Source organism: Haemorhous mexicanus, chromosome 2 (assembly GCF_027477595.1).
Source record: "Haemorhous mexicanus isolate bHaeMex1 chromosome 2, bHaeMex1.pri, whole genome shotgun sequence".
Classification (NCBI taxonomy): domain Eukaryota; kingdom Metazoa; phylum Chordata; class Aves; order Passeriformes; family Fringillidae; genus Haemorhous; species Haemorhous mexicanus.
Window position 1 is genome coordinate 113,907,017 of NC_082342.1, and position 143,106 is coordinate 114,050,122.

The 143,106-nt window shown below is 45.5% G+C and overlaps 2 protein-coding genes across 5 annotated transcripts; both read left to right on the top strand.

The window, feature by feature from the left end:
* The first annotated feature begins 3,250 nt into the window (after positions 1 to 3,250).
* Positions 3,251 to 93,037, top strand: TSPAN7 (tetraspanin 7). The gene is made up of 8 exons (XM_059839973.1): positions 3,251 to 3,382; positions 74,443 to 74,631; positions 77,133 to 77,207; positions 78,692 to 78,787; positions 80,543 to 80,698; positions 85,270 to 85,353; positions 91,462 to 91,534; positions 91,903 to 93,037. Exons 1-7 carry the CDS (start codon positions 3,302 to 3,304, stop codon positions 91,528 to 91,530), a joined length of 750 nt encoding a protein of 249 aa, XP_059695956.1. The 5' UTR covers positions 3,251 to 3,301; the 3' UTR covers positions 91,531 to 91,534; positions 91,903 to 93,037.
* Positions 93,038 to 126,536: 33,499 nt separating this feature from the next.
* Positions 126,537 to 128,524, top strand: MID1IP1 (MID1 interacting protein 1). 4 transcript variants are annotated; one of them, XM_059839977.1, is made up of 2 exons: positions 126,537 to 127,109; positions 127,283 to 128,524. In XM_059839977.1, the coding sequence occupies exon 2, from the start codon at positions 127,441 to 127,443 to the stop codon at positions 127,933 to 127,935; it is 495 nt and encodes a 164-aa protein (XP_059695960.1). In that variant the 5' UTR covers positions 126,537 to 127,109; positions 127,283 to 127,440; the 3' UTR covers positions 127,936 to 128,524. The 4 variants fall into 4 exon arrangements, with proteins under 4 accessions (XP_059695960.1, XP_059695958.1, XP_059695961.1 ...); XM_059839975.1 differs by having other exon boundaries at positions 127,286 to 128,524; XM_059839978.1 differs by having other exon boundaries at positions 126,537 to 126,899.
* Positions 128,525 to 143,106: the final 14,582 nt, after the last annotated feature.

Genomic DNA, 143,106 nt, shown 5'->3' on the forward strand with positions numbered 1-143,106 from the left:
CTGAAGAGAGTTACCTGTGACCCATGAGTGCAGCAAAATTATCAGACACTTGTTTTTCCTCCTGCTTCCTGCATTTTGCCACAAGGTTTGTGGTTACTCCGCAGCAGAGTGATGCAGGCTCTGCCAGCTGAGGACAGCCACTGGCAGGTCACATGGAAGGGAAAGGGAAAAGGACAAAAAACCCCTCAAACCTCTGCTCTCCAGGGAGGATGAAGTGAGTGTGGATTATAATGAATGCCCAATAAAGGATAGCAGAGGTTGCTGCCTTTACATTCAACAGCACCACAGAAAATCCGTGAAAGGCCAGAATGGGCATGAAGAGAAAAGCACCACATTTCTCACTGCTGTCATTGCAGAACAGTGTGAGACCTTCACATTTTTCCACCTATACCCCCAGAAAGTAGTTATTTACCCATCAAATAGCCAAGATCAGCTTCAGGTAAAGATGGAAGTCCTCATTTTACTTTCAATGCTCTGGCAAGGGATGAAGGAACTCCTTCTAAACTGATGCTTTCACTTATTAAGACAGGATATTCCCTGTGCATTATGAAGAAATACAAGCTTACAGATTGTAGAAGAAACCCCTGCAAACTGCCAGTGTTTTAAAGAAATATTTTTCAAATGACACAGTTAGGCACAAATGTCCTGTTTTGAATAACTACAAGAATGTTCTCTCTGTGGGGAGATGTGAAGAGCAATTATGTTCCCAAATATGCAAACGTGGATTACAGAACTGAAAATGTATTTTGCTTTAGAAAGGCTTGCTTTGATTTTGTTCAAGTAATACTTGAGAATCTGCCCTCCCAAATCTGCAAAACTGTGATAAAAATATTTTTTAAAGGTAGATGTGTTTCCAAGCCACACATAAAGGCTAGCAATTGTTCAGTAATTCCATTTAAGCCTAAAATGTTTGATGGCTCAGTGCTCTTGTCATATTTTAATGGTATTTGCTGTAATCAGGCAGATTTTTGTTCAGCTCTGTTCAGACATCCTCATTTTTAATCCAAAATTTGCATCTACATCCAATAAAGTTTATCCTCCTTGACTGCATGCCAAAAAGCAACTCAGAGTTCCTCCAAATACAGACTGGTGAGAAGACTGCAGGCTCAGGTGGAGATTATCATGGAGCCTCTGTTTCTCAGTCCTCAGGACATCATCCCTCCAGGACTGACATTTGTGAAGAAAGGAGCTGTATTTCCTGATGTGGACTTTTCTTCTTGCACCTCTGTTTTCTCTCTGGTTCCCTGGTGCAAAATCCTATGAGTTTTAACAGCACTGTCAAGGGAGGCTTTGTAGGCACTCATTCAGTTTAGATCCCCAACACATCCTTCTGAGAAGACTCAGGGGATATATCCTAAATTAGGCACTACAGCACAGAGTGACCTAAAATCACATGCTATTGGCAGAAAATGGGAGTCTTTGTCAAAATCAGCATCTACCCAAATATCCATTCTGATTGATATTATAGTTTGTTTCATGCTTTCTTAAAAACACCTGAAGGGGAGGGCAAGTATAACCATAGCTACTGAAATAAATGGCTGCTGTCCCCTGGGCTGTGACAGCAGCATTTATCTTTCTACAGCCCATGTGTGAGAGGCAGGAAGAGAATTCTCCAGCTTGGAGCTATTTTCTGTCAAAAATCTTGGTGTAATTTTTGTACAGTGAATATTTATAACTGTTGTTAGTGTCAATACAATTTTTTGCAGTTAGTGCCCTTATTTACATTTTAATGGCCAAGCCAATAAAGATTTATGCACCTGTCATCTGAATTTTCCACAAAAGTGGTGATTGCTTAAAAAACCCCCAGTATCTCCTGCAGAATGCTCCCTCTCCAAGCATCTTTTAGATGCCTTCATTGTTTTGGGAAACAGTAGGCTAACAGCTCTAAAAGTCATAAGTTAAACCCAGCAAAATCCTGCATCAGTCTTCATGGCAAAACTTCTGCATATTACAAAAGCACTTGCTCAGGAACCATTTTTTTTTCTCACTCTGTTTTTCAAACACTGTCTCTTGAATGGCAAGGGCTGTTTCATCACTTTGCTATGTCTCAGCTGCACAAACTACATTACTTTTGTCGCTTCAGGAGATTCGCTGTTTAGTGATGACCTTGTTTTGATTTTAATGCAGTTAAAGGCATGGTCCAGATCCTGATCCATGGATCAGCTTTGTGTGCAGCCACACCACTCAGGAGGGACAGGCAGTGCTCTAGCATCCACTCCCCTGCACACATAACCTCCTCCAAATTGTGAACTACAGAAAAAACCCTGAAGGCATCCCCTCTGTGCTGCCAGGGCTCTGCAGGATCAGCTCCTTTTCCGTGCCCAGACCAGCTCGGTTATTTCCCTGCTGTCCACCCCTTGCTGGATTCCCCAGGGGTGGCTGCGGTGACAAGGAGGAGGAGCAGGCTCTCTCCGGAGCTGTGTGCCCTCTCGGGGTGTGCTGTCCCTCCAGGCAGAGCTGAGCCAGCTCTGTTCCAGCTGAAGCTGAGGGTCTCAAAGACATAGAAGTGTGAGGTTTCTGATCAGTTTAGCTGGGGTTCGATGTCCAGAGTAGTTTTAGCACAGAGTTCATGTTCGATGCTGACAAAAAGCCAAGGCCAGGGGCCAGGCTCTTGTAAAGCACCGTCCATAGGTCACAGCTCTTACATTCTCCACACAGTCACCTGCACTAGAGCTGCAAAAGAGGCACAGGCAGAGAGCTGGAGGAGCCCTGGCCCCTTCAATGGCTTCGGTGCAGAGCTCTTGCTCTTAGGTACAGGCTTGCTCAGCCAGACTGCGTGGCTGTGACCAGAGCACCGTCAAACCTGTGCTACTTGCCCTTGCTGTGGTCTCCAGACATTTGAAGCTTGTGCAGGAACACACATTTAATCGTGACACTGAAAGATATTTTCTCCCGTACGGGCAATTCCCTCTGCAGCTCCGACCGTGCAGCGCCTCCATCTCCAAGCCCCTGAGCAGCCCAAGCAACGCCTCCGAGCATCTTCCCGAGAAAACGGGGCGGCCGGGGGGTGTCTTTCACCTCATCTTTCAAAACCTCAACTCCCTCCCCCTCCCCGAGACCTTCCAGTAAATGTCACCCCTGCGGCCGCCCCCCGGCAGACGATGTTCGAGCCCCCTGTGCGCTGCCCGGGGCGGGGGTCCCCGGGCGGCAGCGGCGGCAGCAGGAGGCGCGGTGAGCCCGGCCGCGGCAGCCGGGCGCTGAGCTCACCTCCCTCCGCCCCCCCGCTCCCTTCTCCCTCCCCCTTCCCTCCCTCCTCCTCCGCCTCCTCCCGCGCCCAGCCTGCAGCCGGGATCTCAGTATTATGGCATCGAGGAGAATGGAGACCAAACCCGTGATAACGTGTCTGAAAACCCTCCTCATCATCTACTCCTTCGTGTTCTGGGTGAGTGCGGCTCGGCGCGGCGCGGGCACACGGGCACCGCAGGGCACGGCCCGGCACCCCCCGGCCCCCACCTGCCCGGGGCGGGGGGCACGGGGGGCTCCGCAGCGCGGCTCGGCCGGGGTGGCACCGCCGGGCGAGCGGGGACGGGGCATGTCCGCCGGATACAGATCTGCGCGCACACACACACATATATATGAGCTTACACACATACACACACATTTCCATGCATGAAAAATGATGGGTTTTGCCTCCTCTCGCGGCGAGCACATCCTCCCGAGCCCCCGCGGGGGGAAAGTTGCTGGGGTCTCCCTGAAAGCCTGCATAGCCTGCCCCTTCCCCGCTGCCCCCCTGGCCGGCCGGACCGTGTCCCGACGCCGGACCGTGTCCCCACGCCGGACCGTGTCCCCGCTGCCGGACCGTGTCCCCGCTGCCGCCGCATCCCGGTCCCTCCGCGGGGCGCGGGGGATGCCGCCCCGAGCCCCCCCGGTACCTGCGCGCAGCGGGGGCTGCCCTCGCCCCGGCCGCGGTACCCGCGTTTCGTAACCGGGCTCAGGCTCCCGCAAACCATTTTCCTGACCCAGATGCATTAATTGAGTTGCCGCGATTGCCTGACGGGCGGCCCGGCCGTGTTTTTCAGGCGACCCCGGGGCTGGAGGTTTTCGCAGCTCCCCGGCCTGTTAGTCAGCAGATCCCCGGCAGGAGCCGCGTATCGCGGCGGCGATCGGCAGGTTAAAGACCTTTTAATGGCACACGGTGGCAACACACGATAATGGCCCCGCTGTGTGCAGTTAGAGACCTGCTCCGCACATCATCGGCACAGCGCACTGAGGCGCATTTGTCACTTCCTAGCCGGGGGAGCTGGTTGTGCTCTCTCGGTTTGGTAGCTCTGCGCTGTGGAAAGTGCCTGCGAAACACACTGACTCAAATCTTCATCTTTCTGCTTAAAAAGGCATTCTAAACAAAGAATTGCTTATTCATGGCAATAACGTTTGACATCCTTACAGTGAACATAGGACTTCAGCTGTTTCAACTTTAACTTCATAGGCTTTCCTTTTTTTTTTTTTTTTTTTTTTTTAAAGCATAACTAAAACACATTTTTGTTTATCCATACTTATGTCAGTATCTCGGTGTTATTGGCTCCCTCGTGCCCTCCCCCCCAGATATTTAACATATCCCCCCCCCCCCCACTTCTTTTTTAATAATCTTGGTGGCAGCAGAGGTGTCTGATGACCAAAATGGATAGGAAGCCAGAATAATCTGTTGGGCTTTTTGTTGGCAAGTAGATTATTCTTCTCATTAGTCTCAAGGAGGTTGGTGGCTAAGTTAATGTACTTACCACAGTTTCAAGATTCATCCTTTCCAGTCCTCAGTTCTCAGCAGATCTGTAAGAAACCCCTCTTCATTCTGTGATGAGTGAGCAACTGCAGGAGCTCAGGCGAATTCATGGCATCTTTTTAAATTGTGTCTTTTTGTTTTTTTTAAGTGATCGTTGTATCTGCTGCAACCCGAATAAACAGAGGGCTTAGATCAGCATGCCCGTTGAGCTAGCACATTTCACCAACGCTAATCTCATTTAAAAAGAGAGAATTGTACCCTGAGCCAAGCAGCTGGCTGAGGGCATTTGTGCTGTAGGCTGTCAGGATGCCAGGCCAGGTTGACAGCTGGGACCTCGTAGGGTAAATGGCACAGCTGAGCTCGGGTTGGGGCTCCAGCAAGGCGGCTCTGCTGGTGGGATGCTCTGCTGTGAACTCCCTTCCTCTGAGCTGTGGGTCAGCCTCCTGTGTCTCCTGGTCTTCTCCAAGGGCATGGCCCACTCTTCCAGTTACTGAACATTCGAGGGCTGCCAGAGTCTCTGTTTGTCCTCTTCCTTGAGCCTGGAAAAGGAGGAGGAAATCAATGGTTGGAGACAGAATCCTGCAGCCATGATCAAAGGAGAATGAAGACTCATGCTTGCTGTTGCATCTGGTTTCTCAAGGCACCAGCCAAGGGACATAGGCAGGTCTCAGTGGGACAAGACAGCAAAGGATTTGGTAAAGACCCAGAGCATTTGACAGCAGATTCTAAGTCTTTATCAGTTCTTCTGTGCTAAAAGGAAGAACAAAAGCTAATTCATATTTCTTTTCCTCTTTCTGGGCTCTGAACCCATTTAGAATAAATTGGAGCAGGATGCCATGAGAAGAGCAAAAACATGGTTTGCTCTGGCTGTGTGCTCATTTTCTTTATTTCAGGCAAGTTTGAGAGCTGAGGGATGTATGGACTTCCCTCAACCCCCCTGCATTATTTTCTGGGGTGATTTTTTTACTCTTAGAATCTGCTGGCTCCAGAGTCAGTGTAACTCAACTTGAGTCCTTGTGAATTCTCAGAGCTGAAAATATGAGAAGGATTCCATTGGAGGAATGGAGGAACTATTTTATTTTTTTTTCTTGGACTGAGCTAAATACCAGAAGGAAACCATGCCAGCACCACAAATGGCTGGTTTGTAATTTTTTATTCTGACGGCTTTCCCACATTTTTTGGAGAGGTTGTAAGCTGATTTCTGAAGGAGAAAGCTCTGTGTTGCTTAGCTGCAGTTTGTATGGGGTTTTTTTCTAGCTGTGGCAATGGAGCTGTGATACAACACAGGGCAGAAACTCGTCCTGTGGCAGGGTGGTGTGTGGTGGCAACCCTTTGCCTGGTGGGTCAGGTGGTTACAGATGTGAGGGAGTGGGGAGAAGATGCTTCTTTGCATCCAGTGAGCTGTTCTGAGCCATCATGAAGGACTCCTGTGTGTTTCACGTTGTTTATAAAATAAGAAGGTCTGCATACACAGCATGTTCCCACAACAAGTGATTTTTTTGTCAGGCTTAAATATGAATTGCATTTGTATTTGTGGGACAGATGTGTATAGGTGAAGGCTTTTAGTATAAGCATTAAATGAGGCTGCACAGATTTCATGGGAGCTGTAGGACCGTAATGGGGAGACACAGTTCATTCAAATTTCATACTGCATGGCTTGTTCCTTCCCAAATAGGTTTTGTTCAATGTAACTTGTTATTTTGATAGCTTCTTCTCCTCCCCCTCACCATACTTCTCAACTTCTTTCTGTAAATGTATCAACATGGTAAAAAAATTCCATAAACAGAGATAACAAGCTTTTTGTGTGCTCATATGCATTGTTATTCATAGAACACATTAAATGCCTAAGGTTACCACTTTTGGTCCTTAAGGGATGTAGTAATAAAAATTCAACAGCCATTTTTTTCCTAATCAGAATTCTGTACTGAATGCATCTGGTTTGGAACTAGCAGATTAAAAAAAGGTGATAAAAGCTCTGCTTGGCTGTTAGCTATTTTTATTTTTTCCTTTTGGGTATCATAAATTGCTTGCATAGAAATCCAAGTTAGAGCCTGTCTTGTTTTTAAGAGAAAATGAATTTTGGATTAGAATTCTAAGTGAATTTTTTTATAGGAGAGAGAAACCTTGAAGTACCCCTCAGTACCTTGTATTTGTCTAGTACTTCAGTAACCTTTGGTCTTAAAACGTGTATAATTAATATTTCACTGTAGCCTTCTAAATATATTTTGTTACCAAATTAACTGCCAGCCTCAATGTGTTTTGGGAGGGAGCTTTAAGGGGGCATGCACTTGTCCTTAAAGTTATTTGGCTGAGGAAAATGGTTTTGTCTTCCATGCAAAGCTTGTTGTTGCCCTGAATAGGCACAGTAGCAAAGTGATTGCTTTCTGATCCCAGGCCCTGTGAGACACTTGGCCCCCAAATGAGTGCTCTGTGTGTGCTGTCCTGCTGGCGTGGGGTTTCCTTGCTGTCAGGTAGTGTCATAAAAGCATGTAAGTAGAGTTTCCATTTAGAAATGTTCCAAGGTGGGTCGCTGATCTGAAGAGCATCTTCCAAAGTCTTTGGGGACTACATTAGGTTCTTAGAACTTGGCGTGTCTTTGGCTGTGTGACAAAATCAGAGCTAAGATACCTACTCAGTGGTAGTTTGGTTTTCTAAGTTTTATTGCCTTGAAAATAGACCTGTGCATCCTGGTGTGACCCCTTGGAAGTTGGCAGGTGGCAGGAGAGAGGTGGGGCAGGGAAGGGTTGCTTGGCTGTGATTTTAAAAAAGGTGGAAATGGTGTGTTTTCATACAGTTCCTCTTCTTTTAGCCAGCTCCTCTGGGAGTGTGGTGTCACTGGTGTGGAGGTCAGGGGGTCTGGAGATGGCCCCAAGAAGGGGGATGGGCTCAGTGCCCCTCTGCCGTGGGAGGTGTGGGAAGTCCTGGTGAGTGATTTAAAGTGCCTCTCCATTTTCATCTTCTCAGAATTCCCCCAGAAGGGGGGGTCACTTGTGGGTGCTGGGAGTGGCTCTGCTGTTGGGACAGACACCTCCCACTGTGGCAGGAGGGTGGAGGGGGCATTTCCCTGCCATTCTAGGGGCTCACAGAGCTGTTTTCCAGGAAATGACTGAGACAAAGAATGAGTGTGGCAGCCTGCTTGGGAACACAGATTTATGGCTCAACTCCTGACCCATCCTCAAATGCAGCCATCTAAGCTCTGCATTACAATGTGGATTAAATTTGTGTGTCCCTTTGAGTTACTAGTGGCATTAGTCATCTCCCCTATATGTGTCCAGCTGGGCTGCTGAAATAACTGGTTTTCTCCCCAAATCTTCTTTCCAGTGTTTCTGCATTGGTTCCTGCATGTTTCTGGTCTTTTTAATACCTCTTACCATGCCTGTATTTCTTTTCTTTTAATTCTTTTAAAATATATGTTAGCAGATGGTTTTAGAGGAAATATTTTGGGAAATTTTTAGCTTTCCCATGTGGCTTAGATTGCTCAATCTCTTGGTGGTTCCATTTGATTGCAAAGTCAACATTGCTATACTTTTAGAAAGAAGTGTTATTACTCATATGTAGTTACCTGAAATCCCAAAAAAAACCCAAGCTCTCAAAAATGCACAGTACCCTCCCATCATGACAGATTTGAAGTGTTCCATTGCTCAGGCACAAACCTCATGCAGTTGCCTCCTTATCCTTAAGTCAGTTGTTCCCTGTTCTGTTCTCCTAATGATATACATGCAAGATTAAAGATAATGGTGTTTTCTAGTAAGCACAGCCCAAGGTGAATTCTGTTGGCTAAATAAATAGCTGGATTTTTAAAAACAACAACAAAAAAGGCTAGATGGTGTTTGAAACCATAACTCCAGAGTCAGCTTTGTAAATTCCTTCTTGGGATGTGTAAATTCCTTCTTGGGATGTGTACACAGCTTGGCTTTGTTTAGTGGGGTTTTGATTGGGATTTTTCACATTCTGAAAATGGTGTGGTTTTGGTACAAATTAGCATTTTTCACCTCATTTAATGGAATAATTGACTTTGCTGTTGGCTAGATGCTCCTTTTCTGTTTGTGGAGCTGTGCTTGCATCTCAGCAAGTGCGACCCCTTGACCTTGGAGTTTGCATCAGGACAGTTCTGTAGTTTGAGGATGTGACATTTTCACATTAGTGGGTCAGTTTGGACTGGTGAAGGGGGATAATGGGTGACTTGGAAGTTGTTTCAGTTCTGTTTGGGAAGGCACAGGATGCATTCATAACCAAGCAGAGACAGGAGCCCTTGTTTTTCACTGGGAAGGAAGGGCATGAGGCTGTGGGGGAGTGCCACTGTTTGTGTAGTAAACATTTGGCTGTTTAGTGCTCCCTCCTGCTCTGAGCAACCTGGTGTGTGCTAAACAGGGTAAATATAAATTCTAGGGAAAGGTGCTGGGGAGGCCTCGTTAGCACTTTTCCATGAAAACAGCAGTAGAGTCCTTGGATGCTGCTTCATTCCAGCCTTGCTTGTCAAGGAAACAGAGGCAATTATCGTAGGTAAACCAAGGGAATTTAAAATGGATCCAATAATCTGATTTTATCTCTCATTCTGTGACTATTTATCAATTCCCTGTGCTGTCAGGGAGGGAAATTAGGTTACCTGGTACTGTTAGTTGTCTCCATCTCTGGATTTTTATCATCATTTCTTCTGTTGTTGCAACTGTCCTACAAATTTACGTGCCAGTGAGTTAATAGATGAATATCTAGAAAGGCTCTTTGTGCATGTGAGCTTGCAGAAACATCTCCTTCAATCTTTCACATGCTGTTTAAACCCAGTGATGCTTGTTACAGAGATGCTGGCTTTGCTCTAGTGCTGAGTCCCTTCTGCAGCCACCAAATTTGCACTTTTCAGCCCTGTTGATCTCAGTACCTTGCAAACCTCGGGACTCAATCTTTGGAATAAAATGCAGAACTCCAGAAGTGACTGTGGGGAGCAGATGACAGATATTGTACAGCCATTTTTATTTGCATGATGTTACTTCTTTAGGCTCATTTCTATTAATTAGCATTTAATCATCTCAGAGATGAGAGATGGGCAGAGCAGGCTTCTTTCCATCTTAGCTCTCTCTCATGGTGGTGGGCAGATGGTTGAAATGTTCTGTCTCTATCACAGTTCTGGGGTAGCAGAGGGAAGCATTTGAATTTCCCTTGCACTAAAGGGACTCTGAAGCATGGCACACTTGTGTCTTACTGGATTATCATTACTTCATAGCTGAGCTGGCTCTTTGAGCTCTGGGAGGAGGACACAGGACTTTTAGGAGCTACTGTAATGAAAGAGTGGAAGTTAATGTTGTTAATACTGATTTTGCTGTGATTTCCATGTAGTGTTTTGCAAGACATTTTCCAGATGTGCTTTTTTCATCTCTGTGTTTCTGGGGACAATACTAAAATTTTTACAAGAAGCAAGCAGCCCCCCCTTGCCTCTCTGTTTCTTGCTATTCCCATCTCCCTGAACTGCTGGGCTGAGTGGCTGGTGGCTGGTCACTGTGTGATGCTGGCAGTGACCCTCTCCCAAAAGTCAGGCAGGATTCACCACAGTCACCAACAGCCTGGGCTGAGCAGAAGGTTGAAATTTTGCCATCATTTATTATTGGGAGATATTTGCTGAGAGCTTTGAGGAAAGGTTGGATTTGGTTTGGGCTGAATGTGGATTTGCATGGATCAAACTGAAATGTTATTTTTTTTGTTATTATAGTCAAAAAGGATATTTTTAAGGAGTTCAATTGCTAGGAGAATGTGATGGGGTGAATAATGACGTGATGGACCTAATCTGCAGAAGCCTCTGGATCTTGGGAGCAGAGCTAGGGAAAAGGCTGGCATGCTTGTAAGGTTCTGCAGAGAAGTCAGAGAGGAGAAAAGAGTGGAATCCTGTAAATATCATAGGAAAAGGAGCACTTACATTCCCCTTAAACTGGGAAGAGAAGGAAGCCCCTGCTGTCTGACCCACATAACCACTCAGTGCCTTAATGCCTCTGAACAGAAATGATCAGCTCAGACCTGCTGCTGCCACAGGATGGGAGCTGCCAGGGAAGCTGACAAGTTCCTCAGGCTCTTGTTCCTGACTGGATTATGGGCACTGCTTCAGAGAATGCAGGAACAGGAACAGCAAATTGCACTGAGTGCCACCAGCAAAGCTCATCTGCAACTCAGCACACAGGAAACTCTGCCTGTAAGGACCTGAGTACATCTCCTGCAACTGAGGATTCAGCTAGGCCATGCTGATTTAGTAATTTGATAAGTTTTAAAAACATTTGTCATTTGGATGGAGTTTCTCATGGGTTGGCCTCCATCTGGAATCAACTTTGAAGTGTTTGGAGAATTTCTTTTAGCATTTTTTGGCAAAGGAATATGAAAAATTGCTCATTTTGTATGAAAGTAAATGGGAGCCATATCAAAACCTGACATTTTTGATGGGGGTAGTCATCTCTATGATATAAACTTAGTGATTTGGGAAATTCTAAAAAAAAAAAGAATTTTTCAAATAAATGAGAATTTCCTGAATATGCCAGGTAGCACTGAATTTTTTTTTTTTTTTTTTTGTATCTGGACTTGAAACTGAGGCCAGTTTATGGCATCACAGGTTGTGTTATGGCATGTGTTGTATCAGTGCAGTTGGGCAGCACCGAGGCTTCAAAGTTGAGTCTGGGGCTTGGAGCCACAGGTGAAAGTCTGGCAGAGATGGGGACCTGGGGTCTGCAGGCCCCTGTAGCCTGCATGGATTTACACCTGGATATCCACCTGGACTGGGATGTTTGTCCATCTTGAAGATAATACAAAGGTGCATGGCAGTGTGCAGATTGCTTGGACTGTTGAGGTCCAGGTCCATGCTGTGACCTCAACCAAAGAAAAGGTGGAGAACATTGTAAACAGATTGTAGAAACACATCCAAGTCAATTCCAAAAGCTTTTTGAGATGGAGGATTGCTGCAGATTTCCAGCAATGGAGAACCCATGATTTTTGTTGTCTTCCCTAACAGTCTCCTGGCCAAAGCATTTTTATTACAACTTGCTGTGGCCTCCCCTGCATCAAAAGACAGTCAACACACCAGAGATGTGTCACAAAGTTGTGCCTTTCATTCTTGGGAGAATAGGTTAAGATAGAAGAGGAGGCACTTTCCAGGTATGCATTAACAGAACAGATAGAAACTCAATCCTCCTGTTTCACTTCAATAGTACTTAACATCTAACTGGCTCTAATTAGGCTTGGAATGGGAACTTAATTAAGTGCATGTCTGTTTCCCTTTGAAAACAAAGAAAGGAAACAAATGCAGATAGGTTACCCTCAGTACCTGGATGCTCTCCCTGATGGCTGCATCTTGTGGCTGGGTTCATTTTCACTGGTGCAGCTGCCCTGTGCTGGATGTAGCATTTATTGCTCTGTGCTGTGCACTGATTGCAGACAGAGCATGATTCAATTTACCTGCAAAATAATGTCTTAGAGGAAATCAGCAGCTGTTATTATTGCATGGTTTTGAGATTTTTTTTTTAATTTCCTCTGTTTTCAGGTCAGTGATGCTATGCCAGAGCTCTTTTTTTTGTATAGCTGAATCTTTGAGCCAGTTAAAGCTGATCCAGTGTGCAGTTGCTTGTAAATGTTGAGGTCAGCTTGAGTTTTACCTGGAACTGAGTTCCTCTTTCCAGTATACTTCAGGAAAACTGCTGAGTTAAATTGTGTGGGTTCAAATAATCTAGAGGCTTAAATTGATCTCTCGTCCCTGAATAACCTATAGGCCATCTGTGCATCACCTGCAGTCTTCAGGGTTTTGTTTTTCCTCTGTGCAAGTGTGATCTAAAACCTCCTGAAGAAAGAACCAGGACCTCAAGATGTTGGAGAGCTGACTTTCAGGAATGTTTCCCTATTCCTTGGTATATTCCTTGCTTCCTGTTCTCACAAAACTGGAGCTGATGCAAAGGGATTGAATCAGGATTTTCCAACAGAAGGTCACACCATTTAAAAAGAAAAAAAATGTAGTGCATAGAGATGACCTTACAGGTTTTTTTCTGTCATGGCAGGTAGGACTGGGGACACAAGAGTCTTTCTAGGAGGCAGTGTGACCTTGCTGCAGTTACTGAATATGTGCAGGATGTCTGTGCAGCTTTCAGAGCACTTGTGCAAAGCTTTCACTGGCAGGATGGGGCAACTGCTGGTTTTGCCCATGGCCTTGTAGATAAATAGTTCCTTATGGAAAAAAAACCACTCCTTTCTAATCCTTTTCCTGTTAGTCTCCAACTTCAAAGTGATGCTTTCACTGGGCATCCTCCCAGCATGGAAAGGGCAGCTCAGAGCCCTCTGTGCCTGTTCAGCACTGACTTCACCCCCCCTCAGCTGTGTTTTCTGGCATTGTCACCAGACAGGTGTGCAAGACAGGGCCACTGGTCCTTGTCCCATCCAAGGTGGTCCCTGCCACAGCCAGGGGACAGCCAGCAGCCTCCTGGCCAACACAAGAGCACTGCCAGGCGCCTGTGGGGTGGGCTCTCCCTCTGTACTCACCAGTGAAATTACAAACTGCAGGAGATGTGCTGGACCAGCCAGTGTGGTCATAAACAGTATTTCATCCAGCACTTGTGTAATTTTCAACAGAAACTAGCAACAAAAATAAAACCTCCCACTCCCAGGACTTTTGTGTTTTGTAAGCAACAGCTAGTGGCTTTGTGACAAGATGGTTGTACTCAAAATAGGTTTGTCTGTGCTAGAGAGCATTTTCAGCACATGGAATTATCAGAATGATACGGAAAAATTTCCTCAGTTTCTGTGAGCTGGCATGATATGCATGTAATACTCTTTAACACAAAACAAACTTGGTCCCTGTTGTACAGAAAGCTGAGCATGCTGCACCATAGCTATTTTTTAACAGAAGTATCAGATTTAACGTGTACCCTTCCCTCCTGCTCACTGACCTCATATTGCTGGGGGACCAGACAGGATTAATCCTGTGCCATGAAGAATATCCAGTATTAAAGCAAGGAGCTTGGTTGTTTCCTAGAGCAATGCAATCCCCAAATGATAAAGAATATAACTGAACCACAACCACTTAGTTGATTTCTTCCCTTAATTTCACTTGATTTCCAGTGTCATAGCAGGTGTTAGACCAAAATTAATTCCTATTTTTTTTTCAGCACTATTGAATATGAAAAATATTTAAGATTGAAGACCTCTAAATCTGAAGGATATAGAGAAGAATTTCATGCTAAGTCTTAGCTCTTAGGCAATCAGTCAAGTTATTAATGATATAAGAGTAAGAGCCACCTCATCAGCGAGGAGCAGACAATTACCCAGATTTTATTCTAGTACCATTAACCAGCTTGTCAGTTGTTAACCAAGCCCAAGTCTGTGTGGCACTACAATTTCCCTTTTGGAAACATATTTGCTCTACATCATATGTTAGTGCAATACTGGTAAGCAAAAAAATATGGAATAAAAATACATTTCAAGAAGAATTACATCAGCTCTGGTTGATGGGCACGTGTGGGTGGAGTCGGCTTGGTCCATATGAAAGGTGTAAAATCTTACAGCATCATCTCACTCTGCTTAAATTCAGTGGGAAACAAACATGACCAAACTTGTCTTATGCAGCCAGGCAACGGTTTTTGAAATTCACCTGTGCTTAATATTCATGTTCAGTGAAACAGACAGTTACTCTGGCTTGGATTCCTCAGAATTCCCACAGACATGTGGTTGGGAGAGTTTATCATCCATTTGTGTGCTGGATATCTCAACAGGATAAACTTTCTTCCCTTTCCTCTGTCAAGTAAAATCCTGCCTCTGGTCTCTACGCTTGTTTTGGGTACCCTGTGATTTTGCAGCACAGAATCATTTTACAAGAAGATATGTGACCCTCTGGTGTGGTGGTGCCACTGAAGTTTAGATGGACTCTAAAAGAGATAAAATCGTGTTTAAAATTTCACAGCTTCAATGAAAACAAAGCCTAAACTAAAAGAAACAAGAGCAAAAGACTTCTCTCTGTGTTGATGAGATGGAGTAGTGTGTGACCACCTGAGTCAGCTGGTGGATTAATAATTGCTGAGAATTGTGGCTGGCATCAGAGGGCATGGCAGAGTCATGTTATTTGGATTAAATTCAGAAAAAAACTGGACCCTGGCTGTACCCTGTATGTTGATAAGATGTGATTTTTTACAACATTGATAGCTGTATGTTGTATTTGCTCTATTCTTAAAAACATTGTGTAATTAATTATAGCAAAACTAAACCTTTGGATTTATTTACCAGTGGTAATACTTAAAAAATAGTAGTTGTTGTGTTCAATTGATAAGACAGAGCCACTGGTGCAAGTCTAGGATGTGGCACAGCTGTGAGTCAGTTATTTTGAGTCCCTAACTAGAATAATTATTATGTTATAGCATTCAGTTTGACATCTTGCTTCAATCAAGGAGTAGAAAGCTGAAATAATAATTAGGGTTACCTGATGTTGCTTGTAGAGTATGGGAATGCTTCTGAGGAATGAAATCTGCTTGTGAAGGCAGATTATGATGGAGCAGCTGGCTGTATCTGACCTATGAGATTCATACACCATGATGCTTCTTTATTCTGAAGCTACATCAACAATGCTCTGAAAAAACCTTTCAGGCTGCCCAGCATCTTGGGAGAGGGAGTGGAGCTGCTGCTGCATGAGAGCAAGCCCCCAGGTGAGCTGTGGGCTTCCATGGCTGGAAATGATCCACACAACTTTCCTGATTTCACAGGTTAGGCAAGCCCTTTAGTGGGGGAAAAAAATATGCCTGTCATGCAGGGCATGGGCGGGGGTAGTTTTTCTTCAGGGAAAGAGCTGCACATTTCTGTAGATGGATATCCACCTTTATTTTGGGAGATCATTTGACTGTGGCACAAGCATGTTGACACAGCTCCCCGTGGAGAGGAGACTTGGTGTACCTGCTTAAGAATGTCCTCCTCCTCTTTGTGCTGAGTGCCAGTGATCTGTTATCTCCATGGGGTGTTCCAAGTGTGGCAGGCAGGATCAGGTTTAAGTGGTGACCTCCAGAACAAGGTGGTTTGTTTGCTCTTACCCTGCTGTGGACACGAAGACACAGAGGAAGATTTTGTTCATGTGGAGTTCTGGTTAAAGACCAGGATGCAGAATTTTGTCATTTGTGGATTCTGCCAGGTCTTGTGAATGGGATTGTCAAGTGCTTCTAGGAGCTGGACTGACTTACTGGCTCAAAGAAGGGTTTCTCTCTGGTTTACTCATGCAGTGGATATTATGACAGCTACAAAGAGTTATTAGCAGTTTTGTTTGATAAATTGTAATCAGGCAGCTAAAAAGAACACTCTGTGTGGGGATGCAGCTCTCAGGACTCTGCTTTAGCCCAGGGAGAGAGCACTAGCACCTACAGGGGCAGAGGCTGTGCTGGGAAGGGCAGTGGGACTTCCCAAGCTGTCATTTAAGGCTAGAACGTGTTATAAGGAAAAGGGTATCAGGTAACTTACTGCTAGGAGGAAACTTTTAATTTGCGGATTTCTTCAAGTTGAAGGGAGTTTGTTCATGCTGAGAGCCTATTCTGTAGCTTGTGCTTTCTCCCACACCTCAGTGAGGCCTTTCTGGAAGAAATTAATGCTGGCTGCTCTTGGTTTTGTGTCAGAGTTAAATTAAGGCTTTTCACTAGCCTGGATTAAGGTGTATTTTGGTGTTTGGTGGATGTAGGCGGTGACAGCTCATGGAAAGATGTGATCATTCATCCTAGTGTGCATCTTGAATGTGAGTGGGTGACTGACAGGCTGGTTTTCTTCTGATGGCCCTGTGCAGCTCTATCTAAAATCCCTTGTAATGCCCAGCTGGTCAGGCTGGGAGCAGAGCAGAATGCCCTAAAGCAGTCACTGTTTTGTTCTTACCCTCTCCTATGGCTTGGTGAACAAGAGGGCAAAGGGCTCAGCAGGGACTCAGCAGAAGGTAATTAATTTCTCTGGCATTCCTGGACCATGCTGCTTTCAGGCAGAGAGAATTTTCAGGTTAGCCACAGCATGATTTCTGTTTCCCACTTCTCCTTCCCCCTGAGTGGGTATCATGTAGGGACAGAGATTGCTCTGTGGCTTAGTTCATGCTTTGTTTTCTTTTATCACCTTATGTGGTGCAGTTTAAATTACACTTTTCAAATGGTAAATTGCTTGGGAAAGACTTCTTAATGCCATTTCTCCTGGCAGTTTATTTCATACTTTTCATGCAAGTCGTACCAATCAGTGTCTGGTGGGGCTGCCTGCTAAGCAGTAACAGATGGCCCATGCTAGTGAGGACAGGAAGGATCACAGGGGTAGGAGCCAGTGTTATCTACATGTGTGTTTTGGATTGCATCATGAATGCTTCCCAGGAGGAAGCACAGCTGGCACTGGAATTGCAGGGATCTGATTTTTGGTACTCTCTATTTGAAGTCTTGGCATATGTGAAAATCAAGGTCATGTTGGGCTAGATCAATAATATTGAATTTTTTCTTGGATAAAATCACTTTGCTTGCTAGTTTTCTTTTTTTTGTTGTTGTTTTTTTTTTTTTTTTTTTTTTTTCTTTTTGCTTATCCTGTAATCAAATGTACTATGTGAGAGAAAATACACAGAAGAGAGCAGCCAGGTCCATGATGTAATCTTGCTTCAATGTGTGCTCTACCACAGGATGGCCTGAAAATGGAGTAACCTATGCAAAACTGCAGGAAGAAAACCAGAATTTATCACTGGTGGTTTGACCACTATTTCCCCCTCTAGCTTGCTCTGGCACTAAAATACTTGAGTGCCATGCTAGGCAAAGGGCCAGAGAGGAGAGGGGGATGTGTCAGAAAGTGGCTGCCTTGCAGAGCTCATATTCTGGGCAAGTTTCTTCCTAATGCTGGGCTGGCAGCATCCCCCATGCTTCAACCTGGTTTTCATCTGTAGCAGTGGGCACATCTCCAAGGGGGCAGGGAAAAAGCATGAATGAAGAAAGCTGTGATGTTAAACACAGTCTGTGGAGGCCAAACTTTGATTCTGCCAAGGCTTAGCCACAACCACCTTTGCTTTGTGCTGTATTATATTGGATGTTTGTCCAGGTGCCAGCAGGAAAGGGCCAAGAGATCCCAGACATGGCCACGTGATTAAGATTTGGCCTTTCAGAGGGCTCTTAGAGTATGTATTGGTACCTGTCTTCTCTTCAGCTAAGAGACAACATGAATAAAAACGTGAGAAACTTCTTACTGAAAAATTCGCTATCAGAAAGTCATTGGAAATTCATTACTTTGTGGTTTTTGGGTTTGGTTGTTTTTTTTTTTTTGAGGGGGGGGGTTGGTGGTTTTTTTTGGTGGGTTTGGTTTTTTTTCTTTTTGTTGTTGCTGCTGTCCTGTAAGCTTTCAGTTTAGAAGATAACATTTCATTTGGTTCTGACATTTAAATCCTTTCCCTTCCCCTGCATGGACAGAGGCTGAGCAGTCCTTGCTTTGTGTAAGGCAACTAGAGCTTGTGTCAGTCCTGGGATGGTGCAGTCATAGAACCACTGAATGGTTTGGGTTGGAAGGAACCTGAAAGATCCTCTGCTTCCAATTCCCTGCCGGGGGCAGGGATGCCACCTGCTAGACCAGGTTGCTCAAAACTCCACCCTGCCTGGCCTTGAACTCTTCCAGGACTGGGGCAGCCACAGTTTCTCCAGGCAAACTCTTCCAGTGCCTCATCACCCTCTGCCTTCTATTCTCACCAGCAGAATAATAACCTGTGGTAGATAAAACATATTACAACTGCCCAGAGAATGATGTGGAAGATAACCTAAGGCAGTCCTGTCAGGATATGCCCTTATCCTTGGGCAGCTGAACAAGGGGAAGACCCTTCTTGTCAGCCTGGCCTGGAAGGATTTGTCTCACAACTTGCTTTATGAACTTTGCACTTTCCTAGTGTTACATCACTGTGTTGACTGTGGTTCCTGCTGCCTTGATGTGTGTCTTTTGAGCATAAGCAGAAAATGTTGGCAATGTGTCAGGGAAAAATCCATGAGAAATGCCTCTAAAGTGTCCTGGGAGAGAAGAGGAAACCAAGGAAGGTGGTGACCATTCCTCCTCTCCCTCTGGCCCATGTACACAAACTTGCTTGGGTTTAGGGTAAGGCCAGGTTCTGCATTCACTTAAAAACTTTTTTACCAACACCTTTGTGTGTGGAGACAGGACTAGAAACACATGGCTGGTCACTCAAGGGAAGGAAAGGTAAGTTTATCCCCACTTTTCTCTGGGGGACGTGGAATATATGGCTGTGCAGAATGGTCAAATGCATTTACCCTTGATGCAGGGGGCAGCTGGGTATTCCCTGGTTCTCCTTTTAGCTGTGGCTCCCTGTTAGCTGTGGAGTGGAGTCCCATGGCATTCCTTCTGGAGAACAGCAAAGGAGGAAGCACCTGGTTTTGGATACAAGCAGCTGAAGGGATCAAAGTATTTAATGATAACACTCCCTTGCACTTCCCTCCCTTAAGCTCTGCTCTTGAGAAATAGCTCATTAATTTGTTAGTGGCTTGATGAGAAAGGAGGGGGTGGAAAGCCACTAACAAATGGCTTTGGTCCAGCTCAGGTCTCTCTGTAGCAGGAGGATCTTGCTCTTTCCTCCCTTGCTGCAGTGGGGAGATCAGGAGATGGATGGTGAGGAAGTTGCTTCCCCTGTTATTCCATAGATTAGTTTGGCTGCTGCTCATGCACAGGCTGCTATATACAACATTTCTTCTTGATGGACATGACAAGTTACCAAAGAAATGATGTAAGGGCTGTAGGACTTACACATATTCCAAAGTTAACTGCCACATTCCTCCCAAAACTTCACACCAGAGTTTAAATGTGAAACCCTCCTCTCCTTTTCAAAGATCTGTGTGTATATCACAAGTAACAGGCAAAAAGATCTTTATTATAATACTTTGACCTGATAAATCAGTCTTGCAGACAGATAGAAATTGGCAGGTTCCTTTTGTATGGGTTTGGCAGGCACCGCTAGAGGAAAAGGCAGTTCATCACTTCCTTAGGAAGGAGAATATCCTTGCCATAACACTATCCATTGCTGGCCTTGTCTCTGACTCACTGGAACAATGAAACATCAGTTTTTTACCTGACTTTGAAACTGGCAAGAAAACCACAGGAGGACTGTAAAATGTAAGTGTTTGTACTTGGCTCCTGTTGTAGGAAGATGTGGATTTTCACATTACATATTTCAAATTGGTCAGAGGAGGTGAGGAGGCCTGTAGAGACAGGAGGTTTTATTATGCTTTTTGTTACATCAAACAATATGTGAAAGATGATTCATACAGAGAAGTTGGAAGAATTTAGGTAACTTAATCTGATGATGTAGGTATTTGAACAAAAAAAAATTCTAGCACTGTTTGTTTTGAAACTCTCTTTATGAAGGGACATAGTTGCTCACAAATATCCCAGTACTGAAGGTTTAGATGTCTTTGCTCCTGACATAGCTGCCAGTGTTTCTACAGCACACCTGGGTTGCACTTTTGAGGCTCCCAGCTTTAGGAGTAGAAGACCAATGGTGAACAGTTTGTCTTGAAAGACTCAATGATAAAATGGTATTTGTGTATATACCTAGCCTAAATACTAACATCAGGAATAATGTTGAACATCCTGGATGTAATCCCAAAGTTCAGAGCTCACTCTGCTTCTGATGCTTCCAGCAGAAGCAGTTATCCCATTTTCAATACTTCACTCTGGCTAACCAGCAGGTTCCCTCTGATTTTATGACCTGCTCCACAGGGAATGCCTCATCCTAAACAGTGTGCTCTTGCACTTCCCCTTTTCCTTTTTTTAAAAAAACTGATGAAATCATCTCTCTCTTTTTGTTATTCCCTCCCTCCTCCCCCCAGTTTAAAGGTTTACACATGGTTTTGGGTTGGTTCAGAAAAACTTGCCTCCCCCTTTGAGGGCTCCCTCTATTTGAAGCTCTTACCTCTGTCAGAAATCCAGATGCTGGGACTTTTGGGCTGTGGTACAGTCTGGGGATCCAAGCCCTCACTTGCAGGCTGTTTTCCCTGTGCTTTTTTCCTTGTTCAGTGTTTTGGGAGGGATCTGCCTCTTGGGAACTGCTAAAACAAGGGAGGGGGCAGCTGCACTGCAGTGGCAGGGGATCCAGCTGCAGGGCATGGAGGGCTTACACCAGTGCTGAGTAGCACAACCACACTAAATCCATCCTGTGCCAGCTGTATCTGGGATTTTACTTCTCTCCCAGTGAGGCTGCAGTTATTTGCTGTGAGTGCTCAGTGTGGCAGACTGCCCTGCCCTCACCAGCACCTGTGCCCTGGGCAGCATTGCACACCCTGCACACCCTCCTGCTGTGCCCTTCAGCTGTGCTGGTTTGGTTTTTTCCTGCATTCAGCAGTGTGCAGGGGAAAAAAAAGGGGGAAAAAAAGGGGACGAAAAAAAGGGAAAAAAGGCTGCATTGCATTTTTAAAAAGGAGGGGAAGGAGTGAGGAGAGGTGAAAAAAACAGAAAATAAAAGTGTGAAGGGAGGTGCAGAAGCATACTCCTTGGTGCATTGCATGGTGGCACAGGGGGCAATGGCATCAGCTGAGGCACCAGCACACCCAGAGATGTCAGCAGTGCAAACTGGGCTGCACCCCTGACCTGTCTGTGCAGGCTGGTGCCTCTCCTGTCATGTCCTTCACAACTAACCCCCCTGGACAGCACAGTCTCCTGTGCAGAGATGAGCTCTCACTCTCTGTGGGATTATTGGCAGCAGCACCCAGGAATTCCCCAGGGGTGCTGCTGTGGGCAGGCTGCCTGTGGCATGGCTCACACTGTGCTTTAGTGGTGTCCAAGTGCCTCCCCCTGTGCCCAGGCAAGGCAAAGCTCATTTTGCAAACAAGCAGAGCCCAGGGCTGTCTCGTGTGCTCCTGTGTTGTCCTCCAGCAGCAGGCAGTGAATGCTGCTGACCTGGGGTGCCAGGGGCTCTGGTGGGGCAGCAGCCCCTTGCTTACCCCCAGAGCAAGGCTACCTCAAGCCCTGCCCCTCAACCCCTGATGCCATTGTCAGAGTTTCTCTAAGGCCATAATAGCATGGAATGCCTTTGGGTAGGAATTCCTCCTGTCTTGCCTTTGGGCTTTTCTTCCTTCAGGCAGCTTCACCTGCCAGGAGTGGGGGTGGGTGCTGCTGCTGGTGGCTGCCTGTTTCTAGCTGTGTGAAATGTGGCTGTGCAAAGATGCCAAAGCAGAAAGGGTGGGCTAACAGAAAGAGAGAGAAGGAGGTGTGGAGAAGCATGGAGAAGGAAGGCAGAAGTTATTGGAGAAGGTCAAAGGGAAGCAGGTAATTGAGGTAACCAACCAGTCAGTTGTTGGCCAGTACAATAAGTAAGTGGTTTGGCAGAATAAATCAGGGAGGTGAAAGAGGAGATAAGTCTGGCAGGGCATTCTGTTTTATGGCCCTGATCATTGCTTTCTGGGACATTTCACTTCTGTGTCACTGGGTTTGGTGCTTCACTGTGGGGCCTGTTCCTGCCCCTCTCTGCTCCCTGTGCCTCAGGGTGAGGATCTGCCACCCCACTGACCCCCTCTTTGGTGGGGGGAGGCAAAGGGGAAATGGTGTGGGAGAAGGATGGTTTGGGAGATCTGTGCATCTTAGGGGTTGTGCTGGGATAGAGGAACCCTGGGAAATGGTTGAGGAAGGACATCCCTGTGCTTCTATTCAACTTGCCATCATGGCATAAAACCCCTTTGTCTGCAGGTTAGTCTCTGCAGCAGAGCCAGAGGGGCTGGTGGGAGGGGAGGCAGCATGGCACTGAGAGCAGGGAGGGAAATTTCCAGTTGTGTGGGTGCAAAACTCCCATGAGTCCCTTTCCTAAACAGCTTTGTCATGTTGTCCCTCTTGGTGGCATCAAGATTCACAGTTTTCACCAACAAGACAATGATGCCAATGGCACTGGCCATGAACATTGCCACTACAAAGCCACCTGTGCCTTGAATCCAGCCCCACACCTTTGGATATGCCTGTGAGACTGTGTTTTAAAGCTTTTTGTGCAGGAAAAAGGAGTGCATATCAAGGGTACTTAGGAAACATCTCTGGCTGGAAGAACTGCTGTCACCTTCTGGGGGACTTGTCACAAAGGAAGCTACAGCAGCATCTTTTCATCAGTCACCCTGCTGTTCATGAGTGTGAACACTGAACCCCCCAGCGAGCCAAGCACTTCACTGGCTGCACCCCATGTGTCTGTTCCATGTGCTGGAGGTGTTTGTGCAGTGGGACTGAGGTCTTCAGTGCAATCCTAAAGCCAGGGGGTTCCACATGCCCAGTCAGCTGTGCAGGACAGCAAGCTTCAAGGGTCTTACTTTCTGTTCCTATCAAAATTCCATTTTCTCCCACTCCCTTCTCTTCTACTGAATGAGAAAGCCAGTATCACTAATGATCCTATTTTTAAATGTAAGTTTCAGAAATTCATGAGCTGCCTGGGTGGGACAGAGCATCTCTTTTGTTTACAAGTGCAAATCATTAGATCTTTGCCTGACCATGGATGTTATGGAGAACCTTAAAGAGATTTTTCTGGTGACATTAAGGGACAGAATATGTTGAGACACCCAACAATAGTGAAGTTGAGCTGATGGTGGGCAAGTCTGCTCTGAGAAAAGAGGACTGCTTCAGAGCATTTGTACTAATGAACTTTCTTTGTGCTCTGCTTGTTTGTCTCTTTTGTTCTCTTAAACGATGGTGCATTTCTGGATAATTTCCTCTGCTGGTGAGCTACCCCCATCAAGTTGAAAGTTGTCTATTTTTAAAATGCCAGCTGCCTCTCGGATAAAAAAGCCAGTGCTGATGTACTGTTGCTTGCAATGCATTATTCAAAGTCCTTTTGAGACTCTCTCAAATAAAGAGCTTCATTAATATTTCAGTGGTCGCTGTGATTCTCTCCAAGGGGGCTCCATTCCTTTTTCTCACTTGACACCCCTGTCTTTCTCTGTGTGGTGAAGATGATTGGATTTCCAGTTACCTTTGGTAGAGTGAACTCATCGTTTTCTGCAGGAAGAGGATCTTAAAAGAAATCTGACCTTGAGATTGGTGCTAAGCAGATCCCTGGCACACCCAGGATCTTATCCCAGCCCTCAGTGATGGGAGAAGTCTGGGAGTGGAGGGGCTCTTCTGTGCACCAAACACCACCTGTTGGGCACCACCATCCTGATCATTCTAGCTGGCTTTGCTAGCTTAGATGGGAGGTAGGGAGGGGGATTGGAAAAGGAGAATCATAACAGGTTGGATCTCTAGACATAAAGATTTGCTTAATGAGGTTTTCTTATGTAAATATTAACTGCATTTCCACTGATTTCAAAACCACACTAAGGGTTATTTTCTTTTTTTCTTGCTGTATAGAACCCTAGCTGGGGTTTTGAGAAAGACCAGAGTGATTTCCTCACTTGAGGTACTGGTGGAAAATTGGCAGCCGGCAGGTCTGGAAAAAGTGGGTTTAGTTCTAAAGAAGAAAGGCTGAGACAAAAAGTATCAACCATTCTGAACTCACTGCAATGTGAGCAGTTTTCCTAATTTATAGGGTTCTTACTTCTTTCCTTGTGATGCCACAAATAAAGATTCCTTTGGCTTGATTGTGCATGACAGGTTTTGGTGCTGGGAGACAGAGATCTAGTGATACAGAGCTGTGTGATAATTTTAAGAGGTAGTTTCTCAATATATCAAGCAATTAAGTGTCTGAAGGGAAGACAAGCATTCAGAGCTGCTGCTCACCCATGAAACAAGAGCAGGAGAGAGAGAATGGTTGCTGAAAATCATTGCTACATCCCCTGAGTGCACGAGAGCTGCAGGCTGGGGTCTCCCCTGTGAGTGGAGGAAGGGATGATGAAGAGGTAGATGTAAGTAGGGTGGGGACCATCAGTCATCAGAGAAATAATAGAGGGGATTCACACTGTGGATACCTGGACACTGTGTTGGCTGCCTACAGCATGCCTGGTTTGCATGTCAGACAGCTCTTGCACTGTCAGAGCTCTTGCACTGTCAGGCCTCTTGTCAGGGCACTGTGCAAGGGGAATCCTGTGGCTTTGCTTGCAAAATACTAAAAATGCTGTGAGCTGCAGTTGCTGAGCATCCAGAAACTTAAATTCTGCTTTGCTGTTGAAGAAAATGACTATGACCAGGCTAGTTAAGAATAGCTTGATGTTTCTGCCCTGAGTCAGCAGTAAAGTGATATTCTGGACAAGAAATAAGTCTTCAGTTTGGGGGGTTTTGTGTTTGGGGTTTTTTTTTCTGTGGGTGCTGCTGTGCTTTAAAATATGGTCTGTGATTAGCTACCTTATTCAGTATGAAATTAAATGTCCTTTAGTTTCATGAGGTGAATGTTAGTATCTAAAAGCTGCGATTCTGCTTTCCCAAAATGTGCAGAAGTGTTGCTTATTCCTTTAGGACCCAAATAACAGCTGCTGTTCTCAGAAAATAGAGATTCCCCCACCCCAGACACACTTCACTGGAATCATTCATGACTTTTCCAGTGTAATTTCTTTAACATTTTTAAAAGGATCTTGGCTCACAGGCTGTTCAGAAGGTACAGGAGAGCCCCTTGCAGGGTGCAGGGGGGACGGAGGGGATGCCAAAGCAACGCTGGAATATTTTGACTGAAGTGTTGTGTCTTGCTGGGAGAGGGCTGAGAATGGGGCATGTTGGCAGGGATTTGCCATCAGTGTATGGTTCATGGTAACTTTCCCATCTTTGCTTTTACATCTGAAATTCTTTAAAATTGCCACAGATGGACCTTCTGGGCAGAATTATCTAGATCTGGGCAGCACAAAGAATACCTCCTTGTTCTTGTGCCCATTACTCTAATGGGAGTGAGGAGTGAAACTCTTTTCCAGACTTTGCATATGTACCTCTGTGCCTCTTTATTTTGTGTCCTGTGGAGTCTTTACCTTCCATGGGTGTCTTCTGCTTATGCAGGGACAGCTCTCTGGCATGGATGGGGCTGTTGGGGTCTGCCCCGGCAGCAGCTCCGGGGGCAGCTGGGGTGAGCGGAGCCGCTGCTCTGCGGGGCCAGGCAGGGTTTGTGCCGTGTCCCCTGTGCCATGTCCCTGTGTGTGTGCCTTGTCCCCTGTGCCGTGTCCCGTGTGCCGTGTCCCTGTGTGCCGTGTCCCTCTGTGCCATGTCCCCGTGTGCTGTGTCCCTGTATGCCATGTCCCTGTATCCTGTATCCCTGTGTGCTGTATCCCTGTGTCCTGTATTCCTGTGTGTCATGTCCTGTGTGCCGTGTCCCATATCCCTGTGTGCCGTGTCCCTGTGTGCTGTATCCCCATGTGCCGTGTCCCGTGTGCCGTGTCCCTGTGTGCCGTGTCCCTCTGTGCTATGTCCCCTGTGCTGTGTCCCTGTATGCCATGTCCCTGTGTCCCGTATCCCTGTGTGCCGTGTCCCTCTGTGCCATGTCCCCGTGTGCTGTGTCCCTGTATGCCATGTCCCTGTATCCTGTATCCGTGTGTGCTGTATCCCTGTGTCCTGTATTCCTGTGTGTCATGTCCTGTGTGCTGTGTCCCGTATCCCTGTGTGCCGTGTCCCTGTGTGCTGTATCCCCATGTGCTGTGTCCCGTGTGCCATGTCCCTGTGTGCCGTGTCCCTGTGTGCTGTATCCCCATGTGCTGTGTCCCGTGTGCCATGTCCCTGTGTGCCGTGTCCCTGTGTCCTGGTTCAGGGTAAATTTTGGAGAGAACCCCCAAAGGGGCGCCTCTAGGAAAACAGATTCAATTGGCCTCTCCTCCCAACCAGGCCGGGAGAAAATACCTCCTTGGAGAAAAGTGGAAAAAACCTGTTTATGAAACAATAAAACCTAAACAATATTAAACAATAAAACCCCTTGCTGCTCTGAAAGAGATGACAAACTCAGAAAGTCCCCTCTGTGGGCTGTAGCTCAGCTCACTCAGTCTCTGATCAGTCTCTTATCAGTCCCTCCCGTGCTGGAAATGCCATTTCCCAGGCCCAGCCCAGTAGGCCACAGGTGAGAGCTGCCAGTGCTCCTCTGGATGTTCAGTCCAGCGCAGGTTTAAACAGGTCCAAAGAAAAGGGAAGAATAGCCACAGTCCAGGGAACTTCTTTGCTTCAGCTAGCTAAAACTAAACAAAACAAAGGAGAGCTCTGTCCCGCTGTCTGTCCATCTGCAGACAACACAATCCAGGAGCAGGAATGTGGAGGAGTGAGTGCGGTGTCTGAAAACAAACTGCACGCTTCTTCTCTCCCCTCTTCCCTCTCTGGAACAAGCCTTAAAGGTGCAAAACTTATTATTCAGCACAAACAGAACAAGACGATTGGGGCTAAAAGCATCCTATAGTCAACCTAGGACACCCTGTCACCGCGCCCACAGCGGATCATCCCATCACGCGCTCCCGGGCTGACCTTAATCCTCCTAATACGGGATCGCCCTCCCCGAGAGGGACAATAACAGCCCTGGTGTCCCCATGGTGGTAACGCGGTAAGAGAAGGACAATAACAGCTCTGGTGTCCCCATGGTGGTAACGCGGTAAGAGAGGGACAATAACAGCCCCGGTGTCCCCGCCAGTGGTAACGCAGTAGGACAGGGACAATAACAGCCCTGGTGTCCCCATGGTGGTAACGCAGTAAGAGAGGGACAATAACAGCCCTGACGCGGTAAGAGAGGGACAATAATAGCCCTGGTGTCCCCATGGTGGTAACGCCCTCCCCGAGAGGGACAATAACAGTCCCGGTGTCCCCATGGTGGTAACGCGGTAGGACAGGGACAATAACAGCCCCGGTGTCACCGCCGGCAGTAATGCAGTAAGAGAGGGACAATAACAGCCCCAGTGTCACCGGTAAGAGAGGGACAGTAACAGCCCCAGTGTCACCAGTAAGACAGGGACAGTAACAGCCCCAGTGTCACCGGTAAGACAGGGACAGTAACAGCCCCGGTGTCCCCACCGGTGGTAACGCGGTTAGCAAGCCCACAGCTCCGGGGAGGAAGCGTTCGCAGGGCACCGAGATGTGGAGGATGGAAAGAGTGCCCTGGGGAAAGCCAGGAGAGATGAGATTGCTTCCTCTATTCCCTGTTGCTGTGTTGTAATATGGCAACTCTTAATGCGAGCAAAAAACATGCTTTAAGCAAGTAATAAACAATATTATATTCTACTAAACTATAAAACTAAATATCCTACTAAAACTATATTCTACTAAAATTATAAAATGTAAAGTAAGTAATAAACGACACGGTTACAAAGGTTTCCTTTTAGTTGAACCGGGACAGGGAATTGTGGGAATCCTTAAAATCAGAGGGTTTTGGGAAAGCTGCAAAAAGCAAGCCTCAGAGACAGCAGAACTACAATTAGAACTAAGCAATAGCCATAAGATTTGTCAACAGAAAAGTTATAAAAGAAGGAGAAAGTGAAGACATATAGAACAATAGTCTGTGTATTAACACTTAGATAGAATAACTCCCTAAGCTAAAGAAAAATATATCTAGCAAAATATTATGAAGTTCTACACTTAGTAAGAGAGCTCTGTGCATTGTATCTTAAGGCTAACAAGCAGGTATAGTATTCAAAATAAGCAAACATTGTTTTAACCAAAGGTATGTGTACTTATAGTGGTTGGGTAGAGCTACTGTTGATATACTTTTACTTTGTGTGATTGGTCAAAAGACTTTTAAAGTAAGTTGTAACATAAAGTTCTTTGTCTGCTGCCGGGGATGTGAGCAGCTGGTATCTTCCCATTGTCATAGCCATGTAATGAGACTGCTGCTGGAAAATAAAACAGCTTGAGACACATTCCCAGCAGTCCTGTCCTGTTTGTGATTTGTACATGGACCCCCAGCCAGCACTACCTGCTGTGTGTCCATCAGGGCTTCTGGAATTAGCACTGCCTGCTGGGAAATTCCTCCTTCTCAAGTTGCTTTTCCTGGCCAAGACACATTTTCCCAATTCAAACAGGGCTCCCCAAGGTACCTGGACTGGCTCCTGTTTGCTCCTTTAAATCTCTGGAGATCTCTGCTTCTTGTTCCCTGTCCCAGGAAGGAGGGAAAGCACCTCTTTCTTTTGTGTCCTGGCCCTGCTACTGCTGCCTTTCCTTCAGCAAACTGTTAATTACAATTAAATGCCAATTACAGTCCCTGTGTAAGTAATAGGTGACTTGCTTCTGCAAGGGCTGCAGAAGGGTCCCAGCCCAGGGGACCTGTCTGAATGGTGTCTGGAGCTGATGCTCCCATCTGGTTGTTAAACACTGACACTCATTATTTTACCCAAATGGTGGCTGTTGGAGAGATTTGGGCCGTAGTGTTCAAGGACTGACTGATATGAGAGCAGATGCTCAAAGAAAAATGGGTGCTTGGGCCTGCCTGACCTTGCAAATGGCTTATCTTGGGAAACAGGAGCCAAATCTGTTCCAAAAGCCCTTTATATTTGCTAATAGTAAATCTTTTTTTCCCGTGTGGGAAGGAAGGGCTGTGTGCAGGAGTGGGGAGAAGAGAATGACCAAAAAGAACAGGAGTCCAAATGGTCTGGGCAGATTTTTAATCCAGTGTCTTAGGGGATCAGGTTAGCACATAAAAATGCCTTTTTGTAGCTTCAGCCACTTCTTTTGGTTGTGTGTTTTCTGGAAATGTACTACAACAATCAGTATCAGCTCTGGTTAGCTCCACACACCACCCAAGTTTGGAAGGCTGAGATTTTCACAAAGGGACAAAGGTTTTAAGACTCTTATGGTGACATACATGGTTCTATCTTTTCCCTGTCCATTTTCCTCTTCTTCTTCCAAGTCAGTTCAGAAAAAGGTCCCCAGGAATTTTTTTGCTGAGTCCCCCTCCCAATAGGAAGAAGACTTTCTGCAAGCCTCCTGACTCCTATTTGCTCAGAGAGAGACCAGGGGATTTAGTCAGAAAAGCTGGTGTGGTTGGAGGGCAGCCAAGCAAACAGACACTCACACAATCAGTGCTGCTGATAGAGTGAGACTCTGCTAGAAGTGACTCAGAGGAATTGGCTAATATGTCCTGCAGCTACAAAGAAGTGCTCAGAGCAGAATGTTGTTGTCAGCAGAACGTCTGGTGGTGCAGTAGGTAAACTTGTTTTTAATGGAAACTGGGAAGTAAGGCTTGGAAAAATGTCAGGGGCAGCCTTGTAGGTAGAAATTGAATGCTGTATTCTTGGATGTTTGCAGGACTGTAATGATTATTTAAGAGAGTAGAAAGTTAATTTATTAATTAAACGTTCTGTCATCTTGCTCCTCAGTGCCAGCTTCTCTGAGTCACCACTTACCAGTCCAGCTTTCCTTCCTACAAGTGTCACAAGCTTCAATTTGTACCACAGCTTGATCTGCATGTACTGAAAACTTCACTCTGCTCATTTAAACCTGTGCAAATATAAATGTTGCCTGTAGTGTACCCAGCGTGGTTAAAATTACCTCTTTTGTGGGAGACGTGTCAAAATTGGCTTGGATTTTCTTCTGGGAACAACTGCTGATGGCACTGCAGAAACACTGTTGGGTTGCACCAATGGACAAGCAGAAAAGGAGCGTGTTGGCAGGGTTTGGTGGGTCTTTGGGAGCACCAGAGAGCCCAACTGCTGCAGTGTGAAGCAGAGAAATGGCACATCACAAGTGCCTGTAGTGCAGTGTCTACATTTCCTTCTGGTTTTTGCATCCTTGCCCTGGAGTTGGGGGTTTTGCCAGGCATCAGTGCAGTCCCACGCAGCTGCAGCCTCTTCACAGCCAAGTTTTCAGTGGAGATCCCAGCAGGGAAAGCTTATGTGAGGCTCAAAAATGTAACTCAGAGCAATGAGAAAATCCATGGAGCATCTGTCATGCTGCCTCTTGCCTGGACAAATGTCTGGTTTTAAATCTCTTTGGGAGGATGTCTGTTTGGAGCTGAGCTCTCCCAGCTCTGGGGTGCTCTGGAGAGGGATCTCTGGCACAAAGTTGCTCTTTGCTGGTGCAGCAGACCAGAAAGGAGGCTTTTTGCTTCTGAAACTGCACAAGCCCAGAGGATTTTGCAGAAGGATGCTGAGCAGAGCCTCTCCCTCCACTGGCCAGTGGGAGCTGGGCACCTCACTGCCCTCCAAAGATGCCATCACCCATCACCACTGCCAGAATGCTCCTGCTCTGCTGCTCTCAGCAGCCTCTTGCAAAAGCAAAATCCTGCTTGTTTGCCTCTCTGGCATTAGGTGAGGAGTTGTTTAAGTGTGTGTAAATCAGCTCTGCTGATTTACAGCCCCTGCAAGAGCACCAGCAAAAGAGGGCACATCATTTTGCTATGTTTGTGCATAGCTACCTCAGTCAAAGGCTCACAGGCTGAAAGTTTCTTCCAGATGAGAAAGTGAGCCTCCTGTCCTGCAGGCTTTTCAGGAATGCCTCCAAGGGCACATTTCACTGGGACAAAATAGCTCTTTGTGATAAGCACAGTGACAGTGCTATTACCACACAGTAAATTAGGTCTTGGGTCTGAAATGAAGCTATTTGGACTTTTTAACATTATTAATAGAAGAGACTCAAAGGCTCTTCCCCTCTTTTCTTTTTCTGCAATTTTCCCCCTTACTTGCCCATCTTTGCTTTTACATCTGAAATGATTTAAAATTGCCACAGATGGACCTTCTGGGCAGAATTATCCAGATCTGGCAGCACAAAGAATACCTCCTTGTTCTTGTGCCCATTAGTCTGATGGGAGTGAGGAGTGAAACTCTCTGCCAGGCTTTGCAAATGTACCTCTGTGCCTCTTTATTTTGTGTCCTGTGGAGTCTTTACCTTCCATGGGTGTCTTCTGCTTATGCAGGGACAGCTCTCTGGCCATCTGAGGTCTCGTGTGTTCACACCTGGACTGGGGAAGGCACTCTGATTTGCAGAGTCACCAAACCAAGTGTGCAGCAAGGACCTCCTGAAGGAGCTGGGTTGCAGTTTCTCCTCTGCCCACGATGCCCAGAGTGAGCCAGCTGGGATGCTGTGCAGGGGAAGGCTGATTTTCTGTGGATGAATCATGGGTTTTATGGTCATTTCTTTGCTCCCACCCTTCTCTGGAAGCGTGACTGCTGCTGATTCCCAGTGTGCCCAAGCCATTCTCTAGAGCTTTGTTGCCTTCAGTTTATGGAAATGCTTGCTGAAATGTGGATCTTGATGAGATTTGCTTAAGTACTAGTACCCAAAGCACTAAAATATTAAATTATTCTTAAAATAATGTTTGAATCATTTAAATAAAAGCAGAAAATAACTTCTCTAGAAGACCTATAGGTTAAACAGATGAGAAATCCAATAGTACAGCTAAGGAGAAGAAAAAAAATCACTTGTTCTGGTTTTCCTTCTTTTGCAAGAAATTGCTTCCTTTTGCAAAAGATGATTGCTTACTAGCAATTCCTGGTGACCTAGAGAGCCTTAGGCAGTGACTGTGCAACTGCTGATGTCTCTGTGTTTTGCTGGTTTTCAGGAGAACCCCTGAATGCATCAGGTGATTGTCTGAAGGCAGTGAGCTCCTCTGTGGAGAGGACACAGCAGTGCCCCTGCACGGCCTCTTGCCCCCAGCATTCAGTGTTTTTTGGAAAGTGTAGCTCCTTGGTGAGAGGAGGACTGACTGCCTTAGGAAGCTGCACAAATGTCTAGCTGGAAAGTACAATTTACTGTCAGTGCACTACTCTGCAAAACCACAGTCCCTGGCATAATTTGTCCTTAAATGACTAGTGCCATTAACTTTAATGGCTTGCATAATCAAGCTCTCACATTATCCTACCCCACACTGTATTTTAGTTTGCTTCTCATCCTCCTGCAAGCCTGTGAAGAGTGGTGTGTGCTGGATGACACAGATACAAGTGCACAGGCTCCAAGCCTCTTGGCCATTTGGACACCTAAGAAGCAAGGATGGCAGGCTTATTAATGTACCCTAGACAACCTCTGGAAGCATGTTTGACACTAGAAGTAATGTCAGGATTCATATTTTTGTTGTCAGGCACTGTCAGCATCAGTAAGATACAAGGGTTGAGACCGGTAGAGGATTTGTGCAATGTGCACCCAGCACTGGGGAATAATGGGAGCATTGGCCTTGGTCCAGGAGAAATGTGACCCAGTAAACTCCTTAAAAGACAGTTCAATCACCCTCTTTATTATGCTGGAACATACAGGCTGTGCACAGGATGAATGGCATTTTCATAACTGCTGCCAAAGGAAACATTTTCTGTGCTGTGCAAAGTAATTTTCTCTGCTTTGGAGCCTGGGCTGGCAGCAAAAGAGGGCTGCTCCTCACCAGCTCACAGGGGTGGGTGGTAATGGTGCACCTTGAACTGAACCCTTCACCAGTGATTTAATTCCATCAAGCCTAAGCACAGCTTCATTGCTCTGTACCTTTGCAGAGGTACACTCTCTTTCTGTAGTCAGAGAGATCAGGAGAGAAATAATAGAGGGAAAAAAGTTCTATTTGAAGAAAAACAGCACAGACCATGGATATCTGGATGGGAACAGCAGTGTGATTGCTTGGCTGGAGGTGCAGTGAGATGCCCAGGAACCTGAGAACTGTGGGCTGCTCTTGTAGGAGGCTGGAGTATAGAGCTCCTGCAGGCTCTTTCCCAAAAAATCCTTAATAACATCAGAAATAGCACAGTGTCTCCAGGTGGGCTTTTTTATGCTTCTAGCCTTTTCTCTAGCCTTTGCCCTTCCCTGTGGTTTATTGCTTTCCCAAAATAGGTTTCCTGGGAAAAAAATTTTCCACTAGATTCACTCTGAAGCCAGAGTGACAAGTTGTTTATTTATTTAATTGGTTTTATGTTCCAACCAATAAATTAATCTTCTCTGTGTTCGATTTTTGAGCAAGCAAAGCTAAAAGAAGGGGCACTGCATACCAGAGATGTGGGGTTCTCTATTTCATGTTTTATCAGCTCTTTCTTTAAACAAAAAATTTAATTAAGCCTGCGTTTCTCATTACAGTCTGTGTAAATGTAGCACCTACAGAACGTGAACTGGGCTTGAGAACAGTTTGCTGTTCCAGTGCAGCTCATCATTTTCTCTATAAGAACAATTCCTGACTATAATAATTGTGTTATCCCAGTATATTTATCTTTTGCATCTTCATTCATGGCTCTTGGAGGTTTTCCTGGTGTTCTGACAGCCTGAGCTTCCCCAGCACTCAGACTGTTTATTTCTCACAAGCTTCTGAAACTGCATTAGATTTTTTTTTCTTACTTTTTGAATCCACATTTGGTTTTTTATGCATCATAAGCCACAGTGCTCACAGTTGTGTGTACAGCCCATCTGCACACAAAACAAGAATGAAATATGCAGGGTTCATTAGTCAGATGTGGTGAATGGCTTGAAATGTTTAATTAAAGAAAAAACACAAAAGGCCCAGAGAATCAGATGCTCACAGAGTAAGAGAGGTGGGGAAAAAACTTTGTGAATTATCTGCTATTTAAATGTAGGCTCCCTCATTTGCCCGCAGTTGGTTCCCACCCATGTTTTTTTGCAAGGATGATCAGTCAGTAAAATATATGACAACCTCCACTTTTTATTTCTTATGGAAATTCTTCTATGCTAATTCTTTTGCTTTGATGTTAGGTCTTTTGTCCTAAATCTGTTTTAAAGCTGAGCATTGCTGGATTCTACTATGTACCTTTGTTTAAGAATTTATTGCCCATATATTTCCTAGCAATGCCATGGTAATTTTGTCTTAGAACTGAAGCTTTGGAAAAGTCTCTTCCCACTTAGGATGAGTCTATTCCCACTTAATTCTTATGAACTAGCTCGCAAAGCCAAACTGGTGACATCCTTGCTAATCAGCCCTTGCAAGATTAAAAAAACCTACCAAACAAAAACCAAACCAAACAAACAAACAAAAACAAAACAAACAAGATAGACACAAAGAAAAAGCAAGTGCTTTGTGTCTCTTGTAATTGCTGTTAAATTTGCTTGTGTTTTTAAACCTTTCCTGACAATTCATGCTTCTGGTGGGGCTCTCATCAGTGGTGAAGCTGAGCAGAATAGAGGTTATTTCAGCTAATTACAGGGTGACGTTCTAGCTTGAAATGGAGGATGAGGAATGAACAAGCACTTTGAGTTGTCTGCCCCCATTCTGTTCTGTGCAGGCATGTTAATAGCTGGATCTGTTAGTATATTTTTAAGGCTGTGTTCAGTCTCAATAGGGTGGTGTTTGTCTGTGGGCCTCGCTCTCAGTCTGTTGGTGCCCAGTGTATTTGTGACAATGCCTGCACTGTGTCTGTGCCCTGAGCCGAATGGGTGCCTGGTGCAGGGGACTGAGCTGTTAGACTGGGCTGTCAGAGATGCTCTTCATTTGTATTCTGCTCAGGGGGCCAAGCCACCGAGGAGGAGACGTGCCAGAGTGCTTTCCTTACGAGAGCCCCTGCCCTCTTTAATTTTCCTTTGCACTTCTTTACCCCAGTGAACCTTTCTCTTTTGAGGTGTAACTGTTCCTGCAGCAGGGAGCTTGGCTTTAGATGATGGAACAGATAGGATGTGCAGTACCTACAAACCAGTGAGTTGTTTGGGGCTGGTTTATTTTTGGCTGTGAAATGTTGAGTTAGGAAACAGAGAGCTGCATTGAGAGCATCTGGTGCCTGCCCTCTTCCAGGCTGAGAGGGGGGTTAGTGTGGGCAGAGAAATGAGAAGTACATTGTGGGAGTATGGCCTGTGCAGAGCTGCCTCTGAAGCAATAGCTCAGCTTTATAGGGAATGGCACATGCTCTTGGAAACCCGTGAATGAGAAGCTCCCAAAGTGGAATTGTTTTAAACCAAAAATGCTGGGTTTGCCCTAAATCTAAAAGGCTGCTCGTTTGAGACCTGGCTTGCTAAAGCAGTGTGTTTCTCCTAAAATGGTGCAGTGATGCATCCTCAGTGCTGAGGGCATGTGCAGATGAGTGCAGTGTCCTCGTCTGCTCTGCTGGTGAGACAGTGGCAGCCTTTGGGGAGAAGGAAGGATGTTTAAACAATATGAAGTAATTTTGTTACTAAATTCAAGAGTACCTTCCTGTTCAAGATCTTCTGAGTTTGCCCCGTGGTTTTCTGGGAAGAGGAGGGTGTTGGTTTTACATCCTGACATTTTGCATCCTTCCTTGCTTTAACTGCAGCAGTTTCCAAGTCTGTTGGTCCTGTTTTTGGGACTGCTGATGCAGCACATCCCCATGGCAGGAGGAACCAGCACCCCTGAGTGATTCCTTGTGTTCCACACTGACAGAGCCAGGCTACTCCAGCTCCTCTCCTGGCAGACAGTGATTAATGTAAAGTTCAACAGCACCAACTTTTATCTTCTGCCACGTGAGTGTCCCCACCAGCGAGAGAAAGGTCTGACTGTTCTGCTGTGGGCTGCAGTCTGTGTTGCTGTCCACATGCTGGTGTGACTTTTCTCTCCTCCATCCTTCCTGCACTTCCTTTTTGCCCTCTGACCTTGGAGACTTCTGTGTAAAGGTGAGATCAAACAGTCAGCCTGAAAGGAAAACACAGAGCAGAGAAAAGGCAGTTTTGGTGAGGATTGCAGGTCATGTGTCAGGTCGAATCAGTCCCTGATGGAGACAGCAAAGAAAATGTAACATTGCAAGAGCAAATGTGGTTTTGCTGAGGAAAGGTTCGTGGCTGGTTTTCATTGCTTCAGGGTCATCTGCATGGCTGCCCAGAAACCCCTGCACTTCAACTCATGTGGTGCCAAACTCTTTCAAGTGAGGAAAATGAAGATCAGGAGGAGGTTGCTGGACACTGGCCAGGGTGAGTGCCTGACCATTTGTGTGAGCCAAGTCAGGAGCAGGACAAAGCAGCTCCTACCCTGGTGTCCCAGGAAGTGCCATGACAGGAATGAAGATGCCCATCCCTTGTACTGTACTATTATTTTCCTCTGAGCCTCCCATTGTCCTGGAAGACAAAGATCTAATTCTAGGTTTAGACAGTCACAGGTGGAATCACAGTCAGTTGCAAAACAGGGGTATATTCCTAAAGAAAACTGTTTTCTCTATCCTACTTCCCTGTTTTTTGGGTTTGTTTTTGGTTTTTTTTTTTTTTTGGTTTTTTTTTTTTGTTTTTTTTTTTATGTGCTGGAAGCAAAACCTTGCTTTCTTCTAGAGTTTGACCAGTTTTTGGTTTGGTGGACACTGCAGGAGACTGGCTATGATGCTGCCAGTATTAGGAAAAGAGGAGATTTTTCTACTTGAAGAACATTTTGGTTGAAGGCCTGGTAACCAAAAGAAAGTTCAAACAAACTCAGCAAACACTGTATCCTGAAGCCTTGGTAAACCAACACACGTGATGGCAGAGCAAGCCCTTACCTTCCTGGCCTATGAATGAATAAAAGTGACTCCTAATTTCAAAACAAAGAGAAAAGTAACAGAAAACCTGGTATTGATTGTATTTTAGTGGGAATGTGGATCCTGTACACAGAGCTAGAACAAGCATGCAGTAAATCCTGTTGCTGCTTTTCCTTCATCATTGATGGATGCAGGGAAGTAAACTGAAAGGAAACCACATCACAGCAAGTGCAGCAAGGCAGAAATAGCAGCTGGGCCTGTTTGGTGCCTAATGTGTTTGGAACTGAGTATCAGAAAGAGAGGTCCCAGCATCCTCTGAACAGAGTGGGGTGATCTGCTGAGGTCCCAAAGCCCTGTTGTTCCCATGCATTACACATTTGTTCCCGTCACAAACATCACCATGACAGTGGAATTTTCTTATGTAATTAGAAGGAATGTGATCACCTTCAACCCTGGGAGCAAATGAGCTTCTGCAGCAGCAACTCCCATTCATGTGTGCACTGCATACCAGGGGGAAGAGGAATACAATGGATTTTATGTGTCTGAGCAGAACACAGTCTGCAACTGGAAATGCCACTTCTTGAGAAGCAATTTTATGTGCTGGTGACTGGACATTTTTCATTTGAAATTAAATTCCTCTTGGCCCTGCTGCTTATTGGGGTTTGAATTGATGAGTAATTTCTCACAAATCTCTGCATCATCTCTGTTTTGCATCTTCCCTTGCTGCTGCTCCCAACACTGCAAATTGATGGCAAGAAGAGAGCGTGACTCAAATTGTTACTCATTAAGCCTTCTGGTTTTATCTCATACAGGAATTTTGCTATTTGAAAGTAAATCTTTCAACCATAACTGGACCTGTGCAAAATTGATAAACAGGTGAAGGAATCACCCTGTCCCAGCACTAGGCCAACAAATATAGTCTGTGGTACTGCCTGAGCAGAGCCTGTGAATTAACTACATTTTAATCAAGTGAAGTGGGTAGCTTGGGTTTGCTGAGACAAGTGTTTGAGTAAAGGATCAGCTTTCTGTTTCCCAGTATTTTCAGCAGGCTTAGGAAGACATTCTGGAGTTAAACAGGCAACCTTCCCCAAAATGCTGTCCTGACTGCAAGCTTTCCAGGTCCTTAAGCGTGATCTCACTGCCTCTTTCTCATACTTCAACTTCTGACTAGACTGAGCCTCAGATGCAGATGTCAGCATGTTCCCAATTATTATGGCAATGTCCTTGAGTGGAGCCATCTCCAGTCAGAAAAATCTGTAGAGTTGAATATAGCAAAGTGCTATTTCAACTCAAGTTTGGCTTTCTTCCAGCTGACATAGCATTTGTTCCCAAAGTCACTTCCAGGACAATTTTTTTTTTCAGCTCTCTTTTTTCTCCTTTCTCTGTTCCTTTCCCCCAGAGCCATTTCAGGGAAGAGAAGTCACACAAGTTGTATTGGCATTCGAAAGATGCAGCTGAATACGAATTCATAGTTATTTTTCAGTTGGTGTTCAGTGCCATTTTTATTAGAAATCTTTTTCACAGGCTCATCTATGAGAGGAGGGGGGATATCTGAATGCAATTCATTTGGAATTTTCATATTTAGAAGTTTGCCCTTCTTCCCCCTTATAGATAGCTGAGTTGTCTGACTGGCTGTAATGTATCATTTGGCATTACTGCACTGAAAAACAGAAAAATGTCTCTGTTCTTGCCTGATAATGCTCTTTTGCTATGAAGAATTTTTGCCAGAATCAACCCATCTTGTATTGTCGTGTGAAGTTTCCAGAATAATAGTGGATGCTGACTTCCAAATATTTAGAGTTCTCTAATTAGAAGAAATTATCTCTGTGCTCCACAGTAGGGGAATTATGTGTGCCTCCCCTGCCCTCCCAGCCCCAAGGGGGATGGAATGAATGCTGGGGTGTAAGAAAGCAACTCCTGCACCCTGCAAAAGGCCCATGAGCTGTGGGACAGCACTGCTCTGCCTTTGTAATGTTTTCCAGAGAGGCCATGCCCCACCAGGAGAGAGCCCAGTGCAAATGGGCAGATCCCAGACCTGAAATGTAATCTGAAGGGTTCTGCTTTTCTTACTTGCAAGAAGCTAAGCCTGATGTTCCAGTGAGGATACTACATGAGCTGTTCCTGTGTGGAAATTTCCCAAGTTGTGTCTTGAAAAAAAAAGGCTCTGGATCCAGAGCTAATGGCACATCTTTCAGAGAAGTGTTTCTCTAAAAATATGCTGATGTCCCACATGAAATAACATCAGTGAGAACCCTGAAGCATGTTGAGATGCTCTGCCCCTTTGTGTAGTAAAGGTTACAGCCAAAATCTTTTTAGAAGGGAAATGTAAAATCCATCTGAGACCTGCCAGTGCTGTGCAGCATCTTTGGCTGCACTGATGAGGAAGTTTCTGGAAGTATCAGCATGGGTTTCAGGAAGTTCCTGGAAGTGTCAGCATGGATTTCTGGCTGAGGGGCTGGGTACACAGGTGACTGTTTCAGTGCACACAGACAAATCATCCTGTATTGATTACCTGTACAAGAAATCTCACCATTCCAGCCAAGCCCTGAGCCAGCCCTGAGGGTGCCTGCCCAGCCAGCACAGAGCACAGCCTTTATCCCAAAGCAGGTGTTGACCATGGGCAGTTGTCTCTATTGACTCTGCTGGGGGCTGAGAGTGATATGTGGCTGAAATCTCTCTTCTCCTGCTAATCCTATGTCAGCTGAATCATGTCCTTAGTAAAAGGCACTTCCCTGCCTTCACATTGATCAGACAGCACAAATCATTTGTGATTTAATGGTTGGCATTAATGAGCTACTCAATGCATGTAAACCTCACCGAGGTTTGTGGTAGCTCTTATGGTTGTAATATTGTTGTAGCTCTTAGAGCTTACAGTTGTACAGCTTGAGATACATGGAAAACTGGGAAAAAATGGGATGTGAGGAGAATGCCACAAGATTGCCAACGTCCTCTTCCTGCTCCTGGGTATGATCAGCAGTGCTTCAGTGATGCACCACTGCTGTTAATTTACCCTGTGTATGGAGAACTCTGAGCAAAATCTATTCCTGTGCTTTGTTATCATTATATGTAGTTTTTATAATGTTTGATCTGAGTCATTCTTGCTCCAGTTTCAGCCCATTACTCCTTATCTGCTGTGGTTATGGAGAAGAGATCGTTCTATTGACTTTTGTAGCACGTTTCTATGTACATAGCAGTCCATTGTCACCCTGCTCATTCTCCTCACTAGATAAAAACAATGCCATTTGCTGTAACACCTCCTGACAAGTCCTATTTTCTAGATGTTTTTGTACTCTCTTCCTTTGGTCCTCTTTTATTTACTTAAAGTACTCAGTGTGGGAGATAATTCTTCATCCAAGGGCTCAGAAAGCTGAGCAGAGCAGAAGAATGACTTATATTGTAGGTGATGTGGGCTCCTGTATTTAGTAATCCCAGTTTGTTCAGCTTTCATAACAGTATGACTTCACTCAGGCGTGTTCCCGTTATAGCCTGCTACACTCCAAATCTTCCTCTGAAGAGCTGTTGTCTGAACAGTCAGAACAGTTTTCCCCCACCTCTCTTTGTTGGTTGCTCCTGAGTGCCTGTAGTAACTATACTTCTGGCCGTGTTGAATTTCAAAGCATGTCTTCAAATGATGAAATAATCTCATTTAATCTTGTCCTCTGGTGTAATTGCGTTCCCTCCAGACTTGTGTGCTGCAAATTTTAATAAGCATGTCCTCTACTTCCTCCTCTCCTTCACTAATGTAAGTGGGGAATAGAACCAAGAGCAAGAAACAAAAAAAAGAAGGAAACCTACTTGACATCTCTTTTTACTTTTACAGTGTCCCTTTAATGACACCCATGTGGGACCTCCATTTGTTGCTGGTTTCACCAAGACTTCCTTGGTTGCTTATTGGAACATCTGTGAATGCAGCATCCAAGGAAGTGTGGCTATACATGAAGTATAAACCATAAAAAATATTTTTGTACAGAGGTATCTGGAGCCTTCCTGCAGAAGTGAAAGTTCATGGGCCACTAATATACTCTTTTCCTCTTCAGTTTGGTTACAGTCAAGTTGGAACAGCGAGTGATTGTCCAAAACAATGGGGGTGTAAGTGCAGGTTCCTCACATGAAAATCTTCATATGAGACAAAAATCATGCAGACAAGTGTCAATCAGTCATAAAAATAAGGATTTTGGAGGCTGGGAAGCAGCAGACATTGAAATGGCCATACTCCTGGGTTTATGTTCAAAATGTTCAAAAGCAGGCAAGTAGGTGCTGGCATTCAGGAAGATTGGCACTGAAAGCTCCCATGTTAAAAGGCCTCATAGACTTGAAAGCTAAATTATTTCACAGACTGAAGGCAAATGTAGGTTCAAGTGCTATGTAGGTCCCCAAATCCCTTGCCAGTGTGTGGGTTTTGCAGTAGGTTCTTTTCATAGTACTTTTGCACTTCTCCCTGTGTGACAGCTGGGGAGATTGGAGATAGGGTGTGTGGCACCGACAAGTGCTCAAACTGAAATAATCCTGAGAAGAGTCTTCGTGCCACTTTCTCTTTGGGTTTCTGATGAGCACAGCAGATGTCTGCTGGGATGGGAGATGCAGGCTCCTGCTGTGAAAGAATGTAATAATGAGAAGCATTTGATGAGCTGACTGTGTTTCATTCTTACTGATGAGTTGATACTTTAAGTATACAAATTATTACAGCAACTTTGATCAGATTTAGTTTAGGTGCAACTAGAATTGATTCCAAGAGAGGCAGCTTGCGTGGATAGAAAAGTAACTAAGATGCGCTATCTTGTCGGCTTTATTGTTCCTTCCTTCCTCATCCCTGTTTCCCCATCTACTTAGCACTGATTTTATGTTAAGTATCTCTTTAGAATTGTCTTGTTCTGCAGTCTTTAATGTTTAAGGTTGTGTGGCATCATTTTGGTTGCCTGGTTATCACGAGTATAGGGAAAAGAGCCTTTTTGTTAAATATGAGTCTTACAGAGATACTCTGGCAGAGTCAAATTGCAAATCCACGTGTGCCTTGTTGCCTGGAAAGGCTCTGGCTATGGAAAGGAACCTGGGAGACCTGTACAGGGTGAGAAGTGCAGAGGCTGGGGCTAATGCTGCCCTTCACAGCAGTCATTGGGGCTGAGGGACTGGAACACTTCCAGGAAAAGGGTACTGATACCAAAGTATCTTCACACATCGCTGCTAATACTGGGAAGGAAAGTGCCTGAGGGAAGGACAAACCTCTGTAAACAACTCTGAGATGGAAATACGTGCAGCAGCCCTTTGGGTTGCTTTGACCGAGGGCAGGCCAGCAGGAAGTCTGTAGCAAGCTGTTGCTTTCTCCAGGTCAAGGAAAACATTTCAGGAATAACCTCCCCATTTTATTTTGCTTTTCATTCTTGGGAAACAGTGGGGGTTGGAGAATAAATGTGCAGCAGTTATTGTTTCGTGGCCTGTGCCCCAGGGCAGGGGGTGCAGCCTGGTAGCTGTGCTGCTCTCTGGTCACCTGCCTTCCTGTGGAAACTGCTGCAGGCAGCAGGTGCCCTGCCAGCTCCAACAGCTCTGGCTCCTCTTCCTCCAAAAGATTCCCCAGATCTGGAGTGGCGTGGAATATATGTGCCTTTCTCCATGCCATAACTTGCCCTGAGCTCTCTTACATCAAGAAGGGCCAGGTGCTCCCTGTCACGACGTGGGGCTGGAGGAGCTGCCCTGGGCCACTGTGGTATTCACATGCCCTCTGAACAGAGAGAAGCTAGGAGAGAAGCAGAGAAAAGAGTGATCAAAACAATTCTTATCTCATTTGCTACTCCTAGTGTTTGCGCATGGAGAATGTGTTAAAAAAGTTTTTTACCTGAAAGAATTTAGTAATTAGATTCTAGTAGAAATTGTTTATGTTAATTAACCAATCAGGTCCAAGCTGTGTGGACTGTCGGTCTGGAGACAGTCACGAGTTAGTTAGTTAGTGACAGTTCTTGTTAGTGTAATATTTGTTGCAGTGTGATTTCATGGTTTACCCCAGAACCCCGGGTTTCTCCCCTGAAGATTCCCTCCCAGGTGTGTCAATCACCCCTCCTTTCCCCACCCTGACCCCTGCCGAGCACTGTCTGTCAATCCTGGAATTCCAGAAGGGCATCAAGTGATTGGGCAGATTCAAAGGATGCCTTCTACCTCTGGGGGACACTGGGCCATCCAGGTGTCCTTTGTCCCATGAGACCTCCTCTCATGTACATGGTGGTGGCTCCCTACCCCTTCCTTCCTCCTCTCCCCTGGGTAAAACGGCGAGCAACCACACGCTCCAGGAGTTCTGTTGGAGCAGTTGCTGGATTCAGAGGCCTGTGGACCAGAAAAAAAGCTCTGGATTAAAACCCTCCATCAGAACTGACCCCTTTCCTTCACCATCACCTTAAAGCTTCTCTGGCAGAGGGAAACCTGAGGAGCAGACCCTGTTATGGGGGAAAGCTCCATCCCGCCGCCACCCGAGCCCCGGCGTGCCTGGACTTGTCTCCACATGCCCAGCTGCAGCACACAGCTAGCCAGAAGTGTCTGGGGTGAAACACCACACATCCATGGCCAAAAGTGTCTCTGGGGTGGAACACCACACATCCATGGCCAAAAGTGTCTCTGGGGTGAAACACCACACATCCATGGCCAAAAGTGTCCCTGGGGTGGAACACCACACACCCATGGCCAAAAGTGTCTCTGGGGTGGAACACCACACACCCATGGCCAAAAGTGTCTGTGGGGTGAAACACCACACACCAGCCAGCCAAAAGTGTCTGTGGGGTGAAACACCACACACCCATGGCCAAAAGTGTCTCTGGGGTGGAACACCACACACCCATGGCCAAAAGTGTCTGTGGGGTGAAACACCACACACCAGCCAGCCAAAAGTGTCTCTGGGGTGAAACACCACACAGCCATGGCCAAAAATGTCTCTAGGGTGAAACACCACACATCCATGGCCAAAAGTGTCTGGGGTGAAACACCACACATCCATGGCCAGAAGTGTCTCTGGGGTGAAACACCACATATCCATGGCCAAAAGTATCTGTGGGTGAAACACCACACATCCATGGCCAAAAGTGTCTCTGGGGTGGAACACCACACATCCATGGCCAAAAGTGTCTCTGGGGTGAAACACCACACACCCATCGCCAAAAGAGTCTCTGGGGTGGAACACCACGCATCCATGGCCAAAAGTGTCTCTGGGGTGGAACACCACACATCCATGGCCAAAAGTGTCTGTGGGGTGGAACACCACACACCTATGGCCAAAAGTGTCTCTGGGGTGGAACATCACACACCTATGGCCAAAAGTGTCTCTGGGGTGGAACACCACACACCTATGGCCAAAAGTGTCTCTGGGGTGAAACACCACACACCTATGGCCAAAAGTGTCTCTGGGGTGGAACACCACACATCCATGGTCAAAAGTGTCTCTGGGGTGGAACACCACAGTGCCGCTATTTGGTTCAGCCGCAGGGGCCAGACAAGCCAAGGCATGTCCCATCCACGATATTGGTAATACCAATAATATTCTCTAATATAGTATAATACAGTATAATGTAATCAATTAGCCTTCTGAAATCATGGAGTTCTGCACATCATTCTTCCCCCCGTGGGGCATCCAAGCACCAACAGGCCCCCGCCCCAGGGCTCCCAGTGCGCTCGGTCGGGGGGGGCAGGGGCAGGTCATTTTTGGAGAGCTGCTGGTGAGTGTGTCAGGGAGCTGCTGCCTTCACACGGCCCCACAGCCCTGCCCTGAGCCCAGTGCTATAATTAGCTGGTGGCAATCAGCGCCGCTTGCTGCTGTCACAGCGGCTCAGCCCGACTGGAGTGAATGCGCAGAGCCACGGCGCCCCTGCTTTAATCCTTGTGTTTGCCCAGTGCCAAAGCCAGCTGACTTTTCAGCCTGCATTTCAGACTGATTTGTGGCTTTATTTTTGTAGTTCGGGAGTGGATAGGTCTTTGCTTTCCCCAGGTAAATTCTAGGAGATGTGCTGAAGCATTAATAGGCCTGACAGATATTTCTATGCAGCCCCTTGAATTTACAGGAAGCTTTTGTCAATTAAAAGACCTTGCTGATTGGAATATGTGCAGATCCATTTGTAGAACAGCCTCAGTACATTCCTTTAACCATGTCCTTGCCATGTTATCTCACTCTGCTTGAAGCGCTTGGGAATACAGGAACCCTTATGGGGTTTGAAGTTCTATTTTCTGAAGGCATTTCCTTTTGTTGGGAGATTCTGGGTCTTTTTTAGCTAAGATTGCTCTCAGCACTGATTGACTGGCAAAATTATGTACCCCCCTGACCTTCTGACTTGCATAATCTACCTAAGAAGGAGGATGGAGAAGAGATTGTGACCGTGCACACCACCAAATGTTTCTGTGGGAGCCAAAGCTAGGAAAAGGAGGATACCACATTCTGTTCACTCTATTTTTATTTACAACGTGATAAGCCAGGACATCAAGATTTGTACTGGCTTTTAATAGATTTTGGGAGTGCAGTTAACTTAAATTGTTCTCAGTTCAGGTACCTGCCTACTCTGGCACACTATCCATTTCCATTATTTTGTTCTGTGGTGGTAGGAAATGTGCTTCCCCCCTCTGAAAACGATCTCTGTACCTAAGGTTTGGGATTTTTTTGGTGATATGTCAACATACAGCATAAGCACTTCTCTGGCAGTTTGTAAGAGCTTGACTGTGGGAAGGGAGAATGAGGTCTCACATCCTGGTGAGCGGGGTAGGATCCAGAAGTCTGCATTACATCAGACTGAGCAAGACTGATTTTGACCTGATTCTATCAAACTCAAATGCTGGCAGTAGGAGCTGGAAACATGAACTCCTTTTGGTGCCTGCAGTTGCAGGGTACAATCAGCCTGAGAGGGGGACAGCGTCTGGAAGTAAACTGGGCACTAACAAACTTGGGGGCTTCTTTTTTAAGGGTGGGTTTTTTCCTCAGTCTGTCAAATAAGTTCAAGTTTGCTTGGGGTGTGCACTGACAGCCCTCCTTTGCAGCTGTGATCAGCCCTTGGAGCACAGCTCTCCAGGCTTTGCCTTTAATTCCAATTACTGGTTTGCATGGGGTCTCCTCTAATGCCTTCATGCAGCCTCCTGCTCTCCTAGGCAAGGATAAAGCCATTTCTGTGAAAAGCCCACAGCAAACTCAGCAGGTCTGTGCCTGGATCTCTGTGGTGAGGCTCTGAACCACTAATCTCTCCTGTGGTTGCCGATGTGCATTTGGAGGAGTGAAAGGACATCATAAGGCTTTCAGACGACTGTGCAGTCTTATCTTTCAAAGTCAAAAGTTTTTTCTTCAAATCCATGCATATGTTAGAATCCTGGGCACCTTGTTTGTACCCATCTCTTCCCCTTTGTCTGCCCCCTTTCATGAGTTACTCACTGATTTATAAATAAGTAAGGATGCAAGTACATCTTGGGAGATTTTTCATGTGTTGTTTATAGAATAAATTTGTTTGGTACAAAAGATAGCTCTAAAAATCTTTTGGCATCAGATAACAAGACTGCAATCCTGACGACCTGCTTCACACCCAAGCTGCCATAACCTGAAGGAATTTTTAGGAGGCAGCACTGCTTGCAGTGTGTGATACTAGAAGTGTCTGCTGCCCGACGTACTGTGGAACTACTGCACAGCCTCAGTGGCTGCATTTATAGCATGGAACAGCCAGATCCACCACAGCAAGCAGAAGTGCTCTTCAGTGTCGTGGGATTTCCTCAGTGTTCTGGCTGAACAGAAGGATGGGGACATCTCCTCACTGAGACATTTGGAACTGGAGCCCTCTGAAGCAGTTTTCCTGTGTCACGTGCTGTCTGTACCGAGTGTTTTATGCCGAGGCTGGCACAAACCGATTTGTTGCTCTGTTTACCTTGTACTCCATACTGCTCTGTGTTCCAGAGAGGAAGGGAGAGCATTGGGCCTGCTGCTCTCATCACCTGGGAGAGGGATTATGAGGGGAAGCAGAGCATCCACTGGAGCTGGAGCTGCTGCCCATATATCTGCTGCTCACATAAGCGATAATCTCCTGCCTTCAGCACGAAGCATCCGGAACAAAGTGCTGCCCACGCCGCTCCCCTGCTGACATCCATCCTTCCACTTCCCATCTGCTCCCAGCTTTCCAGGGCATCAGCTGTGTTCCCAGCTGCTGGTCCTCTTCACAGACCCCCCAGCTCCTGGGACAAGCTTCCTGAGGAGTTGCCCACTAATCCAAACCCTAAGGGTTGGCAGATTACCCTTTCAAAACACAGTTCCTCAGATTTTTTGTACTTGGACGTTGATCTGTATGTAGAATCATTGAATGCAATGTATAAAATCATACATGCAGAGCTCCTACAAAAAAGAATTAATTTGCCTTATGGTATTGGCCACTTTACCCGGCTTCCCTCTCTTCACCTGATGGCTTTCAGCCCTGATTCAGCCTTGAGTGTCTTTAAGCCTTAGAGGTGTTTTTCAGTCACTCAATCTGCCATAGAAATGTTTTTCTTCTTTGGACCTCCAAGTTTCTGTGCCTGAAGGGAGTCAAATATGTAATTTAAACATCCATAGCTTTAAGCATGTTCTTGGCCTGCTCCTCAACAAGATATGCTCTGCAAGAGAAGTGGGAATTTTCCCCTTCCCTTGGGACTTGTAGCACTTCCATCTTACTTTGGAGAGGACCCAAGATACCCATTTTTAAAATTCTTACTCTCATTACAGGAAAGTGTAAGTGTTCTACATCATGTAACAGACTTCAGCATGCTCCAAGCTTTGTATCCATCATATTGAAGGGATACAGAAAACTAGCTGTGGTAGGATTTGAAAAGCCTTTCTGGAAAGGTGACATATGGATGATACAGGGTAGCTCTTTTTTTAACATTTCTATCTCGCCATCCAAGCCCAATTGGGGCTTCACCACCTGTGAACAATCCACAGTTTCAATCTCCTGCTGCAGTCACCTTGTATGCCCTTCCTCCCCATCACATATTCCAATTCCTGCTCTCAGACTCTGCTACTGAGTGACTTGAAGGGACTCTTCAGTTTTGGCAGGAACAGTGTGGCTGCTATAGAGTCTCTAATGCATCCTTCTGCATTTTATTCATCACTGAAACAGGATTTGGAGAGGGTGGGGATTCTGAATAAAATGTGTAAAATTTTGCTGCCAACAGCATGATAATTAAAGGAGAAGATAGCAGCACATGTAAAAATATTGTTACATGTGCACAAAGCAGGGCTGATCTTAGTGTTGGAAGCTGGGTATTTCTGAGCCGTGTGCCTTTAAGACCTACATAATGCTGTTACATTACCTTAGGGTTTTTCTTTTGAATTTCCACCTTCAGAAAACCAAGCTTGATTTTCCTTTTTTCCTTCCATCCCCTGACGATGCTCTCAAAACCTGGGGCTGTTTATATGAAAGAAGACTCCCTGCCTGTAAGATATTACGGTGTGATAAGACGCGCTGCAGTAAATAGGGGTAGGATCATGTGGACATCCCTGTCAGAGCTGCCATGGCCGGGTGACTGTCACCTCCCCTTCTCAACGCCAGCTCCGTGATTTAGGGCAGCACAACTAATTTTTCTCTATTGCTCCCTGACATCTCGTGGCAGCACCAGGTAATGCAGTTAATTGCTTAAAATTTTTCCAAGAGAGCAGCTCTGACATGAGATTTTGAATCTTCAGTAGCTTTGCTGGTAAAGAAACTATCTTAGCTGTTGCTATTGTGTTTTGGAGTGATTTCCCCCCCCCCCCGGGAAAGAACTAAGAAAGGATTTTGAAAAGGCCAGACCTTCCAATAAATTGTGGGTATATGTCCAATAAATTGTGGGTATATGTGTGTGTGTGTATATATATATATATATATATATATATATATATATATATATATATATATATATATATGTTTAAATGTTATACATTAAATTTTTAAATTGAAAGCTTGCACTAACAGGGTTCATTCTGTTTTAAAATGTTTCCAGTGAAATTTCACTAAGAACTTCTTTGATGCTTGGAGAGGAAGAGGTTGATGATAGCAAATGCTGCAGAGGAGCTGAATGCCGTTGGCTGGCTCTTTGATATTTTCTTGCTCTAACATTTAATTCCCCAAAAGAGTTGGAGTTTTGCTGCTTAGTCTTGAGAAAACGGCCAAGTCTGGGAACAAAATTATGCTGCATTCTGAGCTAGAGAGAAACATACTTTTGCTAGAAACAACTGAGTATTTTCTATATCTTTCTTTTCCTCCCTTTCTTGAGTGCCGAGTAAGGACAAAAATGAGGATAAAACAAGCAGAATGGGCAGTAAATGAACATGTTTGTGTGGCAAGTGCAGCAAAACTTAAGAGTAAGACTTGATAATCCTTCTGGATCCCTTCCAAGTCAGACTATTCTGTGATTTCTGTGTTTTCAATATATGAGCTCACTGCAATTCCAGCTTAGAGGCTTGGGGTTTGTGTGTGGCTGCCAAGAAGGTGTCAGTGAACCTCCCCCTGGTGCTCAAGTTCTGTGTCACTTAGAAATAACAAGGTGTCTCTCTGAAGACCAGGAAGGGATGGATAAAGCATTGCTAATAGGAAGGGTGCCTTGCTCTGTAATGGTTTGTTTTCTCTTCACAAGTTCCCCTTGTAATACCTGTTATTGCCTCCTCTCTGGGTAGGAGCAGTGAGACCTTGGTGGGAATGTGAACTGATAGTGGTTAATTTTGTGTGGCACACTGCAGATTGGACTCCTGTTCTAATTTTAGGCAGAGTGCCTGAAAATCCATCTTTCTTTTCCTCTCTAATCCCCAGTGCCAAGGTAAGAAACCAGCCACAGCTTCTTACCTGTGCAGTGAGTAGTGCTGTATTCCAGAATGGGCTTTTCCACCATCTCTCCTGGTTTTGCACTCTGTGCCACCTTGGCTGTTCTTTTATATGGATGGAATGATCAGCAGCTTGTCCCATCTTTCTCTGACAATTTAATGAGGTAACAGCTACAAGTGTCTTATTTTTATTTTCTTCCTTGTTTTTTGGGGGTTTATTCTTTGCTTTGTTCCAAAGCTCCTCTATCCTGGATTTTGCCTGAGAGGTTTCCCACCTTTACCACTCAGGTACAGTTGCCATTTGTTTATCTCCATGACTCCATGGGTAGGTGGCCACACATCCCAGCTTTCAGTGCTTGAAGGGAGAGCAGAGCAGGAGCAGCAGCTGCTGGCTGCCCCCAAAGAAAACCTGAGGCAAATGCCAAGGTTTATGTCCATTGGCACTGCAGGGCTGAATTCTGCACAGAAGAGACCAGAAAATACTGGCTTTGTTCAGCATGTGGGACAGTTCTGTGGCAGCCTGAATTTCACCAGAGACCCAGTGTGTGTCCATGTCCCACCGAAATACCTGTGAAGCCCCAACCTTCCAACATCACAGAGGATGTTTTGGAGAGAGCAGAAATGCTCCAGCACAGCAGGAGATATGGTGCCCTGAACCAAGCATCTGATCTTGAAGGGCAGCCCTTGGAGGGCCTTGGCTGATGGAGCCAGGCTGTGACCAAAAGGAGTGAGAGCTCCAGAGAAAGGTGTCAGGGCAAAAAAAGAGAGCAACATGAGGATACCTTGAGCTTATTATCCCCATCCTTTGCTTTGTAAAGTTCTAACAGAAATCATGCCATAGGAAGGTGCCCAAAATAGTGTTTCCTTCCCCCTTTGTCCTGTCAATGGTCAGACCATGAGTTTAGTCCATTACTTTCCACAGGGACTTTGGTGATAATACCAGAACATTGTTCTAGCTAGACTGTTAGAGTCATTTTATCCTTGTTCATGGTGTCAGTGTGCCATCCCACGCAGAAAACAAACTCCCTAAAAATTAAAACCTGCACTTCACAGGAATGTTCATAGTCTGGATTAAACCCAAATCCATTATAGTTTATCTGGTAAAATATTTACCATAGGTGTTTTCCCACTGGGATGACAGCTGGGCTTGACTGAATGCTTAAATGCTCAGACGTTTTGAATGAGGAATCCAGGGGAGGCTCTTGGTTGGTGGCAGAGGCAGCATTAAGGGACAACATCAGCCTGTGAGCTGCCACAGCATCTCCCAAGCAATAAAACTGCACTCTGCAATCTTTTGTGTTGAAGATGACTGGATCTTAACCTACACAGGCAATAGTTTCCTGCTCACCAGAGAATGAGTGATCACATGAAAGTTTGCTCAGTCCTTTTGTGGGGAAGGAGAGTGCAAAGATCTTGGTTTTGCAGTGAACCCAGGGGGACTCTACCTCCTGCCTTGGAGAATGGTGTCTCCTTCTTATCAACTGCTTTCCTCTGTGTGCCAAAGAGTAGTTTGTCCTCTCCTTCCTGACAGCTGGCTTTTGTGTGAAAGTGAAATAAACTCCTTTTGCTGAAGGTTTCATGCAGTGCAGCAGCTGCAAATCCTACAGTGCAGCCCACGCCTCAGTAGAGGGGTTGTTTCATGGCACTTCAGTATTGTGTAGCACCCCTGGGGTGGTTACACCAGGCACTTCTGCACAAAAGTACTAATTCTGTGTGTTTTAGCTGCATTTGCTGCAATTTAGCAATTGGTTCCAAATAGCAGCAGGACAGCTCTGTGCTTGCTGTCACACAGGAGGTATGGCTTGGGAGCCAGTAGCTCAGCTTGTTTGTGAAAACATCCCAGCACTGCCTTTCAGCATCACTCTGGGGTAAATGAGCTCAGGACCTTGCCACCAGGGAGCCAGGAGGGCTTTGCTGCTCCTTCTGTACATTTATTCCTCTGCATTGGAATAGATGATTTTGATTTAAAACCTTCATTTAGCATTTGAGAGAGAGATTTTTTTTTCCTGTCTGGTTATAATTGTTAAAGTAGGTCAAGGTTGAGATCCAGATCACTGTAAATCACTTCCCTTTAAAGGCAAATGTTTTGCTTTGTGGCCCAAGGGACTGAAATCAAGTCTGACAAGGTGCACAGACCTGCATTTTATTCCTGGCTTTTCCATGCTGCCTCTGTCATTTTTTTCTCCATCTGGAGAGCAGTGCTTACCTTGCTCTGCTGTGGTGGGGATTGATTAATCCCTCTATTTGCACAGAGCTGTGAACGTGCCCAGATGAAGTGCTGTGATTTTAACTGCCTCGTGGCTCTGTGCAGCCTCCTGTGACAGCAGAGGCTGGGGGTGAATGGGTGGGCACAGAGAGGCCCCTGGGCCACCCCACGTGCTGGTCTCTGAGCTCTGCCTGCCACCTCCCAGCCAGCCCAGATGGAGGGGACACCAGGTGTGACAGACCTCTGTGCTGGGCAGAGGTTTGTGCAGACTCCTGTTTTCTGTGCCCTGTGGCTGGACCAGCTGGCAAGGAATCTTCAGCAAGACTGGCGTGCAGGTTACTGTGCACTGTCTGCTAGGAATTTGGACATAAGTTAAAGAGCCAAGTCTTAAGTTATCTGTTGGTGTTTGGAATCCATGAGGGGATTTGATCTCTGCTTAGAAGATGTCAAACCACCACAGGATGACAGTGTAAGCATCATGTGCAAGTGTCTAAGGATGAAATGGTCACTTAGCCATCCTAAATGTACATTATCAATTCTATGTGTAATCTACCTGGCATTTAAGGCCATAAACAAGATTGCTGTTTTTAGAGGGCCACAGGCTTTGTGTATTTTTTTGGCAGAGAGCTCTTTGATACACTTGTGATCTCACCTCCTAGAATTTTCTTTGTTTTACTGGTTCTCAGTAAAACAGGGGCAGGTTAAAGGTGTAACAAGGATATTACCCAGTTGTAGTTTCTGCAGCAAGCATTTGCATACCAGAGATTGATTTTTTCCTAGCATCTCCTTCTACAAAAGAGATGCACTAACAAAGCATGTAGGGCTTCACAGATGGGCTGTAAAAGAACAATAAGAACACTGTAGCTGTGTCTGCTGTGTCATTTCCTTCCATCTTTTCATTTGCTGTCTTACTCCATCACTCTTCCTTTTTTTTTTTTTTCCTCTGCCTTGTCATTCCCTGTTTGCTTGGCTCCTTGCTGGCAGAGTTATTTCGAGTGGAAGTGGATGGTTCACATCACATGGTGATGCTCATGCAGTGCTGCCCTCACCAGCCCAGCCAGCCTGGCTGTTTGAGAGCTGCAGAAAAGGCAGCCCACAACAAGGGATGGGAACCCAGAATTTACTTTGCTATCATCATGAAAGTGGATCCTTTTCCAGTGATGTATTCAGGACACTTGGGAGGAAACGGAATAAAAGAAAACACAGAGAGAAAGGAAAACTCCAGAAAAACATTTGAGTTACTAATTATATTCTTGGGAACAAATTTGGGATGACAATGCTGCATGGACAGGGTTGTCTCTGGTCAGCCTGTGGTGACCTTGCTGGGGCAGTGGTGTGGGTTTTTCCTTGCAAGGAGGAGGAGTATGGAAAGGACACTTTCTTAAGGATGCTTTTCTTAAGTTTCCTAAGCAGAAGAGATGCTGCATAGGTGTAGCTTTCAGAAAATTCAGTTCAGGCATGAAAGAGGAGCTTGTGGAGGAAGTTTGAATTACTGAAGAAGAAAAACAACCTGATCATAGCTACAAAAATCTATACAGCAAAACCACATTGTGTCACCATGTTTCTGTGACAAAATGCAAACCCCATTCTGGCCATGAACATGATTACTGCATTGTCTGAAAAGATGCATTTTGATCCAGTAACAACTGGATTTCATCCACCTTTATTTTGTCAAGGTAGGCTGCATTACTCATTCCTGCTAACTGGAAGTTTTGGTGGCCATGGGAGCTGTGCTGTGAGACCTGGATGTTTGCTGGGAAATCAGAGCTTGGAGCTGACAGCCTCAGCCCATGCCTCACTTAGGGGTGATACCAGTGTGTTGTGAGGTATAGATTGCTGTCATTGCCATCTTTCTTCACATGCTTGGCCACAACTTAAAGGACTTGATGATGGTATTTGATATAAAGCAGCACCTGTAAGAGTGAGAACTGATTATTAGCACAGATGGTTGTCCATGTATGTGTCACTGCAACATGTGTACTGACCTGGCCTCTTCATTTAAAGCCCTCTAAAGTTCCCTCTGCTTTCTTCCTGCCATGGACTATATTCCACAGAATAACCCAAAGCCTTCTTGAGGGCACTCTCAGTCATCAGTTTCCTCTTGGCCATCCCTGGAGCTGCTTTAAACCCTGTTGCCTTGGGTAATGTTCATTCTGCTAATGCACATTGCTACGATAAGAGGAATGACTGTCACTTGAGATAGCTGGAAAAGGAAATGAGGAATTTATTCAGCAGAGTGCAAATTGTATTGCTTTCTCTTCCAGGGAGCCAGCAGGTACCAGTGGTTGGTGTGAAGGGGAGAATTGCTGTGTACTGGATCTGTGGCTGTGATCCTCACCATGCACATGCTGTTCCTTCCTCATTCATTGCTTGCTTCTGTCTCCTTCTTTCCCCAAAAAGTAGAAGGATACAGGTTGTTGTCTTTTATTCCCTGGCTGATGGAAGAGCAGCCTTTACACTTCTCTTCCTATGTATTGTGTCCTTGCTGTTAAAACCTCATGTGAGGGCCTTCCTGCTGCCTTCCTGCTCAGCCCAGCAGGGAGCCAGGGCTCCTTTCCATCATCCCTGCCTGGGCTGGCAATCATGTCCTCAGACACCAGACTTTGTGCTCTGGGTGGTGGGAGCCTGAGCCTGCATTTGTGTTCTGCCACCTCCAGTTAGGGAAAGCCAGTACTGCTGTGCAGCTGGGGCCCCTGGGGTGGGGAGGCAAAGTTTACACCTTGGCTTTCAGCAGGAATGCTCAGGCACTCCCACACAACTTTGGCTGCTGGCTCAGTTCTTACTGCCCTGGGTTTGGTTTGGTTTGGTTTGGTTTGGTTTGGTTTGGTTTGGTTTGGTTTGGTTTGGATGGGAGGGAGGGAGGGAGGAGCTTGGATGGAGTAATCCCTGTGGCCCCTTCCTTTGGCTTTACTCTTCCACAGGATGCTTGTCCTTGGCTTTCTCAGCCCCACCTGCCTGTGCAGCTGGTGGTGTGGGAGCTGTGAGCAGTGCTTGGCTGAGTGGAGGTGTCACTGAAGCCTTGCCACCTTCTGCAGCTCCACCTGGGACTCAGGCAAGGCTGCACCATCACTTTCTTGCCTTCAGTCCCCTAGTGCAGCTCTACACCTGCCAGGTCTGTCATGTGCTCACTCGACCCACCAAGGTCTGGCTTTAGTCTCCACTTTCCAGGGATGAGAGGCCGTGGTCAGATGTGCTTGGACCAGGGACCATGGCAATTCCTTCCAGCAGGGTCTGGCTTGGTGTCCCTGGTTGTTCTGGCCCCCACCTGGATCTCATCTCTTGGCTGCCCTGGGCAGCTCTGGGCTGTAGATGGGAAGCACCCTCTTGATTTTCAGACTGAGGTCAGAACCAAGACAGGACCTTAAGCCTTGAATATACTGAAGTAGGGTTTTGTAGGAGGGGTTTGATCAAAACCCACCAGGTTTATTTGTGAGTTTGTATGGGGTGAAGGGAGTGGCTTCATGTTTGGGTATGATCAAAATATTTTTAGAAGCAAATCAATTACACACAGCATTCCTCAGCTTTAATTTCCCTGTCAGTCATTAGAAATGTTGCATTTTTGTTGTCTTTCACCTCTAAATTGAAAAAAGGAAATAAATTTTATTAGAGTATCTCTATCACTACCTCTTAAATGCTTAAATTTGGTTCAGAACTAAGTATTAATAATTGCATTGTATTCATTTATTTTTAACTTGACTCTAAGCCTGAAAGCAACCAAGCAGAAAAAGTATTTAATAACCAACAAACTTAGAGGAGCAGAACACATAGCCCAGTGCTGTTAACATCCTTCAGCAAAAAAGATTAAGTACTGCTGTCGTCATTTAAGCTTTGGGGGGTGGGAGAAGGGAGAGAGGAGATGTCTGATCCACTTAATGCAAAGTATAAATTGATGTCATTTTAATTTTCTTCTTATAAGATTTACCACTTTACATGTAAATACCAGGCAGCACTGTGGCAATGCTGGATTTCTGATTCATATGGAGAACGTGTTCATCTGCTGGAACTTAACTGATCACACTGAGTTAAGGGGAGGATAATAAAAAGCTATGGAGTGAATAATGGAAGGATTTAAAAATGAGGCATGGGGGGCAGAAGATAGGATACAGAGTAGTTTTGGAGGTAAAACTACAGTTGAGATTAACAATATATTTCTGGACATCTGGCTGATCTAAAGTCTATCTGATGATTGTCGTGTAATTGTTAAACCTGCTGCCTTTATGTGTGGGATTAGGCCTTTTTAAATATGCATGCAAAAGGCAGAATGGTTATTGATTCTGTGCAGCATAATTTGTGTGGATCTTAGTTGGGAGTCAAATGGAGTTTATTTCTACTTTAGTTCACACATACTCGGATCTTGTTTAGCTTTTTTCTCAAATGCAATGTCAAAACAAGCATCTGGGAGAAGTTTAGTGATAGGGAAAGAGTTTAAAATAAAAGTTACCATTTTTAGAGGGATTGATTTATAAAGGAAAAATTAGCATCTTTTTAGTTACTAAAAGTGTATCTTCTGAACAGTTGTATTAAATTTACCATCTAAGGATCCTGCATCTGTGTTTAATCCCTTTCACTGCCACAGATCTTTAATTAAAAAGTCTTCTATCTTTATGCCAATTAGTTTGAGATCCTAACCTTTGTGCTTAACAGAAATGGTAGCAAGATCTCTGCTGACATCCTCAGTGCTGTTTGCAAAGAAAGAAAACTCCAGGAAAAACCCATCAACATCAGTCCCCGTGGAAACACCCGAGCATTTCATTAGGGGCTGTAAGCTGGAGGACAATGAGCTGGAGGGAAGGCTTTATTAGGTCAGAGGTGGTAAATAGAAAATTGGCAGCAGAAAATCAAAGTTTGATCATGAGCAGCCCCTCACAACTGCAAACAGCATTGTATTGTTGGTGGGTTTGCATTTCCACCATGCCCGGATCACAACTGTGTCAGGCCACGTAATAAATAAATATCCCAACCTTCATGAGCAGGAAAAAACAAAATGATGGCTCAGAGCCAGCAAAAGCTGCTCTGCAGCCATCTGCTCAGCATCAGCCCAGCACCAGCCTGCATGCTGTGAGCAGGGAGTACAGATCATTCCCCAAGGCCTGATGGTCAAAATGTCACTGATTTTATGTTCTTTGCTGAGGATATTTAATGTGATATTAAATTCCTTACAGCAACCATCTCCACTGGTGTTTTAGTTACATGTCTATATTAGAAATCCACTGTAAAAATGTTGTGTCTATATTAACAGGCTGAGGGTAGGGAGAATACTTTGATTTGCTGTTCTAAGGTGGTTTAAATGGAAAAAATGAACACAATTCAAGGGATGTAAGGAAGGGGATAGATTAATGCTGGCATGAGAGTGATCAGAAAAGGTGATGTTCATGTAGAGTCACATTTCCATTTAGGTACCTAAAAGTGCTGATAGGTCCTGAAGTTTCAGATGGTCAGGCTGCTGGACCTCTGTGCAGTGAAAGACAGCTTTTGGAAATTGGGTGCCTGTTTTCTACCACATTTTCTCTTCTGAGTATCTTGGTGCCTTTGAAATGTCCTTATTTACATGTTAGGCTTTTTACACCTCTGCAATTTGGTTTAAGTAGGTATGGAAGCTGCAGCCTCTGTATTTTATCCTCTGCCCTGTGATGCCCATTCTTGGGTGCATCTTCATGGTTTAGCAGTGTTGACGACCACAGTCAACACTCGGTTTTTGGACAAGAGATGGAAGAAGGAAATAGAGGACATGGGAGCTCCCAACTCTGGTTTAGGGTTTAGATACCTAAAATCTGCTAAAATAAGTGACCTGTAGTCTATAAAGTTTTCATGGAGGGAGAATTCTAAGCCTTTATTTAATTCTGCTGTCAGTTCAGGCAATATTTTGTGGGTGTGGGCGCTCTTTGTCCTTGGGGGAGCAAAACACTCTTAGGTGTTAAAAAAGTAAAAGTGACACCTGAGAACTCTGTTCAAGTAATGCTGGGTGAATTTAGAGATTTAGAATGATGGGGATTGAAAGTGTAGCAAAAATTGTCCAGTGTAGCAGGAATTGTCAAGTTGATCATAAAAGCTGTTAATGAGATCTACCCTTGTTCTTTTCTTCCCAGCCAGCTCTAATTTAAACTGGCTGTAATTTTACTTGTGATCCACAGAGTCACGTAGGCCATGCGTGCTTGCAGAAAGAAAAGAGTTAAGAGCATGACTGAAAACTGCCAATAAAGCTGCCCTTAGACCTTGCACTGTCGTGAGCATCACTGGTGCTGCTGCTGAAGGAGCCCCCCGAGCAGCCCAGAAAACTCTGGTTTCTGCAGCAGTCATGGTGCCTTCCACACTCATGGGGTAATAATCTGAGCATGGACAGCTCAAGTCATGCTCTGCTCCAGAGGAGATTTCATCAGGGCTCTGTTCTGTAGTACCCATGTTTCCATGTGCTGGAAGTACACAGTTTGCACAAGCCTGATTTTTCATGCCTGCTTTGCCCTGGTAGCTAATGTTCACTTTTGAGCAGCTGGTGCAGGCCTTTCATTTGGAATTCCTGAGCTCTGAGACCAGGCTGTGCCAGAGGTCTGTATACACATGCTCAGGACATTACACAGTTATTCAAGTTCCCTCTGTTTTGGTGTGAAATGCCTCCATTTCCTCCAGGGTCCTCTGTGTGCCAGTGCTGGCCATTTTCATCCTCAATAAACTTTCCTTAGGATGTCCCCCATTTTTTGTGACACTCATAAAAGCAAGTCAGCTCCAATGCTTGCAGAATTTCTCTAATAACTCCTGCTGGCACAGGTGATTGCAGCTTCCCCTGTGTTGGCAGCTCCTTTGTCATCAGGCTGTTTCAGTAGAGCTTTTTTGTGTTTTCCATGTGGTGCTCTGTCAGCAGGTTTCCTGCAGGGAGCTCAGATGGTTCCTGTGGTATTTCTGTGGTATAAAAAGTGAGTCAGCTTTTCAGAAAGGGTTATTTGGGTTAATTTGCAATAACCAAGCTTCAGTGAGCCTTGCTTTCTGCATGGCTTTACCCCACTTCCTACTTACCTCTGTGCCTTCATTTAACAAAGCAAGTAAGACAAACTAGAAAAAAATATTTTTATGGTATTTTTCTTTTTGTGGTCAAAGTAGAACATCTGTTTAAACTAATAAAACATTGGGGGTTTGCTTCATTTAGCTGCAGTAATGCAGGCAGTGCTGCTGAAGATGTACACTGATCATCTGGATATGAAAGTTAATGCTGGTTTTAAGCTTTTAAAGGAATATTTTCATAATATTGTTGAATTTTGATGGGACATTGAGAGTTTAAGAAATAACAGTGAAGATAGTATTTTACTGATGGCTTGCTTCCAGGTGCCAGCCATTCCAAGAAGTGGAGGCAATGGCTCATGCCCAGTGGTATGACCATGCCTGATGGTAGATGTTGCATGAATAATAATTTTCATAGGTGGGCCCTAGTTTCCCATTTATATTGACACTTTATCAGCTTGTACAATGAAAATATATCTACATTTACTTAGCTTTTTTCCCTAATATTTCTAATATATTTTTTTACTTTCTTTTTGTATTTGCATTCCTAAACAGTGCAGTTGCTGTAATGATACATCAGGGGTGTATTTACTTGTGCTGACATTAAAATACCCATTTGAATGAGAAAATATTTTCCTCAACAGAAGTGTAAATGTGTTTTAGAAACCCTTACATTTCTCTATTGATCAGCAAATTTGACTAAAGTAAGTTCAGCTTACTTTGTCATGTTGGCATAAAGCATTTGGCTCTGTTTGAGCAATTCCATTGGGGAAGAGGGCAAAGTACATAGAAAGAACATTTTTTTCATTACAGTTTAAGCATTGCTTTGCTTTGAGGCATCTCCTGGGATACACTTACCTAAGCTTTGTTTTGTAAGGCAGCTTGATCTCACAGAGGCATCATTTATCCCATGTGGAGTATCCTGGGAGGTGTTCTCATCTGGACACCCATTTATGCATTTGTGCCTTAGCATCCAGCCATAGCTTTTTGCCTCTATGAATAGCATGCATCTAAACTTTTGAGTTTAGGTTGCTCTGCTGACCAAAGTGTTCAGCCCCACTCCCTGAGCCAGAGGGACCATCCAGACCTCCCAATCATCCCTCTCCTGTCTCTGGAAGAGATGCACCAAGTCCCTTTTCTGTGTCTAGCACATGGATGTGGTTGGTTGGATGTTTGTCCTGTAATTTCTCTAGAAAGACACCAAGTGGGAACCTGGAAGATGGATAGTAAGAACTTGGTGGCCTGAGAGAAAGATTTTTGCCTGATCTCTTGAAATGGTGTAATGGTAGAAGAGGTTGGTTCTAAGCCATTTGCATTTTGCAAAGAACTTTGTAAGTCAGATTCTTTGTCATTCTTGCTGTGTTACAGAGTGGTACTTTAATTGACAGGGCATTCATCTGGTGTTTCATTCATGGTGTTTGGGTGACTTACAGGTCAGTGAGCTTCAGCCCTGCTGTGCTTAATTCACAGTGTATCTGGAATATCTTTTGAAAATATGCTCCTATTGGCACAAACAGAAGAAAATTAATTTTTGTTAATTTTAGATATTCACGTTTCTTTATGTGGCATGTTTTGGGATGCTTTCTACTGTTCTTGATTCTGGGTCTCTACAGCTGCAGTGCAGCAAAATGCACTGCAAAATGCATCAAGACTTTGCAGTGTAGAAACTTGCTACTAAAGTACCAAGTTGAGTCGAAGTGAGGTGGGAATGGAAATGCCCATGTGGGAAACTGCCATAAGAAACAGCAGGATAAGGGTTAAAGGAACAGCACCTTTTTCTGTAGAGGATCCTTTGTGTGAAGTTCAATCAAGGAACCAAACAGCAAGAAAATAAAGAATGATATTAGACTCTCTCAGAGAAGTTCCTGTTACTTGTTGGGTTGTGTCTTCTCCAGACATTGATTTTGGAGCATTCCCTGTCAGTTACACTTAGATGGAAATAGCATATTTTGGTTTTGGAGAAGCAGAACTTGCTGGGACTGTTTGGCAGGGCTGTCCCAGCTGGAAGCAGCCTTTGTTTTCTCCCGATGAATCCTTGGAAAGTGTCGATTCCCAAGCTTTCACCTCTACAAGATTCAGGCAGGAGAGCTCCCCAACAGCCTGGTGTGCTTGGAAACCCCCTTTTATTATAATCCATATCAAAATGCAGGTCCTTATAACTCTGTATGTTAATTAAGTAGGCAGATGTGGTCCTTTTGCATGTTCCTGGAGTTTGGAAGAGAACACTTCTGTGTGTTAACACTGTGCTTGGCAGCATGAGGTGGAGGTGTGTCTGGTCTTTTCCCATACTGTTTGGTGCCAAGGTATTTAATTTTTTCTTTAGTTATTGTTGTTATATATGGATGAGGATAGCAGTTTGATTTTTGTTTTCTTCCTTGCTGGTACTGCTGCTCTGTCATTGCTCCCAGGCTCGGATATCCTGGGCTGAGAGAAGCCTGTTTGGTAAACCACCCTGGTGCTGATGTGTCAGCCTGGATGAACAGTGTGCATCAGCTACAGCCAGCTAGGATGGCAAATTTGGGAGCCTCATCCCTGCCTGGAGCCACTCACAGTACAGTCCTAGTGACAGCTGCTGGCAGGGTGTAATATGAGCTGGTGAAGTAAAAGAGGAAAGCTTGGTAGAGTAATCAGCTAGGAATTTTTATGGCTCGTGCTCAGCCTTTTAAAGTTTTCTATTTTCTGTCGTTTGTAGGTGGTTCCCCAAATTGGAACCTATAAAGAGCATAGATGAGGCTTGAATAAGATCAACTGGTAACAGTGCAAACATGAATTTTACAACAACCAGTCAAATGAAATAAAACAGAATTATGTGTATAATGACGGTAACATTAGCTTGCCTTACTGCTCATATGAATGCTAGTAAGATAAATATTGAATATCTGTAAATAAACTAGCATTATACCAGCATGAAATCCCCCTCCAAACTGTAATTCTTCTTGAGAAAGATGCAGTGGTTTTCTTTAATCTTTTCAACAGGGGCTCTGCAGTGAATCATTTCCTTTAATTGCTGTTCTGAAACACATAACGGGTTTTTTAATGCCTACTTTTTATATTTGTCTTTTTTCTTTCCGTTAATTGCAGTACTTCCATTCAAGCTTGAAAATGAAATTGCTTCCTCAACATATTTCTTCTCTGCTTTATGTAAACATAGGGGGGTTTATTAGCCCAATTTCCAGGGAAGATGGAAGTGCACTAACTCTGAGCACACGGAGAGGCTTTAGTCAGCTGTTGTAGTCACAGGCACTTTAAAGGAAACTCAGAAGACTTGGCTGGCAGAACAAACCTCATCTCCTTCTCTCACTTTGTGGAATTTATCTCGTGCCCGGGGGACTGAAGAGCAGCACCAAAATCCATTGGGATGGCTGCTCCCCTCTGCCTGTCCAGTGCCTGCTCCAAGAGGCTCAGAAGGAGTTTGCAAGTAGCACTCTGGAACTGTGTGCACCAGAGCCAGGGATCAGATAAAGTCCTTCCCTTCCTTTCCTTTAAACAACCCACTTGCTTAATTTATTTGCACTGATTGCAGATTTGGTTAGCAAGTATGTTAACTGAATATCAAAACCTGATTACAGCTGATGAGATGAACTGGAATAAAGAAACCTGAAAGTATTTAAAAATTAATCATCTTTCATAGCAATAAGATATGCAAAATCCCATACAGTTTGGTCCATCTGTCATTTAGGACATCATTGCAGCTCTTTCAGGAAAAGAAAACTTGAGGGATTAAGCAGCAAGTGACCCTCAAGTACTAGATGTAGAAATTTAAAGAGTTTGATTTAAAACCCATGAGTCATACTGCATCTCAAATAGCAGGATCATTCCTGCTCAGTTTTGGGGTATTTTGGTGCTTTTGCCAAAGGAGATTTCACAGGCCAGGTGGAGGCTCATGGCAGGGAAGAGGGGTCTGCAGATGGAAGCAGCAGCCTTTGCCTCCCAGGGCTCTTCTCAAGGGGACTGGCAGCATCCCAGCCACAAATGGCACAGACATTTCAGACATTTGTCCCTGTGCTCCCACAGGAGTTGTGGCAAAGCTTCTGGGTGGGGTGAGGGAATCCTGCATGATGGCATCCCACAGCTGCTGGACCCATGCCAAAGAACGAGTTTCAGTCAGTGGGAGACCTGTGGTTAAAAGGCTTTCCTGGAGGCATCACTGTGCTGGTGGGGAAGAGACTTGCAGGTTACTTTTGTCTTTGCTATTGTAATTATTTTTTGTATTTTTTACTGGTTTTGCTGTTGTGGTGGTGGCTTTTGGGGTTTTGTTGTTGCCCTTTTTGTTGCTTAGATTCTTTTGTGTTGCTTTGGTTTGATATGATTTTTTTGGCTTAGTTTGCTTTTGCTTGGGTTTTTTGTTTGTTTGTTTGTTTTTCTTGTAGTGTTGCTTTGGTTTTCTTACTAATCAAACATCTGGATTGAAATTTTTAAGTTTTGTTTCTGCTCTGGCTGACATTTTTTGGTTTTGTTTCAGCTGGAATTTAGCAGTTTGAGTGCAGGCTACACAGAAAATTTCTTTTCCCATGCAAGCACATATAGTCATACACACTCAAAGGGGTCAGTATTTGAATTAGACAACTCTGACTTGTAGCAAAACCCAACTATATATGAGGAATATGCCTTTATTTTCAGGCACATACTCAAGTGAATCCCCACAAACAGGACTCCAGTATCTCAACCATTTAAGCACCAGTAGATGTGTATGTGTAGGAATATAAAACACAATTCAGTTGTTTCTTTTAATTTTATCCAGAGAGTTTTGATAAATGGTTACAGGTTCTAAGCTATTTTGAAATCATATTTACAAGCCATGGTGTGAAATTTTGATTCTGCAATCCTGTCAGGATTTGGGGCAGATATTTCCTTCCTCTCTCTAAAAAAGCACAGGAGTATTAAAAGCAGCTTCTGGCTTTGGCTTTGGGTCCTGTAGCAGGAGCAGCACGTGAAAACCAGAGCTGCACACACATGAACAGCAGAGCAGTGTGAAAACTGTCATGTAGATGCAGAACCAGAGTGCTGGACCTTGGCTGGGCAAAACTGGGCTGTTTTAGGGTAGAACAAACCTTACTTTTGCCATTTTTAGCCTTGTTTAGTTACCTTTTTCACTTCCTTGACTGTGTTGCTGCTTGTGTTTGGGAGGACAGGCAGTAGCTGAGGTGTGGGTGAGAGCAAATGCAGATGGTTATGGAGAACATGGTTGGTTTTGGAGGACTGGCCTGGGTATGCTGAACTGAGAACATTTCATTTCTCATGTGAGCTGTACAACAGCATAGTGGGGATCCATCCTGGGTGCACAGCCTCCAAGAGCAGACCTCCAGAAAGCACTGGAGCATGGTGCTTGAAGAACACGAGAGGAAAACATGGCTCATGTGAAAGGAGGAAGGGAAACCACCAGAAGTCTTAATGATGGAATAAATGTGCCCTTTCTGGGGAAAAAAAAAAAAATAAAACAGCCCCTCAGTAGGAATGGCAGTCCTCAGCTCATTCTGAGGATGCTTAGGAGAATGTAAATAACCAGTGATTTTCCATAAAATGGGATCAGGACATGAGGGGCTTGGTTGCAATAATAAAATCCTTTTTCTACTTTAAACAAAACCTTATCATTACATGTGCCCTCAAGCTGATTTTTGGATGGACTAAACTGAAATTAATGCTGCAGCTGACGACCTTCTTGCCAGAGGCAGCCTGGCTTTGCAGGGATGGAGGCTGAGACCCTGCTGTCTCCCCTTCCTCTTCACAGCTCCAGCCTTTTAGGCATTCAGTGGGACCCCCCAGCTCTCCATTGGTGCAGCCCCCATCCCCTGGTGAAGGGATGAAAGCTGACACCCTCTGGAGGCTCTGGTTGTGTTGCTGTTTTCCCCTCCTTCCCTCTCCCAGAGGAGGAGGCTGCTCCCACCCTCACCACCCTGATTTGCACCCTCCATGAGTTCATGGCCAGGGTGGGCTCACTGTGTTCCCAGCTGGGCTGTCCTGGGGCTTAGCCAGCTCCCTCTTGTCCTTGGAGTGTGATCCCCCCACTGCAGGTTTGTATCCCCTCACCCCTCCTCATCCCCACACATCTCAGCTCCTGCTCAAGGGACTCTCCAGCACCTCCTCCTCCCTCACTCCTGCCATGGACCTGCTGCAGCATCGCTCAGCTTCCTGGAACAGCCTCCTTGGGGAATTCCTCACCTTTGGAAACGCACCACTGCCTTGGGTGTGCTGTGTGCCATGAGTGGTTCCTCATCGCACATGGTCAGCTGGCACTCAGAAATCCTTTTCCTCCACTATTATTTGCAAATTCAGGGACTTGAAACTGCTAGAATTGGTCCCAGCACCATGACCTTGCATTTGTTACCACTTAATTTATCATCTCACACCTCAGTGCCGTATTCTGCTTTTTCTGAAGGTTATTAGGACTGTAGTGGCTTGAATAAAAAATGGTTCTGAAAGAGTTTCACGCCACTGCTGTTGTGTGCAGTGACTAATGAGCTTGTACATATCTTTTTAATTATTTTCAAGTTTTCTTACTGCTAAATCCAAACTTTGTAAGGATGTTACATGTGCAGGGAGGAATTTATGTGCTGATTGATCCCCTGAAAATACCAAAACTCCTTGACTGGGGTCTCTCTCAAACTCTACTCTGCCCTGGTAAGTGCTGAGGAACAAGGGAGTCTTTGCCCTGAGGTCTGACTCAGCCTGGGCTTTGGACACAGTGTGAGTCTCATGGGCATGGACAGCACTAGAGGCTATTTTTCAGAGTGTTTCATTTTATTCCTTTGCTTTGTTCACACAGGGATTATAGAAGTCTAGATTTTGCCTTGATTTATTAGGAGGCAAGCAAACAACAAGAGCATTTAAGAAACAAAGTATTTAATTAGGGGTAGTCTTGTTTCAAAACATTTTATTGTCTTGCATTTTTTATCTTTTCAAGTCTTATATCTCAGTAAAATAGGTGAACTGTTCTAAAATTTGAGGCCGAGCCATGTCATGCTGTGTAAACAACATTTCTGTCACCTCTGTGAAGGGATTTTAAAGTGAGAGTATGAGGGAAAGCTGCTGCATTTAAGCTTCCAAAAACTTTCAGTCCCCACAGGTTAATATTCTCTGTGGCTGTATCACTTTGCTGATGATCAGTTAGTTCCTTCTGTTCTGTGTACTACCAGACCTCCTAAACAACCCCAATTCCTCTGGCTAGGAGTGTGCCTTAGCCTTGCAGAGTGGGAGGCTGATTTGAAGTCTCCACTCTCTAAGTTCTTTTCCCTGAGATGTTCAGTCATGCATATTTAAAGCTACATTTCAAGAAATTAGGTCTGAAAATTCCCAGCAGAAATGTAATTTTGCGTTGTATTTTTATCCAGAGATGACCACATTTTTGTCTGCAAGCTGGCTTAAAAGATACATCAATTAATGGAGCCACTGGTGATTAAACTGCAAAGCAGAATATCTTCTCTCATTTAATGAAGTGCCTTACATAAAAATAAGTATAATTCTCATTATAAAGAACTTAATTTTACTGAGATGTCCAACTTCTTTTCTGAAAGTGCAAGGTGTATTAAAGCTACATCTTCAGCATAAGAATATGGCTGTTTATTATAACTATTCATCAAGGGCATGATATTAGTATAGAGATCAGGTCCCAAATGTCCTTATTCTTCCTGAATCTTCCTACAAATGGCATGTAATCATTTCCTTACAGAAAAAAATCTCTAAAAATAGGTATTTGCACTGTATTAGCAAGAAATCCTGAGTTTTGAGCAATGCTGCAAGGTTGTTTTCAAGTTCTTGTCTCCCCACTGCAGTCCTTGTTAGTGCTTGGACTTCTTGGGCCATGTCCAATTTTTTATCCTGCAGCAAACAAAATTACTGTGATGTTTCTTCCCTGCTGTTCATTAAATGATCATTGGCCTCTGGTGGTTGTAAGGAGAAGGTTGCACTCACCTCTATATGATTTTTAATCTGTTTTCCATACAGAGTAAGTGATTCAGTCCTGGTTGTCATTTCTGCCCCAGCCTGCAAGGAAAGCACCATTAGACCTTGGTGTGTGGTTGGTGTATGGATGGGTGGGGATGCTGGGGAACACCTGGGTTGTTTATAAAATATCCACTTCCTTTCAGAGGTCATTTAGCTCTGTAGTTGATAGAGGCACTATTAATGTTAGGGATTAGTACACACTCTGTTGTCTGCAGAATTGGTGGTGAGTAGCCAGATCAGCTCCATGATAATTTGGTATTCACTTTGTCATCTGTGTGACAGCCAATATTTCAATTTCTTTTCATTTTTTTTTACCAGCACTACAGTTTGACCTCTGAGGGCCTTAATCTGATGTCAGCTCACCTGGGACAGCTATTCATGTTCTTGTAATAGTGTCCCAGCTAGGACAAACACTGAAAATTAAAAATATTATTGAAAAGGAAATAGGATAGTAGTCAGCTCACAGAAAGGAGCTGTGCCAGAACAGGTTATTAAGCTTGATATCAGTGTATCTAATCAAAGTCTCTTCCTCTGTATTTCAGGGCAGATTCAGTGCTTGTCCCCTGACTTGAGTGCACTGGGTACTCAGCTCTGACCCAGTGGTGACATGAGAGCAGAGGCAGTGTCCCCTTGCTGTGGCTGGCCTGTGCTGGGATCCCTGAGGGTGGTTTCCACATGTAGTTTTAATACACAGGAATCTCAGTTTTGCACAGAAACAGCAAGGGCTGTGGTGGATAGTCAGTGTTCTGACAGCAGCTAGCTCTGGATGGATGCTGAGCAGCAGGGCTGATAACTCAAACAGATTCCTGAGGTGAAGGGATGGAGCAGGATTCCTTGTGCTGGACATTCCACACATGCAACAGGGAGAGAAAACCCTGAGCCCAAAGCGTGGCAGCCTGCCCAGGTGAGACAGGCAAGGAATCTCAGAGAGGAATGTGAATTAATCTTGGGGCATTTTCCCTTTAAATCCTTTTGGCTGTATCTTTTTAGGAAGGATTTATTTACATGGAAAGCTGTAGGGAACAAAGAAGAAGAGAAGGGACAAGCCTGAGTTACAAGAGCAGAGGGACAAAGTAATTTTGTTAGGCACTGGGGAAATGTGTTAGGAAATGGTGAAGTCAGGAGCTAGAAGACACCAGAACACTTACATACAAGAATGGCCTCTGCAGCTGTTTTTTCCTAACACAGTGACCTTTACAGGCTGTCTCTCAGTTTGAAAAGGGGCCAGAAATGATGATTTAGTGGCTTGCAACTTGTTGCCTTCTTCCAAAGGTACAGTTGGTGACATCTTCATTTCCTGCTCGCTCCAGCAGAGATTAGTCCTGTGCCAAGGTGACCCAAGTTGGGTTTGCAGGTCCAGTCAAGATCAGCAGATGTGAGGACAGAGAATTCAGGTGTGTTGCTGGCTCACAGGCATTTCCATGTTCTGCTGTATCTTGGCCTAATGCTTTGCCCCTGCCTGTGAAGAGCTGACATTGAAGCTCAAAGGAACATTTATATTCCTTTTAGTCACTTGCCTGCCTGAAGAGGGCCCAGGGGCTGTGGAAGGAGAAGACTCAAAGCCAGCCACTCCCAGTGCTTGACAAGCTGTAAAGCAAGAACATTTTGAATGTGATCTATTGCCTATTTTGGGAAAGTTATAAAATTTTCAGAGGTAGGCCAGTTATTTTTAAGTCTCTCTGGACATGCTTTTAACGCAGGATTTGTTCTGGATGTTGTCAAGGTCGGACGTTTTCTTCATGAAAAAGTTTCCCTCCTTTGGGGAAATGTCTGGAAGAGCTAATTAGATGTGTGCCTTGGTCCTCTCTCATTTCCTCACAGCCTGCTAAACCTATTCCTAGACCTTTCAGCTTCAGCCAAGATGGATTGAGACAGTTCTTGTCTGCCTTCCCCTGGCTTCATCCATTTTATGCACATTATCCATTTTCTGGAGCCTGTTTGAGGAGAAGGTTGCAGGACAGCTCTGCAGAGACAGCATGCCTCCACCAAAATGCAGGGGGGCTGGTGCTTGGAAAAGGAAGTATTAGGAACTGAGAAACTGAAAATACCAGCAACATGGTTATTTTCCTTGTATCTGATTCTTTGCTGCTGCTTTGAATTTCTTTTTAAGTTGCCCACATTTTACATTCATTTAGCAAAGTTGAAAGTATGAAATGAAACAGTGAGATAGATCCTCATTAGTGAAGTTGCCCTCCTGCATCTCAGTTCTGTAGATAAAGAGCAGGTCTAGAGAAATGCTGAGCTCTTCCTGCTGCTTTTGGGAGTAGAAGGGATTGCTGTGTGCTCTGCAGCAATCAGGATTGGCTTCCAAGTTTTATTTTGACAGACCTTAGGAATCAAAATTGCTCATATCAGTAATGAACAGGAGGACATGAATAATGTGGGCCAATAAACCAGCAATTCCTGCTGCACATTTATCTTCACCTCTGTAATTGACAAACTTTAAATATTCCATATGGCAGTCCTGAGTATAAATAAGGGTTTGAATTAGGGTCTGGTATTGTATTTGCAGGGAATGCCGCGACGAATGCAGGAATGATGAATCTGACTCCATGTTCTCAGAAAGCTCATTTATTACTTTATGATACTCTGTTCTATTAAAGAATACTATGGTATTGTTTATATATAGTATACTATACTATACTAAAGAATGCAGACAGGATACTTACTAAAGGCTAAGAAGATAGTAATGAAAACTCATGACTCTTTCCAGAGTCCCAACACAGCTTGGCCCCAGTTGGCCAAAGAGTCAAAACAACTCACACCAGAATCCAATCAGACAATCACCTGTGGGTAAACAATCTCCAAACACATTCCACATGTGAGCACAACACAGGAGAAGCAAATGAGATAAGAATTGTTTTCCTTTTTCTCTGAGGCCTCTTAGCTTCCCAGGAGAAAAATCCTGGGTGAAGGGATCTTTCCAGGGAATGTGAATGCCAGAGTCTTGAATCTCTCTGGATGTGAGGAGTAGAACCTCTCATGCCTCCTATATCAGCAGCAGCGACCTTCAGATCGTGCCACCAGTGCTCTGTGGGTTTTGGGGTGTGAAGACAATAGACTCTTTTGGGAGTGGTGTGCATCCAGTTGAAATGAGTGCATAGTGTTTTCCTGCCTAATTCTGACAGAACTAAAGACTGCACTTTCAGGAGTTATTTTCTGAATACTCCTCTCTGCAGACTTTGCTGCTGTTACCTAGAAGAAGGGGATTGATGGTTCAATCTTTGTTTTGGCACTATTAAAAGAAGGAATTCTCAAACATTTTTCTGTTGCCTTTTCTTGAGGAACTGCATGTGTTTAGTATTAAACCTGATTTTAGGAATACCCAGCATTATCAGGGCATCCCTCTCCCTGTGTCCTGTAAAGCTGTGGCACACCCCCTTGTGTCAGTGCTGCTGGCCACATCTTTGTCTGAGTGTCTCCAAAAAGCAGTTGGTTTATTGGACAAGTGGAGTTAGAGCTGACATTCAGTTCTGCTGTGTTTCTGCCTGCCTGTTGCATGGCAACTTTCCCACCACATCCAGAACTGGGAGCAATAGTGCAGATAACACTGGAAACATCTCTGGTGGTGCTGAAGGAAGGTGAAAGGACTAGAGAGCCTGTCTGACTGAAATCAGTGACTGGTGGGATGTGCCTGGGATATCATGCTTGAGGAGAGGCAAGAGGGGGTGGGGGAAAGTTGGTTCACAGATATTTTTTTTTTTTTTCCCAGCCAGAACAGTCCAATTCATCTAGATTAAAACATTCTGTGGGAACATCATTATTCCAGTGGTGTTTTTGTTAGAAAATATCCAGGTGGCCCACCTGCTTCATTTCCTGCCATCTCATCAGTCAAGGGCTTCTGGGGTGTGTTTGCTGAGCCTGAGCTCAGAGGAACTGAAATGTGAGACCTGCTGGGGCTAAACAATGTGATTTCTACTTGTGTGTAGCCTTTACAATCCTTGCCCTGCTTGGATATCTCCTGTGTTTTGTTGGTTTTTTTTCTTTTAACCTTTAAAATTTTGACCTAAAAGAAGGTCAGGACTAATAATGTTTTATGGAATGCTGCATCTCTGGTTTCCTGGCTGAGGAAACATGAGTGCAAGGGGCTTCCACTGCAGTGAACTTTTGTAAGGAAGATATCATCTACCTTTGATGAAATCCAGGATGAAATAGCTTTCTAATAATGTTTCAAACTAGAGAAAGAACACAGAAAAGAAACAGAAGGTGCAGGGAAAATCCATCAAAACAGTGTGGGGGGCAGGACAGGGTGCAAGCATGAAAAAGAGACTACCATAACTAGCACAAACCACTTGCAAGCTCATTTGTGGACACAAAACCTGTCTGAGTTTCTGGGGCTTGTTATCATTATAGGAGCTGGTCCCAAGCATGGATAGATCAGGCCAGCCCTGGCTGCTGGCAGGAATTTCTCCAGTGATTTTTCTCTGGTTGGGTGTTGATATGAGCTTTGCCTGTGTTATCCAGGGTGGGCTATTGCTGCTTAAACCAAGGCTTGTATAAAGTCCAAGGAAAACTTTGGAGTTTTTTTCTGAATCAGAAGCATTTGGTGAGTTTGTGACAGGCCTTGAAACTTGGGATTTTGGGTAGTTGTTCTCTTTTACTTTTCCTTAAAAACACCAAAAGAGAGGATCCCACATGTCTTTACATTTACATATGAGTGTCTGGCCATTGCTTTTTTGAGGGAAACTTCTTCCTTTTTGGTTTTTTGGGAGGTTTTTTTTTTTTCCTTTGCAAATGCTTGTTTTTCTGTACCACTCCAGATGTCTCATTTGGGGCACTGTGGGCTGTGCAGCTGCCAGTTCATTTCTTCTGTGTCTGCTGAGGATCTGGATTGGGATTATGACACTTTCCTCACAGGCTGTAGCTGTCACAGCATCTCTAGGATAAATTTTAAAATTCTTGCTGGGCCATATGAAGACCAGGTTTTGCTGTAGGAGTCCACTGGTGAAATGTTACTGCTGTTCTCATGCTCCATGTGTGCTGGCTTTTCCACGTGTTTGTAAATAAACAAAGGTGTTTGGTTTAGGTGTTTGGATGCTCAGAGGGTCTCTAAAGGTCAAAGGGCTGGTAATCACTCTCCTCTGACTGCCAGGATATCTGAAATACTTTGTACATCTCCTGTATGAGCATTGTCTGAATTGAAACTTTCCTGGAAAGGGAGTAGGGAAGACTGGGGTGGGACTGTGCATTGGAGAAGATGCTCTGAGTTTCCTTTTAGACCTTTCAGGTGTAAAGGGACACACAGCACCCTGCTTTTGCAACTATTGAGCCTGGTCACAGGTCACAGAATTAGGCTGGTGAAGAGATTTTGGGTCAAAGGAAGGAGATAAAGGGAAGATGTGTGTACTGATGGTGAGTCTCAGGAGCAGTGTCTGTTCCTGCTGCCTTGTTCTCAGGCCAGCACTGTCCTGCTCTTCTGTCTGCCCATGTCTCTCCTGCTTTTAAAGAAAAATCTAAAAACCAAACCAGAAACCAGCACATTCATTGTTCCTTAACTTGTGATGGCACAGAGAGATAGTGATAAAAAGTGTGTCCTGGAAATAAGGAAATGAGGCTTGCCTTGGGGTGGAGGTAGGCATTAGTCACACCACTGCTTGTGCTCTGCTGAATAAAGGTCATGGAAAGGTTTGTAGGGAAGCCTCCTGGTTTTTTTGTCTTCATGAGCAAAATTCCATCCAGCAGTGCTGCAACCTGAGGTGCATCTTCAGCATGTCTTTGTGGAAACATCCCATCCCTTCTGCACTGTGCCAAGCTTCCTAGGGCCTTAGACCTCCCAACAAACTCAGGGATTTCCTTAAATCCCTGTAAATCAGAGCTCTGTTAAGAAGCAGAAGGGGAATAAACCACCAAGAGGCTTTCCTCCTTTTTTCCAAAGTCTGTGTGTGCCATAAATTGAATAGGCTTCCCCTGAGACCTGGGGAAACCAAACTCTTAAAATGCATAGTAAAGGGTTAGTAATTGTTTCAAACAGCCAACTAAAAAGGCTTTTTATTAGGAGGCTTGAGCTCTCTTTCATTTGTGAAGCTGCCTGTTCATTTTGGCAGTGAAGGCTGCTTTTATGCCTCCCTGGGGATGGTGGTAAAACTTTCAGCAGCTTAAGCACAGAAACCAGCCCTTTGTGGAACTGGAGGCGAGAAACCAGAAGTTGTTCTGCAGATTTCCCAGTCAGTCCTCTGCAGCTTGCTTTCAGATTTTGCTGATTAATCCCCTTTAGTTCAGGACAAGGAGAGGTGAAGATGGTGCTGTGCAGGGATGGGACAGACTTGGCAAGGGCAGTTGCTGCCTGTGGGTTGGTAGGCTCCTTGGTGACTTTTTCTGACGTTCAGCTGTTGGGTGCAATAGCGAGGAATCAGCACTTTTCACACAGTTGCACTGAAAGATGGACAAGAGCTGGATTTATTCTTATGGCCAGTGTGAGCAGGAGAGCAGAAGTCTCTGCTAATCCTATCCCAAAGTGGCAGCAGAGATGCCAACACCTGCAGAGGCTGATCAAGGGGAGCAGGGGACACTCAGGCAGAGGGACATGTGGAGCTGGCCATGTGTCCCTGGGGCTGCAGGAGCAGAGAGCTGTTCCTGCAGGTGTTCACTGCATCCTCCCCTGGCTCTGATTACTCTTGGATGTTTGTCCTTCAGTGGCAGCCTCAATGCAGCAGATGCTGGAGTTCTAGTTTGTCTGTCTGTCTCTCTGGAGTTCCTGAGGCTCCCTCCTGCCAGCAGCACAGCACCAGCACATCCCTGCAGGATCACTGTGTGCTTTGGAAGGCTTTGGATGCCCTCCCCAGTGACTCCTGGTTGGAACCCTGCTTGCTGAGAATTTTAGGCTTTCTGTGCTGACAAGCACTGACTCCCAGGAGAACACTGCATTTGACCTGAGCTTGTGAAGACTTCCAAAACTGAATAATAAAACTGAGATTATAAGTGTGTAGTTTAAATAGAAGTGTATAGTGTCCCATGGTAGAAAACTTAGAATTTAAAATTTTAGAATATAGTGACATATATAAAACAAAATAAAAATTTTAAAACAAAAGCTAGTCCTTCTTCTTCATAAGTTTAAGTAGTAATGTATAATTAAATTTAAAAATCCACGTTACAAACCAAAAGTAGTTAGTTATTAAGAACCAAAAGTAGTTAGTTATTAAGTTAAGAGGAAAAATATTTTAAATATCATTTCCTAATTAGACAGTTTATCCTTAAAAAGCCTTCTAAAGAAGAAAATACAACTCCATTTCTAGTGTATTAAGGTACTATAAAACTCACAATAAGACTGTAATATAAATAAAAAGTAATAAACACCTAAATCCAAATAAAAATACCATCTCACACATTGAACCCCAACCTTAACAAATTTTAAAGAATAGAAAAAAAAGTTTAAAAAATCCACAGCTCCTGACAGGTTTGTCCCCTTCTTCCACCGGGCAGCACTGACAGAACCAGAGGACACAGTCTCAAGCTAAGTCAGAGAAGGTATGGGTTGGATATTAGGAAAAAATTTTCACTGAGAGAATAATAAAGTACTGGAATGCTCTTCCCAGGGAGAAGAGCATTGATAGTGGTAGCATCACCATCTCTGGATGTGTTTAAAAAAAGGCTGGACGTGGCACTTGGTGCTAGAGTCTGGTTGAGGTGTTAGGGCATGGGTTGGACTCGATGATCTTAGAGATCTCTCCCAAGCTCATGGTTCTGTGCTTCTTTGCAGATCACTGGCGTTATCCTGCTGGCAGTGGGCGTCTGGGGCAAGCTGACCCTGGGCACCTACATCTCCCTGATTGCTGAGAACTCCACCAATGCCCCCTACGTGCTCATCGGGACGGGCACCACCATCATCGTCTTCGGCCTCTTCGGCTGCTTTGCCACCTGCCGTGGCAGCCCATGGATGCTGAAGCTGGTGAGCAAAGCCCAGTGCCTGAGGAGGGTTTTGGATCAGTTGGGATTCCCCCCAGTGTCACTGCAATGGGTGATAATTAGCACTGACTCCATGATTCACAGAATCCTGCTCAATCTCTTTATTTTATATATATCATTATGAAGAAACCCATTCCTTTTATAAACAGTTATGATACAGGTTGACCTAATCGGTCCTTTAATAAAACACCATCACCACTGGCTAATTAAGAACCCACCCTTTGGTAAACAAATCTCCCTAGCACATTTCACATGTTCACAGCAACAGGTGCAGCAGGTTAAGATAAGAATTGTTTCTCATTTTCTTCTCTGGTCTTCTCACAGCCTTTCCCAGGAGGATGCCTGGGAAAGTTGTGCCTGTTGCTCTCTGTGACCAGAGAGCAGCTGCCACATCCCCACCCCTGACACATGTTGGTGAAACTTTTTAGGCACATAAGTGAGATTTTATTAATCATTATTTTCAACTTGTGTGCCTTTTGGACAAAGGGGGAGAAGAAAAACCTTCACCAAAACCAGGTTTTGATTGACTGTGACTGAATTTTGCTACACATGGCACATAGGCCCAGGTGTTTGGAGCTGGGTGGTGCTGCTGAGTTGCTCTATGAGTCATTCTACAATCATTCTGGTTTTCTGTGGGCCAGATAGATAAATACATTTACAATCTTAAAGATGCCCAAAGCATCATAAATCTGAACTTCTTTCAAACTGTATTTTCAGGGGTCAGTTTAATACCCTGATGTGAAATTATGGAACAGTTGGAACCTCATGAAAGCAGGCCAGCCCTTCTTTTTCTCCTAGCATTCACTAGGATAGAACAATTCAGCCCAAAAAGCACAGCATTTTTAGTATGTTTGGCTTCACCTCAAAAGCAGCAGGGGCTCGAGGTGCACTGAGCAGAGGGGAAATTGTTATCCCTCAGTCCATTTTAACCTCTCTCTATATAAGTTTCTCTGCTCTGAGTTTTCCAGCCTACCTTAAAATTCAAAATAACTACAGGTTAAACAAATTTACATGATAATCTGTGTTCCTAGGCATATTTAGGAGCAAAATGCTGCATGTGTAATGATTTGAAGGGTGGAAATGGCACTTGTGAAGCACTGAACTAGTGAGAAAGAGCTTGACAGCACAATGCATCTCCTGCTACAGTATTTTGGGACTGGCTTTCTGAGGAGATGGGATGATTTTTCTCCAATTTTAACTGCATTTTAAAAAATAAAGGACATGTTAAAGGGAGTTAATTTCCTCAAGTGATGGCAGGGAGGGGAAGGGGAGAGGTAGCAGCTGCAATTCCGTCAGCTGGTGGCCAGCTGGCAAGAACCTCACTGCTGTCTCTTGCTGGTGATGGGCTGTCAGGGCATGTGCAGAGGCTTGCTGGAGTCACTGCAGTCCAGATGGGAAAGGGATAAAGGTGTATGATGGTATAAATCCATAGGAAACCAGGCTCTGCTAGCTGCTCCATAACTTTATTAAAGCTATGCCACTAATACTAGCACATGGTGTTCCAAGCACGTGGGTTTATTTTCTTTGTACATATAAGAAATATTTCTAAACTTCTTTTCTCTCCTGAACAGACAGTGTTTTGACAGCTGCATTAATTGGACAAATTTTTTTCCTAGTTCTGCTTTCACCATTGTGCTCCTTTCCCCAATAACCTTTCATGAAAGCTGTTTCCCTTTTTCCACTAAATCCTGCTAGGACTGACTTTAATTTAAAGTATTTCCTTTCTTAATTAACTGTTATTTAGCAGGTGGAGTAAAAAGGTAATTTTTCCTCCAGAAAATTTAGCCCCAACTTCAAATTTTACTATCCCACTTTGCAATTTTTCTTTACCTTCTTTATTTCTGCTTAAATACATGTTTAGTACTTGCTGAGTGCCCACACTGAAAGCACTGTTTTCAAGGTTTATTTAGCTCCTGATCCAAATGCTGCACCTAAAGCCAAATATGGACCTTGGCTCAGCAAAGTATTTGGAGTATATGGCTAGTGTTACTGTGAGGATATTTCCAGTGAAGGCAATGTTTCAGTTCACTCATTGGAGAAACTTCAGGAACCAGGCAGCAAATCCCAGTCTGGCAGTGAGGTAGATAAACACAAACCTAAACACCTGGGGAAGCCCATTGAGCTTAGCAGAGCACCATGCACACAGGGAGGGTCTGCTTGTATTCCTTGTTGCAAGATCAAAACCTGAGTGACTTGGATTCACCTCTGGCACGTGAGTGTGTTTTAATTTCTATAAGAATGCTGAGAAACATGGGAACAGAAATGCCAGAAAAGCCAGTAATTAAGGAATATACATCAGTTGTGAGTTGTATAAACACATGTATTGCATTCAGGTCATAAGCTGTGTATCTCCTCCAAAAGACCTTTGGTTTCTTAACATCTTTGAAGGGTGCCTAGAGGGGGAAGTTACATTTCATGTGATAATATCTGTGCTGAGACAAAAGCCTGTCATGCTCTGACTTCTCTTGCCTCCTGCCTTTTCAGTATGCCATGTTCTTGTCCCTGGTGTTCCTGGCTGAGCTAGTGGCTGGCATTTCAGGGTTTGTCTTTCGCCACGAGGTAGGTGGAAATGTGCTGAGCTGGAAGGTGGGAGGTGGAAGTGTTTGCAGCTGGCAGTGCCTCACTGGCAGGGCAGGAGCTGCTGAGGAGTTCCCTGGAGCCTGGAGAACGTGCAGGGCACTGAGCTTGGCTCCAGCACATCTCCAGGGATGGGGCTGCTGTGCAACCAAAACTTCTACAGCTCCTAAAACCAGTGCCATTCCAAATGAGGGGATTTAGCCAAAGCTCTCGCCCTCAGCTGCCTGGGGATTTACTCTGGAGCTAGCAGGTTTTGTGTGTCCACCATGGAAGATCTTCTTTACTCTTTTACATATGCTGAGGGCTGCAAAATAGATTAAATGCTTTTCTTGAACACAGCTTTTTCAGCCAGGCAAATGCTGGTTTATGTAAGGCAGAGACAACTTCTGCATCACATCAGACTTGCTGTTTTGTAAATCTTTTTTTTCTTGGGGGAGGGGAGAGGGGGTTGGGAGGGAGTAGAATGGGATTTCATTTCTATTTTGAGAATAAGGAGAGATTAGAAGTAGAGTGAGGGGGAAACTGGGACAGGAAGAAGCTTTTAAAAAGTGTGATGGTCTAGATTTGTAGTGACACTCCTGCTTTATCCACTGTAATCAGGTCTATCTCTGGCTGTAAGTCCATGGACCTACTTGCCTCTGGTGCTGAGCCAGAGCAGCCCCAGGGACCCTCCTTGTCTCTTCTCTTTATATGAGCTGGTTTTCCAGTCTCCTCTTTTGACATTTCCATTTTCTGCTGCTCACCCTTGCAAGCAGTGCATTGTTTTTTACGTGGTCCTGAGGTGCCTGTCCACCTGCTGAGGATTCCCATTTCATCCCACCTAACCTGCCACAGCCCCAGTGTCAGACTGCTCCCTTTTGGGAGAGGCAGTCTCCTGTGAAGGCCACAGCCATGTGGGTTGCTCACATCATCTCCTTCCCAGCCCCTTTCCCACCCAAAGTGCCATTCCTGATGATGTGCCTGACATTTTCCAGCTGAGGGACCTCTTGTTCCTTACCCAAATCCCTTTGGTGCTGGGGGATGCCTGGTCAGGGGATTTGTCTTACTTTGGTGCCATTGGCTGGTGTCCCCAGGGTGTTTGCACACCTGGCATCCACAAGCAGGGAGAAACATGCAATCTCCTTCAGACTTAGTGCTGCAACAAAGTGTTTGGGGGGAAAAGCACAAAACAACACCTTTTTGATAGGTTAAGTCATTTTACAGTAATGTTTTTAAACACATCAGTTTGCTGGGGTAGTCTTGTTTCTGTGACTGATATCCCACTGGAAAAATGGCATAAATTATTCCTGACAGTTAAGAAGGAGCTCTTAGCCAGTTCTAAAAACACCCTTAAAAACAACTGGGAAGGGCTACTTTGGGTGTCTTGTTAGGAAATTTGGCAATGCATTTGCTTCCTGCAAAAACTGCTTCAGATGTTGTGATTCTTGCTGCTCACGTGGGCTGGTTTTTATTCCTCACCCTCACAGATCAAGGACACTTTCCTTAGGACATACACTGAAGCAATCCAGAATTACAACAAGAACGATGAGCGGAGCCATGCAGTGGATAACGTACAGGAAAGTGTAAGTCTAACACTGGGGGCCAAAATTAGACAATAGAGAAAGCATGGATTTAATCCCAAAATGTGAAGTTCTGATGGCTCAGTCTGCAAGCTGTAATTTGCAAGCAAAATTAGAGGCTGGCAAAACTGATCTAAAGGAAATCTTGCCCAGGATGCCTGAATTTTAGTGAAAAAGCTGTCTGATAAAGGCAAGACCTGTCCCACTGGCTTGTTGTTAGTCCTAGATATTGAATTAGGTTTATGGGGCAGGTCTGTTCCTAAAGAACACCCCCTGTTCCTAAGGGAATTTGCCAATAAGATCATAAAATGTTTTAAATTTGAACTGGATGAGACAGGGTTTTATAATCTTGTGTCCTGCATCACTGATAAACTGCAGCAGTTCTCTTCACGAGTACAGTGAGAGGCTGGCAAAGGAGACCTGGTGAGTTAAGGAGGAAAACTGGCTGTCTTTTCCCCAGAGGAAAATGGAGGGGAAAACTGCTGAGGTTGGCAGTGAAAGCTGTGCTGGAGGGATGGAGAGGAGCTTGCTGGAGAAGAGCCTCTCTGACCCTCAGGGGTGGTAGCAGGGCAGTGGGGCTGCCTTGCCTTCCTGCAGGGCACAGGGCAGGAGCAAGTGCCACAGCACAGCCAAAACAGCTGGGGACGCCACCCACGAGAGAACAAGTCCACCAACTACAACTCAGAGTGATAAAATTCACATTTAAATTCCCACTGGAAACTCTGCCCTAGCAAGGAGCTGTTCCTTCAGTTTGCAATACATTCCATGAGCCAATTTCCTTTCCCTACGATTGTGGCTCGAGGAATGGCTGAAATGGCAGTGTAATTGTATTGATGACTTCCAGACCTTTAGAAATTACAGCTGTTGTGTTGGACCCTTCAGTGTGGTTGAAACTCTACTCTAACCTGGCTTCTCCTGGTTAGCAGATTACTGCAGTGCTCCAAACTGAGTGTATTCTGCTGTCAAATTGTCTGTTTGCATAATATTAACCTGTATTTTAGATTTTTGATTCCTTGGAGTTGACCAAACTAAATAGTTTTGAGTAGTTTTTCAGTGTTTCTGTTGTACCAGAATGTTCATTTCATTCATAGTTCTCTCTTTACAGGAACTGCATTCATAAGCCCTTTCCATGCAGAAAATTCAGCACATACTCCATGCTTTTGAGTCTCTGGCTTCTAGCTTAGGATCTAAATCAGAACATCCTTCCCAATTTAGGGTTTTCTAGCTGACTTCCTAGATACACCCTGTGAACATATGGTCTCTTTCTATTCACAGCTCAGTGAATTGTCCTAGAAATTATTTTGGTGACTTAGAGAGGCTTCACCTTATTGATTTGTACTAGTTTGAACCTGTATGTGTTACATGTAATTCTGTGTAATGCTCTGAGGTCTTGAATTTACAGGGTCATCTTTAGTCAAATAAAGAAGTAAAGAAAACAAACAAACAAATAAAACCCAACAGACTGTCAACTAAAACACATAGGTTTATGGCTGGACCTTTGTGAAATGTTACAAATAATAGTTATGCTCATAGTAGAATAGTTCTTTTTAGTAGGTCATCTGCTCCCATGCTCTGTATGTTACATCCCTGGCACTTTTGTAATTAATGGAGAATGGGTGGTATCTGCTTTTCAAAACTTGAGGTGCCCTGTCATTATTTTGATTATGAGCTTATGAAGTGGGCTGAGATGATTCTGTTCTAGTTTTAATTCTGGTTTGTTTGTTTGTGTGTTTTAAACCTGCCTCTTACCCCTCCCAGCTGAGCTGCTGTGGCATTCAGAGCTACACCAACTGGAGCACCAGCCCTTACTTCTTCAAGCACGGCATCCCTACGAGCTGTTGCATGAACTCCAGTGACTGTAACACTCAGGATCTGCGCAACATGACCGTGGCTGCCACTAAAGTAAACCAGAAGGTACCAGTAACCTTGTGCCAGAGGCACTTGTGACACCACCCAGCACCCCAGTGGAGTGTATGCCTGCTTGCACTTGCATTTCATTTCAAATGCTTGGTTGATAATGTGCAAGTAAGGCTGGAGTGATGGTAAGGATGGGCTTGGTCCTGCACTTGCTTCATTGTCTTTGAGCTGCCTTTCTGAACTCCAATCCCTGAGGAAACACAGGTGTGGGGTATTTTCAGGGTCCCCCATGGCAGGAAGGAAATTATGAATCTGACTCCATGTTCTTAGAAGGCTAATTAATTATTTTATGATATTATATTATATTAAAGAATGCTATACTAAACTATACTAAAGAATAGAGAAAGGATACAGACAGAAGGCTAAAAGATAATAAAAATAAACTCGTGACTCTCTCCTCAGAGTCTTACACAGCCTGACCGTGATTGGTCATTAAATTAAAACAATTCACATGAAACCAATGAAACAACCACCTGTTGGATAAACAATCTCCAACCACATTCCAAAGCAGCAAAACACAGGAGAAGCAAATGAGATATTATTGTTTTCCTATTTCTCTGAGGCTTCTCAGCGTCCTAGGAGAGAAATCCTAGGCAAAGAGGATTTTTCAGAAAATATGATGGTGACACAGGTGATGGGCAGTAAATGCTGTGGTTGGTGGGTGCATTTATTGTGAGTTAAAATCTCTGAAGATGTAGGGCTGTGAGCACAGCCCAGCCCAAGTGACCCTTTCCCTGGGGTCACCTGGAAGAGAGGGTTGGGAAGACAGAAATAGGATTGAGAAGGCAAGTAGGGAGAACAGGAAGAAAATGAATAATTAGAGAAGAAAAATACAGAAAATGCTAAGAAAGGGAAGAATAAAGAGAAAGTAATGCAGCAGCTATGCATTAGACATCGTGCTGAAGAAGTGCTACTCAAGTTATTGCTTCAAGTGCTAGTGTTTCATCAGTTCTTTCTCACTTGAGATTTGCAAGAGAGGGAATAGCTGGTTGGTAAGAGGAATGATATTGTGGCTAAATCACCATTCTAAGTAGTGCAGCTTAGTCAGTCTTAAGGATTATTTTCTGGTTTTATTTTCAGAGATCTATTTAAAAAATAAATAGAAGTCCTGAGGACAACAGGGGAAATATGGAAATGCCTCTGTCTCTTCTGTTTGTCTTTTTCACCTCAGTCACCTGTGACTCAGAAGGTTGGACTGGTGGCTGAGCACAGCCTGAAACATCTTTGAAAACCAGTCAAGTAGACAACATTTTCTGGCATGTATTGTAAAAGGGATGCTAGAGGATTATTTTCCACTAAGCCTTTTTTTTTTTTTTTTTTTTTTTTGCAATGGCTTAATGAGAGCCACTTGTTGCAGATGTGTGGGGTGTTGGTGGTGTCCATTGGTTGGGTAACTCACAGTCTCCACCAGCAGAGTGATCTTGCATGAGCATGGAGGGTGAGCCACTGTTCAGTTGCTCCTTATGAATTTGTACCAACTTGATGTTTTTGTGGAAGTGGAAGGAAGGTGAGAGGCAGGGTGGATGCACAGGGCATGTGCAGCACAGCCAGCACCCACAGCAGGCATGGTGCCTCCTGGGCAGCCCACCCTGAGCCTCTGCTTCTGCTCCCCTTCCCAGCAGGAGAGCTTTCTGCTGTGGCTGTGTTCCACCAGCTTTGTAGTTCAGCACAGCCATGGCTGCAAAACCATTTAGGTACCATTGGCACTCCCAGCACTGATTTGTGTTTCCTCCAAGTGCCAGGCTTGCTCTGCCTGCTCAGGGAAATCCCTGTTCACTTTGGAGTTCCTTGTGGCACAGGATGCCTGCTGAATTGTAGGAAGTGACTGAGGGATCAGTGAGTGCTTGGCCAGGGCTAGTGACACATTTCCAGCCATTCTTGCTCCTTGCTCTCCTGTCAAATGCACAAGTCACCTAACAGAAAAGCACTCCTGATTCTTCAGGAGTAGCTGAAGTAATTACTTGATTTAATTACCTGGAGAAAATTTGGATGTTTGGAAGTTCATGTGGTTTTGTCTAATTTTCTGACATAGCCATTGAAAATCAAAAGCTGCAGATTTCTCTTGAGCAGTGGTGAGAGCTTGGAGTTCTCCCAGACATTTGAGCAAAGAAGTGGGATGCTTCTGAAATGTGCATGGGAATAAAAAGCAAGGAGAGAATGTTGTTTGGCCCTATCCTTTCACTTCAGATAGGTACCAAATACCATTGCCTCTGACTCAAGCCCCTTGCTCATCTTGGAAACAGGCCCTTTGCTCTCTGAGTGTTGGAGAAAAAAGAAAATATTTATTCCCTGTGTTGTGGAAGACCCATCTCACAGTGACTGTGGACAAGTATATTTGGACTACATCTTTTGGTGGATTCTTGCAAAACTATCAGAAAAACTAGTTCTCTATGAGCTAATCAAATTACTAGCAGTTTCTGATGACTAATAGTGAATTAACCAAAGAGGATTAAACTAATAATAAAATTACAGGACTAAAAGACAGCATTCCTGGATTTTCTTTGCCAGTTCTGACCCTAGCTTGCTTAGTGACCTTGGGTTAATTATTTAGGCTCTCTGTTTCTTTGTCTCAGACAGCACTAATACCTAACTTTAAGGGCTGTCATTAGGATTAGCTAATTAATGTTTATCTAGTGCTTTTAATCACAGTTCTTTACCAAGAAACCTCAAGAACTATTTCTCTCTAAAATCTTAATAAAGGAACAGATGCATAGCATCAAGACAGATCAGATCCTTTGTAAACTGTCCCTTCTGTGCTCTGGATCTCTGCTCAGCACCCAGAGGTGCTCACACAGTGCTTCACACACTTCTGTCCTGTCATGCACCACTGGGTGCTGCCCATGCACAATAAGGAGTGAGCAGCTGAGCCCTATGTACGCAATGTTCTGCAGAAAACAGATTATTGTGGCTTGGGAAAATGGATTCTTCAAGTGAGGAGGGTGATCAAAACTCTGCCATTGCATGTTTTGTTGACAAGATCTTCTGTCTCCCTCAAATTACCACTCTGCTTCAGTATTGCATCTCTTGAAGGCTCTTCAAGAGAATTGGTTTCAGAAGAGCTGGGAGAGCATTAAGCCATGTCAGACAGAATGAAAATGCTGCTTGAGAAATCTAATCTCATTGCATAACATGTAAGACACGCAAACTGTAGTTGCTTGATGGGTTAAATAAGCAAGCTTGAATCAGCCTGACTGTGCACTGTGGTAAAACATGGTTGATATGTGCACATAAACATTTCAGAAATTAATCAGGACCAGCTGTGCTGGTCCTCAGCTACTATTGGGTTCAGCCTTTCATTACTCTCAGGATTAAATGTTTTGTGATGTTATAAAAGAAGTTAAAGAAATGGTACAATTTATTTAATGAATGGCCTGTCTGAAATAAAGAACATTGTTTGTCCTTTTTGCTGTTACTTTTTACAAGCACCTGATGCTCTGAGGCCATCAAGAGTTCCTACAGTGCTTGCAGAATGAGGGGGGTGTGGATGGGGGTGAAATGTGGAGACACTTCTCCCTTATGGGACAGGAGTCCAAGCTGGGAAAGGCAACTCCCTGTTATTTCTGAGTTTTCCAATTTCTGATCAAGTGGATAAAGCTATATGGTATAAAACTCCTCAGGACTGGCCTTAAGCCAGAATGGTCATTTGAGGAAGGTGGCAAAAGGGGCTGAGCAGTGACTTTGGATTGTGGGGACAGATAATGGGGGTTAATAATGAAAGAAAAAAGAGATGCGTACTGGTTTTGGTGCCATCTTTCTTTTTCTTTTTTTCATATGTCAAGTCACATGTTTAGATTAATTTAGGCACCACAAACTAGGAGATAACTTCAAATGCTTTTTTGAAGGGTCAGATAGGTGAGGGGAAAAACTTGGCAAATATTATTATACTAAGGGAGAACATTTCAGAAAAGTCTATCCAAGAGAAGGGCAGATATTGCACATGAATCCTCTGGCCCCAGTCTGAGCTGTGAATTGAGTCCTGAGAAAGAAAGTCAGCAGAGAGAAAATTCAGTTTGGGGAGCAGGACAGGGAATTTTATGTCCAAGGGCAAATGAACCAAGAAAATTCATACAAAACCCTTGATAACTTTGTTACATGGTTTAAAGTTACATGCTGCTCAGTGCCTTGCCTGGTGTCCTTTGATGGGTAAAGGCAAGCAGAATGCCTCAAGGGACATTTTATTAAATATCTAGAGTATTAGGAAATCAACATCATTTATTCATTTTTGACATCTGCATTGTATTATAACATTGGTATATTTTTACTGGCTTGGTTTCAGGTCAAAGCTATATTGTTTTTTAACTGACTTTCTTTAAAAAGACCCATAAAAATGAGTGCAACATCACATTTAGATTTTAAAAGTATTGAAATGCATTTGTTTCTAAAAGTAATTGGTTTTGCCACAACTCCACATCATTCACTCAGAATTGCTATTTTAAAAAAAAGGTGGCACTGCTGGAAATTACAGCAGAAATATTGTCTGGCCAGAGTTCATTCTAAATGAGGAATTTGTATGTATGCATTCATGGCAGGGGAGGTCAGTACGAAGAATGATGATGTTTGTTTTCCAGGGCTGTTATGACTTGGTGACCAGTTTTATGGAGACAAATATGGGAATCATAGCTGGAGTGGCTTTTGGGATCGCATTCTCACAGGTATGTGCATAAACACTCCCCTTCCCCCCTTTTCTTTTCCCCTCTTTTTCTTTACCTGGACTTCAAGGAAGGAAGGATTATGGAAAGGGACTGAACTCAGCATGCTCATTAGTCCTGAGGTCATCTGTTCATTGATTTTCTTTTTTTCAACTTAAATGAAGTTTCTCCTTGGGAATATCAGTTACGGTTGAGCTAATGACTAGCTCAAGGAAAACAACTTGTCCCTGCACTGGGTCAAATAGAGGTTAACCCAATAAAACATTGGCTTAAATGGAGCATAAACGCTAAGAAGACAAATAGCTTATCCATTGTTTGGGTAGGCTTCTATCTTCTAAGTACTCTTATTTGTTCTTAAAGGACTCAAGAATTCAAAGGAGTGCACCCTCAGGCCTCCCCATCCTGGACCTGGAGCCTGGAGAGGACACTTTGTGACCAATTTGATTTATTTTCCCTTTAACACTGAACAGTGAGAAATGTGAAGTTTACCAAAATGAGATTGTTAAACCAGCTCCTTGTCTGCACCAAAAGGAGTGTGGCACAAGAGCGACGAGGGGAGAGCTAAGCAGGGGTTTTCTGCTCCATGGTATCCAAACTGCATTTATGTAGACAGGAACTGGGGAAAGTATAGCTCTGGTCAGATTGTTCTGAGCAAGAAGGGGTAGGAAAACACCTGCATCTTTCAACAAGATGTCCTTTATACCAGTCACTTCGTGTGTCACAGCAAGGACTCTACTGGAAACGTGCAAAAATGAGAGAGAGAAATATGTGCAATTCAAAACTGTCCCCAAGCCAAAAAAGCGTGGAAAATGGCCCCCACATCCTCTCCATCAGCATGCACACAGCCTGAGGCTGCCCTAAAATTGCCCTAAAATTGTCTCAGACTGGCTAACTGCCCTGCCTTGGGCATATCTGGGAGCCTGATGTGAGCAGCCTGTGGTTTGGGGTGGGTGCAAATGTGGGTTCATCACAACAGCAGCTGCCCAGAGCATGTGCCTGCATGTCAGGGATCCAGAAAAGGTGAGCAATCTGGAGCTGTTTGTGCATGGACAAGGGGAGGTCACTTTTCTTTTTTTCAATAGGCTATTCTAATTCTTGTTGAATGGTGAGAGCATTGATATTCTTCTCCAGCCTTGATTATGGCTTGATTGCTGCTATAGGGCTCCAGGCTCAGGTTTCAGTTTGGGTTCTAGATAGCCAGAAGGCTGTAAAGCATCTTTTTAAATGCCTCCTGTAAAGCTATCCAAAAGAAAAATGAGACTAGTAGGATTGTAAAATATGCTGCTGGGGGAAAAAGTCAGGACCAATACTGCCTGAAAGCATTTAATGGGTGTTTCATGGCAGGCTGCAGGCAGCACGGGCTGCAAGACATTTTGTCCCTGTGACTGAGGGGAAAAACGAGGTGTGTTTTGGTGTGGTGTTGGCATCTCACACTGCTGGTGGCACCAGGAGCCCTGCTGCCAGGTGGGGATGTCACTCCCCAGAGCAGGCACTGGGCTCTGGCACTGTGAGGACATACCCAGCTGCTTGGGGTGTTAGCAGACTTCTAAAAAAGAGAAGAGAGAGGCTGCAGAGGGGAAAAACTCCGCTCTCCCAGGCTCTGAAGAATAGAAGGCAGCCAGTTTTAATTTACTGAGTAATCTGTTTTGCTGGGCCCAATTAGGAACAGTGTTTACAAATTGATTTCAGGTTAAGGTGGCTGGCAGAAATGCCAGGCAGGGCTCCAGCTGTAGGCGAGGTTTTGCTGTTCCTATTGAGAATAGGTTTAATCTAAATAAAAGACAAATTAAATCATGTTGCTTTTCTACAGCAAAGCATGCTCAAGGGCCTTTCCCCCATGTGATTTGTTAGGTGTTGACTAGCATGGGGAATGTGCTGATGCCCAGAAACAGGGAAAGTTGGTGTAATGGCATTGCAAATCTTACAGGGCACAGACCTCCCCATCAAAGTCAAGAGTTCTTATAAAAAACACTGTGTTGCTGACCTTGTCTGATCTGCTCCTTGGGTTTGAAATAATAACAATAAAATAAAATTTGATGGTTTTTGGACTTGGATGCCAATGTTCACTTCCAGCTGGAATAATTTCCATTTAGCAGGTGCTCTTCAGAGCAGAAAAATTATTGCTGTGTTGTGCCCAACAGAGAATAAAATTATGCAAACTGCACAGATGATGGAGAGCTGTGCCTAGATAAAACTACAGTGCAGGCATTGGCTTAAGGAATGCAAGAGACACTTTCTGGAAGGGTTTTTAGATTGTGAGTAGGGGAGACTCAGTGCAATGCTCCCTTTGTGCTGAAGGACTGACAATCAGGTGCTCTCCACGTGCTCCAGACCAGTTGTTGGGCATACACAGGTCCCATCAGTCTAAGATAAATTCCCATGCAGCCATGGACTCTCTCTGCTGTGCAACACCCACCTGCCCTCTTTACTGTCAGCATCAATGTGGGCAGCTCTGCCTGAAGGTGGACACAGTTGTGGTGCAGAAATCATCCACCTTGTCTGCTCCAGCTCCTCCCTGAGCACAGGGAGGCTGGGACTGCCTCAGGGGTGAGGGAGTGGGATCTACATCAGCATCCAATATGTGACCTGAAATCTGGTCTAAGACTGGGTTGTTTCTAAAGGCTAAACACAGTGGATTCAGTGGAGGTAGGGCCTGTGACAGAGGCACACCACAGCACAGGAGGCTGACTCAAATAAGTGACATGTGACACAGCAAATTCTTTTAGAATATAGCCAGAGAACCTGCATGTTTGGAGATTTGCACTTTGAGAATATGACAAGCTATTGAGCTAAAAAGTTATTCCTAGTTCCCCTCAGTTTTGGCTTACCTGATGTGCTGATGAATTCCAAGTTAGTTCAACACATTTCTATTTATAAAAATTCTCCCAAAGAATGAAATATGGTGATGATACCAAGACCCAAAATAAAATGGAAATTCAAATTGCAATTCAGTTTCTTTCTCTTCAGTATAATAAGGTGTAATAAATATGTCATGCAGAACAGCTTCCAGTCAGTGGTAACTCCTACAGAATAAGTGTATTAAAAAACCAGTTATTATGTGTACAGGGGGGATAAGACTGCTACAAAATATGCTGTGGATGGTTTCCAATGGCCAGAAGTAAGATGTGCCTGAGATTGCTCCTAGACACCATGAGAAATTCACTGCATTCTGCTTGCTGGAATGCCCTGTGGCTAACAGGATGGTAGAATAGGAGACACACCTGAGAGGTGTGAGTTTCCCACTTGTCTAAACCAAAGAATTTGTCCGCATTTTCAAGTTTCCTGTGGCAAGACCACAGTATGGAAAACTCTCTGCTTTCTATATAATAGCTCAGAAGACCAAGATAATCTTAGGAAAAAAAGGGAAGAAAAGAAAAAGTAAGAGAGAAGACAAATGCAGAACCAAGTCTGGCAACTTAGCACTCAAAAATCAAAAGACTAAAATCAAATAAATGAATAAGTGGATAAAAGTGGAGATGAGGCATTTGAGAGGCAATGGGAGTGCAGGGAAATAAATGCAGCTCCCAGCAGCAGATTCTTTGTGGGAATCCTTTACCACCAATTCTTCTGGTTTTTCAAAGGAGCTGCAGGAGCCTGGTGCACAATGGGATAAGGAGCTTCCTCCTGCCTGAAGAGCAGAGGAGGCAAGTGATGGAACAAATGCAGAGAGCAAGGCAGGGTGCAGAGTGCTGATTTGTGCTGCAGCCTGGGAGCCTCTAGCCTGACTGAAAAGCAGAGGACTCTAGTTCTGCCTGAAATGAAAGAGCACCATGGAGAAAATTCAGCAGCTCAGTACAATATTGCCTCTTTTTGGCTGCAGGAGGAGCAGTGCTCTTGTGGTTATATGTGGAAGTCAACACATCAAAAAGCACATGTTTTTATATGCATTCAAAGTATTTCTAGAATATTTGCTATAGCTCTGTGTCCTGGTAATACTTAGAAATGACAAATAAAATGTGGGTGCAATGGCTTGACACACATGCCATTATTTTTGAAATACAGAGTTAAACATTATGTCACTATAACCACTTAAATGCCTAAACCAGCCTAAGGTCAGAGCCAAGAATCAGTAAGTGGGCCAAAGATCATGGAGATAGATTCATGAGCAACCTGCCACTTGTCTTAGGAGTGAGCTGAGTAAAACAAAACACCATTACCTGCCTGCAGATGCTACAAAGTTTAGACACACTGATTATTAGAGTTACAGCCCTCACAGAACAGGAGAATCCCTAATTAGAGGTATCTGGGGAAGTCTGCTGCTGTTGAAGGGGGAAAGAAAAGCCTTTGGTTTCCTGTTTGTAGAGGCTACAGCATCCTTCCCCTTGTAAACCTGATACAAGCAGCAGATTGTGGTGGAGAAGAAAGTGGCTGGGTGCTTGTGATGGGGGAAAATAAACAAACAGCTGAAATGTACATTCTTGGCCATTGTAGGGAGGAATTTATTCAGGTCTGGGCTGGAGTTTGCTCAGGGAAAATAATTTGGATTAAATACGCTGCAAAGTTCATCTTACTTAAAAATGCAGTCAGGCAGAGAGGTAACTTCTGAGTCCAGCCAAGGAAGGTGAAGAAAGACTGAAAGTCACCACAAACACAGAAAAACGACAATGAAGGAGGTGGGACAGGGCCACCCAGAGGCACTCACTCTGTGTGGTCTGTCAGAGCATGGAGAAATACAGAGCACTGTCCAAACCAGAAATCTCATTCTCCAAAATTCAACTGAGCTAAAGAAACAGTGCATGAGTCAGCTGCAGGAGGGTCAGGTAACCTGTAGAATGTGGTTGCTTCAGCAGTTGATTAAATCATCCTCCCAGTGATGAGTAGAAAAGGCAACAAAATGGCTAAAATGTCTTCTTGATATCAACTGAGATTTTCAGAGCTGAGGGGGGTTTTCACCATGCACATATTGTTCTGGCAACTAAAAACACAGCCCCTGGGCCCTGGTAGCTTTGGTTTTTGTTGGAGGTTGGTCAGGAATGGATAGCAGTGCCCCACATCTAGTTCTAACCAAGGCAGTGTCATCCTTGGTGCCAAAATCAGGGGGTCCATGTGGGGAACAGGAGGGTTCAACCTGCTTTTAAATGTGACTCAGTGCCCTGTGGAAATTCCCAGAAGAGCTCTGGTGGACACTGAAACAGGAAACTGAACAAATTTCTGGCAAAAGAAACATGGCCTTACAAGGACTGTGACATCTTAGGGACAGGAACCAGTTTATCTCAATTTGAGTTCACCCTGGCTTGGCCTTGCTCTGGGCTGGTGCCAGCCCAAATCAAGCAGTTGCCTGGTACAGAAGAAGGGTGTTTTGATGATGATTGTGTTAACAATGAGCACTGCCTGGTCTAGGGGAAAGGACACAAATCCTGGGGAGTGAAATAGGAGGATCCAGTCTGGATGAGCCCCAGCCAGTCATACCTAGGCACACTCTGGATATGCTCAGGAGTTAATGAATTGACCAACTCCAATGAGAAAAGTGAGGTTGAATTATTTACAGCATATTAACACTGTTGGCACATGAAGGAAGCACTAAGAAACTGCAGTAGACAAAACATTGAAAAGACTGAGTGCTTATTGATGAGTGGAAGCCTGGGATCTGTTTTCAATAATCTGAGTGACAGCCGAGGGAATAGTGAACGACTTTTTAAAAAGTTATTTCCAGATTTACAGAGCTCATTCCTACAGTTCTGTAAAGGAAGCATAACCACTCTGGGACGTCAGGAAGTTTTTCCCTGGCACAGTGATAAAGAAGTTAAAGGCACCAGCTCTCAGGGCTGGTGGGTGGTGGTGAGGGATCCAGGTGGAGCAAGTGAAACACAGCCTGTAACAAGCTGATACCCCCAGCAGTTTATTCATCCAAATCTGGCTCGGCCAGACATTGACAACGGGATTAAAAAATACCAAAAAGGCATGCTGTCTGTCAAATAAATGTCAAAGATCAAGAGGAAGATCTGACAGACAACAGATTTAAATGCTGTTTTTCTAATTAGAGCAGTCCTTAAAATAGGGCATAAATATGTTGTGCATAATAACTCCAGAACACGAACTACACATTTACCAATGCTCTGCACTGATGTACTGAACTGAAATTCTGTTCTGTCTCTGTCCTGTCTGGAACAGTTGATCGGGATGCTGCTGGCATGCTGTCTGTCCCGGTTTATTACTGCTAACCAGTACGAGATGGTGTAACAAGGTGAGCTTCTCCCATTTTCCAGGTGGTAAAACTATAAAAGCCTGGCTGTGGTGTTGTGGCTGTGCTGCTTCTGCCAAAGACAGCGAGCAAGTTTTACATTCTGATTCTCGTTCATTCATTCTGAGTGTGTTCATTGAGAATTAAGCCTTCCCATGGGCTTCTCTGCTTTGGGATTTTCATCCCAATTTATGTGTGGTGGGAAAGGAATAAAAGGGGTGGGGAAATGCAGTGTGGAATTTCATCATTTCATTTTTCTTGGGAAGAGAGAGCAAAACACCTGCTGTGAATACTGATAACAACCAAAGCAACCCACTTGTTGGTTTGTTGTTTTGGTTTTTTTGGTTTGATTTTTTTGGTTTTATCTCCAGTCTTTCAAGAAGTGTGAAGTCCAGAGCCTGTGTGAAGACCAGGAGCTGCAGAGCTGGAGAAAGACTGCCATGAATGTTATAGCACACACTGTCTCTCGCACGCACGCACGCACACCCCCACGAGCAAGCCCGTGCGCGCGCACTCTCGCACCCCACTCCCCAAGTGTCCCACGCCTAGTGTCCCATCCTGTGAAGTTCCACGGTGCCACCCGGAGTGGCCGGGTCCCCTCGGCCTCCAGAGCCAGCCCCACCCCGCGGCTCGGCCCGGGACGGCACCGTCTGTATGTTCTTGGTCACACAGTAGTTGCATCGTAAGTTAACAAAGGTAACTCATTAACAGCATTGATCGGGCTGTGCATGTAGTGACTGGAGGGCATAATTAGCCTTTCACCATGGTTAATAAGTGTTGCACACATTCATATAAACCGGTATATGAAATATATATTCTTTTTGGTTTTATCTTAATTTCTTGGTTTGTTTATTGCTTTACTAAGGTTTCCATCCTTTCCCCCTTCCCCTGCGCCTGTGCCCCTCTCCCCAAAAACAAAGGAATCAGTAACATAACATAAAGATACTTGAAAATGATGTTAAAATGTTGTGCTTGAAGGGAACTGTTATTCCTGATGTTCTTCTACATCTTTGATTCTTACTCAGTGTTGTATGCCTAGTGCGTATCCCGGTAGGCTTTGTCTAGTGCATTTTGCCTCGGAACCTGATCCTGTGTAATACTGTTATTAAGCTGTGTTGTTGCTTACTGTGAAGGCAGAAATTTTTGCTCCCTTTATTTTTATTACGTAGCTATGAACTAATTGAACTGTGCTGTACTGCGGCCTTCATACTTTTTTCCTGTTCTTTCTTTTTTTTTTTTCTTTCTTTTTTGCATTGAGGTTGCAGCCACCAAGTACATTGTTGAATCAAATCGAAATAAAAACACACACACACAGACACAAAAAAAAAAATCGCAAAAAAAAATAACAGGCATATGAAATATTTTTGGGGGAAAGCAAAAGTTTAAGACCTTTTTAAAAAAAAAATAGGACTTTTTTAATAATGCCTCTGTCTAGCATGCAAATGAGAATGCATTGATATTGTGAGTATTTGTGATATACGTATTAATAAATGGAACCATTACAGATTTCTAGCTGCTTCTGTCTCATTCATTAGTTATAAGAAAACTTTTTTTGGGAGGGGGGAAGTGAACATGAAACAACCAGGCACAGCTTGGCATGGCATGTCTTTATGTGTTTTTAAACAACTAATCTGCTTGTAAAAGAGAAGTGTTACTACCCTGGGAAAAGAAAAAAAAAAAAAGTGAAAGAGCTGGAATTGTTTCAAAACTCCTTCTGCAGCTGGTTTCACCACGTGAGTGTTACCCTCTGCTTTGCAAGTTTTCTTCTTGTAATTGTTAAAAATCTGCAGTATTTAGTTATCCCATCCTTAGTGCTGTGAGTGATTTTGGCATTAAGCATTTCTCTCTTGATTTGGGTAGGAAAGGAGAGAAGAGAGTTTAGGGGTTGAGGGAAGGCAGGCAGTTATCACTTGAAAAAGTGAAATGCCACAGACGTGACAGAAAACCCATGGAAGTCTAAACCTGGGAATTTTGGGGCAAGCCCTTAGCTTGGCAGTGTGGACAGAGAGGGAGACTTGAGAAGTCCTGAAGCCTTCTGGTTGTGGGAGCTGTGCAGCTGCTGGAGTCCCAGTCCTTCCTCTGTCTGTCTGTCTGTCTGTCCATCAGTGCCACTGTGACCCCTGCCTGGGGGGCTGCCCTGCCTGGTGCCTCCAGCATCAGATCCTGGTGAACCTTTGGGTGGTGCTGGGGTGGGCAGTGCACTCCCACCTGCGGCTCTGGAAGGGTTCACAGCCACACGGGCAGAAACCTGCCAGCATGGCTTAAAAACCCCAGAAGCATCTTCTTTAGCTTTATTCAGAGAGCCCTTCCAGAGCAGGAAAGAGAAAAAGAGCTTTACAAATAGAGAAGGAATCTGCTCCCCAAATTTAAATCTGCCCTCAATAAAACATCTGTCAGGAGGGAGCCAGACATCTTTAGAGGTGGAGATGCCAATACAGGTCCTGCATCTATGCTGGGCAGCCAAGCAGGACGGTGCTGGGGACAAAGCCACTGGGCCGGTCACAGCACTCCCGTTTGCAGTCTCTTCTGAGGGCTTCAGAGCAGCCACAGCCGCTCGCTGGTTGCTGGGGCTACGCCGTGCTGGAGCGATGCCCTTCTCCTGCAGGCACAGGATGTTCACAGAGCGATGTTTTTCCATACCAGAAAGAACTGGCCCACCAGCTGCCCCAGTTTCCCTCCTCTATTCACTGCCGGGCAGGTCTCCCCTTGCCCCTCGGAGGGGAGGGAGGTGGGTGAGGTTGCCCTGCCTCCTTCAGGAGTCACCAGTGACCTTCCGGAGCACAAAAGCACCAGCCTCTCCTTGGTTTTCTTTCCTTTTTTTTTTTTTTTTCCCTTTTCATTTTCCTGAAAGAAAGAGCTGTTTGTGCCAAGAGCTGTTCCTTTTGAAGATGCTGATGTTGGGTGACAGGTCAGCAGGCCCCCAAACGTGCCTGTCCCCATTCAGGAACGCTGAGCGCAGCTCAGCTTTAAGGCGTAAGCGCTGAATTAAATCCATTCAGCAAAGCCCTTCAGTGCGTTGTCGATTGTTTCCCCCAGCGCAGCACCACTCCTGCTTTTATGGGGTAGGTGTGTTAATTGGGCTCTTGGCAGCTTCCCCGAAGAGGATCCGGCTGCTGGAGGAACTGCCAGGGGCTTCCCTGGCGAAATCCCCCTGGCTCGGGCTGGGACCACCCAGGCTGCGCTGCCTGGCACCGCGGCATCCCCCCGGCTGCCCGGGTGGAGCTGGAGCATGCCGGCGCTCCCTTCCCTTCCTCCCTCCGGGAGGGAGAACTGGGGCTCTGCCTGATGTAGGGAACACAGCCGGAGCTGCAGAGCACGGCTCGGTGTCAGCCGGGCACGAACGCGCGGGGTGTTCCTGCCCCCGGTCCCGGAGGTGTTTGCCCCGGGGTCCCTCTGCTCCCTCCGCTGTGAACTGAAGGAGCAGCAGAGGAATCGGGGCTGCTGCTGGGCTGGGCTGGCTCTGGCTGCTCGTCCCTGCCCGAGCAAATTGTGTTCTGTGCAGTTGGTGATCCAGCTGGGCCAAGGAGGGGTGGGCAGGTGTGGGAGTGAGGGCAGATGATGGGGCAGCCAGATAAGCCCTGGGGGGTGGGAGGAATGGCTGGGGGTTGAGGAGAGTGGGGCATCATAAAATCATTTAGGGTGAAAAACACCTCTAAGATCAGTCCAACTGTTACCCCAGCACTGCCAAACCCACCACGAAATCATGACAACAGATGAAGCAGGGCTCTGGGAGGAGGAAGAAGGAGCAGCACCTTGCTTTGGTCCCAATGAGCTGCCAGCTTGGTTTGGCTGCAAGGTGGACCTGCAGCCTCAGCTGATGTGTGTGCTGTCCTGAGCTGCCTCCCGGGGCTGGCTTCTGCTGAGAGGACAGCCCTGAGCCCTGCTGAGAGGACAGCACGTTGCTGTGAAGGTGATTTTTCACTGTGTCAGTGAACTGTGGCTGCTCTTGGAGGCCTTGCTGCTGGTGCCATCCTTGGGCAAACATTGCTGCAGAAGAGACTGGCTTTGGTACAGGACTCAGTGCAGCCCCTAAGATGATTTTGTCTTCTGTGAGTCTTGCCTTGATTTCAATGGCTCAGTAATATTGAAGATAATTTTAAAGCTAATTTACTGCCAGCCAAGCCCCTTGCAATAAACACCTGACATCCCACTGGAGGGGAAGGATGTCAGACTTCCACCAGGGCTGAGTGAGGCCTGCTTCACAATCAACCTGTATCACAAAAATAAAGATCCTCCTAAAGATCCTGTATCCAAAAATAAAGATTTGACATAGAAATGACACTTCTCTATTTTGTAAGTAAAAGTGTTTTGCCCTCCAAATGTGTAAAGTATGGTCAGCTTTTTGCAAGCTGTTTCTGCCAGCTTGGCCTGGTTTTTAAGTAAAAAGCTGCTGCTTTTGCCTTTTTCTTGTCACTGCACCTGTTCCTATTGCAACCAGGAAACATTTTATTCAAAAGTCATTTCAGTTTTGTCCAGTGACTGGAGATATTTGGTGTGTGCAGCAAGCAGTGCTGAGGCAGCAAGTCCTCAAGCTCTGGAGTCTGTTCTGCTCCCTGGTAGCTGCAGTGTGGTTATTTTTGGTGTCTGGAGCTGTCTGTAGGTGGCACCGAGGACTTATTTTAGATTGTGGTCCTCCTGTGTGATCAATAACTGGGGAGTGTATATTACAGACCCAAAATATCCCGGCCAGGTTGGATGGGGCCCTGTGCAGCCTCATCCAAGGTGGGGATGGAACAAGATGGTCTTTAAGGTCCTTTCCTGTCACCGACATGTTTTATGAAAAATCCTTTCCTTAGGATTTTTTCTCCTGGGAAGCTGAGAGACCTCAGGAACAAAGTGTAAACAATTCTTATCTGCTGCTGTGGAATGCAACAGGTGGATCTGTGATTGGTCTCATCTGGTTGTTTCTAATTAATGGCCAATCACAGTTCACCTGCCCAGACTGTCTCAGTCAGACACAAACCTTTGCTATTCTTTCCTTTTCTATTCTTAGCAAGCCTTCTGCTGAATTGAAGAAAGCCTTTCTTCTATTCTTTTAGTATAGTTTTAAATATAACATATAGTATAAAATAATAAATCAAGCCTTCTGAACATGGAGTCAAGATTCTCATCTCTTCCCTCATCCTAAGACCCCTGCAAACATCGTCACACTTTCCAATCCAAACCATTCTGGAATTCTGGTGCACTGTGCAACAGTGCAACTCCAAACATTCCCAAAGCAACTACTAAATCACCTGAATGCTATTTTTTATTCACCATACTTGGCCAAACTTGCAGAAGCAGTAGATTCCAGGCAACCCCTGGAGGTATTTCCAGAATGCTTTCAGAAAGTGCCAAATGACCAACCTTTTGTTAATCTGGCCCTCTCAAAACCCCTGAGGGCACTGAAAAAAGTCATTTCTGAAAGCTCTATCTGTTCTTAAAATGGATATGGTTCAACCAAGTCAAAAAACATTAATAGTTTTAAAACTGTGATTTCCAGGGAGAAAGAGAGTTTTCTGGCTTGCATATGGAGGGTATGGTTTGTGTGCTTTATCTTTTTGAGTAGAGAATAAGAAAGTATGATGAGAGAGAAGACTGATGCCCTGTAAAACCTCTGGGGTGGCACAGGAAAAGGAAAAAGAGGAAAAAATACTTCTCCAGTCAGAGGGGCTGGAATTGGTGAGTCTGACAGTAGCTCCAAGGTCAGTAGGCTCAGCAGCTCCGCTCTGCAGCCACGGGGTCTGAGGTCTGCTCTGGAGGGGACTGTTGCCTGCCAGGACACCTCTTACATCCCCTGGGTGGTGAGAGCAGCCTTTTGTGGGAGTCTGTAGGTGTCAGAGAGCTAGAAACTACTGCAGTGCACATCCAGGGAAATTCACAGCCAGCATCAGCCCATGGCACCTCCTGAGGCTTTGCAGGAACCTTTGGACCCTGGTGGTTCCCTACTCTGCCTCCCACAGGCTGGCTGCACTTCTTTGGGGTTTGCTTTTAATGGAGTGTCTGTAAGTCATTACTTCCTCAATAGAACTGAAAGGACTTGGTCAGTGCTTGTGTTGATTTTTTGGGTATCTTCAGCCCTGAAGTTATCTGTAAATAAAAGCAAACAAATTATTATCTGGAATTTTCTTCATCTTGGAGTGCAGTGTGACCTGAAGATCAGGTGAATGAGTCTTCCTCCCAAGTCTTCCTCCCAAGGAATGGGTACACTGGTTGTTGTTGTGTGCCACTCCTGTGTTGCTGTGTGCCACTCCTTTTGCCCTCGTGCAGTCCTGGTGCTGGCAGGAAAGGTGGAATTCAGCTCTGGAGGAGAGGTGGAATTCAGCTCTGGAGGGAACCTGCCTGAGCCTTGTGCATTCCCTCTGCTCTGCCAGAGCAGGATTCTTCAAGGCCTGCCAGAATCAATGCTGTGCCTTGGGGGAGGGCAGAAAACAGGTCTCCACCTGCTTGGTGGAAGCAGCAAGGTGAAAGAGCCAGAAAATCCTGGCCAGCACCAGAGCAGGCTCAAGCACTGAACTGAGCATGGGCTGGCATGGTCCACTGCTCTTTGTAATGGTGGGGTTCCTCCCCATGCTCATCTGGATAACCTAGCTGTTCCCAGCTCCTTTGGACTATGCATTAAGCATTACAATATGAGAGGGAAATCAAACACAATCAAAATTATCTCTATGAGACCCATTCCATAAAATAGTTATTGGCAATTAACACAGATTTTTTATAAAGAAGTAATTAGCCCTCCTGCCCTGAGCATTAATGAATGCTTTTCATTGCACCCCAAGGGGTAGTCAACCTGATAATAATCCACTTCAACACAAATGTTGTTATAAAACAACATTGTTTGACAACAGTGGCAGCAGGACAGTCACAAACAGGAGGCAAGCCTGCTCCAGTGAGCACTGGAGCTGGTTGCATAAAAATGAAAGATCATTGATAATTTGCTTGGATTGGTGCTGTAGACTTGTCTTCTTACCTGTGAAGGAGATGAAGCAACAGATACCAAAAGCAGGGTCTCATTTCCCTGGGTGAGAGCTGAGAAAGCCAATGGAGATGCAGCAGTGCTGGCCACAACCTTCTGGTGGTGGTGCCTGCAGAGCCTGGCAGGGTGGAACAGGACCCATCTGTGTGGTGGTCTGGAGGTGGTGATCTCATGGTCTGGAGGTGGTGGTTTAGTGGTCTGGAGGTGGTGATCTCATGGTCTGGAGGTGGTGGTTTAGTGGTCTGGAGGTGGTGATCTCATGGTCTGGATGTGGTGATTTGGTGGTCTGGAGGTGGTGATCTCATGGTCTGGAGGTGGTGGTTTAGTGGTCTGGAGGTGGTGATCTCATGGTCTGGAGGTGGTGGTTTAGTGGTCTGGAGGTGGTGATCTCATGGTCTGGATGTGGTGATTTGGTGGTCTGGAGGTGGTGATCTCATGGTCTGGAGGTGGTGGTTTGGTGGTCTGGAGGGGTTTGGCAGCCAAACGGCAGAGGGTGGTGTGCCCCTGTAGTCTCCACTGCTGAGCTCTTTGGTGCCACAGGGAATGAGCACCTGGTGACTGCTCCCCTTCCCCCTGCTCCTATTTGATTGTTGGCATTTTCTAGTGAGGTATGTGTTAGTGCAGATGCAAAAATCACATTGGCTTCTCAGTTCAGTGGCTTTCCTGCTCTGACAAGCCATCACAGAAACCTGGTTCTGCTCGGGGTGGGTAGCACAGCACGGGCAGGGCTCTCTATCAGAAGAAAGCCCTCACAGAGTGAAGAGATGAACCAACCCCTGCTCTGAGAACATCCTTGCTGCTCCCCTCTGATCCCTCTGCAGTTCCCACCTCTTGGGTCTGGTGGGAACCCCAGCAGCCACTGCTGACCAGGGACTGCTGGCACAGCCAGGCTGTAAAAGCACCCCTAGTACATTTACAAACCTGAGGTGAACAGCTGAATCCTCCCCTCCAAGCTGAGCTGTCAAACTGGGAAGAAGTGGTCCAGGATGATGCTGGGGAGCTCAGGCCCAGGGCTTTACCCTGTGGAAAGACAGTGGGTAGTGGGAGGTCTAATTAAGGAGGCCAACAGCACATTTGCATGCTGCTGGAAAAACCTTCTTTGCCCACACCTCCCTTTGCTATTGCACCCTTATTTTCTGGGGAGCGCATTCTCACTCCAGAGGAAAAAAGATGCCTCCAGCCTCTCCTCCTTTCCAGCTCTCCCTGTGCTCTCATGGGAAGCAATGACAGCCCACCCCACAGTGGGGATAAGAAGTGCTTGGAGACAGTGCCTCAGAGTCTGGGACAACGTGGGACACTGGAGCCAGGGGTGACACTGGAGCCAGGGGTGACACTGGAGTCAGGGATGACACTGGAGCCAGGGGTGACACTGGAGCCAGGGGTGACACTGCAATCAGGGATGACACTGGAGTCAGGGGTGACACTGGAGCCTGGGGTGACACTCGAGCCAGGGGTGACACTGGAGTCAGGGATGACACTGGAGTCAGAGGGGTGACACTGGAGTCAGGGATGACACTGGAGTCAGAGGGGTGACACTGGAACCAGGGGTGACACTGGAGTCAGAGGGGTGACACTCGAGTCAGGGGTGACACTGGAGTCAGAGGGTGACACTGGAACCAGGGGTGACACTGGAGTCAGGGATGACACTGGAACCAGGGGTGACACTGGAGTCAGGGATGACACTGGAACCATGGGTGACACTGGAGCCAGGGGTGACACTGGAGTCAGGGGTGACTCTGGAGCCAGGGGTGACACTGTTGCCAGGGGTGGCAGCCAGCTCTGGAGGCAGCCCAGGCTGTCACTGGTACCTTTGCCAAACTCCTCTGTGGTGGGCACATGGTGGCTGCTGCTCCCACCCCGTGCAGAGAGAGGAGCCCCTCAGGTGAGCAGGAATTGTGAGGATTGCTCATCTTGGAGCTGCCTGCAGGCATGGAGGGATCAGAGCACATCTCCCTGGATATGTCAGGGGAATTCAGTCATGCCAAGGAGCTAAGGCTGCATGTGTGAGGGTAGGAACTCAACAATCCTTGTGTGTCCCTTCCAGCTTGGAATATTCCATGGAAATAAAAAAAAACTTATTAGGCAGTGTGGAGGCTGCTGGGATCAAGGCAATGAGCACAGAGCTGCATTAGACTTGCTTTAGGCAATCTCAGTTTTGGCATTTCATAGATTATGGGTGCCTAGTTTCACAGCTGTAAGCTTCTTTGTGCACACATTTGTTTTGATGTAATTACTTCACTTCAAAAACAAAGTACATGGGGGAAAATATTTTTTTCATGTGGAAGCATAACCATCCTCTGAGGCACCCTTAGCAGGGCTGCAGCCCCTACATCAGCCCTTCAGGGCCTGTCTCACCAGCTCTTTATGGGGTGGGACATGGGACTGCTCAGCTCCTGGCCCAAAGGAAAAGCTGCCCGGGCTGTGGAGTCAAGGGGATTAAGGGAATGCTCCCACAGAGCATGGGGCTCCCTGGGGAGGCTGATTTCCATGCTGTGTCATGATTTTAGTATAAAGAGAAGAAAAGGTCCCTCACTTTAATACTCACTAGAGTTTTATTCTCTGTTATTGCTGGAAAGGTTGGCAGACTTCTAGGGAAAGCTTTACAAGGGGGAAAACTGATTTTTTGCAATGTAGAATTTTCCAGAAATTCACCAAGCTTCAATTAGCTTTGAAACATGAACTAGGAATCACTTAACCGCTACATTTAAAGTATCAGTGGTCAAAGATTACATTTTTTGGTAATATAGCGATATTTTAAATTAATGCAGATGTATTTGCAGTTCTCACTTTTTAGAGATTTGTGCCTTTTTTGGGTTGCTTTTTTCTTTTTTTTTTTCAACAAACAGATGAAGACTTGATGTTACTGGAGAACCAAGGAAGCCCAGGGCCAGGTCTCCTGTGGGTTCACACAGCACTGGGGTCCCTATTTTCCCTCACCCATTTTCCTGCAATACCAGGAAGGAAAATTTTGCAGAAATAGCTGAATCTTGAAAAAGGAAATTATCCTTTAATGCCATCACAGCAACAGTGCCAAGAAATACCAACTGCTTGTATCTGCAGCCAGGATAGGTCAGACTCTGAGACATAAAGGCTGCTACAAGCTCAAACCCTGGGGAGTTACAGGGCGGGTGTGTTTGGTGTCAGTGGGAGCTGTGACCTGCTACACAGGGGCACTTCCTGGAGTGGGAGATGCTCAGCATCCCTCCCCCACAAAGTCCCATTCATACAGCACCTAAGGAGCCCATCCCAGAGCAAAAGCAAAACCTGGGTGGCTGTGACCCACAGGCTGCACTGACCAGCCCCTGGGCCAGGGCTCTCAGCCCCTGGCAGCCTGCAGGGGAATCCTTGTCCTGCCCAGGATGCTGCCATGGTCCTGGGCTCACACATCCAGCACCTCCTTTTCCCCCTGGTTCCCTGTCTGGATGGCTTTGCTGGGCTTTGGGAGGACAGCTGTGCACAGCAGTAGGTCAAGAGCAAAGGTTGACATGGACAAGAGCAAAGGAGGACACGGAGATTTGTTCTTTTATTTGCATTTTATCCTGCACTGGAGGTTGCATATAGCTGCCTCTCTGTCCTGGCTTCAGCTGAAATAGAGCTAATTTTCTCCACAGTAGCTGGCACATGTCTGTGCTCTGGATTTAGAATGAGAATAATATGGATAACACACTGCTGTTTTAACTTTTTGCTAAGTAGTGCTTATACTAAGTCAAGGATTTTGTACTGTGTATGCCTTGTCTTTCTTGGGTTTTCTCTCTCACTCTGCCTTTCCTTTTAATTAAAATTATTATTGATAGCAATATCATTTTAATTGTTTTTTATATTTTACTTTGTTTTAATTATTAATCCATTTTCACCCACAGTTAAGTTCTGCTTTTCTTTCCTGATTCTTCACTCCATCCCCCTGGGGTTGGTGGATGAGTGAGGGAGTGAGTGAGTGAGTGAGTGAGTGAGTGAGTGGTTGGTTGGTTGGTTGGTTGGTTGGTTGGTTGGTTGGTTGGGGCTCAATTGCCAGCTGGGTAAAAACATTGCACTATCCCAGGAGGGTTTCAAATGCTGGACACCCTGCACAGGTACAACAGTCAGGAGGCAAATTCTGCCTGGGGGACAAATGAGCTGTTGTGCTTGTCACTGACTTTTCTCCAACTGGAAAATCTATGGCTGTGACTGTTCCTTAGCCTTCCTAATTCTCTCTTGCCAACCACTGTCCTGTATTTGAAAATAACTAGACTCTTTTTTAATAAGTAGGATACATTTTTCAAGGCCATGCTAGTCCTCTGCTTGTGGTCAAACAAGCCATGCTGTGTGCACAGGTGCCCAAAAAAGCCACAGCAAACTCTGTCATCTCTCTGGAAAAAAAAAAAAAAAAGCTGCTTTTAAGACATAGATTGCAACAAGGCACTACACGGAGTGGGGCTCTGAGCAACCTCCTTTAGTTTGGAGATGTCCCTGCTCATTGCAGGGGGCTGAGATGATCTTTATGGTCCCTTCCAACCCAAACCATTCTGTGACTGCAGTTCTATAATTCCATGATTCCTTCTGCCTGAAGAAGGGCATATTTAGGAGGTGAAACAGGAGGCCTTTCCATCCCTAGAGCCTCATTTATCTCATGATGGGCTGCATCCCTCCAAAGGGTGGCTGTGCAAGGGCAGGTGCAATACCCACATCACAACTCTGATGATCTCCCCAGCACCAACACACCAGGAGGCAGCTGATAAATGGCCAGGGAGGGCTCATAACTCCCCCCTTATGTGGGAACCCAGGAAATTCCTCTGGCTGCCCTGGAGGATGCGAGACCCTGTCAGGGGGCTCAGAGACCTTGGCACAGAGCCCAAGACCCCTGTGCCTTTGACTTAGCCCTTGGAAAAAACAATTACCCACCTTTATATGAAGGATTACAAACCACAAAAGCTTAAGTAGAATGATAGGGAATTTAACACGGGGTGAAAAATAGATTTTTTGGGGTTTTTAGAATGGGGGTTCAGGGGGCAAGATGGAGAAATCTGGGCATGTCCTGCCTTTCTCCTTCTTCTTCTTGGCCTCCATCTTCTGCTGTGATGTTGGCACTTTTAGATTGGTTTAGAGTAGAAGCTCACTGTCTAACATAGGTGATTGGTATTGGAAAGTAATTGTAAACATTGTATATGTCGTTTTTAGTATAAAGAGATAACACCGCCCCGGGGGCAGGCAGAGTGCCTCAGACTGTCTTGCTGAGCAGACCTCGGCTGGACAGGAGAAAAACTTTTATAGATAAGGAACAATAAAAAACCTTGAGACTGAGAAATGAAGAGCCCTGACTCCTTCTTTGAGCACTGGGCTGGGAAAAGAGACTTTTTAACGTTTCTTGGGGTCACTCTGAGCAGCAGAGATTCCAAGACTCTTACAGGAGTGTTGATCCCCTCCCTGGCTGGTGAAGAGCACAGTTTCTCCTGGTGGTGTTATGGGGTCCCAGAACACAAAAGACATTGGAAATTCATCCCTTCTGCAGCACAATGCTGAAATGCCAGGGGTGCAGACAGGGACTGGCCTGGCTTTGCTGCCATGCTGCAGTCAGCCCAATCCACCTGGCTAAGCCTGAGTCATGCTGGGGAGGACACAGCCCAGAGGCCAAGCTGCCAAGATCTACACGAGCTGCATTTCCCAGTTCTAGAAATCCAGTCCCATGTTGGTTCTGACAGTGCAATTTTCAGCACTGCATTCCAGGACCAAGCTTCTTGTAATCTCCCCATCAATGAATGTTTTCAACATTTTGATTTCTTGAGAAATGTCTGTGTCTTTGCCATCTGGGGAAGATACTAGTGCACATCTCTGCATCTAAGGCACAGTCTCAAGACAGCTCAACAACCCACGGCTGATTGATTTAAATAATAAAATGAATGTATTAGTGGCAACCTAATGAAATGGCCTGTACCATCTTGAAAGTGGAAAATGGGCATGATACACCAGCCCTTCATGTGAACCATACCTTCTTTGTTTTATGCAGGTTATTGAGCAGATCCAATGGAAAACCATATAAACACTTTCCAGATTAACAATGTTCATTATTTTTAACAATTACCCTTCAGAGTAAAAATATGATCAGATAAACCATGCTTAGGTGATAGTTCATATACTGAGTATTTTCTATAGTGTAAGCATGTGGTGGCACTCACATCTGTGTATGTGTAAAAAAGACAGCTATTATGCCATTTATCATCATCATCATTATCATCATCATCATTGTATAATATACCTGTATAACTTCTACTCTGATTGAAATTGAATACATTTTTTGCCTTATGGGAAGGAAGAGAATGTGGCAAAGGAAGGACAAGTTAAAAGTGTCTGGGTGCTTTTAAAGCTGATCTTGAGACACAGCTCTCCAGGGCAGCAGAGATTGGGTAGGTCACCACAGTGGTCCCAAGCATGGCTGTACCAGACACTTTGTTTGAGATATTCCCACCCAAAACAGTCCTCTGCTTATTCTGGACTGTAAACAAGGTCAGGGCTGAGTTTCACAAGCTCAGGGTTGTTACACCCTTGGATGTCACCATGGATCCTCAAGGAGCCCTCAGTGCAATCTAACATTGCACCTCTCGCACACCCACACAGGAGATCGAGAGGTCACATTTCAGGTCTGCAAGCTGTGACAGTGTCCCTTTCAGCCCTATTGCAATGACACCTGTTACACCACCTCTCCTCGTTCCCACTTAATGCATTGTGGCGCTGGCGGTGCTGTTGCAATGACAGCTGACAGATTCCCTGCCTTTGCAGATCCGCTCCTGTCGCGTTGCGGGCGCTCGCTAATCGGATAATTCTGTTGTTCTGGTGGCTCTCGTGTTCGTCTGTGCTAAATGACAAGCAGGAGCTTGTGTTCTGCTTCCTGCCACTTCCCTTTCAAGCTTCACAGTTGTACTTGCCATTTCACCTTGTGCGTGAATCCAAGTTGTTCTCGCCTTTTAGTGAGACGGCGGCGGCTCCATCCGGGGGAAGGGAGCGCTGGCAGCCCCGGCAGCCCCGGCAGCCCGTACGGGGGAAGGGAGCGCTGGCATCTCCGGCAGCCCGTACGGGGGAAGGGAGCGCTGGCATCTCCGGCATCCCCGACAGCCCTTCCCAGGGGCAGCTCGGATATCGACGGCAAACAAACGGCAGCCCCCTGAAACTGGTCCCAGTTTGGTTTCTGCTGATTGATCTGGCAGCTCCACCAGGGAAAACAAGTTATGCTGGATATCAACTATTTGTGGGTCCACTCCCTTCACCTCAGGAGTGCTTTTAGTCAGGGTCCAGGGGATAAATGAAGGAAGAGAGGGTCCCTGTCTGTCCAGCAGGGGCTGTTCCTGTAAATCAGCTCTTACTAATGAGTCCAGGTCTAAATGAGGTACTGCTGAAATGCGCAATTAGGCACACTGATCATCAGGGAACTTGATACAAAGATTTCTGCACCAAACCCGCAAGGTTAAAAAATATTTCTCTTTATGTAGTTAGGATCATGGGTGCAAAACTGAGGATGTAGATATTTGTTGTACAGATATTCTTCTGTTAAACAAGTTTGTTCACTAGCACCTGAAGCCCAGAGCAGCTCCAGCCTCCCCCAGGCAGGGCTCTGCCCCTCACACCATGTAGCCAGGGCTTGTTCAGGGCTCTTGTGGCAGGGCCTGAACTTTCATGAAGATCAGGTGCTTGGGAGAAGACTGTCTAATCAAGGAAGGGTGCAATTAATAGATTGCCTTTGTGCCTGGGATCAGAGCAACGAATATAGAACTGAATAACACAATTCTCCACCTTGGCACAGATAACAGATTTCTCATTTAGTGCAAGCTGGAAGAACCCCTGTAGGGCAAGGCTCAGTCTCTGCCCAGAGCAGAAGATCCCTGGGTTATATCCAGGGAAGTGTTAAGCCCAGCAGCAATTCTGGGCCATGTATCTCCTCGTGGGTCACTGTGGGGCACCAGCTGACTTTTGTAGTGCTTTGAACAGGGGTCTGGGAAGCAGCTCCAGAATACACCCAGCCTAGGGCACAGTGCTGTTGGAGGGCTGTGTGCTGTATGAATTCACTTTGTTTACTTTAGAAATCTTACTACAGATCAGCCACCGAGTGTAAAAGAACATGGAAACATGCCATGAAAAATAGATCAGATAAAGGCCTGCTTCTTGGTAGGAAAATGGGAAAGAGCACAGTCAGTGTCACTTTTTGTTAGTTTTAGCGGTGGGAATTGAGAGCTGAGAGTGAGGGTAAGAAGGGAAGAACATTACCTCAGAAATTATACATTTTACATAAATGATCTACCAAAGATCAATGTTCTGAATAAGAAGTCAGAGATTTTTAAAAATCCTACATATTTAAAACAGACTTAAAAGAAATAATTAGCCTTGTTAGTCTGGCATATTAAAGAAACCCCACATCTTCAAACTGATCAGCTCTTGACACATTTTGTTTAGCATCCCTCAGACGTGCAGAATGTCTTCTGTTGGGCTATGGAAAATAAAGATACATGGCAGCCTCTGCGTGGGTGCAGAGATCACACTGGGCAAAGCAGAAATGAAGGAACACATCTGCAATGTGGTGTCTAGAAAGCATCAAAAAGCATGTGGCTGAAAACACCAGAGTAAAGAGGGAAAGTGCATAAAAAACCCAGGGGAAAGGGGTAATCCTTTCCAATAAGGAGTGATAACAAGACAGATTGGAGGAATACTTTGTAGACCTTCCAACCAGAAAGAATCACAAGAAGCTCAAAGTGGGAAAAACTGGGAGGTGAAGGTTAAATGTGGAGGGTCTTTACAGGAAAGATAGGAGCAACTTCAAGCACAGTGAGAAGAACATCTGTCAACTTTTAAGGCTCTCACTTGTGAAAACATCTAGCGAGTGTCATAGCTGACCATGGCCGGGTAAGCAAGCTTGGGACCTCAAATTTCAGGAAATTCAGTATGGAGATTAAAACTGGCCATGCCAAACTTTCCAAAGAGTGATATTCTAGATTAGGTGCCTGTCATTTAATCCACTAAAGCCAATGAACTTGACAAAGAAAAGCAGTAGGCTGTGAGATTGCATATACCTGAGCTGTTAGGCCCCAGACCAAGAGGGTGCACATCACCAAAAGCTACAACAATAAAAAGGAAAAATTCTTCCCAGGAGCAAGGGGCCAACTGCATCCATAGGAAAGGCATAGGGCTGTTCACCAGAAACAAAAGGGCATGTCATAGAAAAGATGAGCCCAGTTCTTGTCAGCACCTGCAATGTTTCACAAACCTGAGATTAAGAGATTAAAAGAAGCATTGCAGACGATCAGTGCAGATGGCACAGCTTGTAACATGTAATAAGAGAAAGCCCTGTAACAGTGTGCTGGTTTGGGCTGGGGTAGGGCCACATTTCTTCACAGTGGCTGGTATGGGGCAGTGTTTTTGATTTGCTGAGAGCAGTGTTTATAATATAGAGGTGTTTTTGTCATTGCTGAGCAGCCCTTGCACAGCATCAAGGCCTTTTCTGCCTCCGCACTGACATGCTGGCACGGGGGCTGCAGGTGCATGTGACACTGGGAGGAGACACAGCAGGGACAGCTGACCTCAAGTGACCAGAGGGATGTCCTATACCATATGGTGTCATGATCAGCCTACAGAGCTGAGAAAGAAGGAAGAGGGGGATGTTTGAAGTGATGTTGTTTGTCTCCCCACGTCACCATTACATGTGATGGAGCCCTGCTGTCCTGGGGATGGCTGAACACCTGCCCACCCATGGGAAGTGGTGCATGAATTCCTTGGTTTGCTTTGCTGGCTCAGGAGGCTTTTGCTATTAAACTGTCTGTATCTCAATCCATGACTCCTCTGATTCTCTCCCCCATCCCACTGGTGGGGGGTGAGTGAGAAGCTGCCTGGGGCTCAGTTTTCAGTTTGGGTTAAGCCATAAGAAACACAGAGGAGAGAAGGGGCACAGGAGAGGTACCAGGTCTTGCTTCGACCCTTTGGCAAGATCACGGACAGCAGGAAGAAACCAAATTCTTCCATGAACCAGTTTTTTTCTTCCAGTTTTTTGCCAGAATTTTATCAGCCCCTGAAGGACCAAGGGACACTCCAAATGAGATCTCTGGCTGGGTGTGAAGGTGAAGACATCAGCCCTGGAGAGCTCACAGTCCTCCTGCAAAGGACTTAAAGATTCCTATAGCTCGATGCAGTCCTGCTGGAGGCTCCAGCATGCACAACAGGCACAACAGCTGAGGCTGTCTTGAAATAACCTTCCGGAGAGCTGTGAGAGCCAGAAACACTTCACTGCCTTATTGTAGGCACAAGGGAGTCCTCAGGAATGAAAGCACCCATTGATGATGTGCCATGCCTGGGCAGGCAGTGATCAGAATCCCAAATCAAGCAGGACATTGAGGCAGCCAGGAAGATGCAACCCAAACCTCAGCAGAGCCAGATGTCAATCGCAGACGATTTAATTGTGCCTGGAGAAACCAACCACAAAGGCAGTAAAGCCTGCTGATTATAAGCAACAGTGAGCAAGCTGACAATGAAAGGGGTAAACAGGGAAATTCAGAAATTGCAAAGGAGGTTGAAGTAGGTCACACCTAGCAACGCAACTCAAACCACTTGCTAAAGAAAGTGCATGGCTCAGATAGAGAGGAATTAGCACAGCTAGAGCAGTGGACATGGTCTTTCCAGCCTTACCCATCGTGTGATTCTGAGACAGCGAGGACCTGAAGCATTTACAAGCATCATCAGTATTCCTCCTCCTCCTTCACCCTCCTACCACCACAATCAGGCTCAAGCTACAGGGCAAAATGCAGCTGTGAATAAATAATAGGACTTTGCCAAGCTGTGTCAATGACTACAAAATGTTCCATGGTCTGTGGTTCCCACCTTCACGAGTGTCTCTTTCATTAGCATGGCCATATTTTCGCTCTTAAACTATAATCCATCAAACAGTGTGACATCTGTTGATGTGCAGCACAGACTTAACATGCTTGGTGAAGCTGAGAGGATGATCAAGTGCCTCTGCCTTTGGAAAGCTGCTAATCTGAAAAAAAATGAAAAAGAACTGGATGTCCACAGGGAGAACTAAAGAAAGGAGAGGTGGTGTGTCACCCAAAAAATACAGGCTCGAGTACTTGTAGCCTGTAGTGGACTGGAGGCACAGCAAGGCTGGGAACCAGTTTGGGAAGATGTGCCAAGCCATGTAGGTCACTGTACATTCTTTTGATGGCCATCCCCTCACTCTGTGGCATCCTAATACAAATTGCACCCAAATCACTACGTTACAGAAAAGGAAAAGACAGGGAGTAGCACCTTGGCAGGTAACCACGAGTGCCTTTGTTAGCAGGTTGAAAGTCTGGATGAAAAATTATGTCAATTCAAAAGAGCAGCCAGCATTTCACCTGGTAATTGTCAGTGTGTTCAGCTTGATGAGATACAAATGCTTTGGAGAAAGCAGAAGCCTCCCATGTGAACATGGTGTGCTGTAGCTCCAGCAAAAAGGGGAGAGCAGGGAAAGAAATGCAGCCAAAGAGGAAATACTGTAACAGCAACAAACCCTCAAAGTGCAGGATGGTGTAACTGATCCCCCCACAGAACATTCAGTCCTTTAGGGAATACTCATGAAAAGTGTGGGCATGGTATTTCCCACGATGCTGAAAAGGAAGGAGTGGAAGGGGGAGTGTGGGAAAGCACTTTGCAGTGACTCTGCTCACTGACATTGAACTGGAGAGAAAATAGCCTGGAAGTTCCAGGGTGGACGGGGAGAAGGACCTCTGTTTCTGCCCTGAAAGGCAGTCAGGTGGGGGCTCCTCACCTCGAGGCAGCTGACTGAGGGGCTCACAGCAGGCTGTGGAACCCCTCCTGATGCTGCTCCTCACGGATCCCGAGTGTCCCAGCACTGCTCAGCCCAAAATCCCCAGCAATGCTCCAAATAAATCATTCCTATCTGAGGCATAGGAGATCTGTGGAGTCACACAAACAGTTTACAGACTTTTAATGTCAGGCTGTGACCACACATTACCCACAGCTTTTTTAAGTCCAATCTGCTGGGATTTTATCACAGCCGGAGTATCGCTGTCCTTTCCAACTACCAAAATCTGACTTCTGAAAAGGCCTCCATCTGTCTCCCATCTTACTTTAATTTACTAAGTTGTGCCATATCCCCATCTGGCTATTGGCTGGAATTTTGTTTTGTTTTGTCCCCTTGAGTTATTCAAGGAGACACAGAGCTGGCTGAGTACATTAGATCATTATATGCCTCTTAAAGTAGTTGTTGGATTTATTTGAATTGGGATTAGCAAGATTAAGAATGTTTTCTTTAAATTACTATAGTAGCCTACAATTTTCAAATGGTAATTTTGTCCATTATATTGATTTGTATTTAAAGGACTTTGATGTTTTTTATTACAGTACAAAGAAGGCAGTTAAGCAATGCTCCTGTGAAAACCAACAGTTTTAGAATTTTTTCAAGACTGAAATAACAGATGCACAAATCCCATTAAAATTCGATGGAAATTGACCTCACACCTCTGTAAATTGCTTGAAAAAAATAATCTATAGAACTTCCAGAAGTAGCTTTATACAGAATTGGTGTTTCCTACCAAACATTCTTCATTCAACTTCACATATTGTTATTTTGGAGGGAAAAATAATCAAAGAGCATTCCTGACTCAGTATTACTGACATGGAAAAGTGGTACAGCCCTTCTGAAAACTGCTTCAGTCCTTTCCTTATCTGTCTTTGTCTCTCTGAAGTGTTGGACCTCAGTTTAGCTATCTCTGCTGATTGCATCAACAAGGTAGAGAAGGATGCCTCAGTGTAGTTTATCCTTTTATTATCTCAATTCCACCTCCAGCCACAACCATTTCATCAAAAAAAAAAAAAAAAAACAAACAAAAAAAAACCCTGAGCTTCTATAACTCTAAGGAGCTTTACAAGAGCCATCCAAGATTCCTTATCAGAGGGGAGCATTTGGATGGAGGGCTGGTTACTCAGGATCCCATCCTGTTGATCCATCAGCTCCATCAGAGCTGGTGTAGCACCAGCACCTGGTGCAGGCTGTACCTGGGGTGCTCCAGCATCTCCTGGCTGTTCTTGTGTCCCACTCAGGGGGAGATGGATTTGATTTATGCCACTAACTTGCATTCATATGAACCCAAGGAAAGCCAAAGGTGTGTGTTGTAATAGGACATGAAATAAAATGACATGCATGCTGGAACTTCTAAGGTAAAAAAGAAGGGAAGTGTATTCTTGACTTGGATATATATAGAATTTGAAAAGTGACTTTGAATTGGAGGATGAAATTGCCACCTCTCCAATGACACTGGTTAAATTAACAGTTTATCAATTTTCTCCTCTTTTAGGAAAGAATGCAAAAACAACCATTATTTACATAAAAGTGCATGACAAACTCCATTACAAAAATGTAAACATCAGAAGGCTTAGAAGAACTTAGAAGAACAGGGCAACAGGTGTGCCCCTCCTTTCTCCTTCTAAAGGTCATTGAGGTTTGATGGGTTTCAAGGTTTTCTACAAACCCTCAACCCTTTGCTGATCATGCCCATCTGTTGGACTTCAGCTGTGCCTGGCATCGACCTTCTGGCACAGTTTGGGTCAGTGGTCAAACACTGGCTGTGTGCAGCCCCCTCCCACCCTCACTGGCACACAGGGAATACTTAAGCTGAGCTGTCAGAAAAGAATGCTTAATTATTTGCTGCCTGTCTCCTGCCCAAAGTTCTGTGCAAAAACCATGTTTTTATTTTATTCTCCTTTCTGGAGGGATCAAGATGGAGGGAAACGAAGTGCTTAGAAACCCTTTTCTTTCCCAATCATGCTCTGTGTGTCCAAATTATTTAGTCATTCTCTCTGCACGCTCACTGGGAGAAAAAGAGCAACAACAATAATAATAATAATAATAATACCTTAATTAAATACTGTAAAGATTAATTAATAAGTGTGTTATATTACCCTTTCTGCATGTTTTCTAAATGGCACAATCATAGTCTCTGTGCTGATAGCAGGCAAGCTCAACCTCCCCTCAATGTGTAACTACCATCTATATTAGAATCTGTAAAGTATAAAGTATTCAGTAATTTTTCCTCTCTGTCTCTTTGTATGCATATCCTAATACATGCAGAGACTCCACAGCTCACATTTTTGTAAGAATACAAGCAAATATCCTGCCTCAAAAGTTAAACTGAACCACAGCTCAGCAGCAATGCTTTCAAAAGCTTTTCAATGGCCTGTTCTCTGCCTTTGAACACATCTTTGGCATTCAAGTTCTCAGAAGAGAGGCATTTACTCAGTTTGGATCTGAGGCATTATCTGGTGTGTGCTCTGGATGTTTTAGGATCTGTGAGATCGCACATCACTGCACATCTCATAAAATCAACATTGCTGTTCTCCTGTACTCACAGCACAACTCTGATCCAAACCCAGATCATTGTGTTGACAGGAGATTGGCTTTGGGGTGTCTCACCTACAGTGCTGCTCACAGTTTGCCCAACCTAGCAAAAAAACCATTGAATAAGACAGCTCCTATCTAAGTCCTGTCTTCCTTGCTTTAATATGAAAGAAACCCTGACATTTTATGAACAAGCAGGAATCTATCTGAATGACTCTGCCTAAAATTTCCTCTCCTTCCACTGATGTGCAGTGTGCTGCAATCCATGTGATTGCCTTTGTCCTACCCAAGAAGGGACTGGGCTATAGCAACACTGCAAAAAATGCAATGAATTTTGAGAGAATTACTCTGAAAGTGGAAAATAAGCTGAAAACCACTTCGAGATGTAAGCTATTACATAAAATCAGCTGTTATTTTTATAACTTTATTAGTCATGATTGTTGATAATTATGGAAATGCTTGCCAGGCTTAAAAAAGGTCATTCTTTCTGCTGCAATAGAATCCCTTTCTAAAGGCTGAAGCCTTTATCCCTCCAACTCTGTGTTGAATAATTTGAGTTTGCTAAGGGAAACAGACTAATTCAAGCCATTTGTTGATTTGGAGTCCAGGTAACCTCAACAGTTTTCAAACTTGCCACCCAATTTAACCAAATTGACAGAGGGGCAATGATGTCTAAGACAGACATTTCCTGTGGGTTGCATGAAAGCAGAAAGGTGGATGGAAAAGACCTTACTAATATTCCCAGCTGAGGGAAAGGGTACAGTGTGGGCATGACTGCTATTAGACAGTACAAATTCCTCTTGGGTGCTCAGCCTTCAGCCGTGGATCTGCAGAAAACCGGGTCTCTCTGGATCTTGTCTTCAAACACCTCTTTGTTATTCTCTCTTGATAGCAAACCCAATAACCTCCTAGGTAAAGATTTGAATTGTAGATGACAATGCAGCCTGTGCTAGCATGTGAAATGAAACTTTGGTATTATTCATAGCTCACCGAGCCTACAAGGTGTGGCATGGCTTTACCTGAAACCTGCCAAGTTTTCTTTGTGGTGGCACAGCTGTTGCCCTGTTTTGCTGTGCAGTGGGAGAGGCATTTTGAAAACAGCTCATTAGTTTATTATTGTTGCCTTTGCCCTTTCTGACTGTCTCAGTCTCCAGCTTAACTCAGTCTCCTTTTGCTTTGCCTATTCATTATCTGCCTTTTAAGCTGCTTGGCGCACTTATGTTCTTGTCCTTTACCCAAGCAATGCCAGCTCCTCCCTATGACAATTTCTTAGGCCTGCAAAGATGTTTGTGTGGATCCAACTGGTGAAGGAAATTTTACAAAACCTGAAATTATTTCTAAAACTTCTCTGGAAACTAGTTGCCAACAAAAAACAAAACAAAAAAAAAAAAAAAAAAGGTTTTTCTTCTTCAAGGAAATGGTATTCAAAGTCCAAACCTGTCCCTGTTAAATTCAGTTCATGAAGCATGAGACCTTTTAGTTCTACATGCTGGGAACTGATTGTGAGGCAGCCAAACTCACTTATCTATGCCCTCTCTATTTCAGAGGTGACTAGAATTTGTTGAAATTAAACCTAAAACGAAAAGGTTCAGTAAATATTAATTTGTACTTTATGGGAAATTAGGTTGGATTTGCATCTCAGGCATCTTTTCATATCTAGTTATAGTCTTAAAAATGTCAGAGCCCCAAAGTTTGTAGACACAGCACTCTCTAAATGAACAGGGGAGAATTATTTCAGAGAGTAAATCAGAAATTCGTACACGTGAGTAAGCCCTGTGTGTCTGGATCAAAAGGCTTAGTACCGTGTTCCTGAGCTTGCAGTCAACCAGCTATAATTCCTGTGACCCCAGGGCTTCCCAATAAACTGCCTGCACATCCTTTAGGGATGTCCTATATTCACTGGAATTTTTGACCCAGTAATTTTGAAGAATGAGTTAATGTGAGAAAATAGCGACCTACTCGTGGGCATTTCCAGGTGAGAGGGAGGGTCCACAAAGCTGATTGGATCAATTACTCAGTGTCACTGCAATGGATTCACCTTGCTCCCAAGCCTTCTCTTGTGAACCATGTCCCTCACAGCTCAAAACACCCTCATTTGCCAAAAAAGTTGAGTGGCAGCAAAAGTGCTGCAGTGGCTTTGGTTGTATCATAGCTCCAACCCTAAATCAGGAGATCCCAGTGACACCAAATATCCACTTTTAGGCCACAGCAAATCAGTGAGGGAAGGATTTTCCCTGCTCACAGGCAGCTCAAGTGGCCACCAGTGATTTATTCCCTTCCCACTGCCATCGACCTCACGAAACACCCACCGCTTCTTCCAGACACGGCTAAGCAGCCATTGCGGCACATGAAATATCGATCCGATTTAACGCTGAAAAAAGCCCCCAAACAACCCAAGCTGAATTCCGGTAATTCCAGCTGGGCCGTAAAGCCGGGTTTCCGTGCGATGCCGGGCTCCTGCAATCCGGACGAGAGGCACTAGATGGCAAAGCAGCGCCAGGTTTGTCAGCCGTGGGTCCGGTGCCGTGGGCACCGGGCGGAGCAGGGGCTGCGCATCCCGCCTTGCCCTTCTGCCTGCCCTGCCTCCCTCCTTCAAACCGCAGCGAGCCGCAGAGATCGCCCCAAAGATCGGATGCTGCTCATAAACACCGGAGGTGAGGGTACTCTAAGGATGTAGACGTGGCTGGTTTTTTTATTGCTCTTCTGGCAGTAGTGGCTTGCTCGGTATCCCATGCAGGACAAGCAGTCCTCGCTCCAAAAGGGATCACATGGCAACTGAGTGGCAAAACTTGTCTCATCCTCTTATTGAACAAAAAGAGATTTACATCTAATAGTCCCAAGTGGGAGCACATCTTCCTTCAATCTCATGTCAGTCTGTGCTTTGGGTGTTTAACTCAGTGAGGGAAGCCACCACCTATGCACTTCAGGTGTGAAGTAATTTTATTAGGAGTCTGTTCTCCCTTTTCCCTTGTGTGCAGATAATACCTATTTATGCTAAAAGGAGTTACAGAGAGAAAGGTGGAATCCTCCAGATCCTCAGTTTTGGATCAAATAACAAAAACTTTTTAGATCTAAGTGAAAAAAAATTCTCTGGGCAGGCCAGTAAATCCCTCTCAATTTTTTGTAAGGGAGTGTCATGGTTTAATCACTCTCTTAACAGGGAGTTAAGGTTATGTCAATAAACTCATCCTCACAACTGCAACACCTCAAATTATACCATTTAAGGGTTACCTCTATTCTCTCACCATATATACCTGTTAGACTCCAAGGATCGACCTAAGTTGGAGATTGCAACATTTACAGTTTCATCAGAGGGGATATCCAAACTTCTCTGTCCTTTCAATGCTGGTGGACACAGGCTTGGTGGCAGGAACGTTCCTGCTCTCCCTGACAGCTGCAGGAGAGTGCATAAGGCTCTGGATGCTAACGGGCATGATGCCACCCTGTTGGAGGTGTCCTATGCACGGTACCCTTCTTGGGAGCAGCTGAGCCCCTGCTGCTGAAACATGATGTTCAAAACAGAGCTTTCACTCAGAAAGTTTTGCAGAAGCTTTGAGCTTTATCCCTCCCTTTAATTTTTCTCTCCATCCTTGCAATATTCAGTCCTTCCCCCTCTCTCTTGCCTTCTATGAGCTGCTGCTGACAGACCCAAAATGAGCTAGGGATCTCAGAATACTCTTCTTTATATGACAGTGCTCTACCAAGTCCCAACTTTGCACTTGGGGATTAAAAGGTAGCAGTGAGCCTAAGTGGGCAGTGCACACACACTGGCAGAAGGGCATCTGCTCTTCAGGGCTGAAAGAAGTCAAGATACTTGCCAAATCCAGATTATTTCTACCTTCAGGACAGGACAAGACTAACATGAAAAAAATCCTGCTTTCTGCTGGTGGGGGCTTTTAGTAAGGTGTATCATGCTCATCCTTGGCTATTTAAATAGCACTGCCTAACTCTGTATAAACCAACTTACAATATGAATGAAAAAAAGCTAAGGATCGTGAAGCAAGTGGGAATGGATAATCAATTTTTATCACTAATATTGTGGCTATGACCAATAACTCTGAATGAGTTATGGAAGTCTTTGCTATGAGCAGATGTGTCTCCTTTCACAGCAGTCTCTTTCTGGCACAGCCTTAAATAACAGAAAAAGTGGTGATTTAAACATTAAAACTAAACAAACATGTATTTTCATTGTCTAGCATATTTCTTCTTAAAAGGTAGGAATATGAAATTCTCAGATGTGGGCTGGCTGGGGGTGACACAACAACAATGGATTACAAAAGCTTTCAACTTTACAAACATGGGTTCAAATCAAGCTTAAGTGACAGGCAAAATGGGGCTATTGATTTCCTTCTAGTCCCATTTGGCTACAGCAAAAACTGGGCACAACAATGTCTTAACAATGAAAGGGATGGCATCAGCCATAAAGCTTCTGTGGGAGAACATTTGTGGTGTTATTTATAGCAACTGAGATTACTGGAGCACTTGAGGTTACCAGAGCTGAAAGACATCAGAGTAAACTCACAACCCCCCATTCTGGGAGGTGGGCTTGCTTTCTAAGTTTGGCTGTGCCTTCTGGCAACCCTGTGCCCAAAGCCCCCTTCCAGTTACATGGTAGAACAAATATGATCCATGTGTGCAGGTCAGGCTTGCAACAGGCCTGTCAAAGAAAAAGGTTCACACTGAGTCAAAAATCCTCTGCTGGCCAGGAACCAACCTGCCAGGCAAGTGATAAAGTCTGCTGATTTTCCTTCCTGCCCATGCACGCATGCTGAAAGAAAGCCCCAACAGGTCCTTGAAGCAAATGTGGTGGCCAAGGCTGTGTCTCCTTGCAGGTGAAGACACACAAGGAGCCAGGCCTTGCCTTGACTGAGAGGAGTCACAAGTGGAGCTGAAACTGGGGTAGACTCGCAGCTCCATCAGGACCCTGTACAATCAGGCCTTAGGGATCCTTCTTCAAAAGCTCCCAGCAGGCACCACCAGGACTTTGTCTTTAAACACTTGGATGCTCTTTGGGTGTGTCAGTCAGGTCCAAGGGGCTCAGGAATGAGCACAGGAAGCTCTGTGTAAACACCTGTGATTAACACCCAAATGTCTGGCCCTAAGTGACTGACTCAGGACCATTGAAAGAGCCAGGGCTAAAGTGCAGGAGTTTCTTGCTCCTATATTGCTCTTCTACCTTTCTGAATTAGGTGCACCTCTCCTGCTGCTATTTAAAGACACATCAGGGCCCGGTTGAAGGTGATGTGGCTGCCCTCTCCATTTCCTTACGTCAGGGGATTTGTGTCAGAAGTTCAGCATTGCCAAATGTCATTTTGAATGATTTTGTAGTTCTAGGTCAATAAACTGCCTACCATCATAGGGGAACTGAACCACGAATTACTCCAGTTGCTACAGTGCATTTTCTTTTAGCCATATACATAGAATGTCCAGTTCAGGATGATTCACAATAGCCCTACATTTTCTGATTCACATTTTTATTTAAATATAATTTTCTTTCTTTTGTTTTTCAATGGGCATGCTCTGTCATTATATCTCAAGGGCCACCAAGACGAGAATATCTCAAGACCTCATGGCTGCAAAGTTCTACTCTTGATGCAAAGAAGAAAATATGAGAGAATATAGAAATAGATGAGCAGAGAGCAAGAACCTTCTCTGAATGCTTTTTTGTTGTTGTTGTTGTTGTTGTTAAATTAAAGGAATAAACATCATATTAATTCCAAGTCTCTTTGTAGTGACCTCTCTTCAACATTATCTGAAGATTATGTTCATTTCTTATTTTGTGAGGCTCCACTTCAGAGGAGGAATGGAATGAAAACCCCTCCCAACCCGGGAAGAACCAGGATGAGAATAAAATATTTGCTGATGATACTATCTCCAGTGTAATAGGGAGCAGTAGTATGTGGTATGCACCTTCCCACACATGTAACAAGGGTGGATTCACAACCTTCTGAAAATTATTTAAAACACATGCAATATTATGTTTTATACTCATATACAGTTTCCTTGATGCTGTGATGTGATGGCAAAGATCCCTTTTGGTGCCTTAGACTGCTGAACGCTGCATGTTTCCCCTCTCAACCCACCATTTCCTCCAGCTGGAGGCAAAGAACACAGTTTATGATTTTTTTGACTTTCCTAGGTGCGAGCCAGGCATAAGGGCCATGATTTACTTTCCCTTGGAAGCTGAGGAGCAGCCAGCTTTTGTTGGGAATCCTGCTCAGCCCTTCACCCCCCAGCAGGGATGGGAAGCGTGGCAGCTCGTCTGCCCACTGCCATTCCTTCCTGCAGGCACCACGTTATATATCCCTCACAAGCCCGACCACAGCTTTCAGAAACATCCAATAAATCAACAGTTAAAAGGGAAGAGTAGACATGGGGAGCAGGTGCTTATTATGTGTGCATCTCTGGAGAAGAATAACCCACAGTGTATTTCCATGCCCATTTGAAATGGAATACGACCATGACCCTGCGAGTGGCTCTGCTTGAATTGTTCCTGGCATGATGTTTTACTCCTAATATTTTCATTGTCTGCCTCCATCAGTTTTACCTCCCACTGTAGCATTAATTTTGTATGTGAATATGGAGGCTGTGCTTTAAATAATACAGCATATGCTTTTTATTTGCCATGTAGAATAATATTTTTTTGGCTGATTTATGTTCCACCTGGACAAAATTATATTTTATGAAGGGTTTATTTCATTTGTTCCCACATCCCCAAATAGAGGGGGGAGAGGGAGGGAAGGAAGAGAAATCTTGTAAACCACCAACAATGATGGACACAAAAATCTGCTTTGAAATACAAATTTACTGCAAAAACAGATTCTCTCCAGCCATGTAAATGAAAAAATGCTGTTGTAATAATTTTAAGGCTGCAAATGCATGTTACTACTGGAGAGAGTAACCTTCAGTCTCTTGTGTCACCCCTTACACAATGCTGGAAGTATGGGGAAATTCACTGACAGCTATAAGCTATTCCAGTAGAACAAAATTACACATACGGCTACAGCATGGATTTAATTTAGCTCTTTTCAGAACTTCATCAAAGCCAGGACAAAACCCTGTGGTCTTTCAGATCAGAGATTTGCCCCAGAACTTCATAGGCTAAGCTGCCAAATCTGCCTTTTTTCTAGTTTTCACAAGGACTGTGGAAAAACATGTTACTTGCCATTGAAACAAATTCATTTCAAACAGATAATCTGAGTTTCAATTAAAAAGTAATATATGATGCACCTTGTGTTTTACAGCCCTGAAAAACTGGCAGTATTTTTATGTTAATCTATCACCTACAGAAATATGCACTGTGAATAGATATATTAAAAAAAAAAAGAAGTTACATGCAGTCCCTAGCACAACTTTGTTCTGATTTTGACTTCCAGCTTTTGGCGCTTTTTGGCGCTTTTTGTAGAACAACTAAATATTAATCCTACAAATTCATAATAGTCACAGCATTCGGGAAGCTCTGGTACTATTTTTGGTTGTAATAGTCCTCTTTAACCACACAGCATCCTCCAGCCAAAACCACACTATAATAGGAGTGCTTATAATAAGGACACACAACGCCTCCATGTCAGCTCTGAACTACAGAGCCAGGAAAAGTAGGATATTCTTTCAGAGCAGCTTCTCTCAATACTGAATGTAAGATGAAGAGATAGGACTTTCACAGGAAAATTCTGCTGCTTCTAGTCCCACCCTCTAAGTCCCCATCAGACTGCAGAAATCCAAGCTGATATCTTCCCCCTGGCATTTTTGGGCAGCAAGCAGATTTGTTCCTAGGCAGGCCCCCTCCTCTCCACAGAGAGCTCTCCTCCAGCCCCTCGTCCTGCCATGTCCCCAATTCTGGCTCCACCAGAAACGTTCAGTGACAGTGGCCACCTTTGTTCTGCTCCTTCTCGAGAATTCATGCAGCAAGCCAGGCGCTGGGAATCAGTGGCTGCTTTACAACGAGGAATTACCATTTCTAGGACTGTATGAACGCCTACTGTATTTGTTTCACCACCTGGGCAGCTCTGGGCCTTTCAAACAGAACCAGAGCTGCGGTTTTTCCTCCAGCTCGGCGGGGATGAAGGGGCATCTGCGGGGGGAGCGGACGGGAAGGAGCGGCAGTCTCAGCAAAGCGCAGTAGATGGAGCCGGAGAGGCGCGGCAGAGCCCGCGCGTCACCTGAGGATACCTGCGAGATTTCCCCCTCAGCTAAAGCGGGTTAGAAAATGTGCAATTTAGATTTATCAGTTCAGGAGGGAGATTCAGATAAAAACAGTTGAGCTGGTGAGATTATTAAATGCAGAGCCCCATGCTGAGACGATGCTCACCTTACTGATGAAGGCGAAACGGGGCACCGGCACCCCCTCAGCTGCACCCAGGCGGTCACACGGGAGCGAGGAGATGGAAGGAGGGGGAACCTGGCGAACAGAGACCTTCCTCCACCCAGGAACATCGTCTGGGACCTTGAGGTGGCACCCTTGGGATGCAGCAGGAATGGTGAGGGTTTGGGTCAGAGTGGGAAGCACAGATGGGTATTTCCTGCTGTCAGCCCCTGCGTATCAGCCTGGTAATGTCACACAAAGGTGGTCTGGTGTATTTAATTTTATCAGGCAGAAGAACTCTGATATATGCTGCACTCAGTTCAGCACTCCCGTGCAGATTTACTCGGCGCTTTAGCATGCGTGCTGCCTCGCTGACAGAGATTAAAGGCTCTCCTCAGAGCCCCAGGTATTACGCTCAAACGTATAAATCAGGGCTTAATATATAATATTTGTCCATAAAAATATATCACAGTGGCATTCGTTTGACTATCTGCATATTAAATACCATTACAGAAAAGTCCTGAGCTTATTGAGGATTACTTTGCTACACCAGTAAAGTCTCCTGACATCCTAAACAGGTTTCTTTCCTGCCAGAGCGTGGCCGAGAGGCAGAGAGGAAGGGGCAGATGTTGCTGTCACTGTTCATGACCCCAGGCATGTCCCAGGCATGCAGAGCTGTGCCAGGAACACTCTCCTAGGCAGGCCCTGGACTCGGGCTCGCCGGCACTGGCCAGGCAGGGCAGGGATCACAGTGGAGATGACACCGCAAACCTCTAAAGGAGAAAATTGCATGATGTATCACCACTCACGAGCACCCGCCAGAGAGCTGTTTAGAGTGAGATTACAGTCTCAGAGGAGACTCTCATGCCTCTTGGTCACAGGGTTACTAAGATGATGCAGTTGCAACTTGTATGCGGGAGGTAGGAGGGATTTAAGCAATGGCCAGAAAGAAAAGCTGGATCAAACCTCCACAAACGATGCTCAGATTAACCCAGATGCCTGAGTCCCCAGCTTTGAGGGACTTGAAATCAGCCAAATTGGATCCTTTCCCTTGAACAGAAGACAAAAACTGTGAGGGAGATGATAAAGTTTATACTTGGGCCACAAGTTTATGAGCAGCATTTAGAATGAACACAAACAAAGCTCCCTAAAATAGGAGTTTGTGCAGTGCAGAGGTCTCGATTCTGCTCATGCCAGTTCCACATTAGCACAGCTATATGGATTTCTCTGTGTTTGCTGTTGACTTACAGAGACGCAAGGGAGAAAAAATCAGACCCAGTTGCAATCTTCTCCCCTTCATCCTCTTCATATTCAAGCTATTTTTTTTTCCTTCTAAATTCCTATTATTAACACAGAAGAAAAAAAAAAAAAAGAATCCTTGGGATCCCTGGTGCATCCTTGGAGTGGCTGCAGCCTCATCATGGATGACTAGACAACCGCCACTGTGCCACATAATGAGGAGCACACATGCTGCACCGGGAGATACTAATGAGGGAGCTACAGCCCCCTTAGCCCTCTCCAGTAAATCCGTGTCTGCAAGCCATGTTTTATTTATCAGGCTTATTATGGCAGCACTAAGGAGCCATTTGAAAAGGGCTGCTGCTGTCCTGGGCACTGCACACTGCAGTGCCTGCTCAGACCATCTTCCAGGAAGATGGATGGGACTGGCAAGAGATAGGGGAGAGGGATGCTATGAACACACCAGGCAAACAGTCTGTGGCAGCATTAATCCCACTGGCTCCTTTAAGGAGGGAGAGGATTCAGCCTGTTTCGACCTCACTGTGCTAGCGAGATGATCCCAGGCCCTGCAAATACAGAGTAACTGGCAAAGAGATTGAAGCTGTGCATGTAATGATTTCCAGGAAATCTGAGGAAGCAAGGATTTGACATACCTGGAGAGACCTGCGTGCAAACTGCAGCCAGGCAACTCAGAGGGGCTTTACAGGAGCTCAGCTGCCTGAGACAGCTGCCTACCTGCCCAGCAGTGCTCCCTGATCCCACTGCCAGCAGATCTCCTGCTGGTCCCACACTCTTCACTGTGCACTGCTGCTCTGTGCCAGGATGGGAGGACACAGAGCTCTCGTGCTGCTCCTGGCAGTGTGTGGTCTCGTGCAATGTGCCAGAGGGAAAGGGGATTTACCATCACCTCTGCCTCCTCCAAACATCCTCCTGACCCCTCTGCACATCCTCACAGAGGCTTCTGTGCACTTTGGAGAACCACACCGCTTGCAGAGGATCAACAGAGAGAGGAGTAAAAGGCAGCTAAGTGAAAGATAGGAGAGAGATGAGTAAATCTTTGCAAAACTCACACTGCAGGTCTCAGCAGGGCTCAGACAAATTGGTCTGCATTCCTTTAATATATTAGATTTCTACTTACCCTGTTCATTAGCATGTTAAGCTACAAGGGCTGATTATATGAACCTCATGGAGAGGCATCAATTAAGATGATAAATTTACATACATTCCTTCTGGATGAGAAATGATGGGTTTCCCCAGTTCAGTGTTTGGTACAACTGGACTCGCTTCCAGAAAGAGAAAGAAGTGTTAAATGCGTGCATCTGTACTGCTCCCCGAAATGATGGGAGCAGTTCACGAGTTTGAGCAAAAATGTATGTCAAATAGGAATGGAAGGAAACAACTCACAGTTTCCAAGGCTGAACTCTAATCTGCCATGTCACATTAACAAGAGATTATGAGAGGAAGTGAAATTCCCAAGAGATGTTGCCCTTACAAGGCTGGCCCAATTGGCACTCCCACCCTGAAGAATGCAACACTAAATATTTGCACGATTATCACTTCTTGCCCATGCAAGATCTCATCTTATTTAGCAAACACTGTGCAGCAAAACAACTTCATAGCCACCAAAGTGTAGCCATTTCTGGTCTGTAGCATGCCAGTGGCACCTCTTCTGTGCCAACACGTGTCTTGGGAAAACTGTGAACAAAGAGGGTTTGTTATCCTGTTGCCACTGAACAGAGAAATTAGATAGGCCTCGCAAATGGTATGAAAACCCACTCAAGCTGACAGAATCATCTGTCTTTACTTGAAAAACACTGCACAGCTGCTAATGCTGCCAGAGGAGACAGGCCAGTAGCAGTTCTGTTCCTGTAGCCAACCTCTGTAGCACTAACCTTGGTGTTCCTGGGGCTAAAGACTGGTTTACAGCTAAGTCAAACAGTTAATGCCATTAATAGGTCGGTAACAGGAACAGCTAAATAGTAACAGCTATAGCTCATCCCTGATCTTCTTCAGGAAGAAGAAAGAAGGCTCTGGTCCAGAAAGGGCTGAATACCACATCCCTCATTAATTTCAGGGAAAATGAAAGGTTTTTAGCTAATATAGTAACTTTCATATGACTCCTGCTTACCTGAATAGCAGAACCACATTTATTTGAGCAGAAAGGTGTTTTCACCTCCCACTGCTGGGCTTGTACATCAGGAGTGCTCCAGCCAGCTGAGGTGCTGGATAAAGACTACTGTTGCATGTTGCCTTACCCAGGACTGTGCTGGGCAAAGGTGCACATTTACACTTTCTTGAACTGCCAGATAGCAAACATGCAAACTTCCTCATTGCTCAGGGCACGATAAGGACTTTCCATCTGATTCCCCTTCCAGGGCCTGCACAGCGATGATAACCAGATCATTCTGGAGAGGACACATTTCAAAAAAATGCCACATGCATACAAAATTTTTTGCCTTAAATGGGATCATCTTTTCCTCAAGAGGAGTGGAAAAAGTGCCATTTCTTTTCCTCCCGTGTGAACAGCCATGTCAATTACATACCACTGGAGTAAGGAATATGTGCTCCTTTATTTTGTTTGAACCAAAGAGCAATCAAACCTACTCAGGCTTGTGTTCATGATGCACATTATATGTACCAGGGACATTTATGTCACATATCATAAGAACATAAGAAAGGTAAAAAAAAATAAAAAGTCAATTCCCTTATGCTGTTAAGTTTGGCTTGAATATGATCTGTCTCAGCCTAACGGGTGAGGCACATGCCCTACTAAAATTTACAGCTGAAAGCAGAATGCGGCTATACCTCTTGGGAAACAAATTTTCTGCTCAGGCCCTAATTCATACAACATCATCAAATTGAAGACTCACGTATTTCCCCCCTTCGCAGCTCCAAGCTGGGTTGTTTCTGCCAATTCTTCCTCCTCCGCAGCCAGTATGTTGTAACCTCAGGTAAAGACTTCAGTTTTAATTTGTTCAAATGTTTAATTGTGTTTATTTGGAAAGTTGGACAATAAACCAATTCTCCTCGTTTCCAAAGATTTATTGCTTTTTCCAATTTATTGAACGTTCAGTGCAGGCTGTATTTCAATTAAAGGCAGCAAAACTGTTAATGGTCTATTAACGACACACTGCATCTATATAAAGATGCAAATATAAGTCGTGGCCAATTTTCTGGCCCGGTGAGATAATTTCTTCTTTTCCCCGTAGTGAATTATCTGCGAACAACTCATAATTTTATACCAGCCCGTATCTCTGACTAAGGCCGTATCTCTGGCTACCGCTTAACCGCAAGTATCTGCAGCGCACGAGCAATCCCTGGTTTGTCATCCAGGGAAGCGGCCTCCTGCCTTCGGGACGGGGACCGCAGGGGCTGTGGGGAGCAGGGCGGGGAGGCGCAGGGTGCCGGGCCCCTCTCAGGCCGGGCTGTCCGTACGTGGCATCCCCGGTGGCGCGGGAGGGGCGGCCTCGGCCCGCCCGGTGATGCTCCCGCCGTTACCATGGCAACCGCCCCCCCCCACCCGCACCGCTCGGCCCCACGTGACCCGCGGCGGCGCTCGCGGCCAACCCGCCTGTTACCAGGGCGGGGGCGTTGGGGGGGCGCTCTTGTTTCCGATTGGCTGCTGCCGGAGCTCGCTGATTGGCGGGGAAAGGACGGCGGCTTGCCGATTGGCTGGGCCCGGAGGTGAGGCTGTGGGGTGATGCCGGCCGCCCCGCGTAGCGCCGGGACACAGACAAAGGCTGCCCAAAGGCTGCCCGGAGGCTGCTCGGGCTCCCCCCGCGGCCCCGGGCTGCCGCGGCGCGGGATGGCCTCTGGGGAGCCGCGGCTCTTGGCGCGCTGCTGGGGAGGTGGCAACGAGAGCCTTGCCGGGCGCCCACAGAGACCCGTGCCCTCCCCGCCCGACCGCCCGCTCCTACTGGCGCTGGGGCACGCGGCGCCCAGAGGGGCGGAGCCGGTGTCACGCTCGCCGCGCGCCCGGCAGCCAATGGGCGGGCCGGGAGAACGCGGGCAGCACGCGGGGCCCGCGTGTCCCCCGGCACGGGCTGTCAATCACCCGTCAGTCACTCGGCCCGCCCCGCTCCGGCGCGGCCCCGCCCGGCTGAGGGAGAGCGGCCCCGCAGCGCCGCTCTGTCACGGCGGTCCTCGCTGCGAGCTGTGCCCGGGGCGGCACCGGCGCTGCGGAGCGTTCTGCGGCAGCCGCTGCCTTGTCCCAGGGTTGGGGTGCAAGGGAGTCACCGCCACACTGGAACGGCTCCCCGCTGGCCTCAGCCCCGCAGTTTCTGCCGCCAGCGCCAAGCCCGCGAGGCCCGGCCCCCTCGGGATGCCCGCGGTGCGGGCTCTGCTCCCGGCGCCCTCCCCCGGTGGGGGGAGAGAGGCGGAGCTGGCGTGGCCGCCGCCCGCCGCCTTTATCTGGCGTGGCGGCGCGGGGGGTGGCACTGGGGAACACCTTGTTGTAAGATACGCGCTATAAATACGGCGGCGGGGATGGGAATGCGGCCACGGGCGGCGGGAACAGCTTCGAACTACGGTGGGTGCCTTCCCTGCGGCACGGCGGCTGGGGACCGTTTGAATTGTAATTACCGGCGCGCTGCGGGGCTGCCATCCCCTCGGCCACCCCCCGCACCCGATTCCCGGGAGGAGTCGCGGGGGAAGTTCTGCGTTTTGGCTGGTTTTGTACGGAGGGGAGCGGCGGCAGCGAGCCCCGGAGGCTGCGGCAGGGCAGGCGGAGGAGCGGAGGGTGAGAGAAGGGACGGGGAGGGGAAGGCTGGAGGAAGGACGTGGGGCTGGGAATAAAGACGGCGGAGGAGGAGAAGGCGCTGGCGGGAGGGGACGGGAGGACGGGAAGGCGGGCTGGGGGAGGGAGGAGAAAGAGGGAGAGCAGCCTCTAACCCCGGCGCCACCGCCTCCCAGCAGGGCTCTGATCGCCAGCAGCCGCCGAGCCCAGCCCGCGACGGAGGGCGGCCGGTGCCGCTAGCGCGGAGGAGGAGGGGGAGGAAGAGGTCGCCGCCGGAGGAGCCCCGCGGTCTGGTCCGAGCCGCGTCGCTGAGCACGCCTGCCCAGCCGCCAGCATGATGCAGATCTGCGACTCGTACAGCCAGAAGTACTCCCTCTTCAACGCCATGAACCGCTTCATCGGCGCTGTCAACAACATGGACCAGACGGTGATGGTGCCGAGCCTGCTGCGCGACGTGCCGCTGCTGCTGGAGGAGCTGGACGCGGCGGGCGCCGTGTGTCCGACCCGGGATGCCGCCCTGCCGTCCGGCGACCCCAGCGCCTACTTCTCCCGCAGGGACATGTACAGCCACTACATGCTGCTCAAGTCCATCCGCAACGACATCGAGTGGGGCGTGGTGCAGCCGCCGGCGGGCGAGGAGGCCGCCCGCAAGAAGGACAAGCTGGGCGGCGGGCCCGCCGAGGAGGGCGAGGGGGAGGAGGACCTGGAGCAGCAGTTCCATTACCACCTCAGCGGACTCCACTCGGTCCTCTCCAAGCTCACCCGCAAGGCCAACGTCCTCACCAACAGATACAAGCAGGAGATCGGCGTCAGCAGCTGGGGGCAGTGAGCGCCGGGGGGAGCGGGGGAAGGGGCTCCGAGCCGGCGGGAGCGGCGCGTCCCCACCCGGCGCAGCCGCTGCTGCGGTGGCCGAGGGCAGCGCCCCGGGCCCGGGCTTCCCTGCGTGCTCCCAAGACTGCAGCAGGTTTTCTACCAACGCACAAGAGAGAGAAAGAAATGTAAATTAATCAGTACTAGTTTATTAATTATTTTGACCCCCTCCGTGTTTTTTTCGTTGTACGGTCCGGGACGAGCAGTTGCTGTGCCTGCCCCGGCAGGGAGGCTGAAACCCGTGTGCTTACGAGGTGATGGCATTGCTGGCCGATAAGGAGGCTCCACTCAAGCCGATGAACATAACGAAACTGGCACAAAATTGCTTCTGTCACCTCGGAGGGAAGCCAGTGAGCTAAGGAACATCCCTCTGTTGTGGGAGAGATGGCGGGTCGTATGGTTGTACATGTACTGGAGTTTATTTCAAACTTTTTTACTCAGATGTAGAGTATATTCTAAAATAAATGCAAATGTATTAACGAAGAGTGACCTAAACTTTTGGTATGATTTATCTTTCTTTAATTAAATGATATTTTAAACATCTGGAATTCTTCTGTTTTTCTTCTGTGTCACATTCAGAGTTGCCTTACTAGATACAGAAATCTGTATGCAAGAGAGGGGGTTTTGTGGCTTTGTTTTTTTTCCATCAAAACAATTAGGCAGTGATGATAACTTGGCGTATCTAAAATGTTTGAATCACCATATTAAACTTAACCATACATGGCCTGAATTTTAGTAAGCTGTTCCCAGCTGCACAGTGCAGTTGCTCTGTGTGAGTGTTGGATTGAAGGTCAGTGCCTCTTTAACAAAATCTGAGAAGATCGAGTCATAGTTACTCTCCAGGCAGCGATTCATGGCAGTTGGAGCAAAGCCTAGGAATGACTCTTGCTTTTTTCGGGAAGTATCTTAATGTACTGTAGGGAGCTCCTTTCTCTCCAAATAGATCTGGCAGACTTGCCTCCCCAGTCTCTCTGCATTTCTTTCCCCTAATCCTCCTTGGATACCAGGAGTTAATCGGTTTTATGTTATCCAGATTGTATTGATTTCTTTCTCTCTACTTTTTTTTTTTTCATTTTGAGAAGTGAAGTACCTCAGAATTGGGTGTCTATATTGTGTTAGAACACAATATATTCTGATATTAAAGTGCACTTGCTGGTTGTGATACAATGCATAACAGAGAATAAATGTTTTGTAAATATGTAAGTCCTTACATCATGTAAATTTTCTTCTCAGGCGCTGAAATGCCAAGTTTGTAGACATACTGAAATATCACTTTGTATTACTGTCGTCAAATTTAGGGTTTGTTTGGTAGTGTTGGTTTGGGGTTTTTCTTCTTCTAAAAATAGAAGAATTTTTCTCTCAACTTCAAGGATATTTTTGTTCAGATATTCCTTAGCACTTTATTTTTCAGCCCAACTGTTAGGATGTTGTAGTAAAGCATGAGCACTCCAGACATGGTACTAGTTGGCAGATGTTTGTGTAGTTAAAACACTTGGCCTAAATCTATGTTTAAAAATATATATTTTGGAATGTTTTTCCCTTCTGGGGTAAAGAACAGCTTTGTAAGGCTGGATAATTTTTAGTTTGGTGATGCTTGTTCTTTTTGTAATGTTTTTAACTCCACTTCCCCTCCCCTCTTGGGAAGATGCCAGGAAAAAAAGTCAGGAACAAGGCGAGGGATTACCCTGGTTTCCTAACATGTCAGCTTGCCAGTCTTTCCACAGCCGAACTAATGCAGTGTGAAAGGTGCAGTGCCCTGTGCTGGATGCTGAAGTTCTGTTCTGAAGACAAGGTTGAGAGGGAGAACCTGTTCTGCTGTGTGGCTCCCTTCTGGCCCTGCACTGCATCAGCTGGAAACCACATTACAGCTTCTGCTGGGGAGCACTGGTGAAACCTCAGACAAAAGCAGCTCATGCAGTTTCACCCATGTGCCTTTTGATCTCCCAGTAGCTTCTCCTGGTATGGGTTTAGACAATACTGTTTAAATGTTGCACAAGAGACAATGTGATGCTGATTTAGACTGTGAGTAATGTCAGAAAAATAGTGTTACATTAGCACAGCACAGCCATGATTATGGCATCCATTCCCTTTGCATTCTAAAAAAAAAAGCACAAGAGAAAAGTTTTGGTGGAAGAGCAGCTGAAATCTTGTGCTATGGGGCAGCAAAAGTGGCATTTCCTTACAGGTAAAACTTTGGGTAAGAGGAGAAGGAGGAAGATTCTGTGACTCAAGGGTTTGCCTTGCCTCTGTCTGTGACTAAGCTGCAGTTGCTGAAGTGCACGTGGCTCCCATGCAGGGCCCAGGCGCTGGGCTGGCAGCAGCCCTGGTAATCCCAGCTCAGCAATGCAAAACCTGCTGAGAGCCACACCAGCTGAAGAGATTCCTGCCACCTCCCACCTGGGAGCTGCTTTAGAATTTCCCCTTCTCAAGGTCATGGGAGGGGATTGAGGCTCTTGGGATCAAGAAAGTGATATCTTAATGCTGGGGGAGGACAGCAACAGATAAACCAAGGATGGCACTGCTGCTGGCTGTTGTGTAAAACAACTTGGCCTAAAAGGTGGGGTGGTCAGGCAATTATGTAAATGCTGACTCCTGGCATTGCAGTAAGCAAAGATGAGATTGCAGAGTCTTAATGCAGATGTTGTGTGTTAGATGCTGAATTGGGAAAAATTTCCATCAGCAGCACTATATAAAACAATTAGGTTTATTATTAAGGAGTTATGTTTCCTTTTGAAGGACTGGATCACTTTAAGTCCCCCAATTGTTTACAGAGTTCAGCAAACCTTTAGGCTGCTCTGATAAAGTTATTCTGGTACTTGTGTTAATGACAAATTACATCAGTTTAATGTAAAAAGTATCTTTATGATCTCAAATACTTTGGGAAGTGACTTAATTTCTTAGCCACACACAGGCAAAAAGACAACTTGTCAAACTACCCCAGCAGTGCTCAAAACGGGATATGCACGGTGAGAAGCAGTTGTCATTTTTAGCTCACTTAAGTGAAATGGACTCCATATAGAGTAAGACAGACATTAGAAGAACAGTAAATAATGAGATTCAGAACTGTTTGCACTAACAAATTGATTACAGCAGAAGTTATCTCACAGCCAAGGAGCCTCAAGGACATTGCTCATGGCATGCATCGGTTTATATATAAAGTGCAGTATCTGTCATTACAGCTCATGAGTAATCTCTTGTTTTTGTGTATACAAAAGAAGGACAAATGAAGGGAAAGCCATGCTTTTCTCTCTCTCTCTCTTTCTCTCAATAAAAATAAAGGGGTGGGTGTGAGTTCTGTGGGAAGAACAAAAATCATGGGCTGGTCAGTGCTTGATGGAAGCAGATTAAGCTGAGTCAGGCTAGGCTGTCACCTTCCTGCTTTCCCTCTGAAAGCTCTTCCTTGCAGAGGGCTCTAAGTAGATCAAGATATTCGTGTTTTGTGGTTTGTGTCCTGTCCCCCTGCACAGGCTCTTGCACCAAGACAACATGAGTCATCAGCAGATTGGCTTTGCTGAAAGATGCACTGATGTTAGTGGTCAGAGGGAAGGTTGTGTTAGGATCTTATTATCATGTACTTAAACTCTGCACCCTCTTCTACCAGGAAACAAAAAAAAAAAGAAAGAAATAGGAAACATCTTTTTATGCCTTTGGATTTGGTACAGAGCTAATCTCTCTGCAGAAAAGTCTGCAGCAATTTTCCCTCACTGACTTCTTTCCCTGAAGTCTTGAGTATGGGAGGGGATTGAGTAGAAGTATTGCTTTTTATTATTCATACTTTTAAACTGTTAATGTTTTTATTATTTTTATCTAGGTAACAGTGTGTTAGGTACCATATTCCAAAGAGCTTAATGATCATAAAAACAGAATTGGATAAAAAGAAACCCCTTTGCCATGACACCTGCCAGCTCAGGTTGTTCAATGCCCATCCACTCTGGCCCTGAGCACTTCCAGGGATGGGACATCCCCAGCTTCTCTGGGCAACCTGTGCCAGTGCCTTGCCAGGTTCACAGTAAAAACATTTCTTCCTAATAGCTAATCTAAACCTACTTTCTTTCAGTTTGAACCCATTTCCCCCTGTCCTATCTGTATATCCCCATGTAGTCCCTCTCCAACTTTCTTGTAGCCCACTTTAGGTTCCAGAAGGCTCCTCTAAGGCCTCCCTGGAGCCTTCCCTTCTGCAGGCTGAACAATCCCAATCCTCTCAACCTGTCTTTTTAGGAGAGGTGCTGCAGCCCCTCTGATCATCACCCATCTGGTCTCCTCTGCACTCACTCCAGCAGGTCCACGTCCTTCCTGTGTTGGGGACCCCAGAGCTGGATGCAGCACTGCAGGTGGGGTCTCATGAAAGCAGAGTAGAGGGGCAGAATCACCTCCCATGACCTGTGTCTTGGGGTGCAGCCCAGGACACATTTGGCTTTCTGGGCTGTGAGCACAAATTGCTGGATCATGTCAAGCTTTTCATCAAACAACGTCCTCAAGCTGTTTTCCCCAGGGCTGCTCTCAACCCATTCTCCATGCAGCTTGTGTCTGTCTGTGCTTGGGATTGCCCTGACCCACATGCAGCACCCTGTGCTTGACCTTGTTGAAATTCACAGGGTTCACACAGGCCCACATCTCAACCTGTCCAGGTCCCTGTGCATGGCTTCCCTTCCCTCCAGTGTATGAGCCTCACCACACAGCCTGAGAGTGCCTCAGTGCCACTGTCCATGTCACCAACAAGGCTGTTAAACAGCACTGGTCCCAACACTGACACTCAAGGAGCACCTTTGGTCACTGCTCTGCACTTGACCACAAGTCTCTGAGTGCAACCAACCAGCCAGTTCCTTATCCATGGAGTTGCCCACCCATCAAATCCATATCTCTCCCGTTTAGAGACAAGGATGTTGTGTGAGACAGTGTCAAATGCTTTGCACAATTTCCTGCACACAACATCAGTTGCTTCCAAAGATCTTAAGTGATAGTACACACAGGAGAAGTAGTAGGGCACAATGGGTTATAACTGCCACAAAATCTGAGGGAAGTGCAATCAAGGTGAGCATTGCAAAAGCATCTCCAGCTTTGCATGCATTTTTCTGTTATTTGTCATTGTCACCCATTAACAAGCAGAAATACCTGAATGTGTTAGTACTAATGTTGCAATTATTTTTTTTCCAGACCACAGACTTGCATGACAAGTTTAGGTCAAAATTAGTTTTAAGGAATGAAGCTATAAATGCCCTTCCAAAAGGAAATCTGTAAATAGGAGGGCAGTAATTGTATAACTTTTTGTTGGTAGCCAACTGCCAGAATGAGCACTCTTTGTAAGAAGTAACATTCCTTCCCTGTGCAAATATCCTTATTTGACCCAGAGTAATAGAACGAGGAAAACACCTTCCAGTTCTTGTGCTTTTGAATTTTGTTCTGGAGGAATGGCACAGTAGAAGATTAGAGAACTTACAGAGAAAGGCTCTGTTTTGTGATTTAACACAGGTGCCTCTGTGTTAAATCACAAAACAGTGAATGAGCTTGCCCCATATTTGTAAGGTCTGTCATAGCATCAGTTGTACCTTTTTATCATGTATATCTACATACATCTGATTCTAAAATGATTCTGTCTTTTTGTTCTGCCCTGTTTTATCTTAGCAACTTTGGGGTACAAACAGCAGGGTCAGTATCCCACAGGCCCAGATACTTTAAACACTTTAGCTGAGCCTTTTTAAGTGCATCTCACTTCCCCGTCTGTATTTGAACTGAGAAGATGGGCAGAATGCCTAAAGCCATGACTCAGAGCACAGCACAGGAGCATGGCAGCCCCTTGTTTTGGGATTGCTTTTTGGTCACTGGTTTATGTGCTGGAGCAGGGAGACAGATGCAAGGTGAACCATTCCTTCAGGGATTTCCTACAGGTTGTACAATGTTTGGAAGGGAGAATTGGCAATGGGGAGTTTTCTCACCCTCTAACCAATATGTGTCCTTCCCAATTCCTTTTCCCCCTCTCTGAGAATTTTCCTCTCTGAAATTCATAGTAAACCAAGATTGTTTTGTCACCCAGACAGCTCTCAGTTTTGAACTGAACTGCAGTACTAATAACAGGAGTATTAAGTGATTTCATGATATTTTATTGTCTGAATTGTATAATTAAACCTGGCTTCTTTCTTAACGTGCTATTTTTCATGTGGAGGCACTTTTCTTTTTAAAATGTTTCAGTAGTGATGGCTTATCACCAATCCATACTTTGAGAAATATCAATGTCTAAATAGCTCTTTTGAAAGCAGAGCCAACAATGCAGAAAGCTGGTTTCTGTTGCTGATGTGTGCAGTGCTCATCTTTTGACGTGCCCTAATAATTGCCATTCCTATTAACTGTAGCATCACATACTGAGAGAAAAACACACCCTGTAGCGAGCCTGAACAGAGACAAGGGAAAGCAGGGGACCTGGCAGATCATGGCCTTGGCATTTCTGATACTGGCTTTTGTGTTCAAGTTCAGTGTAATAAAAAAATAAAAAATAATAAAAAAAAAAGCCTCATTTAAAGAAGCTGAGAAGTCTGGTTATAATGAAGCAGGCAGTAGGCTTCTTTCAGCTTTTGTTGGTATTGGTATATGGTATTTTGCAAAAACTAAAATAAGTCCTCATCTGGGTGAATACAGTCATGAAAGCCTTAATTTCAACAACCAGACACAATCACTGTTTTTGAAGGTCTTTTTATTTTAAGACCCAGCAGTGACTATTTCTTGACTGGTTTAAGCTTAGGTGGTGCCAAGAGGGCTGGTCCATTTCTGTCCCCTGACTCCCATCCCAGCCCCATGAACTCTCCAGCTCTGTTGTGCTGGCACCAGCACTCATGCAGCAATGGAGTTACCAGACTTAGGGAGCTGATCCAGATCAAAATGAGTAGAGGAGAAAAGCTTTCAGCTGTACTAATTCCCTCATTCAGCAGAAGGTGTAGCTGCATTAGCTGCGGGCTGGTGTTGGAGGGAGGGTTGGGAACACGCTGCCAGAAGGCAGAGTCGGACCTCCCCTCTTGGCAGCCACTTTCAAGTAGATTGGATTAAGCGTGTTGTGAAAGTGTCATCTGAGTGCCATCTTCCAAAGAGGTTTGTATGCTGATGAGTTTCAGTATCACTGAAACTGGCGGCTGCTGGGGCTGAGATCCCGAGCAGGACGAGCACTGATGTGCCACCTCTGCCAGGGGCTGGCCCCTTGCGCCAGAGCCTGCGCTCCCTAAGGAGGCAGAGCCGGCTCCCCACGCCGCCCTCCCGGCAGCCGGGACACTCCGCAGGGCAGCACGAACCGCTGGGGACGAGCACTGAGGAGGGAGAGGTCACACCTCATCCCCTGGCTCTTGGCTGCCTCCGTCCCCTCGTGGTTCCATGGCAGAGGAGAGATGGTCCCACACGGAGTTCAAGAGCCATGGCTAAGAAGAGATGGTCCCACACGGAGTTTGAGCCATGACCAAGAAGAGATGGTCCCACACGGAGTTTGAGCCATGGCCAAGAAGAGATGGTCCCACACGGAGTTTGAGCCATGGCCAAGAAGAGATGGTCCCACACAGAGTTAAGGAGGAGACCCTGAGCTCCCTCAGAGCACAGCCAACAGCACTGCTGTCATCCTGCCTCTGCTGGTGTCCCAGCTTCCCAGAGAACACCTATGAGATTCCATGGGACAGCAACACTGAGTACACCATGGCAGCAATTTTGCTTGATGTGAAAGGGTTTAATACTTTTGGATTGTGTGTGAGGGCAAGAGGAAGGGACAGCAGGAGGCCTGGAGCCCTGTGCTGGCACTGACACATGCCAGCCTTGGTGCAGGGATGGGAGCCCAGGACTCGCCCTCCCTGGGAGCGCCCTGGGCACAAGGTCTCTCTTGCTCTCTAATTAAAGGATGCCATGCAAAATAAGGCTGTGGCCAGAAGACTGAGAGCCAGGAGAGCAGGTTGCTCCTGAAGTGATGAACTACTCTTAAAGAAACCTCAAGAGGTGAACTTGAAGCTACTTGGAGGATTGAAAATAAGGTCTCCACTACCCCTTAAAGGAGCCAGTGGGTAAAAAGGCAGAATATTTTGTGGAGAGTCCTTCTCAGCAGACACGCTGTGAGACCACTACCAAGCCTAAAACCATGTCTTATAGGAGCTGTGGTTTAGTGGAGTGCAGATTTTGGCACAGTTCTCTCCTCTGGCTCACCTTGGCTTCTGCAGGAGGTAGGATCTGACTGCGGTACAGGAACAACCAGACTTCTTCTTGTGCCTCCACATCACTGTGCAAGGTAAAATTTTCCATTGCTGATGCTGCAGCCATCATGGATGAAGTGCAAAGGAAGACAGCAAGAATTTTGCCTAATCCTCTCTGTAGGGTAGGTAGCTCTGCATGGCAATGGCCTTCCCAGCCAGCCTCCCTCTCCTGCCCTCCCTGTGGCACTGGAGCCTTCCCATGCCCTGCACTGTCTCAGCTTCTGTTCCCTCCCTACTCTTAGAGCAGCCACCTGGGAAACACAGGAGGTTGCTGGCAGGAGCCTGTACCACCAGGAAAGAGTAGGTGGGAATGGCTGTTGATTTTGCCCAAAGATGCTCCTTCATGAGAAGGAGAAGCAGAAATGAATCCACTGCAATGTGAACAAGAGTGCTAACCCACAGTGTTCCTCCAAGCTTCCTGCCCAGCTTCCTTCATACAGAAAGGGGAAGGTAGGGGAGGATGTTGTTCACCATGCCCCATCTGACATGGAGTCACCATGCAGGATGAGGAAGATGCCTTGGTGCCCACGGTGCCCTTTTGGTCTGTGTAATGATTTACCCAGGCAGTTCTGGAGAAGAGTTTCCATCAGAAACATGGCTGAGGGCCCTGCCCCATGGCCTGAATCACACAGTCACACTGGGTGAGGATGTTGATGAGTTGGTGGCAGTGGGAGCTGCCCTCTGCATCAAGGGCTGGGCTTTAGGGGCTACCACACCAAGTCCCTCCTCCTCCTCCTCCTCCCCTGACTTGGTCCTCAGGGGGCATTTCCAGGTGCAGAGGCTTTCTCCATGAAAGTCAGGCTCAGGAGAGACTGGCTGTCAGACTCTGAAGCACTTACTGCTTTTGACTGTGTGTTTTGGACAGATTCCCCTTCCATCTGCATTGGTGCCACTATTGTTTGTATACATGATTTTAAGAAGGGATTTCCCTTCCTTCCTTCCTTCTCCTTTTAATATCATGTGGCAGCTAGAAGCAGGGAAAAGAGACTGGCACCATATGACCAAGCAGCTGTCTGTGGACTGTCAGAGCATATTGAGGGGAACACAATGTGACTACCTTGGGTGCTTGAACATTCAGTCTCTGCTGGCTAAGCTATACACTACCTTCCTTCCACTCAGTTATCCTGAATGTCACTGGGTCAGTGCATGGTTTACAGGACAGTGTTTTGAATTAAAAAAAAATGAAAGTCATCTTGTCCATGTCCAGGGCATGGTAAAAGCCCCTGCCTAGGAAAGCAGCATGAGTCATGCTGGCAGAGCATCTACTGCCAAGTCATCCTTTCTGTTGCATGGTGATGTCTTCTCTTTTCTAAATTGCCTTTAAAGGCCAGAGAGTGGGTCACCTTTGCTCCAGCTACAAGGTAGCAAACACAAGTGTTTAGGAACGAGAATACCAAAGGATGTGAAGTAAAGCTAAGTATAGATGCACCACACTGACTAATGTTGAAGAGATGGTGAGTTGTTTTTGACCTCAGTCCTCTCAGTTTTCTCTGCAGAGGAAACTCAAATGCATTTTAAAGACCTCTTCCATTATTTGTGAGTTTCATGGATGTATGAAGACATGTAAGTATCCTTCAGTTTCCACTAGAAAATCAAGGTGCTTTTACAGAGGGAAAGGAAAGCACCCTGAGGTGCACAGACAACAAAAGGCACAATCTGTCACTGATGCAGTGGAGCAGAGAAAGGCAGTTTTGGGGCACTAGGAAAAATATAATCTCTGCCTCTTGAGGAATATATCAGGTAAAGGCTTTTCTGAGGATGCCTCCTAAACCATGCTCTCTGACACAGTCAGTCACCAGAACCATCAGGCACAAGTTCTTCGGGTCGAAGTTTGATGTGGGGGGATTTGCCAAGAAACTGACCTTTCCTTAAGGAAAGAGATAAGAGTTTTTCATTATTTATCAGATGAAATTACTAATTTCTAGGAAGGCCCAGTTTCTCTGGATTGGCAGATTTGAGTTCCCTCAATATACAGATGACAGCATTATACTCTGCACACTTTGCCAGCAGACATACTGCTTTATTTACTCAGGAACATGTCATGTTTTTCTTGACAGGTGATATAAACATGGTCTGCTTTACTTCTCTTTAACATTCTAATTTTTAGGCTACTGAGGTATGCTCCTGTGCTTTCACCTATTCAAGGAGGAGAAGTTCTCATAAAAACTGTAAGATGATTGTTATTGATTATGACCAATAATATATTATTTTTGTCTGTCCCTTCTTCCTTCCCTCTTGCATTATTTATACTGCAATCCTTTTCCTTCTAGTGACAATCAACAACATTACCTCTCTTCACAAACTACTGTTTCTCAAGTCTACAGACTTTTGCAAGCAGGTTTCCAGTTATTCTTTTTGGGGTTGTAATTCATCTGAAGGGATGTGGAATTATTGCACTTTCCTTCCTGCAGATATTTCCCTGCAGTTATGCAAGTCTGTGGAAAACCACAAGACATTAATTCAGTGCTGTGGACTGAGATTGGGACATGAGCTGGTGTCATGTACCTGCTGCAAAGCCTCAGTGTGGCACAAAGAGTAGAAGAGTAATCAAGGAATGGGAAATGGTGAGAAGCATATGAGCAGAGTTGTTCATCATTTCCATCTCAGCTCCTGCCATAGGAAAGGAGAACTAAAACCTGCAGAAACCTAATCCTGGTTGCAAGAACATTATGGCAAGTGCACATAATTTACTGCTGATGCACTTAAAGAACTTGATGTCTAGATAAGGCAAGTCAAGGCAGTTGTAACTTACTAGCATGATTCACTTAACATAACATAGCTGATTTGAATTTTTGTGAATTAAGATATTTTTAATTAAATTTTTCATGATCTTGGGTTTTTTTCCCCTTCTTTCTTCTTCTGCATATTCTTTTGTCCCTCTTTCCTTTTCCTTCTCAGAAAAACTGTTTGGCAACTTGGAGTGGTTTTCCTGTCTGCATTTTTTGCATTTAGCCCCTGTGTTTTGGAGAAGTGCCTGCCTGCAGCAGCCTAGACAGACTTCCAGGGCTGGAAGCATGTTTTCTAAAACATGGATGTAAGTTTACTTCACTTTTAATCCTCTTCCACAGTGGAACTGAAGAAATCTCAAGGCCAGGTTCAGTCCTCTGCTCCGATATTGCTCCCAGCACCCTACCCTAAATATTACTGCTTTTCCCAGGCAGATGTTTCACAGCCCAGGAATATCTAGAAGAGGCTCTCATCCTTATCTCATCCTCTATCTCATCTCCCCATCTCCTCTTCCATCTCATCTCCCCATCTCCTCTTCTCTCTCATACCTTGGAAGGGGGTAGGAGGTGCTCATATCTCACAACCCTTCATGTTGATTTCTGTTTCCTTTCCCTCCTGGCCCCACAGAAAGAGGAGGTACTCCAATAAACATCTCACTGTTCTCTCCTCCTGGTTTTGGGGACAGAAAGGAGCAGGATCCAATCCTTTTTGTTATTGTCAAAGTTTCTGAATCCCTTCCAGACCTGCTTGTACTTCTGTGATTAAGTTTGGGTGATACACAAAGTTGCCCATTTCCTTTTTGTTTCCCAGAACAGCACAGAAGTTTGAGAGAAGCAGTGGCTGTGAGAAAATGACTTTCCTATGAACAATGGGAAAGAAATATCTGAGATCATGGTGGGTGGATCCTCCTTTATCCTACTGTCTAGATCAGCTTTCTAAAATAGCTTTTCCAGGGAATGATAACTTGTTTCAGTGAAATACAGATTTCAAGGGAGATCCTGATTATAAGAGAGAAGACCATGTGTCAGGTAATATGGGCTTCCTCTAATTCTCTCATTCCCATCTCCTACAGTCCTCTCTCCCATCCAATTCTTCTTTTTTTCACTCATCCTCTGCCAGTCTCTTCTCCCCGGGGTCTGTTCCTGCTCATGTGGAGTTTCATTTCAGTCCTTGCAGGGATTTGGATGATATTGCATCAGGCTTCATGTCGTGTTCTGGGGGAGAAAGCAAGACTGTAAATCTCTCCTGTATTTAACCAGCTAATTGTAATTTTGTGTAACCCACATCTCTGGCATCAGCTAGGGAGGAGCAGGGAAGGAAGGGGCAGAACTACTGAACAAAACCCCACAGCAGCCTTTCTGGCATAGTTTGTGAAGGAAAGGGGAGAGAACAGGAGAGAGATCCTAATCTGAAATATGTATGAGGTGCTCCCATCCAACGGGTGTGGACCGAAATGCTCGGTAGCTGGGGAGATGGTAGATTAGGGAGATTGTTTACTGTGAGATGGAGAGAGGGAAAAGAGCTGGAAAGACCCAAGGAGGGGCTACAGAAGGGTATGAGGTAAGTAATGGAAAGAAAAGTTCAAGTAAATTCCAAAGAAGCTGAAAATGGAAGCAAGAACCAGGATTTATTTTTGTCTGGGAACAGACAGAGGATGCAGGGAAAAAGAAAACAAAAAAAGATGGGAAGATGAAAGCCATGAGAGTTAATTCAGCTCCTATTAAAGCTGACAGCATTACTCTTTATAGATAGCAGGCTTGGCTCATAGGAAGATTTTGAAATAGGACAGAAGGAGGAAAGGAGGACTAGTAGACAAAAGACAGACAAAAAGAGAGAGCAAGGAGAAGGAATATGCAAAAATGAAAATAGAAAATAATTGAAAATTAGCACAGGCAAACATACTCTGTATATTGGAAGTATGCTGGGAAAGGGAAGAGAGATTGAAACCAGAGCCAAAACAAAAAAAGCATGAGATCATTTTGTAATTTCAGATTTACATCCTAAGGAATATGAGAATCCTTCCTGTAGAGCTGAGCCCTTGAGAAAAACCTGTGGCAGATGTGAAGATGTGCAGGGCAGAATGTAACTGCAAACTATAAAATGCATTACTTTATGAAGACACTTTCCTCTTAAGCTGTAAACCCCAGGAGTGGAGTGGGCTCAGAGAGCAGGCTGGGGGCTGGGTGGGGAGGATGGGAAGTAGCAAGTGAAAGAGAGAATGACCAGATGGTTTGGTACAGATCTGTGTCTTGGGGGTGGTTGGCTCTGATATCCAAGGAAATGAAAGCCTCAGCTGCAGCTCTTCTTGAAGCTGGGGCACTGTGAGGTCTGTCTCCATGGTTTTTCTGGCATAGGGGTTCACTGCCAACAAAACATGATCTCGTGCTTCAGTCTTCTCCCTGGGCAGAGCATGAATACCCAGCTGTTCCCACAAAACCTGCAGAAGCCAGGTGTCTCTGCCCAGTGAAACCCCCAAGCCTCTGCATTCCTGGGTTCCACAGATTTACCCTCACCCTGTAGGAGGGCAAAACAGAGTAAAGTGTCAGTGCCCCAGTCCCTCCAGCCACAGGACCTGGTTTCCTGAAGAGGGAAATGTTCCTGTGGGGAGTGTGACACACTCCACCAGGTCCCCTGATGTGTGCCACCTCCAAAGTCTCTTAGCCCAGCAAAGAAAAGAGAAATAACAACTGCAGCTGGAAATACCAACTCCTTTGTCAAAGCTGGGTGAGCTGGGCTGATGGATCCAAAGCTTGCTAAGGGAGATCCAGGCATTTGTACTTGCAGAGTAAAATCATGTGAGCTTTTTTTTTTTTTTTATATTTACTGAAAACCAGGCTTAAAGCAAGACTCTTGATCAGGCATCCTTTCCAGAAAGAAAAACCAGCCATGGGCTGCCTGTCAAAGGAGAGCAAGCTGCATGGGCCATATGGGCTGCTGGTCCCATGCCTGAGAGAAAGCAGGTCCCAAACCTCAGAAAGGTTCATTGTACTCAAGGCCTGACTGCCTGAATGCCTCTGGGGCAGGCATTGAGAGACCTGCCTGCTGCAGGGTTGGTGAGATCCCTGCAGTGTGTTTGGATGAGGGAAAACTTCCTCCCAAGTGTGAGCAAGACCTGTGCCTGGGGCAGCCCATTGGGTTTGCTCTGGTGCTTAAGAGTTGGACTCTTGTGTGTCCCTTCCAACTCAGAATATTCTGTGGTTCTTCACTCCCTCAGTACCAGATCACTGCCCCTGAATGTGAAGGCTCTGGCTCCCATCACTGCAGTCAGACACAGGGAAAACTTCTGCTGGGATGGGCCAGACCTGCTCACACATCCACAGCTGGGCTGTCAGTGCCAGAAACATCACTTCACCCCATGGACCAGCAGTGCAACTGGTGTCCCTATGGGAGGAAACCTGTCCTAACTGAGGGGGACATTTGTGCTGAGACAAGGTGCTTTTCCACATGCTCTGTCTTCTTGCCTATGCATTTTCATGACATGAGCAGGGTCTGGTGAGATTATCTTATTTTTCTCCTCAGCATGAAAGCAGGAATCGATGGGAGTGGTGCTTAGAGCTTCACTGCCTGAGCTCCCTGTGCTCAGCCTGAAAAAGCACATCTCCAGCAGGAAAAGAGCATCTTAAACAAACAGGATCCCAAGCTTTAAGAAGCCTAGCAGGTTTATGGCAATGCATTTTGAAGAAAGAAATAGAAACAGAATAAATACATATTCCATTACACGTGTTTGTTATAAACTTGGTATGGTGCTGAGAACGTTCAGTGTATACAATTCATGGTTAGAAACTTCCCAAGGCAAATTCCTAAGCCTCCTCTTCCTGTGGTATTCCTTCGTACCCCATCAGACAGGCATAACCCCTGAGAGTGGCAGAAAACGGCTACCCCAACTCTTCTGGGTTTGATCCCAGTCCTAAAGAGCCATAAAGTAGCATACAGGAAATATCAGGTCCTTTTTAAAGCAGGGAGCTAAAGATATGTGGGGTTTTGGCCACAGCCATCAACAGTTTAAGATCCCTTAATTTTTCTTTTCCTGGGCCATTGCAGCTGTATATGCAGCACTAATTCCCCAAGGCTGGAGGGTTTGGATTTTTTTTTTCATTTTCAATCCTGGTGCATTTTGTTCGCTGTTCTTCAGTCTGTTTATTGATTCTAAGCTTTTTTCATGACTCTAAGTGGCTTTTCTTCGTACTCCTCCC

What these genes read in the sequence shown, in the direction of transcription:
- MID1IP1 (XM_059839977.1), top strand. Translation starts at nt 127,441, where the DNA reads ATGATGCAGATCTGCGACTCGTACAGCCAGAAGTACTCCCTCTTCAAC.
- TSPAN7 (XM_059839973.1), top strand. Translation starts at nt 3,302, where the DNA reads ATGGCATCGAGGAGAATGGAGACCAAACCCGTGATAACGTGTCTGAAA. An exon ending in CCACTAAAGTAAACCAGAAG is followed by an intron (nt 80,699 to 85,269) that starts GTACCAGTAACC and finishes TTTGTTTTCCAG; the next exon opens with GGCTGTTATGACTTGGTGAC. An exon ending in TTGGGATCGCATTCTCACAG is followed by an intron (nt 85,354 to 91,461) that starts GTATGTGCATAA and finishes TGTCTGGAACAG; the next exon opens with TTGATCGGGATGCTGCTGGC.